Source organism: Mytilus trossulus, chromosome 11 (genome assembly GCF_036588685.1).
Source record: "Mytilus trossulus isolate FHL-02 chromosome 11, PNRI_Mtr1.1.1.hap1, whole genome shotgun sequence".
Taxonomy (NCBI): domain Eukaryota; kingdom Metazoa; phylum Mollusca; class Bivalvia; order Mytilida; family Mytilidae; genus Mytilus; species Mytilus trossulus.
The window spans coordinates 42801744-42945922 of NC_086383.1; the positions used below are offsets into that span (position 1 = coordinate 42801744).

The 144179-nt window shown below is 34.3% G+C and overlaps 5 protein-coding genes across 5 annotated transcripts; 1 reads left to right on the forward strand and 4 right to left on the reverse strand.

Moving 5' to 3' along the window:
* Positions 1 to 16791: 16791 nt before the first annotated feature.
* On the forward strand, positions 16792 to 18684 carry LOC134690069 (zinc finger protein 227-like). The gene has a single exon (XM_063550044.1). The coding sequence runs from the start codon at positions 17437 to 17439 to the stop codon at positions 18682 to 18684; it is 1248 nt and encodes a 415-aa protein (XP_063406114.1). The 5' UTR covers positions 16792 to 17436.
* A 3418-nt stretch (positions 18685 to 22102) lies between these two features.
* On the reverse strand, positions 22103 to 29280 carry LOC134691140 (uncharacterized). Its single transcript, XM_063551424.1, has 5 exons — positions 29162 to 29280; positions 27660 to 27767; positions 25030 to 25083; positions 23170 to 23248; positions 22103 to 22785 (listed from the first exon to the last, which is right to left on the reverse strand). Exons 1-5 carry the CDS (start codon positions 29172 to 29174, stop codon positions 22218 to 22220), a joined length of 822 nt encoding a protein of 273 aa, XP_063407494.1. The 5' UTR covers positions 29175 to 29280; the 3' UTR covers positions 22103 to 22217.
* A 3327-nt stretch (positions 29281 to 32607) lies between these two features.
* Positions 32608 to 57206, reverse strand: LOC134691141 (beta-1,3-glucan-binding protein-like). Its single transcript, XM_063551425.1, has 12 exons — positions 57087 to 57206; positions 46596 to 46676; positions 42576 to 42692; positions 41322 to 41440; positions 40169 to 40243; positions 39333 to 39399; positions 38194 to 38367; positions 36303 to 36380; positions 35573 to 35687; positions 34913 to 34984; positions 33693 to 33819; positions 32608 to 32845 (listed from the first exon to the last, which is right to left on the reverse strand). The coding sequence occupies exons 1-12, from the start codon at positions 57190 to 57192 to the stop codon at positions 32648 to 32650; spliced, it is 1329 nt and encodes a 442-aa protein (XP_063407495.1). The 5' UTR covers positions 57193 to 57206; the 3' UTR covers positions 32608 to 32647.
* A 10928-nt stretch (positions 57207 to 68134) lies between these two features.
* LOC134691142 (beta-1,3-glucan-binding protein-like) lies at positions 68135 to 81044 on the reverse strand. Its single transcript, XM_063551426.1, has 12 exons — positions 80910 to 81044; positions 77412 to 77492; positions 76634 to 76750; positions 75802 to 75920; positions 74520 to 74594; positions 73695 to 73761; positions 72530 to 72703; positions 71997 to 72074; positions 71270 to 71384; positions 69938 to 70009; positions 68708 to 68834; positions 68135 to 68373 (listed from the first exon to the last, which is right to left on the reverse strand). Exons 1-12 carry the CDS (start codon positions 81013 to 81015, stop codon positions 68176 to 68178), a joined length of 1329 nt encoding a protein of 442 aa, XP_063407496.1. The 5' UTR covers positions 81016 to 81044; the 3' UTR covers positions 68135 to 68175.
* Positions 81045 to 84626: 3582 nt separating this feature from the next.
* Positions 84627 to 98652, reverse strand: LOC134690379 (beta-1,3-glucan-binding protein-like). Its single transcript, XM_063550355.1, has 12 exons — positions 98512 to 98652; positions 96212 to 96292; positions 95573 to 95689; positions 94689 to 94807; positions 93511 to 93585; positions 92412 to 92478; positions 91312 to 91482; positions 90368 to 90445; positions 90044 to 90158; positions 89151 to 89222; positions 86863 to 86989; positions 84627 to 84835 (listed from the first exon to the last, which is right to left on the reverse strand). The coding sequence occupies exons 1-12, from the start codon at positions 98615 to 98617 to the stop codon at positions 84638 to 84640; spliced, it is 1326 nt and encodes a 441-aa protein (XP_063406425.1). The 5' UTR covers positions 98618 to 98652; the 3' UTR covers positions 84627 to 84637.
* Positions 98653 to 144179: the final 45527 nt, after the last annotated feature.

Consider the following 144179-nt stretch of genomic DNA (forward strand, 5'->3'; position numbering starts at 1 on the left):
ATGGATGATTATAACATATCTGCTATTGTTTTTGCTTGAACACTTCTTCTAAAAAAAAAAAAAAGTACGATTGATGTACGACATCTGACGTTTAAAGACAGTTAAAAATTAAAACACAAGATGCGCGTTTCGACAACTATTATCTCTTCGGTAATTTGCAGGACTAACATATTTGAATATTTAAAAATTTATAGAACATTTAGATTCGTTAACGAAATGACACAATTTACTATGACAACAAGATTATAATCATAAGAAGACAAATAGTCAGAGGCTACATTTGTGGTTTTAAACATGTTGAAAAAATTTAAATTCGCACATTCAGCAAACATTATGCTAATAAATATTCATTTTAAAACACATTTTCATTATATTTATGCACTACAGCACAACCAATCAATAAGCTCTAGTTTTTTATTTAATTATTCCATATTAATGTATAATCAAAAAACAGTACTATTCAAAAATCAAAGTCAAGCCCACTATTTCTTCCATTTCTTGCTCCGGATCTTTAGCTTACTTTGTTAATAGAATGAAATGAATAGAACACAATGTTCCCTTAGTAATAATTAACTGAAATTATGCAACACTTAATAAATTACCTACCTCTTATTTCAATCCAAGGAAGTAAAGCTACAAAGCTGCCAACCCAAATACTATCATTCACTTCTTTATGATTGACCATGTACTGTTTGAGAACAGTGGTGTTGCTGTCCAAAAACGAGTTATTCCCATAGCAATCTAAAACCGCTTGTTTCCATGATTGTATTGCAGCTTCTAATACGCTTACTGAAATGTGAAATGGAATGTTCCTCATTCGTAAATATAGTGTTAGACTTTGCTTTGGTCAAACTCTACATGGATATCAACAATGTGGTCATTTTTATAAATTTCCTGTTTAAAAAACTTTAATTTTTTCGAAAAACTAAGGATTTTCTTATACCAGGCATAGATTACCTTACCCGTATTTGGCTCAACTTTTGGGAATTTTGGATCCTTAGTGCTCTTCAACTTTGTACTTGTTTGGCTTTATAAATATTTTGATATGAGCGTCACTGATGAGTCTTATGTAGATGAAACGCGCGTCTGGCGTACTAAATTATAGTCCTGGTACCTTTGATAATTATCAACGTTACAGAACAAGACGCAGTTACCCGTACAACATTTTTAGATTCGAAAGGAGAAGACAACATCTCCAAAATGTGCAAGGCTTATCAGATAGAACCTACTTTTAAGCTGGAATTATGTTGTGTCAACAGGAAAATACTATTGCTATAACTAAAGATGCACCATTACTCCTAAACATTAAAATATTAGGTAAAAACTAGGTGACAGCTAAATACAGTACGTACATACAGTCACTCATATATAAAACTATTTAATATATAAAGAGTCCACGAATACTTAATTTATATAGAAATAGAATCATGATTTTTCATTATTCAGTTTTCCTGAGGAATAAGAATCTAAACATTTGATCACTACTCACCCTTTTCACATTTCCAGGAAAACACCAAAAGCATAATCCAAGCAATGGTGTCCGGTCGAATATTCATGCCTTGTCTTTTTTCTTACATGTGTTCTGTTGAATAGAATAATCAAAGAGCATGATTGCTCTGAGGGATACGATTGACATTGTTTTCATTGATACATGTATGAGTATAACTTTCAAAAACAATTCAACTGCACACAGTCATGTAAAATGTACTTTACGTCAGTTTAGTAGTTACTCAACTTTAACAATAGCTGCTAATCCTCGATACAAGTGTATGAACAATGTAAGTATTGTGTTATTGTTTAAACTATCAATTTCAAGTTTATTTTGCACAGCAGTCCCTAGAGCAAGAGAATATATTTCTATTCAAATCTCATCACCTATTTTCCTATGTGAAATATAGGAACCCCATTTTTAACTCTTTAAATATTTTATTAATTTCCATTGAGTCAGTGGGCATGACTCCTTTCCGTTAGCGTACACGTTCCTCTGTTTAAATTGCGATCGCTTTTAATATAATACGACGTCTATCGACAGAGCGAGTTAATTTTTCTCGACGTATCGTTACATTTTGTTTCAGATTAGACGAAAGTAACTTACGGAAGGGAGACAACTCGAAGCGATAATATGGAAGACTCCATTTCCGCTGAAGGGGTTTTTCTAGTTACACCTTTACGTCGTGGACTACATTTGACGTAATTTAAATGATGCATATGATTTAAAATTATGCAATAACAATAACCCTTAATAGCAGACAGACATAGAAAAGATATCATGAGTTTCAAATTAATCAATGGAGTTGGGAATCCAGAGCAACATTCAATCTGATACCCCTTCAAGTCGAGAAAACTAGACGCATGCGCATAATTGCCTAAACACACCATACACTTGTGATTTGTATCAAGGAAGTATATCAAAAGTGTATTAAACGACCTAGATGATTCTCCATTTCTTCATGGAAACATAATATCAGATATCAGTTTCATAACGGTGACATATAAGGAAAAAAACCACTTCAGTTCTTATTTGACGAAAATAGATTTATCGGAATTCAGAGAACTCTCGCATTTTATAAAAAATATGGAATTCCTTCTGACGTGTTTTGGTGACCTTCTGCTGTTGTTCCCCATTTCCATTCTCAATTTTATTCTAAATTTATTAAAAACAAACACTACATATAAAAACTGCGTAATTCTGACTTTCCGTGTTGTTAAAAACACGAATATAATAAGTCAAGGGAAAAATCGAAACATGAAGACTATGAGAAGAAAATTGATGGATTGTTGTTTAAAGTCAATTATTTTGTTTGTTTTTACCTTTTAAAGCAAGACAATCTTAAGAATCTGAGATGTTCCTTAATGCTTAGAATAAAACGGTTGACGTGAGGGTATGGACCTGAGTTAATGGTAAAAGTCTACAGATTGCTTAAGAGCAATCATATCCCAAAACCAATCTCAAACTTCCAATTTGTGAAGTGATTTTTTCTTGATATGACATCGACAGTAACAAGTGGGGTGCAAAACATTAGAAATGAAAAAAATGTTCGATGGTGAAAATATAACAATATTTCAATTTCCTTCTTTAACTTTATATAGCTAGGAAACGGACACAACAGGGTCGGTTAAGTATAGACACCTTTTGACAAAACATATACTATTAGATATCTTTCTACATCTAGATGTATCAACGTTCCAAGAAGACACTCAATTGGTGTTGTGTTCATATTTTAGGTATCATATAAAATATATATTTACCTTAGAATAAGGTGTACAATGCCATTTCAAAATATCGTTTTGTCAGCTGTTGTTTAATATCAAAGACGGATTACAATCAAGACTTTAACTCATAAAACACTAAAATAACTACATGTATTTCCTCCAATAATTAATAGTGTTAGTCATATACAGAATTCACAAATTACAAACAGTAAACGACAAGAGCGGAAACAAACTGCAACATTTATAAATACAGTAGCTTATTTAAATGTATTTTATAAACATAACAGGACATCTTTCAGGGATATTTGGTTGCACACAAAAGACTATTTAAAATGTAACACATACTGGTATCCATGATGAGTTTATTTCCGTATAATACTTTAAAGACATAATTTGATATAGTGTCACCAAAATATAGTTGAAAGGTGTTTTATGTAATTTTAGCGTCATAGACTTTAAATAAATATACATTTTATTTATTGTAACACATAAATGAAGTTATTCTAGAGAAGTGTCCGTTTATAGAGTGTAAGAGTGTATATAATGGGATGCTTGTCAAAAATGCGGTTGATGTGCAATTGCAAAGTGATAGTCATAATATGAGGCAGGCATTACCTGTTAATGGGGACGAAGTCTGTATGATTTTTTTTTTAATTCAAACATGTTCATCAAAGAAAATAATCAATGATGCTGAATAGCTCTGAGGAGAAAGACGGCCTTGTTTCTATTTCATTTTTTTTGGGGGGGAGAGGGTATCTTTTGATATTATTCATATAAAGAATGAAAAAAAAGAACAGCTAGAACATGTGGAAGGTTGACACTATTGCAATCAATTTTTGTTTAATGTAATTTCATTTCTTTAGTTTAGGATTCAATTTAGACCAATGGAAGAGATCTGCCTACATCTTCTAAATCTAAACATTCAATTAAAGTTGATAGTTGATTATCTAAATTTCAACTATTTGAATTCTGTCATTTAACAACAACTACAATTATTTTAGAAATCTTAATAGTGTACGACTGAACTGCAGGCTAGGGCCAATTTCAACTTTTTGTGACAGTACTCTTAAGATTTTTATTTTTTTTCTTAAAAAAGTGAGGACTGAAAAATCTATTCAGTTTTTTTATTTCCATTTATAAAGTTCCCAGTTACATCTCTCATCACAGGGATACAGGTACTAATAAAAATAACAATATGATTGTTGAAAACTGTGTGAAGCTTGTTTCCAAATCCTACGTTTTGAAATATTTGTAAAATTTCATGAATAAATAGGTTTAAACTACAAAATGCAACATTTGTAGTTTTTTTTGTTACTATTACAAATGATTATGTTGGTACACAAAATTTAGTTTGAATGGAAGACTACTTATCATATACTAATTGTCACATTTTAAGTGTTTATTTTAGTAGATAATTAGCTCATACATTGAGGTGCTCCTGAATTGGAGGAAGATTCTCAAAACAGAGGAAAAGATCGTTTCCCTAAGCTTTCTCAAAACTTACCGTGGCGATCTTGCAAGTATCAGCTAGGTGATTGGTAATATAGTCGTACATAATCCGATTAGCGTTGCTTCTGGTTCTGGTTCTACGTCTTGACTGACAGATCCGAAACTAGGCTCTTTCGTCTTCCGGATCTGTCTCTCCAATCAGTGGTGCACCACTACTACACTCCCCCTTTATACAAAAGGAGTAACCCCCGGGTAAAAACCAAAGATCCTATGCTGGGGAAATATCAGTATGGGATATATAATAAAAATATAGGATTAGAAATACAGTAGACCCCCCCCATACCCCTGCCCTATGGAAATTGAACTACAGTCGGTCCCCTATCCTTAACACCCCTGGGATCCCTAAGACACACACCCCAGTATTACACATATGTACATTATTCCATCTTGGCCAACGGGCCGTCAAATTCATTACTAGGAGCCAACTGGATATAACTAAGATTAATTTGGAAGCCAACGGGCTGTAAATTCATTTGCTATAAGCCAACTGGCTATAACTAAAATTAATTTGGAACATTTGTAACTGGCCAACGGGCCCTTATGTCGCTATTTACATGTGAGTTGCCCAGGTTAACTCCTTACAGACGGCTACCATTGAGGTGGGTCACCCGTAGAATTTCCCTTGGTGAGGTTGCCCTCACTGTTCCCACCTGTAAGGGGCATTACTCTCCACGAGGATCCTGTAGGGAGGCATCGACCTTAAGGCATCCTTCTGCTCGGAGTTAAAGGACCTGACACCCATCCCAAACCCGAAGTACGCATTGCAGTACGAGTCCTGCCACTCTCGTATCTGAGCAATCCCCCTGGAAGCAATGGAGATGAATCTACTGTAGGGGATTCACTGCAACGCTCTTCAGGACTCCCAAAACCTCACGATGGGCTCGGGCGAGAACCCTATCCAGTCTGTCACCCGAATGTGCAGGACTACGGGCTGGTCAAAACGACAAGACTGGAGTGCCAATCGCAAGGTAGAGATTTGACGGGCGTGCAATTTATCCTCCAAGGTGAAGTCTACTCCCACCTCTCCAAGGGCGGACACACTCGGATGGGACACCAGTTGGTGGAACCGGTGCTGAGTGGCGTCCTCAAACTGCCCAGCACTCTTGAGGTTGATCCCCACTGCCCCCGAACCACCCCGGTTCCAGCCTCAAAGGTACCCGGGCCAAGTCTTCGGGTCACAGAAAACTGCAACCCCTCCAGCCAGCTTGACTGGGTCCAAAGGGGCAGGGTCCAACCGCACCCTAAGGAAATCACCCATCTTGCTCAGCGACCTATCCAGATGCATGTGACTGTCGAATGCCTCTGGAAGGTCCCTGCACAATTGGGACTCCACTCCCCTACTTCCTGAGGGATTCCCCGGGTGCTTTGATCCCTGTGCCCCCACAGACGAGGATGAGCCTTGTGATCCCAGACCCGGAAGTGACCTGCTTGGACTGGGACACGGGAGAGACATGAGGGAGGTTACAGCCCGGGTAGCGAGGGACATGAGGGCGGGAAGGGGCCTTGGAGGGGGTCCCGTGGAACTGAACACCCCAACCTGCCCCAAGGGCCTGGGAGCCCCCTGTGTGCAAACCGGAGCCCCCAGCCTGCTGAAAACTCCTTCCTTGGCTGGTGGACTCCCGTGCTCACTAGAGGAGCTCGCCTGGGAAGGCTCACTGGAGCTGATGTTGACTTTCACCGGAAAGGCCTGACGCTGATGCCCCTGTAAGAGAGCCATCAACTCCACCTGCGCCCTCCAGTGCATGAGGACTGCATGCGAGTTGATTGGCGACAGCGTGAAGGATGGCGGAACCTCCCACTGCGCCAATTGGCACACTGCTACCATGGCTCCCCACTCAGCGCTCAAGTCATCTGGAGTCAGCCCCACAGTCTCCAGTTGGCTTATCACCTAATGGATGAGGTCCCCCACAGCAGGCCCCCCCTAGGGCCCTGAAGAGTGTGCTCAATGACGTGAGGCACACCCAGGCTAACCCTGGGTAGGAAACTCACAGGTTGGAACACCTCGGTCACGTGCTCCGCTAGGATTTGCCCTTCTAGGCCTGGTCCCCGGGCTTCACAGCCAGACACTGGACAAGACAGTCCAGTGCCAACTGATCCACCCTGCCCTCCATAGTGAGTTGTTGCCACCTCCCAGGGAGCTGGGGAACCAGACTAGTCCCGACACACCTCCTGACCCTGAGCCATCCCCTGGATTTTTTTGGGAGGGGTCCCACAAAAACTTAATGAACTCTCTCCATTGGTGCCCCGGCATGATGTTTTACCATAGGGTGACGGTTCGGATGGGTAGCCTTTTTGTTCTGGCTACACAGGGCACAACTCGCTACATACTGTTCAATGTCTTTCTTCATCCCTCTCCAATAATACATTGACTTAACCCTTAGGTAGGCTCGGTCCCCCCTTGGTGGCCCGCTGCAGGAATATCATGACACAACTTCATAAGCTTCTTGAGCCCGTACGTCCTAAACCTTTCAAATACCACCCTGAGGTTTGCCAAGTGGTCCCCAAAATCCCTTCCCAATACTAATATGTCATCCAAGAAAGCCAACACTACCCACCATGTTAACCCCCGGAGTACAAGGCTTATAATCCAGGCGTATGTGGCTGGGGCATTGCATAGCCCAAAAGTCATGCGTGCAAACTCAAACAGCCCATATTTGGTGATTAAGGCCGTTTTTGGCCGGTCCTCCTATTTTATTTTGACTTGCCAATACGCCGAATTGGCATTCAACTTGGAGTACCACACATTTCCTGCTAGGGTGTCTAGGCACTCTTCTACTAAGGGGAGTGCAAAGATTTGGTGGGAACAGGCCGCATTGACCCTCCTATAGTCCACACACCACCTAACGCTACCATCCCTCTTCCGTATGAGGACTGGGGCAGAAGCCCACTCAGATACGGATGGCTGAATTACCCCAGACTGTATTTTTTTTTTCCAAATGGGCCTCCTCTTCTTGGGCAAAACCTAAGGGTGTACGCCGCATTCGCTGTTTAATAGGGGTGATTCCCGGTGTGAATGCCATGGTCCAAGGCCGTGAAATGGCCCAGGTCCAAGTCACTGCTGGCAAAGACATCCTAAAATTCCTGTAACAGGAACACAAGGTCTCCTCCTCCCCTTTGGACAAATCCTCACAGGACCTAGTGAACATCTCTTGTAAGTGTTGGGGCAACGACTTTTCATTAACATCTCCAGCAACTCCATCTTGCACACTGTAGGGCCCGGGTTTCCCCCATGTCGACTTCCTGAGCTTGGGCTAGTAAGTCCACCTTCGAGATAACCAGGGGACTGACAGTAAGGTTTATCAGACACAACACCAGATCTTGACCCACATCATGTAAGGTTCTGGGTATGAGCAGACTGCCTTTGCCTCAATGATGTATTCTCGGCCTATGGGTTTGGCCTACACCCCCATTACTCTTTGAACTGAATTTGCTGGGACTGTGTGATTTTTTCCCGCCCGCACCTCAGTTGTTTGGGGTTAATGAACTGGCCTGACCCAATGACATTTGTATGACCTCTCCGTGAATGGACAATTGATTCCTATGTTGGTCAAGTGAGATTCCCTGCTTCCTTAAAAAGTCTATCCCCAATACTGTGGATTCATTTATTTTCGTGGATATCAATTTTCGTGGATAGAGAAAAAAAAGATGTTTCGTGGTATACGTAAATTCGTCGATCGCTGATTAAAAAAGTAAAAAAAAGCAGATACTTAATTCGTGGATTTCATTTTGATTTAGGAGTTCATATAACCTCCTTGGTTTGATCAAGAATAAAACAATCAAAAAAGAAGGAATGCATTGAAAAAGTTTTGAATTGTCAAATCCTCGCTTGGTCATTGTAGATTAAAGTGTTCATTGAAAACTGTTATTACAATAATGGACATAGACAACTAATTATTTGTTTGTTTTTAAAATTTATAAATGCTTGCCGGGATTCTATAAGGCAATCAAAACTTTATGATTGAAAGCTCATTTCCCTAATCACGATATAATAACAGTCATATAAGTAAAAGGTGTGAAAATAAATGTTCCTGTCATAAACAATATAACCTACGGACAATGCCCGTACTTAATCCTATTGATTTTTAATCACTTGTAAACCAAACTATGACACGGTAATTAACAACTTGCAGTTATTTTCCATAAACAGCTGTAATCAATTTAAAAAAAAAATTACCACTGATCTTCGATATATTAATTATTGATTTAATTAAAATACTTGTATCTTCTTTCAATAAAAGCACGTGTTATGTTACTCACAGATACTCACAGATACTCACAGATCCTCTTCTGACTGTAGGATTCCTCAGGAATCCTCTTCTGTCAGCTCCTTGTCTAAACTTTTTTTACTTAGGTCTTGTCTGGGCGTGTGTATTTTTTCACTATAATTATATTTTTGTGTTTGATTTTCCCAGTAACGGTCTAATCTGGCTTCAAAACATGGTATTGTTGGTGCTGATACTACTTTTTCTGGTAGACTGTTCCAAATTTCTACTGCTCTTTGTGTAACTGTATATTTTCTTACATCTAGTCTATATCTTGTTTTATACAATTTGAGATGGTGTCCTCGAGTGTTGGAGTCAGTACACGGTGATATAAAGTCTGATACATCATCATCATATTTTCCTGATAGTATTTTGTACATTTCTATCATGTCACCTCGAGATCTTCTGTAGGCTAATGTTGGAAGTTTTAGTTTTCTAAGTCGTTCTTCATATGTTAATGTTACAATGTTTATCGCTAGTCAACACTATACTAGAACGGCATAACAAAACCGGAAATAAACATCCGACTTCATACACATTTATCAGGATTATTCTTCGTTGAATTCTTAAATTCGTGGTTCGCTGCGACCCACGAAAACCACGAAAATTGGTATACCACGAATAAAAATGAATCCACAGTAGCATCTGATCCCCAATTGTTGCTACATATATGTCCCATATGAATTCTTGTCCCAACTTAATATAAAAAGGCCCAGCAACAAAACCATTCATTTGTCGGCCATTCCCTGCAGTGTTCATCACCACCTCTTTAAGAATAGGAGGTGGCTCCCTTAAACTTTTGTACGTTTCCTCTGATATTAGGGTAACCTGAGCTGCTGTGTCCACAACAGCATCGACCCTTTGACCCTAGACTACCACAGGCACCCGATACATAGTCCCCCCGTTAACTGACTTATGGTTATCATTTCTCTTTCCCCTTCTGTAACCAAGTCCCCCTCCCCATCACTGTTTGATCTATTCCAGAGTGTTTGTTCCCCTTCCTTCCCATACTCTTCGTCTTGTAACCCGATTCAGACATGTCCATGGCAATGAGACTGATAGGTTCCCTCTTAGGCCCTTCGATTGGTTTTTCTGTTCGAGCTAAGTCTATATCTTTTGTGGACGTTGGGTCTGGTGGGACGGGAGATAATAATTTAGTGACCCCTAGTTCTTTGGGGTGGGACTGTTCCTCTTGGCGTTCCTGCACAGCTTGGAAAATTACTTCCTCTGAAATGGCTAATTGACTCCCCGGTATCATTTCTATCTGACTGATGGTACCCTTCTTATTAAAGTAAGTGTGTTTTGGCTTATCACGAGGTCCTTTATACTCCGTGGATTAGAGGCCAGACTCAGACTTCTTCCCCTTCTCCCCAGACTCTTCGTCTTGTGACCCCGATTCAGACATGTCCATGGCAATGAGACTGATGGGTTCCCTCTTAGGCCCTTCTATTGGTTTGTCTATTCGAGACAAGTCTATATCTTTTGTCGACGTTGGGTCTAGTGGGACGGGAGGTAATGATTTAGTGACCCTAGGTCTTTGGGGTGGGACTGTTCCTCTTGGCGTTCATGCACAGCTTGGAAAATTTCTTCCTCTGAAATGGCTAATTGACCCCCCCCCCCCCCCCCCGGTATCATTTCTATCTGACTGATGGTACCCTCCCTATTCAAGTAAGAGAGTTTTTGGCTTATCACGAGGTCCTTTATACTCCGTGGATTAGGGGCCAGACTCAGACCTCTTGAGTCGACCCGTTGGAGTTTAACGGACCCTTGTTGTCCTGGAAGCTTACTGTTTTACCACCAGGTCTAGGAGAATTAGACCTTTGAAACTTTGGGCATTCCCTTTTAAAGTGACCTGCCTCCCCACAATGGAAACAACCACTATTACCAGCCCGAGGGGAGGGGCTTCTGGATGGAGGCCTAGCATTATATCGGACAACAAAAGATAGCTTTTGTATTTCAGACATGATATTGCCAAGGGTTCCGCTTACCTCCCCTTTGAGGCATGAAATTGGTCCTTTAAATCCTGGACATCTTTAGGGGGATGTTCTTTAGGGGGAATTTTGGGAGAAGCATTATGGGAGACGGGACCTGAAGTGGAACATACAGTATAGTGGTCCCCACCCCTGCCTCTGGTCTCCGGGCTTACACTTTTGACTTCCTTTCGGGCACTGCGGTCATATATGGCTTGGGGTTATGTTGATGCCAACGAATTTTATCCACCGCCTCCTTTGGAGCATTGGAGGCCAACATTCCCCCTCCTTATCTGAGGCCCCCTGACACAATCTCATGATTGCTTGTTGGTACATATGATCCTCAGGAAGATGACGGAAGGCTTTTGTGGCAAGGGATTGGACCCTGTTGGCCCAGTCCTCTAAGGTTTTGTCCCCACCCTGCCTGGCAATGTTAAATTGTACTTTGGCTGTTTCTGGCAACTCATTGAATCCAAACCGTTTGGCCAACTTACCCACCAAATACTCATAAGACAAGTCATGCCTTCTTTCCACGAGCAAGGCATAAAACTCACTGGGTTTCCCATCAAGGGACCAGCACAATTGATCTTTGCACACCCTTGAAGACCACCCACTGACCTGGCATAATCGGGAAAATTTGGCATAAAAAGCCTGCCAATTAGTTTTCCCATCATACTTGAGACTCTTTTGAAGGATTGGAGGTCTAACCCCCGTAGACCCCCTTTGTCTTTGGTTATCTGGCCCTCCCATGTTCCCCTGGTGGTCACATGCATCCCGACGAGAGCTTCTCTGGTCCACGGATCCCCGTCTAGGTTCCCCTGACCCTGTGGGGTACCCCATGCTACTGGCGTGCCTCGATGCTGGAGCCTCACTCTCCATATGGGCATCTCTAAGCCTTTGGCCCTCATTATCAGTATACCGGTTTTGAAAACTCCCTCGTTCCCTTCCTGTATCCTTGGCATTGTCAGTATACCGGTTTTGAAAACTCCCTCTTTCCCTTCCTGTATCCCCGGCATTGTTATATCGAGATCGAGGTGTTTCCCCTTCATACCTGTAATCTTTCGTTCCCCAATAAGCACTCATGGGCCTGTCCCATTAGTCCTGGTGGGTCCCCATGTTTTCCCTGAACCCCCGGTTAAGTTCCCCACCATCTTGAAAATTGAGATGCTGGGATGGAGATGTGGACAATGCCTCCCTGGCTCTGTGTGTTTCTACTGATTGACTGGGATACTCATTTGCACTTTGCCCCCTACCCCTTGCCTGTATGAGGCTATCAATCCGCTTCACCTTTTCCTGATGCCCTATCTCCTCCTTGCAAAATTTATTAGACCCCCTGTTGGGTGGCAAAGAGGTACTAAAATTCATAGATTCTAGAGCTGCCTCAGTGATTCTCATATAAGGAACCTCCCGTAGGTCCTCCAACTCTAGAATCACCTTATCCTCCCTCAATTCCCATATTTTTGCTGCAATTTTAGCCCCCACCCCTGGAATTGATAACAACTCCTCAAAAGTGGCAGAGTTTATGTGGACTCTAGCCATGGTTACACTTGGAACACAATAAATAAACAATAAACAATTTAGGTTTAAATTAGGGCTTGGGCAGGGGTATCTACTGAAAAGGGGTATTTATACAACTGTTTTGTATGGTTTTACAACAACAACAAACTTTTTAACTGGGGATCAAGCTTATAAGTTGACCCCAGAGGTAAATGTGTAAAGACAAGTGTATGTGTGTGGGTTGTTTAATTTGACACTTACAATTTCTTCTTTCTGTTTGCAACTGGAAGATTATTTCCAAATTCTGTTTGCAAATGGAAGTTGAACTGCGTAGGTCAACTGAGTGCAATACGCGGCGGAATTGGATTGGGGTTTACAAAATTCCCTACAAGGGTTTTGCAGAACAATTTTATTGACTATAAAGGGCAATAACTCCTACAGTGGTCAACTGACCATTTTGGTCATGTTGACTTATTTGTAGATATCTTACTTTGCTGAACATTATTGCTGTTTACAGTTTTTCTCTATCTATAATAATATTCAAGATAATAACCAAAAACAGCAAAATATCCTTAAAATTACTGATTCAGGGGCAGCAACCTAACAACGGAATGTCAGATTCATCTGAAAATTTCAAGGCAGATAGATCTTAACCTGATAAACAATTTTACCCCATGTCAGATTTGCTCTAAATGCTTTGGTTTTTGAGTTATAAGCCAAAAACTGCATTTTACCCCTATGTTCTATTTTTAGCCATGGCGGCCATCTTGGTTGGTTGGCAAGGTCACCGGACACAATTTTCAAACTAGATACCTCAATGATGATTGTGGCCAAGTTTGGTTAATTTTGGCCCAGTAGTTTCAGAGGAGAAGATTTTTGTAAAAGTTAACGCCGGACGCAGGACGACGACGGACGACGACAGACGACGGATGCCAAGTGATGAGAAAAGCTCACTTGGCCCTTCGGGCCAGGTGAGCTAAAAAATGACAAATGAGATCGCCGACTTAGAAGTTACACTTGAAATTACATTGGCAGTGAGAGCATCCCGTTGTTTCCTTGTTTTCTAACACACTTTTTCTGTTTTCGTGGTTAGGTTAACTGACGAGGTTGCAATTTTATTTTCTGATACAAATTAGAAAACTTTATTAGAAGTCCATTACTAAATTGACATATGCTGGCTTTGTTTACAGTAGGCGTTCCATAGTTCTTTTATATACTACAGTTATCTCCCTTTGGTCAGGTAATATTATTATGCTGTGAAATAAACATGACTTATTTTTGTGTTTGGGTCAAGAAAAGATAAACATGTAAGTAAACAATGATCATTTATGTATAAAGTATAATTGGTAAAGGTTTTTTTTTTAAACTGAATCGTTTTAACAAAATTACTTTTTATCGTTATAGCAATTTAATTTTTACCTTACGATCTTACGATGTAAAATTTAGTTTTTAGCTAACAAAGGATGTATTACGTGAATATAACATGGCTATTAAATAGTATCTGGTTTATATTATGAGTAATTTAGTTTCTTTACAAGAACTGGCCAACATATAAGTTCATTGATAGAAAATAGGTTTTTAACGTTAGAACAGTTTATGAAAGAAATTATTCTATGGAACGCCAAATTAACATATACATGTACAACATGTACAACAAATTATAGAGAATACATTGTATTTTTTTCATTATGATAAAGTGTCAATTTGACAAACTTAATATATAATTTGAAAATATAATTATCATAGCAGTATTGAACAAAAATAATAATTTACAAATAATAGCTTCTTTCAAATCTAGAGTTTCAACACATCAATTATAGTGTTAGGAGAATTAGGAAACAACGGAATATTGCATACTTTTGTAACAGATGTATAATTACTTATTAGCATTTCTAATGATTTCTATGGCAAGCAAAAGTGGACAAAAAGAGTGGTTTCATTTAAATATAAAAAAATAATGTTTGATATTAAGATTTCATGTTTTGATATTATTAGGCAATGTATAACATTGTATAACTTATATAACATGTATAAAGAAATAAATTTCTAAAATTGATAAAGTAAAACACTATTTCTTCATAGTAGAAAATGAATTTGTTATATAAAATGATCATATCTTTATATTAGAAAATCTATTTCTGATATTAACAAATCATGTAAAAATATTACAAATTCATTTTATCATGTTTATAATATAACAAATATTTTTTTCATAGAAGAAAAACATTTTTTTAATTTTCTAAATTCAAATATAATTTTCTATTGTTTGAAATTTATTTTTCATTATTACACAAGTTACATGTATTAATAAAAAAATCTTTTTTTTAGTACTAAAGTCAATTATCACAGTCATGAAAGTAATAAATAAAAAGCTCTGTCACCTAAAAAAAATGACTTATCACTTTTTTATAATCTTTTCAAAAACTTAATAAATTCCTATTAAATATTAAGAATAAGTGTTCTAATATTAAAAAGTTGTTTTCAAATGTTAAAAAACACAGTAAATTTTTAATATTTAAAAATATTGTTTTAATATTCAGGTGGTACCAAACACCTTGACTAAAATTGATTAGTATAGTTTAATTTTCACAAAATTTGGACATAAAATTTACTTTTTCTCTGACAAAAATATAAAAAAAAAATTTAAACTAACAACACACATCATCATCATCATTCATCGAAAAAAAATCATTGGATATACATTGTACAGCAGTTTGACAAACACTTAATTTGATCATTGATAGGTTTGATACTTCCTAAGCGATTAAATGATAGTAAAACTTTCAGCTGATTTTTACAAAACAATCTCCCTGTAGTGTTAGGTACCACCTTAATAAAGTATTTTTTTAATATTAGAAAGGGATTTTTTTATGAATGTATCATGTTAAAAATTAATTAATAACATTTCATATTTTAAGTAATGCATTATTGATAAAAACAAAAATTAAAAAATTAAAAAAAAGCTCTTTTTGTCGTCATACATTTCAGGTAATAATTTTAGACAAATTATTTCATATCATTTGTATAAACTTGATGAATTTAGGAGATGGGTATTCTTTTAGCGCAAATGAAATATAACCTTGTGGTCTCAAATGAAAGATTATATTTTGTAAACATTGGGACAAATGCAATGTAGCTGTTTTGCCAAAACTCAACATCTCTTGTCTGTCATGACTGAAGCTAAGACAGTCACAGGCACATATATAATGTGACTGGTTAACATGTTCGTCAAAGCTCAATTCTTCCTGATATGACTGAACGGGGACTAGTCACAGACACAAGCATGAAATATGAGTCATGAACATATATACAATATTAGAATGTAGAAAACAGGGTTGGCAAAAACCCGGGTTTTATGAGTATTGCCCAGCCCAGTGGGAAATACTGGGAAAACCCGGGTTTTACTGGGTTTTAGTGGGTAATACTGGGCAATACTGGGTAATAAAAAAACTGGTCTGAATTTAATAGAGTATTCAGTGAACAAAGACAAATGTTATACATTCAAGATATATATAACCTTTTTTGTTTGTCTGGATTGGTAAAACTGTAAATATAAAGCAATTTTTTTTTTTTTTTTTAATAAATATACACATGTAACTCCTTTTTTAGGATTAACAATTACATGTAAGAAAAATTATATTTAAATTATGTCTATGTACTGTCACTAATTAGTAAGTAATTATTCAGATTAGAATGCAGATTTGTTTATGTAACAATAATCAGCCCTTTCAATTCTATAAGTGATTAATGACATGACCCCTTAGGGTGTTTATATAGCAATATGAATGTATAACATTTGAAATTAACAATTCACTAAAATATTGCAAGGTTTTTTTTCTTTCAAAGTATGCATTAATATTGAAACAATGCTTGGAAATTAACAAGGTTTCCTTAAATGTGCAAATCTTGATGTATTCTGTCTACATATAGAAGGGAATGAAATAGAATTTTTCATTATTTTAGAAATGACTGTCAATGGCTTATATGTATAAAAAAAGGTATATATTTAGCTGTAATACTATGAAACTACACCAAGATTTTACTATTTTGTGTTAAAATAAGCTTAAAAAATCATATTGCCCAGTAATGCCCAGTATTCCCATTTCTGATAGTATTGCCCAGCCCGGGAAAACCCGGGTGGGAATTCCCGGGCGGGTAATACTTTGCCAACCCTGGTACAAAAGGAAAAACTATATCCGACCAATTAATCATCCCTTTTAAAAAAATATATATTGTTGTTGTTTTTTCTTGTGAAACTTGAATTCATATATCATGTATATCCAAATATAGAAAACTTGTTTTTATGATAGTTAACTTCTCTTATTTAGATTCCACGTCACTGAAAGAAAATGAAGTGAGACATAGTGTACAGGAACCCATGAATTATAGGTCTCACAAAATCAGAAAGATATGTAGTTATCTCCCTTGACCGAACAACAGTATAATTCGTCTCATCTCGGCCGATTCTGTAAGGAGAGTAGCGGATTCTACCGAGGATTGCCGAATGCTACAGTACCTGTAGCTATCTCCCTTGACCAAACTACAAAATATGTAGTTACCTTCTTGACTGAACTACAGTTTAGTTTATTATCTCCCTTAATCAAACTACAGTTTGGTTTATATTAGGAAAACATTAGCTTTTATGCTGGAGGAAACGGATTTGTAAAGATCAGGATAGTGATGCTGCATTACAAAAGGAACACATGAAAATATACTATGCCAAGTAAAACAAATCCTTGGTCAAAAAAATTGTTAAAACACATAAAAACACATAGCACAGAGTTTAACGAACAAATGAAAACACATACTGCAGAGTAACAGGAGCATATATTTATATGTGGTAAAGTACGTAGTCAAAGATATGAAACATACACCAGAGATTAACTTTTATGATCGTGATATATTATATATGTATGAAGGGTTTGATTATAGTTTAAACTTACAAATTCACATATAAGCACTGGTGATAAAACTTTATAAATGCGATGTATGTGGTTGAAGGATTTAGTCAGAGCCAGCTTTTGCAGAGACAACATAGAGATCACACCAACGATGAAACTTATATTGGTGATAAGATAAGTCATAGTTCAAATTCTCAAATTAAGATGAGTTCAGAAACTGGTGATAAACCCAATACATGTGATATATGTGGTAAAGGGTTTGCTCATAGAGTAGCCTTATTGAGACACAAAAGAACACACAATGGTGATAAACCTTATAGATGTGATGTATGCCGTAAAACTTTTACTGACTGTTCAAATTTAAACGACCACAAAAGAACACATACTAGTGATAAACCGTACAAATGTGATATGTGTAATAAAGGGTTTGCTCAAAGTTCAACCTTATGGACACACATGATAACACACACTGGTGATAAGCCGTATAAATGTGGTATGTGTAATAAGGAGTTTGCTCAAAATTCAACCTTATGGAAACACATGATAACCCACACTGGTGATAAACGGTTTAAATGTGATGTGTGCGGTAAAAAGTTTACTCAGAGTAGTGATGTAAAGATACATATGAGAATACACACTGGTGATAAACCGTTTAAATGTGATATATGTGGTAAAGGGTTTGCTCGAAGTTCAACATTGCAGAGACACTTGAGAATACACACTGTTGAAATTAAGATGAGGACACATACTGGTGATAAACCTAGTGCATGTGATATATTTGATAACGTTGCGGATAGTTCAACTGTAAAGAGACACACGAGAGAACACACTGATTATAAACTTTCTATTGGTGATGAGTTTAGTCACACTTCAAACTTACAAATTCAGATGAGAACACAAACTGGTGATAAACTTAATATCTGTGATATGTTTGGTAACGTTGCTGAAAGTTCAATATCACAGAGACACACTAAAACACACACTGTTGATAAACCTATAGGTGATGAGTTGAGTCAAAGTTCAAACTTACAAAACTTACAAACGAAGAAATCACATACCGGTGATAGAACTAATACATGTCACTTATGTGGCGTATGTGGTAAATTGTTTGATTATATTTCAACCTTAAGGGTCCACCTTAGAATGCACACAGGTGATAAACCGTATAAATGTGATGTATGCTGTAAAGGATTTGCTATGAGTTCAAATTTAAAGGTACACATAAGAACACACACTGGTGATAAACCGTATGAATGTGCTGTGTGTGGTAAAGGGTTTAGTGTCTCTACCAAATTGCGCATACATATGAGAACGCATACTGTTTATAAATAAACCCTATAAATGTGATAAATGTGTTAAAAGGTGTTATCAGAGTTACGCTATGCAGAGACACATGAGAACACATATGGGTGATAAACCGTATAAATGTGATATAATTTCTGTGGTAAAGGATTTGGTGAGAATTCAACATTGCAGAAACACATGAGAACGCATACTGGTTATAAACCTTAAAAATGTGATATATGTGGTAAAAGGTGTTATCAGAGTTATGCTATGCAGAAACACACGAGAACACATATGAGTGATAAACCGTATAAATGTGATAAATGTGGTAAAGGATTTGGTGAGAATTCAACATTGCAGAAACACATCAGATTCATACTGGTAATACACCTTATAAATGTGATGTGTGTAGTAGGGAGTTTGGTGATCGTTCAAGCTGGCATAAACGTGTTAGAAGACACATGTGTGATAATTAAAGATAATAAACATGATAAAAGTGCCAAGTACTGAAAACGAGTTTCTAAGCCTTGTACAAATAAAATTTATGTTTCGAGACAATGTCTGTTTATTCTATATTTATGTGGTAAAGGGATTAGTCAATGTTACAAGTTAAAACAACTACTAGAGATAAATTATTACTGTAACATGCGAAATGTATTGGGTAAATGGACAAGTCATTGTTCATGAATTACACATCAGAAAAGACACTGGCGGTAAATTATCACTGTAATGTATGTGGTAAATGAATAAGTCTATGTTACACATCAGAACACACACTGGCGGTAAATTATAACTAACGTATGTGGTAAATGGATAAGTTTAATGTTACACATTAGCACACACACTGGCGGTAAATTATCACTGTAATGTATGTGGTAAATGGATAAGTCTATGTTACACATCAGAACACACACTGGCGGTAAATTATCACTGACATGTATGTGGTAAATGGATAATTCTATGTTACACGTCAGAACACATACTGGCGGTAAATTATAACTAACGTATGTGGTAAATGGATAAGTTTAATGTTACACATCAGAACACACACTGGCGGTAAATTATAACTAACGTATGTGGTAAATGGATAAGTTTAATGTTACACATCAGAACACACACTGGCGGTAAATTATCACTGTAATGTATGTGGTAAATGGATAAGTCTATGTTGCACATCAGAACACACACTGGCGGTAAATTCAAACTAACGTGTGTGGTAAATGAATAAGTCTATGTTACACATCAGAACACACACTGGCGGTAAGTTATAACTGTAACGTATGTGGTAAATGCATAAGTCTATTTTACACATCAGAACACACACTTGAGAGCAATTATAAATGGAATGTATGCTTGTGGTTAATTGGTAAATATAAAAAAGACGATGTGGTATGATTTCCAATGAGACAACTCTCCCCAAGTGACCAAGTGAAATAGAAATTAACGAATATATGTCCCCATACAGCCTTCAACAATGACCGAAGCCCATTTAGCATAGTCCGCTATAACAGAGCCCGAAACGACTAAATAAATGTAAAAAAAAACACGAGAAAACTAACGGACTAAATTATGAACCAAAAATAAACGAAAAACAAATATGTAACGCACCAACAAACAACAATTTCTGAATTACTTGGGACAGACACATACATACAAAATGTGGCGGGGTTAAACATGTTAGCGGGATCCAAACCTTCGGCATAACCAGGGACAATGGTGTAACAATACAACGTAAGAACTAGCTTTAAAAATCAGTTGAAAAAGGCTGTGACTTAAAGTCAATGTTACACATCATAACACACACTACAAATACACTAAAACCATGACAACTATAATAAATGATGTGAGAGAATTAGTCAATGTTAGATATCATCCACACTGTAGAATGGCTAGTATATTGTGACTTACAGAGACACCAGAGAAAACACACTTTTGGTAGTATCTCGATGCGTTATGTCATGGTTATATAGAGTTTTGTTTGGGTCTGACATCAAATTTGGCAAACAATTTTGCACACTTCCCTTTTGGGCATGTTGGGATCGCCCCGATATTCCGACATTCATTGGTACGACACTCCAGAGGCGAGACCCAAAAAGTCCGACACACTGCTTAAAAGGTACTTAATAGAAAATCTACTTCATGTGGTTGTGGAAAGTGTAAAACAGAACAGATAAAAATTGACAAAATTATAAAGATAAGAGAAAGATGGCTGAGAAAAAAAAGAAGAGAGAATAGTGGGGCGCATAGATATAAAGATTATAAATATTGGGCTAAAAGTATTAAAAAAAAAATACAGAAAATGGCATAAGAATTCCGAAATGATCGACCACCTCCATCCAATCTAGACACTTTTTCGTTAAAAACACAACTAATCGATTGTCTTTTGAAAGAGTGCAAAACTTATTTACTATTTATCAAGATTTAAATAAAATTCTAGTTTTTGTTTACTTTCTGTATAAAAAACTATCATTCGAAGGTATTAATATGGTATATTTAACCCCGCCGCATTTTTCATTTGTGCGACTGTCCCAAGTCAGGATCCTCTAGTCTTTGTTTGTCTTGTACTATTTTTAATGTTAATTTCTTGTGTACAGTTTGGAGTTTAGTATGGCGTTCATTATCACTGAACTAGTACACAAATGTATATTTGTTTAGGGGCCAGCTTAAGGACGCCTCCAGGTGCGGGAATTTCTCGTTGCATTGAAGAACTATAGATGACCTTCTGGTGTTGTCTGTTCTATGGTCCGGCTTGTTGATACATTCTCCATTTCCATTCTCAATTTTATATCACAATATCAAGAAAAAGAAATATCGATGCATTCGGAAGTACTAATAGTTCTCGACTTTTCAATGTGTTTTTTTCCAACACCGAAAGCCGTGTTAACTGTTGTATTAAAAACTACAGAAAGTGTATTGCCAAATACTATACTTGTTTACTTGCTGAAATTGTCTATTATCAAACATATCAGACCATCTTTAGCAGCAATCAATTCAAAAGTGCCAGTTACGGCCTTCTTTTACATCATTTGCTGAATTGTTAACATGGCAAATACATTGCTGTACATGTCTTGCTATCATTTACCTTTCAAACAACACAGACAAAAAAATAATCAGTGTCCAGGATGAAATACAGGGTTTAAAATCAAGATGAAATACAGGGTTTAAAATCAAGATGAAATACAGGGTTTAACATCCAGAGTCGCGTGTTGTATACAGAAGACTAATCGGAGACGCTTGAATCAAAAAGGCTGAAAAGTCCAAATAAAGTACGAAATTATAGAGCACCAACTTTTTATTGATACTAAGATGAAAATGGAAGAGTTTACATACATTTTACATCTCATACTGTAATTTTATTTACTTGAACTTCATATGTTGTATGTTCTTCTCTTCACATTATGGATTAAGCGTGATGGTTTGTCTGATCATGTGTGCAATATGTAGTTCATTATACACGTTTTTTTTTCTAGGTGTAATCTTTATCGGCATTATCTTACTGTTAATAATCCGTCGTTAATGTAGGATTTTCATTTCATCTGGTTCGTCGATTGGTTCATAATTGCTTTGTTTTTCGCTTGAAATCATAGTGTTGAGATAGTAGTCATTCGAGTCTGTATTTTCCTCGTGCGCAGCTGCAATTTATCAAATGCCTTCGGGGTTTTATCTGGTGTGTCATTATCTAACGGTTCGTATACTGAATCAACTGTCTTATTATCAATTGCAAGAGTTTCGTTGGTTGGTTTATCATTGCCATGTCCTTCAGTTGAAATTTTAGTCTTGGATTTGAAGTTGGTCTTGTCAGTGTTTACAGCGTTTGTAGTATGCAACGGATCATCCGATTTCGTGCCTTTGTCTTTTTTGGCACTGTCTAAATGTTTGTTTTCTAAAGTAATTGTACATGTATTGGCATACATTTCGTTTGATGCTTCGATTGATTCATTATGATGAGAGGTGTTGGGGTGGTTTACCACACTTATAACATGCATTTGATCATAAGTTTTCGGTCTTTTTTTTGTCTCACATGTATCAACATGTGCCAACTGTTCAATGTCAAAAGTACCAGTAGGTGTTTCATTATTCATATTGATAGTGTAAATATCACCCCTACGAATTGCCCTAATTGATGTTAACCGTTCTTTTGAATACTTCCTACAAAAGAAATAAAAGACTAAAACAGGGAACCATGTTCAATATTGCAGAAATAATGAAATTACAAAAAAAGACAACAGATATGTATATTAGGTAGACATCTTATAATAATCTCGAGAAAAACTGACAACACCGTGGTAAAAGAAAAAAACAAGATGAAAAGATAAAACAAGTTCACAAAGTCCAATATAAAAATTAAAAGAATGAGCAACCGGAACTTCAACAAAACCTGGGGGAATCTTAATGTCAAAGTTTGGTGAAAGAGGACGAGCATGTTGTTAGGACAATTGAAATGTTTTCTCTGAATATTTGCCGATTTCATGCTATATATTGTGTGTTCTTAAAAAAACACCAATAGACCGTTTTATTCATTGAACAACCTACCTCCGGTACATGAATACAAGTACCACAAGTACTGGAATTATTATCACAATAACTGATACCACTATTCCAACTATCGCATCTGAAAAAAGAACCAAAAGCACTATTTTCAATAATATTTATACAATCATTGGACGAAAGTGAGTTCCCACTAAGTTGTAAAAATATTTTAAGTGTATAATGATATATGAGTCTTACGTTTAACCAATTATGAAGGATTTAATGTGTTTAAAGAATGTGTCTTACTAAAGAAATACACAAACTTTATTTTATTTGAAGTATTTTACATAGTTTGTGGTGGGTTCGTGTTGATGATTCTTTAGTTTTCTATGTTGTGTCATCAATACTATTGTTTGTCTGTTTGTCCTTTTTCATTTTTAGCCAGGGCTTTTACAAATACTTATATTTTTATTATTCAGTTTATCCATTGGACGTAGTTTTTAAACAGATCAACCTATTATCACGTTAAGTGTTTTATGCAGCTATTCATTAAAGACAAAAATGCATTCAGGCAATGTACCAGGAGTTCAAGAATAATGAATGATACATACATTTATTATTCTAAAATACTAAATTTTCTTAAGATTTGTGAAAAAGGTCGTAACCTTTTTAATGAAATTTTTGCGGTCTTATTTTCGAGAAAACGGTTTTTAAATTTGCGACTTTTTATCGTACATTCGTTATGTTCACAGTCTTAGACAAGTAACATATCACAAATCTGTAATATGCTGCATTCCTGGTACCATAACTGTTAATTAATATATTGTAATTTCGCATTAATGTCTCCCGCGCAAAATTGTGAATACAAATGATACATCACTGCAGTGATAATTTCAGTAGTAATCATATGTTCCCAAAGGTAATATAAATGGTATAAAAGTCGATGTTGGTATAAAGTAGGTACTATTTGATTACTTCGCATGACGGTGCGGACTTTTCTCGACTCAGAATAAGACATAAAATGCCGGAAAAGTAAATAGTATGTGTATTACAGTTCCGATCAACTGTCATTAATTCATGTTGGTTTACATTGCAAACTGAAATTCAATATTGAAACATCAATTATAGTACGTGTTTATTTGCTTTGTTAATCTGCAATATGCACCATTTGTCTTGCTGAACAATGTTCCTATACAATGTTTACAAAAAAATCATTATCTGAATTTTATAACTTCTTCCAAAGTAGGCACATATCCAGAGTAGTGCTTAAACTATGATAGAGCCAAGCAGTCATCAGCTTTTTTTTTAGAAAGCTCAAACTTGTACTATTATGCTTCAAAAGCTTTTTAAAACAACATGGCGGAAACCTGCTTCCGGGAAGTTCCTTAACATCATACAGAAGCACAAGATTTCCGTCAAATAGTATATCTAATAAACGACAACTACCGTGTTGTAAATAAAACTAAAAAGCACTATTCATGCTATTAACCTACGGAAGTTCATCGGGTATATGAAGCACCTGCTCGCATTTTGTAGGTACAAACGGGTTCGACGGAGTAATTTTACAGCATTATTGTTTTTTTCGATATGTTTTTTATATAATGAAAAAGTAACGTCGTGACAGTGTCATGCTACAAAATCATGTGTGTTCACATATTACACAAACTCGAATAATCTAGATAGCAAACACGAATCGCATGACCTATTTTTCTACCTTCAAGTTATTTCAGAAAACCCGAATTATTCACAGAAACATCATATCTTCTTTCAAACACAGGTTATATGTTGCCATTTTAGGAACTTAATAATGTACAGCGATATAAATCCATTTGCGATCAATTGTGTATCTATCTTCATTGGTATTTTGCAATTTGAGCTCAAATGGTTAATAACGAGTTCATTTGTATTTGCAAGTTTACTTACTAGTTTCATTGATCTGAATTGTAGAGGTTCTACTGGTTGGACCAAAAGATGAATCTGCAAAGATACATTTTCTTTTCAAGATCAAAGCTAAGATTAACTTTAAAGACGTTAAAGCAGAATCCATGATCCTGCTAGTCTAAATTGATTTATCATATCTACTAGACATTATACATTAGAAATCTTTAGAACTCTTATATATACTTATCAAAATAAGGTTAACATCAAAATTATAACATCTACTAGTGTCTAGTAATATCCAGATTATAGCTAGGATTTTCTTCTCTGCATTTAATTTCAAAAGATAGATCCAACTTATTACTAAAGATATAATCAGCCAAAAGACAAACAATAATACACAAAACACAACATAGAACGCTTATGACTGAGGAACATGATTCCCCATCAAAAACTTGGATACTTACATGTGCTGTAAAGGTAGGTGTAGAAGGCACCCGTCTTGTTGCATATGTTATTACAAACCCAATAAAAAGTCTAGCTATGTTACATTCGGAAAAAAGAACCGGGATAGAAGGTACAACAATAAGAAACCTATTCGTTATCATCTGTAAATGGGATATAAGATAACGGTCAATCCACTCGTGCATTAATGCCGTCCGTTAAACAAACGAAGCGATGATTTCAACTTTACCAGTTGCCTTGGAACTCTTGTTTTAATTGCCTCTTGTGAGCAGCAACCCTCCGTCAAGGAAATCATAATAGAAAATACAAGTTCTAGAATATCGTATCGCAAAAACAGAAAAAAGCGATAGCCCCTTATATTGTATCGGTAAGCTTGAAAAAAATAGAATGTTGCAACAATAATAAACTCCTCATTACTTCGTATAAATAACTCAAGCTATGTTTTCTCTTTTATTTGAAGTTGAAGTTGAGTAGTATGATTGTTCTCAATATTAGACTGGTATGTATCATTATTGAATTAAATTTGTTTGTCATTCATTTCCGTCAATAGGTATTATATCGTGATGTGTTTCAATTGTTTGAATCAAACAACTGTCAAAAACTAAATATTTCCTACAATTGTTCAGAAATTGTGAACGTACATTTCCTTCAAAAAATATTAAGAATAATTTCCGCACTAGCTTAAATTTCCTGTTATCAGTAACACATTAGTTTAATCCGCGCAATGTAGCTAGAGAACTCTACATATTGCAACTGTCACCTCAAAATGTCTTTTGATTATTTGTTGACTTTAGTTGCATCTTCAGTCTTGACAAGTTTACCGACATCTAGTTATTTTCACCATTACATATAGAAAACTAATCCTCCTTAAACAATAATAACCTTTATGATGCACTATTATATCGCTAAGATTTTTTGATTTAATTTGCTATTGAATTTAGCATCTTTATAAAAAATTCACAGGTTTGTGCAGATTTTGGTTTTACGTTTCTAACAAATAGTGCTGTTCAGTGTCAATATACTAGTAATTCAAAATATCTTGTAGAAAAACCGAACACATACGCGTATCAAGATTATTGCTGCTGTTATTAGTATGATGATCTGAATGCGTCGTGTTTTACATAGTTGTCATGTTTGGTAATGAACAGATATAGCCGTATCGGACGACACCTTGTCCATGAGGACGTCTGTTGCTTCATTGATAACTTACAACAGTAATGTGTGTAGCAGTGTTGATTATAAAAGGACTAGAAAATGTTTTATGATAGTTTAAAAAAAAAACTTAAGGCCAAACTTATTATTAAATTATAAGAGATGATCCAGTGATTCTGTCACATATCCATCTTTAGCGGTATTAGTTTTTCACTAGCTACGAGATATATAAAAAAATCTAAAGTTTGATTTTTTTTGTTCAATCAATAATGAAAGTGAAATAGTGAAATAACAATTCGCTTTTTTGCAGCCATAAAGGTTCATTTTTTTCAAATTACGCTAAGAAACTTGGAAAATTAGGTTTTCACTTGCAAGTGAATGAGTCGACCGTTTTAAATCCGTATTCATGTGAACTTCAATTTAACCCCTAGCTAGAGATTGACAACGCATGCATCGTACGTGTACTGGTTATTTAAAAAGAAAAAGAATGTCAACAATGCACGTGAAAATACGGTAATTCATTTGATTACTAATACGATGCACATAAAATCATTCTTATACGGTTTAAAGCAATGAGAAACATCTATTTTTTATCTATAAAAAAAATACAACAGACCTATAAAAATCCTACTGCACGTATTTGTTTAATCTATTCATGTCTTTATTTATGTTTACATTGCTTATATGGTCACCTGAGGTCAAATTGATAGTTAATTAGATGGCGTCTGGACTCAAACACTCACGAAACGAACCTATATATTATCTACACCATGCTCTGTATACTTTTTATTTTAGACTTGTGATAGTGTGGATACATGTTTTACATTGTTATAAATCAAATATGAAAATTTGAGTCAAATCGGTGACCATGGATTTGACAGCTAGTGCCCCTTTAATACTGAATTGACTAAGTCTATATGTTTTCCGTCCAGACGTTATTAGCATTTTATAAAGTTTAAATAGTTGATAATAGCGTTGTGTGTTACATGTATATATCTTGCGAATTATTTATAGTGAAATGGACGACAAACATAGTGCTTTATGTTTAAACATGGTACCTGGAATGACATATGCTGTTTTGATGGTTGATGGATATCCATTAGCATCTCGAAACTTTGCCAGACAGTGATTAAATGCACAATCCTCTTGAGTTTGGTCAAAACATCCTGACAATACGGACGATTTTAGATAGGTGAGCAAAATAATAAGCATAATAAAATGAAAAAATACAAATGTATCCCTCTCTAAACAGAGATAATATGGTGTTTTTAAACAATTTGAGCCCAACATATAGCACTGTAATTTCGCACCGGCACTGATAATACCGTTTCATAAGCTGGATTCGACATATATATAGCTATCTGCATATATAATCATTACATGTTTCCTCTGTTATGTACCCTTAACGTGTAATGTTAGGTATTACCATTACATAAAATAATAACTATTAGACTCCAAGTTTAGGTTAATCGATAATTTGCCTTAGGAAATAGATATGAAAATACCAAAGGCTCAATCATACCTTCGTATATTTGAGATGGAACATGTTTAATTGCCGAACGTTTTCGTTCGCAAGTTTCGAAAATGGCACCACAGTTAAGTATCAAAACAATATAGAGAGACGAAAGATACCAAAGGAACATTTAAACTCATTTAAATGATGAAACAGTTAAAATTTAACTTGATAACTGCAAAATCAAATTAACACTTAGTAACAAATCCTATTTTGTTTAACTGCAATCATACGCACTGGAGTGAAACTCTTCGGAATTGAATTGATGCTCTGTATGAAAATAGAGCTCTGTACTAATTTGGCAGTGTTGTAAGATGGAATCAAGTTAACGTATGTTTTTGTTTTGTAAACACAGTGATACGCTCATTACTTTACGCAGTGGCACATAGTACATTATCATACAAACGTAAAAGAAAAATACAAAGTATTTATGTTTCCAATTTTAACATGTTCAATGTCATTTCTTGTCGTAACTGTTGACTATATATAAGAAATACTACCAATTGAACAATGTGTGTACACATTTTTTACAAAGAAATTGAGTTGACCATTGTTGTAAAAAAATTAATATTCGATTGGTTTTACTGATTACATTTTTGTAATTTATATATGTTTTTTCAAAGTCCACTAAACACTTTTCAGTACAGGACCTACAAAGTTAAACAGTCAATTGAATGGGTAGGTTGGTTGATCTGTTTTCTGGTTTGACCCTTGGCTGTAAAATATGAAGTGAGGATTGAAATGATTTATGCTTAGCAATTGTTCTCTTGAAAACCCATAACAAAAACTGAAAATAACAGATACTTTTGAGAGAAAATGATATTATTTTTCTCTTGGCAGAGGAAAGATAGTACACACTTTGTTAATTATCAGGAAAATAAATAATAGGAAACATGTATTAACTGGTTAACAGTAAACAGCAATTGTGAATAAAGAAAGCGAACAGTAGTATATCGCGGTTTAATCGATATAAAACGTTTTTGCCTAAATCAAAACTGTTAATATAAACAGCATATAAACGAACAATCAATTAAAATAATGTCTTACCGCTTCTCCCCATCTAAATTCGTGTTTGTTAATTGTTTTCTACTCTAGTTACAGACCATATTTTACACGTTTGAACTTTGATTTCTAGTTTCCACCAGGAAGTTATTCAAGTCATAAAATGACATTTAGATAGTTAATAATATCGTTATTCATCATATATATGGTAAATAAATTTGTCATCAATTTAACAAACATAGGTTTTTTTGTATTTATGAATGTAAATTGTTATCAGCTCACCGCATGACTAATAATAAGATTAAAGACTACTATCTAAGAATAGAAAATGGGTATTGTATCAAAAAGACAGCAACTCGACAAAAAACAGAAAAACAGCCAAAGGGTCACTAATTGGTCGTCAACGCAGCAGAACAAAATAAAATCACCAACCGTTAATGGGCATCAGTTGATCCATAAATAATAGTTATACAAGTTCAGCTTTTATTCCCAAAAAAGCAAGCAGCAATGAGAAAGAAAAACTGTTGCAGCTTTGCTTAGTTGACATGCATTATATAGTGTGTTAATATGTCACATTATTGGGAACTAATAGTGGTTAGAACAATGATATTTCCATGGTATGCAGTTGTATTGACTTTGTCACTTTCTATGTAGCAAGTTTAGTCAGTACCCTCTGTCATTGTCTATTGACTTCAAATCTTTTTTGTTTTCGTTTACCTTGATCAGTTTGTGATTGAATAGGCCAGTTTATTTAAAAACACTATTGATAGGTCACTGCTATTAGGTGTGCAGTTGTATACAAATATACCACTTTTGAGTTCATCAGTGACCGGAAAATAACTTGTCAATTAGGCACGATTTTGTGACGTCATTTATTAGATAGAGGGGTTCGCCTGTATCCCTGCACTAAACTTCTTGGTGATCGTCATTGTGCAGGATAAACTAGAAAAAATTGTTTGTTAGTACTCCAACAATTCCCTAATGACAGCAGTGCTGATTGTCATTTGTGATAATTTAGTTTGCCGAATAAATCGTGCAATATAGTATTATAATTTTCCAACCACTCGCTCAACATTGGAATGGAAGTGACGGTGCCCCTAAACGCACGAATGATGTTAACTTAAACCAGACTTTTGACGGAAATGCATCGAACTAGAAAGTTGTCTATTGTCCCTTCATCTCATTTCCAATGTCAGTTTATGTTGAACCACTACTGGTAGGTAAAGTTGTGTTAGCATTGGTACATCACATTCCCATGAACATTGTTGGACCCTGAACTTTAAGCCATAATGGAATGACTTTGAATATTTGCATTAATAAAATGTTAGAGTATTACTATTTTATTTAATCATTTGCATGAGTTTTTATGGTTAAAATAACAAAATGTCGAGACACATCACTGTGTTAACAGTTTATATTTTACGTTCCGCTTTATCTGTGTATGTAAGCTTTTAATCAGTCTGCATAGGTAAAATGAAAAAGATTGTTAGCCCTCAAATATGTGGTGCCTGTATCAATAAAATTGAGAATTAAAATTGGAATGTATAAAAGAGACAGCAGCTCGACCAAAGAGCAGAAGGTTATAAATGAATTTCTAATGCAACAGGAAAATATCGAACCTAGAGGGGCCTCTCAATAAAAATGTGTACTAATTCAGTGAAAATTGGACGTCATGCTAAACTCTAAAACATATATTAAATGTATTGAAATTAATAAACAAACATGGGAGCATCTGACCTTTGTTATTTGTATGATTTTAAATTTTAGTTTCTTGTTTGTATTTCGGTGTTTTGTTTGACGTCCATTATTTCTTAACTAGGATACGTTTTTGTTAAGGAGCCAGCAGCTGAAACACGACTCCTGATGCGGGGGATTATTGCTGCACTGAAGACCAATTGGTAGCATTCGGCAGTTGTCTGCTCTTTAGTCGGGTTGTTTTCTCTTTGACACATTCTTCATTGAATCAGCTCAAAACCTCAATTTGATTTGATTGAACGAGTATGTCTCCATCTTATGAAAAACAAGCGCAATCTCTACCGTTTTGGGTTTCAACATCAAAACATCATCAAACAAATGAGCAGAACATAACCAATATTATGTAATGTTTTTGAATAAATGTGATTATTTCCGATGCAGCGAGCATGTTAAAGTTACAATATGCCATTCTAAGTGACCTGACATCAGAGTTGTAATTAAAACCCTTTCTGTATAACCCTGGTAAAATATATGGTTAGCTTTTGAGGTGATCGTTTACATATTTGTGCTTTGTAAAGAATATCAAAATGAGAGATGGATATGAAATACCCGAACACACTAGATGTCGGCATGTTGATTTATATTTATAAGTGATGAACGTGTACCAATGATAAAATTGAGTAAATGTTTTGACTAGTTTTTGATATCGAAAATCCTGTTATAATCATTTTTTTCGGTATTTCTATCTATAACATACACAAGAGCGAATCGAACAACATGAACAAGTTGAGATACCTAACTACCGTAAGATGCTGTCAATAAAACCCCACCATCTGAAAATGGACGATTAACAATAGGAAATGAAAAATCATCTCTTTTATCATAAATTTTGGTATAAGGCATACCGTTAAAAATATAGATATCAGGATCCAGGAAAGGACAGTGATCATTGTTAGTATTACGTTGTAACTGTATTTAAAGTCAATTCAGCAGGATGAATCTCTTAAGTGTGCATTCTGAAGTTGTTATTGAGAGCCAATTTATATATCATCCAAATCTACTAGGACCGTGTGTTTTCATCTCAGGCAGAAAACCCTAGCCGTATTGGTCACAATTTTTTAAAAATTTAAGTCCTCCGTGCTCTTCAACTTTGTACTTGTTTTGGCTTTCGACCCTTTTTCATCTGAGCGTCATTGGTTAGTCTTGTATGGACGCACTTCTGGCGAAATAAATGTTCTACCTGGTTCCTTTTGTTAGCTATTCTCTTCGTGTATTTCTCTGTCCTGTATGTTTTCCCATTTATTTGTATTGTAGTCCTGTCATGTAATTTTGTCATTTTAATATTATATTTAACATTGCCATAAAAGCGGGAGGCGGGCTTGCCACAGGTTCAACCCACCAATTTTGTCTTTCTTAAATTGTCCTGTACCAAGTCAGGAAAACGGCTATTGTTATATTATAGTTCGTTTCTGTGTGTGTTTCATTTTATTGATGTGTTTCTGTTGTGTCGTAGCTATCCTCTATCTCCCCTGTTTGATACATTTCACTCAATTTTAGTAACCGGGATATGTTTTTTTTCTCAATCGATTTATGAATTTCAAACAGCGGTATACTTCTGTTGCCTTTATTTTTTTGTTTTTCTTTGTGTTGTGTGTATGATTTAGAAATCAGGTGTTTCCGGTTTGTGTGGTTTATCATGCAATATAGTTTTGTTCGTTATCCGGTTATTCCCTTAGTATATACTATACTTTCTTGTAGCTATTATATATCACTATAAATAAAGAGTGAAATCTATATACAAAGAATGCGTACAAATTTATTATTCAAAATTTCAGATTAAGCCTGAACCATTTCGACATAATCAATTTGCATAGCAACATTATCTCCATGCCAGGTTGACAGCCATTCACCTCGTCTATCCCAGAATTCTCTCATTTGTTTATTTGAACCATCATTCCATGGGCGTGGTTGGTTGTAACTGCATCCAGATGAGAAGAAACCACCTCCAACGGCTACATTCATGATCAACTGGAACTGTAATGAGAAAACATCTATTTGATTATGGTGTACATGACAATCGGGTAGGGTAAAAGTTTATAAGCCTGGTACCATTGACGACTTTGACTTTTTCTAACTCATTTCTTTTTCTTAATCGTTTTTTATTCTATGGATGGTGAAACCAGTTAGTTTTTTTGAAGAAACAGCTGTAAGCAGTATTTTTTTTCATTTTAGAAATGAATGCCAAAAATAATATATCGTGGACACGTTGTACAAACATTAAACCTCGTCTCATGGATTTTTGTGATCCGACCATTTAACTATAATTTTTATGTTATGTCATAAAATTGAAAATGGAAATGGGGAATGTGTCAAAGAGACAACAACCCGACCACAGAAAAAACAACAGCAGAAGGTCACCAACAGGTCTTCAATGTAGCGAGAAATTCCCGCACCCGGAGGCGTCCTTCAGCTGGCTCCTAAAAAAATATATACTAGTTCAGTGATAATGAACGCCATACTAATTTCATTCCCATATGAGATCATTACTTACTGATACACGTGATATGCTAGTCGAATTATTTTATCAAAACTGAATTAATTCATACAATGCGTCATGAATACATTTCAGCTTATCCACAAGTCATGATTATGCATTAAATGGACCTATTGACCACTCAATGATTTCCTCGTCTTTCAACAAAGAACAAGGGCAATATGAAGACCGTAAGTATGTGCGGAAAAAAATCCTCTCAGCAAACATTATAAGGTCAAATTTATACAAAACTTTGATTTTTTGAAATACTAAGGCTTTTGACCAGTTATAGCATACATTATTGGCATTTTCAACGATCAACGACACCTTGACCTCACTTAAACTTACCGGCTGATCAAATGGAGCATTGTTGCCTCCACTTGCCCAAATATTGCTGCCACCGAAGCCTCCATAGTTGTAGAAGCCATTTCCAGGGGTTCCTACGTACATTATTTGTTGACCATCAACGGTTACTCTTTAAAAGCAAATACATTTTTTGTACTATTTGTTATCGATTTTTTACGAAATTACTTTGATCTTGCTGACTGATTTCCTTTCTCAGCGGAGTCGCGTGATATATATGATTTTTTTCCCCCGCTAGAATGAAATTGACACGAAATTGACGTCATTCGTAAACAGATTATCATTATTCATCTCAACTGGGGAATCACGTATGCGTACTGGCTCAAGCGAATAAATCAATCATTTGAAATGATCAACGATAATCTATAACAACATTGGTATTGGCGAAACAAAGTCGGTGGAGATAACTTTTCATTGATATGTTACGTTTTCATAAATACTTAATGTGATGTTTATACTTGACTGTACTGACTTTGTTAGTCTTGTATTATTAATTATTTTTAGTTTCTTGTGTACAATTTAGAAATTAGTATGGCGTTCATTATCACTGAACTAGTATATATTTGTTAAGGGGCCAGCTGAAGGACGCCTCCGGGTGCGGGAATTTCTCGCTACGTTGAAGACCTGTTGGTGACCTTCTGCTGTTTTTTTTTTATTTGGTCTGGTTGTTGTCTCTTTGACACATTCCCCATTTCCATTCTCAATTTCATTATTGACACAACTATCCATAATTTCTTAAATCCTTGTCATTTGATATTTTTTCTAGACAACCATTATAATGCCTGCATGTACTATGTATTTGCATGATTAGAACCGTACCGTATGATACGGTTCCAACTCATGGATATGGAATTCATCTAAGTAGTTATTTTGAAAATAAGACAATACAAATGAGAATAAGAAATGTGGTATGTTTGCCAAGGAGAAAACTACCGAACAAATTTCTAATGACCTGATTTGTGCAATTATAAGCAATCTTATGGCTTATAAACAATTCGAAAAACCCATTCCGTATTACCGGCTATCAGTCTATATAATCTATGAATGGGTCTTATAGAAAAAGGAAATTCAGGTAATGCTCGCATTCAATCCAATCAACTTATAAAATAAGCATGTCTTTTACTTCAGTTTTTCAGGAATTTATACCTCTTTCAAACGGGAATTGACCTTAAAGTTTTGACCCTTACAATGGTACATGAACATACCTGATATGATCTGCGTACCACTCTAATTTATAGATATGGAAGTCATCTGCCCAGTCGCCACCATTCTTGTCTCTGAAATAAAACTAATCTAGTAAGTAACTATATCTAAACAAAAAAGAAATAATAATGAATTATATTATGATGATGTCATATGAAACAGGTAGAGGAGTAAATAGTAAAAATGGGAAACAAGAAAAAGATGCTGCGTTACTTACAATTATTATACAGACGTCAATAAAAATAAATACAATACATGAACTTCCCTTTAATAATTATGTTTATTTACTTACAATTCACCATGAGTTTTCATGTGATTGTCCAAGTTGATAGCTCTCTGATTATCATTCATTTTCATGATTTTATGTATTCTTTACCTACTTTTTTTCATGAAGCCATTTTGACTAGGTGATGGTCCCATGATAGTTAGGATTCTTTACTTACTTTTCGCCATGTGTTTTCATGAAGTCATTTTGACTAGGTGAGGGTCCCGTGATAGTTAGGATTCTTAACTTACTTTTCGCCATGTGTTTTCATGAAGCCATTTTGACTAGGTGATGGTCTCATGATAGTTAGGATTCTTTACTTACTTTTCGCCATGTGTTTTGATGAAGCCATTTTGACTAGGTGAGGGTCCCATGATAGTTAGGATTCTCTACTTACTTTTCGCCATGTGTTTTCATGAAGCCATTTTGATTAGGTGATGGTCCCCAATGAAGTGTGGATGCAACTTCTCCTACTCCGTGATCGTTACCACCACAATTTACTTTTGCATTACCTAGAAATTAGATAAGTAAAACGTAGTTTGAGAACAAAAAAAAACGATCATCAACATAATACTGTTAACCATTCTAACACATTGTACTTTTGGGGATAACCATATAACTTCAAAGGGAGGAGAATATGTTTTTTTTTTGTCTCAGTCAGAAAAAAATTCATGCAGAGCGCGAACATTTCTATTTTTTTAAGTTTTTCGATGCTATCAATCATTTTTGTTCTTCTTCAATTTAAACAATATAAGGTAAAAGGAAAATCTGGATTTGGAATATTAATGTTGGTCATCTGCATAACAACAACAGTTCTTTTAATCAAATTGGGGATCATAATATTATTAGAGACCCTCCCCTTTTTTCCATCTTGAAGTTAAATGGTCGTTCCCTAAATCAAACTTTCTCTAAAAGTATAGTTGTTGTAAATTTTCATATGGGATTAAAGTCATAGAATTTATAATTACATGACCCTGACAAGTTCAATGATATGCATTCGAAATAAATTTTAGGAGCTCATTCGGTAGCACCTATCTCTAAATAATGTATCCGTATTTACTGAATAGTACTTCTATCGTCAAACATCGACATATTACGTGTATTCATGTATGATTTTCTATACTTACAACGTGCTTCCATCAAATCAATTTCACCAGAACGAGGCCAGCCACCATAATGCCAATCCTTTGGCAACATCCATATTGCTGTTAGTAAAGAGAACACAAACACAATTATAACCACTTTTGTGATAATAAGAAGGTCTACATGAGTTTTATATATTTTTTTTATATAAATAAGGCCGTTTGTTTTCTCGTTTGAATTGTGTTACAGTCATTTCGGGGCCTTTTGTATCTGACAATGCAGTATGGGCTTTGCTCATTGTTAAAGGCCGTATGGTGACCTATAGTTGTTAATTTCTGTGTCATGTTGGTCTCTTGTGGACAGTTGTCTCATTGGCAATCGTACCACATCTTCTTTTTTATATTTAAGAAATAGTTCATGGGGGCTTGAATATATTGTGATTTTACCACGGGTTGGCCCTTTATGACAAATATTTTACCCTGAGCGATAGCGAGGGGTAAAATATCGGCATAAAGGGACAACCCGTGGTAAAATCTAGATATATTCAACCCCCATGAATTATTTCCATTCTAATAGGACACATACGGCAATTCTTTTGGATCGAAACACTCTAGGTGGAGGCAAATATTTGCCGTTCCCATAGATAAACGCACTAGAAAACTGACGTAAAAGAACGGAGCTGACTGAATTAGTGACATGCTTTAACTATTTACGATAACATATTTAGATAGTTTTGGATGCATTTAAATGATAATTTACTTATATGTCTTACATGTTTTAAAAAAATTGGATTATACCACACTTTAGCATTGTTTGTTTAAATTTCCTTGTTGTGATGATTTTCTGTTTCAGAAGCGTGTATTTTCCCGTAAAATGCTTGTATTCTTACGTCATCTTTCTATGACGTCGGGTACCTCATTCTTAAAAAAGCTTATGACGTGAGAGTACGATCGGAACAGTCCAAACAATATATTCATATTTTACCACGGGTGTGTACTCAAAGCGTTTGAAGAACGTCATGTTAGAATTATAGATAGGGATACATAGAGATTAACGGACAAAAAGGGAAAAAATGCTAGTAATTAAAGAATAGAGAAAAATAGGCAATGATAATAACGAAAAGAAAATAATATTGTAAAATATTTAGAAGAGAACAATAATTGGTCAAAAAAATAAGGAATAGGGAAACGTGGTTATGCAAGTACAATAAATAAAGGAATCCCATTCCGACCCGCAAACGACAACTTCCATTATATGATCTTATATAGTCCGTAAGACATTTAGGTTACACACAATGATTGTTAAATACACTTCTCCGGGTCTATAGAAAGACGTATACAGAAGGCATGACCGTGTTGTGATGTGTAGGTTGGAATATGAAGTAACATTTGCATAATTTTTAGGTTGTTAAATCGGGTACCCAGTGTTGAAGATGGTTGAATTATGCGTTTTAAAAGTTTTAAACAACTCGTTTAGGAGGTAGATGGCAGTTGCTTGGTTTTCGGAGATGGAATAATATGGCCACTTTTTTGTCCCCTTGCTTTCGAAAATAACAAAAACATGATTATGAAATACATCTGTTAGATTGTTACACGATTCAGAATGTTGATGTTCACATGACATATATAAATCGGATAGCAGTTATTTTTTGTGACTTAGGTATAATATTTAATCAGATTTGGTTGCAGTATAAGTGTCAAGTATGCATCCGGGTCGTCCCATCTTTACTTTACTTATTTATCTGTAAATTGTGTACATGTAATTTGTTATTACTCTATTTTGTATGGACATTTTGAAATTGATGAGAAAGAAAAATGCACAAACATTGTAATAGCATATCATAATTATAAGAATTTATAGTGTAATTTGTAGAAAGTAAACATTACAAGAAAAAAATTAAAAGTGTAATTTAAGAGAGAGAAAGATATATTTTACCTGGCCAAATCCAGTCTCCCCTGGGAATCTTTGCTCTAACAGTGACTGTTCCGTATCGGATTGACGCATGCGTTGTGACTTTCCCAGACATGATTGGGTTTAAGACGTTGCCATTGACAGCCGTCCTGTCACAACCCGAGTTAGTGGATTGACTGCAATATCCACAAAAATCGTCTGCAAATAATAATAACATGTATAAGAATTAACTGTGTCTGAAAAAAAAATGTTAGAATAAAAACACTTGACTTTGCTTATTGTTGAAGGTTGTATGATGGTGACCATGATCAGTTACTCAGGATAGCAAGAAATGCTCCTTCATGGCACTATTATAGAGGGGCAGGACCTTTTTTAGGGACATCGGAATCGGGTGTTTTTCAGCTCGGAATTTCGAGATTGATCTTTTCGGGATTCGGGATTTCTTTTTTTCAAATTTCGGGATGCCGGTCGGGATTTTTTTTTTTATTCGGGACCTCTGGTTTTCATTATATCAATAAAATTTCAAATAACATACTATGGTTTAAATTGATTAGGCTGTTATCTTGGAAACAACAGATTCATCACAATGAGTCTATACATGAAGTTATACATGTATGTGTTAAATAAAAATCGAAAAAATACAAATGAAGAAATTTCCCAAAAACTTAGTAAGTATGTATTTGCTAAGAAATTGATTTTCTTAGAGTATTCATTGAATTTTTATGATAACATTAGTTACTTCAATAAATCCATGTGTTACATAGATATTGGAAAGATGTGATTTGAGTGCCAATTAGACAATTCTCAACACAAGACACAAGACACAATTTGTAAAAGAAAACCCATTATAGGTAAAAATGTACAAGTACGGTCTTCAACAAGGTGCCTTGGCTCACACCGAACAACAAGCTATAAAGGGCCTCAAAAATTACTATTGCAAAACCATTCAAAAGTGGAAGCCAACGGTATAATCTATATAAAAAACGAGAATCGAGAAACACTTATGAACAACATCAACAAACGACAACTACCGAACATCAGGTTTCAAAAACTGAAAAAAAAGAAATGAATGGATTTCCCCAAACAAATAGCAAGTATTATAATTCAATGTGTTACATGCACGTCCTAGTTTGAATAACAAAAACAAAAAAATGATAGCTTACCTTTCACTACCATACGTCCATGATATAGTCTGTTGGAATCGTAGTCAGGGTCGTCGATTGTCAAAGTCTGGAATGTAAAATCTGTATGTATATAGATACGTTTGGTCGTTACTCGTTTACAATAAAATTAATCACGTTCTATAATATCTTTGTTTAAAGATTTAAAGGTGTGTTTGTAAAAAACTATGTTTTAATGGGGAGAAGGGGCTTGGATGACATTTGTAAAAAAAAGGCAGGACAGGAGTTTTGATTTAAAAAAAGCAGAATGGGCAATTTGGAAAAAAAAGGCAGGTTGACAATATATGTTAATAAAAGTCAGGAAAAACTGATAAAAGAAGGCAGGACCGAATAGAGTGAAAATATAAAAAAAAAGGTAGGAACAGTAATTATTTCGAAGAAAAAAGGCAGGGCATTTTCTTTTTATCCTAGCACCCCCTCCCCTCCATTAAAAATCAAATGGTAGCTCCCGTATCAATAAAATAAAACAATATTTTTTTATATATATTTATATGTAATATAGTAAAATTATGTGGGCAGCAAATTTGTTGAACCTGCATTTGTGACTTATATTCGGATGTCTAACAATGTGATATTTTGGATTTCTTTTCTTTCATTCAGGTTTTTAAGGTCAATAACATCAAGGGAATAATTTCCGTCTATGCCTTGTTAGTTTTTACATCTACAACGATTTTTAAAGCTAAATAAACTTCCAAAGAATTGTACTCCGCAATCAGATTTACTGATGCCGTAAACTGTCACAAACATTTATAGCTGATCGGCAGCAATCTTTGTTTTTAAAACTGACATGACTTCAAATCATATAACTATTTACATACCGGTTTGATGTAGAGGTGACCTCCTCTGGAGAACAGGTTCTTCCCTTGGTTTGTGTTTACTTGAAATTCGTTATTCTGAAAAGGAGATAGACAGATAAATTAGACGACAAAGATAATAAAGTAAATGGGCTATATATTTCATACCAGTCTTTGTTATTTGTATTTGTACTATAAAATGCATGCATATTTCCTTGTATTGCCGAAATTTTTGTGCAGATTAAAAAGATACCAAACATCTCCGGCTGTTGTCTGCTCTATGGTCGGGTTATTGTCTCATTGACGCATTACCCATTTACATTCTCAATTTTATTAAAATTGTCCTGACTACACTAGAGTACAATGTGTATTTAAACAAAAACATGTATCGCGTTACATATGTTACAATGGCAGCAAACCTCGGGGGGTCCACTTCCACTATACATTTGTACGAAGTGGTAGGACGTGTCGCTGGAATGTATCCCCTTTTCAAGCTTGAAAATATGTGACTAGGTCTGGAAAACTATCAGCAATATATGATAAGGTCAATAAAGTTCCCATAACTTTTTCGTCTGGCATCTTTGTTTAAGTGTTTCTCAATCTGGCTGTGTTTTTATCAACAAATATTCTTTCAAAAAAAAAAATTATTCGCTTATTTGATGTGCTTTCTTTAGCAATTTTCTCCTCTCATGAAAGAATTCAAGCAGTAATATAGCAGAAAAAAAATAATAAAAGCATTAGTTTTCGATTTTTAGTTTAAGTCCATAGAGAAAAAGTTGTATATCTCAAATCTTACCGAAATCTTTAATATGGTCCATTTGATGTACCATTACCCTTAACTTAATTTTTGTGTTAAAAGAAATGGATAATTTCTTAAAAGTTTATCATTTAGGATCACTCTTCGAATAAAATCATGTAAAGCATTTTCAGGGGAAAAGGACGTCTCTATAAAGCAGAGGACGGTTTAGGTGGAGTGTCTTTTGGTACTGACGCCACCCTCTCCTTTTTGTAGGAAAATTTGGTTGATTATTTAGGGAATCACTTAAACACGACTAGAGTAGGAAGTCAGTGGGCCTCCACTTATGAGAATTTCTATATCCGTCACGGCAAAAGAGTACTGTTACAATAACCATAGCCACTTTAAAACTTTCCTAATGATTAGTCAAAAATAACTTACTCCGCCTCCCCATGCTGAACACTCTATACTGTAACTACCCTGGTTAAAGCTGTTGTAGTCATCTCTAAATACAACGGCTCTCTTCATACTTCTAACAGGTTTTAAAGGCTCTACTTCATCTGTAACATAGTAAAATATATCATCTAATCAATGGTGACTTTATTATTGTAATATGGAAATAATAAATTAAAATTTGGAGTTAGGCGTCAATGTGCCTCGCTACCTTCTATACTATAGACTAACACATAAAATCACTTGTTATAAATCGTGTCCAAAATGATTATAACTATATTTTCAAAACAAAGATATATCACATTCATATTAATGCAGGATCTGCTTACCCTTCCGGAGCACCTGAGATCACCCCTAGTTTTTGGTGGGGTTCGTGTTGTTTATTCTTTAGTTTTCTATGTTGTGTCATATGTACTATTTGTTGTCTGTTTGTATTTTTTATTTTTAGCCATGGCGTTGTCAGTTTGTTTTAGATTTATGAGTTTGACTGTCCCTTTGGTATCTTTCGTCCCTCTTTTAATGAATATTTGTTTAATAATTCTGCATAAATTTGACCTCCAGGTGATGAATTTTCGGGAACATTTTTGTTTCCGATCCATCACTTTTTTTTAAATAAAAAATAGGTTTATATAAGTAATACACAGATGACCAAAACATATTCGTCGCATACAATTAGAATGACCACACACGTTGACCTTTGGCCTCAAATATATGGCCTTTTTAGTAGACCTATGGATTTTACCATTGGGGTGTTATACCCCGTCCTTTCCTTTCATTCAATATATACTATATATGATTAAGATCTCCATCCCTGAACAAGGTATATTATAACTTTGAATCGAGTCTTTTTCAGTGCACGATTAGTGTTATCCTCGGGTAGTGTCTTACCCACCCACTTCATTGCAGAAATTGTTCAATATAATGAAAGTTTTCAATTTCTCATCCATAATCTATGTATATTCTTAATTTGCATGACAATACCTTCCACGTATGCAATGAGTTTATTTTTTGCATTTCTGTAAATGAGGGAGGGATAAAAGTTTCATTATATAAAAACATCTCAAACAGAACTGTTTTGCCTATAAAGCTCACACAGCATCAATTGATGAGTTGCTGGTCGCAAATTAGTTAACAATTTTAAATTGTCACGATGCCATGATATTTGGAGAAGTTAATTTATCCAATCAAAATGAACGTTACAAACGATGTTGCATAACAACTCCACTTATGTTATACACTTACGTGTCTTCCAATCAGATTCTTCGATGTTATTCTCGTAGTATGCTGTGAGTCTGTACCTCAGCTTTCCTCCAGGAACTATTTTAACTTCCGGTAAATGAAACTCCCATGCTCCATCCACTGTAGAAAAATATAAAATGATCGTGTTTGCCGTTTTACCATTTCATTGGAAAACATGAGATTTATTTGGTGTCAGTTTTTAACCTAATTTTCATAAAACAAATTACTGTCGGGTTATAACTTCTTTGTGTCTAGTACTTTTTTTTAAATATATCAAATAAAAAAATAAACTGAAAAACATAATGAAATATATATACAATAATGAAGTGAAAAACGCAATTGATAGAAATAAAAAAATAAATTAAAAACCGACTGTAGCTATGTATAATACGCACCCTATCTAACATCTACTTTTCGGGGTGAACAAATGCGTACTATGCACATCTAAGCTATTAGCTAAAATCAATTAGCTATGAATTTAAAATACAAATCTATGTAATAATTAAAAACCAATTGTTCAGAGAACCATTGATGGTATTTCCGTCAGTTAAGACTTTTTTTATATAAAAATATGAAAATTTGGTTTAAAATGTCAATTTTAGCCAAAAAATATATGGTTTCTATAAAAAAAATATATCGAAAAGGGAGATAATCTTTTACTTCCGGTTTAAAAAGTTTACTTCCGGTATTGTTTGATAGTTTACTTGACACTGATTCCAAAAATATATGGTTCTATATACTTTTACATTTATTAAGAAGAAAAAATAGCTACTTCCGGTTTAAAAAAGGTCACTTCCGGTTGTGTTTTTTAAGGTCACATTGCTTACAACTTAATGCAAAAAGTCCCATGGCTTTATCATGTGTACATATGAGGTAAAAGCAAAGGTCAAAATCTAGAACGTTTAATTAGCATATGACCTTGAGCTCAATTTCAAGGTTATAAACCAAGGACCTCAAATCAAAAGACTCTAGTCCTCTACTTTATATTGTTAATGAGTTATATTACCATACGTATGATATTAGATATAAAAAGGGGGAAAACTCGCGTCAAATGTCTACGTACCCTTTCGACTAAAATTTATGTGTTACAACATGTCGTAACCAACAATTGTGTGAAATTATTTTGTCGATATCTTGTATGATTTTTGAAAATAAGAGATAACAAGCCAAAATCAAAATTTTAATCATGACCTTGACCTTTGACCTTGACCTCATTTTGATTTTTAGGGACCAAGGACCTCAAATCAAAAGACCCTAGGCCTCTACCACTTATGGTTTTCCAGTTAAAAATGCATATCACTTATATCAAATATAATTAGTTATCAAAGGTACCAGGATTATAATTTAGTACGCCAGACGTGCGTTTCGTCTACATAAGACTCATCAGTGACGCTCATTTCAAAATATTTATTAAGCCAAACAATTACAAAGTTGAAGAGCATTGAGGATCCAAAATTCCAAAAAGTTGTGCCAAATACGGCTAAGGAAATCTATGCCTGGAATAAGAAAATCCTTAGGTTTTCGAAAAATTTAAACTTTTGTTAACAGGAAATTTATAAAAAAAAATGACCACATTATTGATATTCATGTCAACACCGAAGTGTTGACTACTTGGCTGGTGATACCCTCGGGGACGAAACGTCCACCAGCAGTGGCATCGATCCAGTGGTGTAAATAGTTATCAAAGGTACCAGGATTATAATTTAGTACGCCAGACGCGCGTTTCGTCTACATAAGACTCATCAGTGACGCTCATTTCAAAATATTTATTAAGCCAAACAATTACAAAGTTGAAGAGCATTGAGAATCCAAAATTCCAAAAAGTTGTGCCAAATACGGCTAAGGAAATCTATGCCTGGAATAAGAAAATCCTTAGGTTTTCGAAAAATTTAAACTTTTGTTAACAGGAAATTTATAAAAAAAAATGACCACATTATTGATATTCATGTCAACACCGAAGTGTTGACTACTTGGCTGGTGATACCCTCGGGGACGAAACGTCCACCAGCAGTGGCATCGATCCAGTGGTGTAAATAGTTATCAAAGGTACCAGGATTATAATTTAGTACGCCAGACGCGCGTTTCGTCTACATAAGACTCATCAGTGACGCTCATTTCAAAATATTTATTAAGCCAAACAATTACAAAGTTGAAGAGCATTGAGAATCCAAAATTCCAAAAAGTTGTGCCAAATACGGCTAAGGAAATCTATGCCTGGAATAAGAAAATCCTTAGTTTTTCGAAAAATTTGAACTTTTGTTAACAGGAAATTTATAAAAAAAAATGACCACATTATTGATATTCATGTCAACACCGAAGTGTTGACTACTGGGCTGGTGATACCCTCGGGGACGAAACGTCCACCAGCAGTGGCATCGACCCAGTGGTGTAAATAGTTATCAAAGGTACCAGGATTATAATTTAGTACGCCAGACGCGCGTTTCGTCTACATAAGACTCATCAGTGGCGCTCATTTCAAAATATTTATTAAGCAAAAAGGGGAAATAACTCTCATATGGAGTCTACGGATAGCTTCGGTCAAAATGAATCAAATCATCCTGAGGATATAACGAGCAATTTGGTAAAATAAATTTGTCGGTTTCTTATACGGTTGCGAAGATTAAGCGATAACAATAAAAACAGTGTTCGGGGAGATAACTCTTACATGGATAAGATTTTGGTTACGCGGTGTCAGTTTCAAAAGCGTATTAATTGTTCGATATCATATACCATATATCTTAGTGACATCTTGCTAAACAAAAAAATTGCGAAGGAACAAAAAGTTGGCGGAAGAAAAAACATAATAATTAAAAACCAATTGTTCAAAAAACAATTGAAGGTCTTTCAACTAATAAAGATCTATTTTGATATGAAAATATTAAAATTCAGTTGAAAATGTCAGTTCCTATGGCTTTATGATGTATAAATCTGAATTTAGAGCAACGGTCAAAATCTAGAACGTCCAATTAACCTATGACCTTGACCTCAATTTCAAGGTCATAAACCAAGGATCTCTAATCAAAAGACCCTTGGTCTGTGTTATGTATGGTTCATGAGTAATATCACTTTACGCATAATTCTAAATATAAGAGGGGCAAAAATTCCCATTTATTGTCTACGCACCCTTGCAACCAAAATTTATAAGTTACGACATGTCGCAACTAACAATTTAGTAAAAATAATTGGTCGATATATTATAAGGTTAATGAAAATAAGTGAAAATAAGCCAAAATCAAAATTTAGAATTTGACCTTGACCTTTGACCTTGACCTCATTTTCATTTTTTTGGACCAAGGATCTTTAATCAAAAGACCCTGGGTCTCTATCACTTATGGTTTACCAGTTAGAAATGCATGAAATGCATATCACCTATATCATATACAAATTTGAAAAGGGGGGATAACTCTCATATGGAGTCTCCGGTTATCTTCGGTCAAAATAAAACAGAACATCCTGAGGATATAACGAGCAATTTGGAAAAATAAATTTGTCGGTTTCTTATACGGTTGCGAAGCCTTAGAGATAACAAGAAAAACAGTGTTCGGGGAGATAACTCTTACAAAGTAAATTTTTTTGTTACACGGTGTCAGTTTTAGAAGCGTATTAACTGTTCGATATCATATACCATATATCTAAGCGACATCTTGTGAAGCAAGAAAACAGTGAAGGAAAAAAAAATTGGCAGAAGAAAAAAAAAATAATAATCAGAACAAAAGCAATAGGTCTTTCACCTGAAAGGTTGAAAGACCTAATAATAATCAGAACAAACCCTATAGGTCTTTCACCTTCAAGGTTGAAAGACCTAATAATAATAATAATAATAATAATCAGAAGAAAACCAATAGGTCTTTCCACGGAAAAGTGGAAATACCTTATAAGTGAGACATATTCTAACATGTCACACCTATTAACATTCTTTGTATGTTTTATTTCAAACATGAAATAGAAACAAAACGTGGTTGGTTCATCCAAGATGTCCAATGACAGTTATAGATATAATAAATAATACATGTTTTCACTCACATCTGTGTTCTATGAACTCTTTGTAAATCTTTTGTCCCTCTGGCTGTACTTCAAACTTAACTCCTAAAAGTGATGACTCATCTGAAATTAAAAAGATATAAAAACCAATCAGATCACATATCGAAAAGTGCGTCAAATGTACGAATAAATAAATGAAATAAAAGTGTGCAGACAAACTAGCAAATACAGCGTAATCAAACGAAAACTAAAACATGTGTGGAAAGATTAGCGAGTAAACAAGGAATGAACAACCGAAAAGGAACACTTATGTAGAGGGTTAGGCGCGCAAATATAGAGTGATCAAACGAAAACTAACACACATAATTATATACAAAGATAAGCGAGTAAACAAAGAATGAACAACAGAAAAGGAACACTTATGTAGGCGCGCAAATATAGAGTGATCAAACGAACACTAAAACATGTGTGGAAAGATAAGCGAGTAAACAAAGAATGAACAACAGAAAAGGAACACTTATGTAGGCGCGCAAATATAGAGTGATCAAACGAAAACTAACATTTAGTCCTGGTATCTATGATGAGTTTATTTACCACCACTGGGTCGATGCCACTGCTGGTGGAGATTTATTTCCTCGAGGGTATCACAAGCCCAGTAGTCAGCACTTTTTGTGCTGACATGAATTATCATTGATATGGTTATATTTATAAATAATATGTTTACAAAATTTAGAATTTTTGAAATACTAAGGCTTTTCTACAGCATGGATTATCTTAGCTGGATTTGGCAAAACTTTTAGGAATTTTGGTCCTCAATGCTCTTACTTCATACTTTATTTGACTTTTTTTAACTTTTTTGGATTCGAGCGTCACTGATGAGTCTTTTGAAGACGAAACGCGCGTCTGGCGTATATACAAAATTTAGTCCTGGTATCTATGATGAGTTTACACATATATAGAAAGATTAGCGAGTAAATAAAGAATAGACAAAATTTGAATCTCAACAATCAGCCACATACATTTTTTTTAAAAAGCACTCGGATATATATGCTGAAAAATCGCCGTATTTAAATCAAACAAACGGTATAATCAAGCACAATTTATCGATTCAAATGTTTTACATGTTCATGCTTTGTACTGGAAAATATTTTATAGAAAATCTAATACATGTATATAAGCATGCTAAAATTTATGGAAATGGTGCCTTTATTTCAAAAGAAGAAACTGTTCTAAAATGCACTTTTATTATATATTTTTACATTGTATGCTAAAACTCTAACTTCATGTATTAGTCCGGCCGATTGGTGCAGATATAGGGCAGAATTGCTCACTTGATGAGGAAAGCATGAAACTTTGCATAGTAGTTCTTGGTTATTTACCCTTTGATTTCAGCTATGGACCCCACTCCGAAAAATCCAATATGGCTGCCATTTTCAAGATGGTGGAAAAACGGTATAAATATCAAGATTGTCCTAAAATTGTTCTATATAATTTCGGAAATTAAAGTAGTGATTCCTTAAAAATGGACTTCATGTTCTTGAATTTGTTATCAATTAATTTTTAAATATAAAAAAAAAAAATTTGGATATTTCTATAACACATAGATACAATATGTAACATGTTAACATTGTAATTGTTCTTTAAACGCTTTCAGTTTTAATGGTAGGAATAAAATAGGTTGAAACGAATCGATTGAACGTTAATATATGTCGGTTAAATGTGGTGGAATAGTAAGTAACTCGTCTGAACTTTGAGGCAGTGCCGAGGGCACCTTGTCTCGTGTCTCATCATTGCAACGTCTTACGTCACTTATCGCGTTTTCATCTTCCCTTCCCACTACATCGTCAAATTATTCTATTTAATCAATAGGAGTAACTTTCTTCAGGCGGATTAAACGATTGCCATCATTTAAAATGTTTAAGGGGCAACTATATCCTTTTCCAACTACGTGCAGAACCAATTCGCAACTATTCAGCGAGCATGATCCTTAAATGCACTCCTGGTCAGCACTTTTATTAGTTTTAATGGTAACAGTCATTTTTGAGTTTGGCGGAACTGTGATGGTTCGTTCGTTTTATGCAAACTTGCTGAGTTGAAATCTCGTTTCCACTGTTAACAAATGCCGCATTTATCACTTTATTGTTGATGGTAATTGTGGGAGTACTCAGGTTTATCACTGCGCTCAATATGTCCAAAATATCTAGCCTAAATATAACATCGTCTGTTAATGGATCTTTGCACACATCCCATTGTATGTTTACTTTATTAATGTCGAGAGTCGTTCTTTATATTCTTCCCCAAAACAAGTTGTTAAACTAAACCACGTAGCGTTAGGTTCTCCAAATCTCCATTTTCTGACGGAATTAATTTACTAATAGTATATTGCAGCAGTGTCCACAATCATGCTCACATTCTGGTCATGTATATTACCTCGCACTGCTAAGCTATTTTTAAATGGTTCGTCTGATGACAATATCAGAGGAGGTCGTGGGCCTCTGTTCGATTTTGTAATGAGGTGATTTTTCATGACCAATAGACTTTGGAATCGTGCGTTTGCCTACTGGCCCGACCTTTTGATGTTTAAAGACTCCATTGTTGGGGATGCTTTTAAATTTGCTACGTATCCTGGTGAAGCTGCTCATATTTCCTTTATCGGTCGGTGATACTACGCCATCAGCAAAGTAGACTTTTCGATGGTCATAATTCGCACTTTTTTATCCATATATCGCATTCTGGTTTGCTATTTAGGTTTTCAATTATTTTAACGCCTTGTTGAATGTTTCTGGGTTCCTCTCTACTACATGCCTTAAAGAATCTTTGTCTTTACATCCTCGGAGGAATGTTTCGGTTCTAATCTGGTTTGATCGTCTTTCTGGCTGAAGCGCTGCTCCAAATGAATGCTTTTTAAGGCCTTGGAATCATCATCTGTGTTTACCTTGCGAGCATACTCCAAGGCAACATCGGCCTGGCAATCTGAGGCCTACATACATTTTATCTGGTTTCTCATTGTCATCTACCGGCAGTTCGTTCAAATTGGTAAATAAACGCCTCCAGATTCAAGGATCCTTTTCTATAAAGTTTTTGCATTTTTTGGAGCTGTGGGCTTGGACTCCGGTCCATTGCACCAAGATTTTCTTGCCATCGGGTATATTCTCTCTCCAATGAGGAGTCTGAAGAAGAGCTGTTGCCACACTCTTTTGGTTTCCTCTGAAGTTTTTTTGGATCGGCCAGTGGAGTCAGCTTGCTGTTATGGGAAGCTTATTATAGCTCCAGGAACTGACGAGGTTGTCATAATTGAAGTGATAAATGTGAGATTTGCCATTGACTCGACGGGGATGATACCGTAAGTAGGCACTGCATTATGCTTTGGAGAAACTTGGTTGAATCCACTTGCAGCCAATTGTTTCTGTAATGGTGTGCTGCTCTGAACCAAATATTATTGACTCATAGAAGATAAGGAAACATATAGGCCTTTTGCTGGTATCATTGATTAGTACTAGAGGTTTATAGTATGTTCTTAAATGGAAATTGTTGTTGAATAATTTGAACTGTCTCATGCAGGGCCAAGGGCCGTGACTTGGGACTTTTGACTTCAGTTGAAGACACCTTCAACAGAGTTGGCGCGGTTGATGGTTCATGCGAACTACAATTGGGGAAAGAACCAATGTAAGGATTCTGTTATGTACTTTAGGTAAACTTGCGTTGTACTTTTTTTGGTCAAATTTTGGCTTAGATGATGTGTCCATTGCAGGAATTTTAACTTCTTTATTTCGATTGTCCACCAATTCATTTACAACAGATGTCAGTTGTTGGAAGGTACCCTGCTGTTCAAATGCACTTTTAAATTGAACTGTGTCTCCTTCCTCAGTTGTTGTCAGCTTGTCCATCCGTCTCACCACAACATTGAACATCTTATTGGTCTGACTATCAATTTCGCAAAGCAATAACCACTAGCCTTGTGGTCTATCCTGTCTTCAGACTGCTGAATTTTCTGAGATATTGTTCCCATCTGTTTGTTATTAATATTCATTGCCTCTCTCTGTTCAGCTTGAATCGTAATGATAGCAACACATGTTTTATCTATTCTCGCTTCGCTCTGTTTTATATTACGGTAAATCTCACCTGTTCTTTGAGCATTATATTTTCTACCTGCTAAAAATTCTTGGTACAATTGTGTAATAGTCATTTCTGAGCTGTCCTCTGTTAAAGCGTCTTCAGTTGTGGATTTCTCCATATCTCAAGGTGATTCAGTTTCTGCCATTTCAATGTACTTGTCCTTCTTCTCCTCAATTCCTGCCACTTCACTGATATGTGTTTAAATGATTTGCAATCCACAGTATAATATCTCAAATTGAAAAATGTTGCGACCCAAGAAATAAGATAGGAACTGAATAATATCTTAAGGCAGATAAATCCCAAATCACAGCTTGTATGTGTGACAACAAATAGTGCAGCTTTTAATGAAAGATACTACTGCAGATTTTTATGAAAGCTACTACTTTGTGTATGGAATGACAAGCAAGGCAAAATCAAAAAGGACAGAAAGGGGACAGATACTAAATGACACTATACATAAAAAAAATGTTTATATTCAGGTCAATTCTCAATAATGAATATTTGCTTATTTTTTAAGGCGGCCATTTTGAAAATAGCCGTCATTTTGTATTTCAGAGATAGATCTAAACAAAATCAAATCAAATCAAAAACAAAAAAGTACACCCAGTCATTCAAATATGTTGACTTTTGTGCTTCCAGCATCAAATCCTGTGTGGTTTGTGTAATACCGGAAAATATTTTAGAACGTACGGCAGCCATCTTGAAATAAGCCGCCAAATTAAATTTTGAGGATCGGTCCATAGCTTATATTGCTCAGTACACAAAAATGTACCATCATGCAAAAATTGGTGCTTTCCTCATTATTTGAACATTTTTTTCACCGATCGGCCGGACTATATATAGGAAGCCTTTGTGATTGTCTAAGGAATAATTCGTTCTTACATAATGAGATAAGGCACATACATACAGACATAACGTGACGGTACCCAAATTGCACCTAGTTTGACAGTTTTTTCACCTACGTTTTTTTATGATAAAGACAATAATGTCCATTCTGTGTTTATTTTGTAGCCATATCCTTCTTTATTATATAGGTATACCAATTCGATTTTTAATCCATATGGAATCATAGAAAAATTGGTCTAAACTGACCTGCAAACCATCAATGATTCTGAAATGAGGAGTTCCCAAATTGCATCTATGCTTAAATTCGCATCGTCAAAAGTCGAATAACAGAGCTTTGTTTAATTTCTTCAAATATTTTGAACAATTGGATATAAGTCCATGCTTATTCTTAATTTTTGTTTAAATGGGTACTCGTAACATATTGTATTTGATCATTTTAAAAAGATGACGTCGCATGGCGACGTTTCAGTACATTTTGCTTTTTCGGTAAACACTTAATCTATTGATAAATACTGTGAACGTTTTGTGCATATCTAAATATTTTCACCTATGTTGAAAGATGTGCATAGTATCAAATCATAAAAATACAAATTGTGTAGTCTCTAGGAAATCTTGTAAGATGTCCGCTGCTTTTTTTGCTAAATAGGTGCAATTTGGGTACTCGGTGCAATTTGGGTACCGTTACGTTACATGTGAATTGGCGATGATAAGTTGAACTTGAATATTTTCGCTTTAAAGTGGCGAGTATTAATTTGAATATTATTTATTACATCAGTTCTTCGACCTATATATAATTATGATAATTATAATATATATATATTATATATATATTATAATTATATTGACTCTTAAAATTCAAGAGTTTATCTAAAAATGAGGGTACTTTTTCTAAAAATTAGGGTACTTTTTATATGGCCTTCCAAATACCGTTTCGATCCCTAACATCACTGAAGAGACATTTATTGTCGAAATCCGGATCTGGTGTACTAAAGAAATAATGACACCGTATGTTTGTGGCATAACATCGTGACCACAAGTTATTTTGTTTGTTTCTGTTTAGTATTAAATTTATATTAAGATCCATTTTGTTACATCTTGTGATCAATTTTATTTGGCAATCGCCAATGGCAGTCAGCAGGGTTAAAGAACATCAGTTGTTCGACCTGTTAGTCAAATGCGTTTTGTTAAAATATACTTTTTCACTTTTTTGGTCTTTTGGAAAATGTTGTTTGTGCTGTTTTTAGACCCTTCTACAACGAAATATATTATATATATACATAATTTATCAAGATGATAGATTCAAACAACAGAACACCACAAAGAACCTAAATGAAACTAGATTTTTTGAAAAACCTACGAGATATTTCAAACAACAACACATAACAGATACAATTTTAAAAGATTCTTTTTCCTTAAATAAGCGATATTTGACGAATAGAAAACAAAGAAAGCAAATTGATGTGACAAAATATTTCCATTTCCTGTTTACACAGAGGTAACCAATCAATGCACTTTATCGAATTGACAAATGAATAAAAAAGATAACTGTCACATTAACCAAGTACTGTGGATTCATTATTATTCGTTGGATACCAGTTTTCGTGGCTTTCGTGGGTACTGTTGAACCACGAAATTAAATGTTCAACGAATAACAAACTTTCTATCGGCTTGTATACAGACTTCAGCAAGTTTAAACCTCGAAATTAAATATCCACGATCTTGCAAGTTTTCCCTAATCCACGAAAATTGGTAACCACGAAAATAAATGAATCCACAGTACATGACCATTATATTTGCGATTGTTTTCTTGCATTGTAGGTATACTATTAGACACATTACTTTGTCTTACAAAAAAAATACTTGTAATTCAGACGTTGTTCTTTCAGCAAGATTGTCTGGAATATTCTCCATTACGTACACTCGGTGCAAATGATGTCATCATACAAAGGGAACGGATAGAAGTCATTCAGTACAAAAGCCCCAGTCCCACTAGACCACGATCGCACCACGCTCACTGCGATCGAAAATAAATTTAGATCGTGGTAAGGTCGCGGTATGAGCGGCATGAAAATGTAAATTTTTGTTGCTTTCACCATGCTACTACGTCCTCATTACGCTTATACAACGATCCCGCTACGATCATATCACGTTCTCACCGCGCTTATTCTGCGACCTCACTACGCTTATCAAGATCTTTGTACGGTGATCACGTTCTCAATACGACAATACCACGAGATATCCGATTATAACACGTTTTTATCACGATTATACTACGTTCATACCGGGATCTTACCACGTTCTCAGCAATAACGTCAACATCGTGTTCTATATCAATACAATTCCATTCCTTCTATTTTTTATTAATACGTAGGTTTCTCGGAAACAACACAGTCATGCCACCAAAATGTACTACAACATGTGGGTGTGGTAGTATTGGTTGATGTAGAGGCAGAGAGAGATCTGATAGTAACGAATCCTAATCAAGCAGAGATGTCGGACCAACCAATCCAATTTAAATACAACCTATTGCTTGTCCATAAAGCTCAAATGACAATATTTTAGCGAGCGATATTATAGATGACACAGATGTGTCAATAGATATATAGGAATATGTGATATGGGTGCCAATGAGACAACTCTCCATCCAAGTAACAATTTATAAAAGTAAACCATTATATGCCAAGGTACGGCCTTCAACACGGAGCCTTGGCTCACACCAAACAGCTAGCTATAAAGGGTCCCAAAAATTACTAGAGTAAATCCATTCAAAAGGGAAAAACAACGGTCTGCGTACATTGCCTATGTAAATTTTAAAATTGTTTGTATACACATTGAACGACAAATTTATGTGACGTATATAATTTTTCTGACGTCGGACACTCAAGTAGATCCATGTGTTCGTGGATAGGTTTTTGTGTCCTGTTAAATTGTTCCTTTTAAAAGTTTTGGATTCTCATAAATTCTATGTATAACTTTTGGACTAGTTTGATTTCTGTAATTTATTCTTACATACTTTTGATTTTTTAACCCTGTCTGCGCTCATTGCCTATGTAAAATTTAAAATTGTTTATAATCCAGGTACTTTTGATAACTATTGTATGCACATTGAACGACAAATTTATGTGACGTATATAATTTTTCTGACGTCAGACACTCAAATCAATCCATGTGTTCGTAATAGTAGATGTTGTTGTGTCCTGTTAAATTGTTATACGATGATGACTGATGTTCCCATATTTTGACTATTTTATTGATTGTGACTGTTTATTTAACGCATCATGTAAATGTAACGGAATTTGATGAGACTGTTATTAAAGTGAGAGGGTTAGCGCTATAGAACCAGGTTTAATCCACCATTTTCTACATTTGAAAATGCCTGTACCAAGTCAGGAATATGACAGTTCTTGTCCATTCGTTTTTGATGCGTTTTGTTTTTTGATTTTGCCATGTGATTATGGACTTTCCAAATTGATTTTCCTCTGAGTTCAGTATTTTTGTGATTTTACTTTTTTCTATAAGAAAAACCTGGAGAGATTTCAATATAGTTTATGTCAAAATGACAATGAGAATAATGGTCGTACTATGAACGTAGTCAGGTCGTAAGAAGAGCGTGGTGAGGACGGCAAGGGCGTGCTAAAATCGTACTATGGTCGTAAACAGCGTGGTATAGTCGTAGTGGAAGCGTGATGGTCGTAGTGAATTCGTAATAATGTCGCTGTAAGATCGTAGAGCAGTCTTTCCGAATAGAATCACGCTTTCACTACGCCCTTGCTACGATGGTACAGCGACCTTTGCGCTCTCACTACGCTTCTACAACGACCTGATTTCGCCACGACCGCACCAAGATTGTTTTGAACATGTTCAAAGTTTGCCACGCACATCACGATCTTGAAGACCTCACCACGACCGTGATACGACCTTACTGCGATCTACACGATCGCACTACGATCGTCAAAATTTTCACAGATCGTAGTGCGATCGTGGCCTAGTGGGACTGCGGTAATGCGGGGTTCACACATTGCCGATTATTGCTCCCGTTTGAGATCAGACAGCAATACGACACGAAAAGTGAAAAAGTCGGATTAGTATCCTCAATTATCTGGAATGTCCTATCATTGTCTGAACACAGTCGTTTTAGTTCGTAACAGATTCTTACGGGTCGGGAAGGGTCCGAATAGTTCGGCAAAGCACCCCGACAGTTAGGTGCGTCCCGTAACATTCGGGACAACTCAGCCGATTTTGTTTAGTCGGATTCAAATCGTGGCTATGTCGTGACAGATTCTGCTGTATCGGATCGAATTCCGAACAATGTCTTGTGTATTCTGGACGGTGTCTTGTGGAACGGGAATGATCTGGAGTAATTTTTCATAGTTGTTTTTCTGCCGATTGAGTCCAGATTGCATCCAGATCTTGTCGATTGTGAACCGTTTTTTGCCGAAACCATTCCGAAACAGTCCCGTTATTAATACGAAATTAATCAATGATACCCACGTCAGAGTCCCGATAATTACAGAACACAATACGACTGAGACAAGACAAAGCCGTTTGCAATGCGATAGAGCGGACCGTGATAGGATTACGTTCCGTCAGTAACTGATCATCCCGAATATGCCGACAGTTTTCTAACGGATATCTTCCGTCAGCGTCGGTTCACTGTCTGGTCACTGTCTGATTTCTGTCGGATTACGTTCGGTAGAGTCGGGACGAAGTCGTGACATACTCGGTCGAATTTTACCTGGCGAAAAATAGAAATCGGGTTAGAAGCGGCTTCAGAACGGGATTATCGGTACTAATTCGCTTAGAAACGGTTGAATATCGTCGCTTCCTGGACACTATCTGATTGTTGTCGTGATCAAATTATTTTTTTTTTTAAATTTTGATTTAAGTTTGAATTTCCATCCACGATTCACAGGATCTTGATCAGACTTTTGATCAATTTTAATCGGGAATGGTCCTGTCGAGGACGGTAGTAAAAATCGTGAATGTGTGACCCCAGCTTAAAAGCTAACGTTCCCTACAATCTTTATTTACGTTTCATAATAGTCTTAGATGCATGATTTTTTTTCAACTGTAATGGCTTTGAACTAGCCATCAGTTACTGTGAGTACTCACAGACCCGTACTTAGTGTTTATTTTGTTGCGGGGAAGTTTAAGTATACTGTCAAATCCAGTCTTTGTTTTTGTTAGATGTATTTCTGCTTTGTTTTGATTAAATGATCCAAAAACTTTTCAACTGAGTTTTATAGTTTGCCTGTTAAACCTCATACTATACGTACATGTACATAATGATATGATACTTGGATATTGATTTCTTTAGTTATAAGAACATTTATCATAGAAATCGCTTTTACATTGAGACAGACGTGGTGTTATATTTTAACCTTAGTCTAAGCAATAATCCATTTGGCTTCTATGGAAACACAACTCATTCTCTAGTGCATACGTTGTATTTTGAAGCCAACATGATGGCCTTCTGCTGTTTTCTGCTTTTTGGCAAATGTGTTGTCTCTCTGACACATTCCTCATTTCTATTATTAATTCTATAAATAATAGGCAAATGCAACAATTTACCTTTTAGTCTAAGCCTTAGTCCAAATGGCTTCTCCAGTATAACCTCTGGATCCAAGGCACATGCGAGAGCCAAGGTGAATACTAGACCTAACACCGAGTCCTTCATGATCTTGTGTAATGGACAGCCTTGATAACATTACAATTTATACTAGCGGTCTGTTGATAAGAAGCTCTGAACGAGACCGTGTTACAAAACGGGACAAAGCTGGCACTGTCTGGCCCCAAGACAAAAATACTTTTCAAGCTGATAAACCTTTGGCTTAATGATTAAAACAATAAATTTGCATAAATTCCATATTATCTGAAATGGTGCATATAGCGGGCTGATAGGAAAAATTTATCAACTTCTTCCGGCTATTATTGCATGCCTATCTGTTACGTGTTTGCATGACTTTAATTGGCAAGTTCCGGAATTATGATACAATCTTACGTTTTCATTGAAAAACATTGAAAAACAAAACGTAGGGTAAGAAAAATAGGGGTTAGCTGGCAACATTTTAAATGCACTACATGAATATAATCAGAGAACCGAATAGTTAAAAAAACAAGAGGGGCGAATTAATTAGTTTTAGTAGTTCTTCGAATCTCATCATAGATACCAGGATTAAAATTTTATATATGCGCCAGACGCGCATTTCGTCTACAAAAGACCCATCAGTGATGCTCGAATAAAAAAATGCCAAATAAAGTACGAAGAGCGTTCATGACCAAAATTTCCTAAAAGGTTTGCCAAATTCAGTTAAAGTAATATATTACTGGGTAGAAAACCCTTAGCATTTCAAAAATTAAAAGTTTTGTAAACAGTAAATTTATAATTACGACCACATCAATAATAATGATTAATCCATGGCAACACAGAAGTGCTGATTAATGGGATAGTGATAACTTCGGGAAATAAAAACTCCTTCTGGTGTGTACAGCAGTGGCATCGACCAAGGCACTGTTTTGAATATTTGAATAATGGATTATTAAACAATTAGCCCATGGCTTGTTACGAAATAAGTGTATATAAATTGGATCATTTCATAATTACCTGCCAATTACAGTTAAACGTATCTGGTCCGAGACCACAATTATTTCGTAGTGCATTTCTTTTAGAACATAAATGAAAATAAAAAAATAAAAAACTTTGCTTTCTCAAAGAAACTTTTACAGTGTGTTTAACTACTTTTGGGACAAACTATATCAAAATTATAGAAAACTTCATCGGCTCTAACTCAAAATATGGACAATTTTATGTTTAGGGCGTCTTGAAATCTTTTGACAGCTTCCGAAGTGCTAATTTTAAACCTTTTTCAGCTGAACCAAATCACTACTTTCCTTTAAAATTCTGGACCCAATTTTTTTATAATGTAATTTCATCCCCCCTACTTGCATTTGGAGGCATTAAACATGGAGAAATAAATTTGGAAGGGGTATAAAAATTAATGGCAAGTAACCCACTGTCAACACTAGGGACTATATTTGTGAACAACGAAAATCAAGGGACGACAATTGTGGTCTCGGACCTAATAGGATAGAAAAAGTTGACAAATCTTAAAAAAAACTTGGTATGACTAAAGCTTAAAGAATTATAATACTGCTTACAAAGTTTCATGACAATAGGATGTATATTAAAGACAATAAGTAAAGTTCTATACTCATCTTTGCGTGTAAAATGTTGACGTTAAAATTAAAAAATTTCAACTATCAACATTTGGGGCTTTAAAAATTAAAATATTGAAAAAAAAACACTTTTTAAATGCCTTAATATATAATTTATCATGTACTAAAAGCAATAGAGTACTCATTTAATTTATCAGACTTGGCATTATTATTCAAAAGTCAAATTTATATGAGCCTGTGCCTAAAAATTTAGGTTTTTCAATGAAGGGATATTTGCATGGTGTGCAGAATGGTAGGACAATAATATTTGCATGGTGTGCAGAGTGGTAGGACAATGATGTTTGCATGGTGTGCAGAGTGGTAGGACAATGATGTTTACATGGTGTGCAGAGTGGTAGGACAATGATGTTTGCATGGTGTGCAGAGTGGTAGGACAATAATATTTGCATGGTGTGTAGAGTGGTAGGACAATAATATTTGCATGGTGTGCAGAGTGGTAGGACAATGATGTTTGCATGGTGTGCAGAGTGGTAGGACAATGATGTTTGCATGGTGTGCAGAGTGGTAGGACAATGATGTTTGCATGGTGTGCAGAGTGGTAGGACAATGATGTTTGAATGGTGTGCAGAGTGGTAGGACAATGATGTTTGCATGGTGAGCAGAGTGGTAGGACAATAATATTTGCATGGTGTGCAGAGTGGTAGGACAATGATGTTTGCATGGTGTGCAGAGTGGTAGGACAATAATATTTGCATGGTGTGCAGAGTGGTAGGACAATGATGTTTGCATGGTGTGCAGAGTGGTAGGACAATAATATTTGCATGGTGTGCAGAGTGGTAGGACAATAATATTTGCATGGTGTGCAGAGTGGTAGGACAATGATGTTTTCATGGTGTGCAGAGTGGTAGGACAATGATATTTGCATGGTGTGCAGAGTGGTACATGTAGGACAATGATGTTTGCATGGTGTGCAGAGTGGTAGGACAATTATATTTGCATGGTGTGCAGAGTGGTAGGACAATGATGTTTGCATGGTGTGCAGAGTGGTAGGACAATGATGTTTGCATGGTGTGCAGAGTGGTACATGTAGGACAATGATGTTTGCATGGTGTGCAGAGTGATAGGACAATGATATTTGCATGGTGTGCAGAGTGGTAGGACAATGATATTTGCATGGTGTGCAGAGTGGTAGGACAATGATATTTGCATGGTGTGCAGAGTGGTAGAACAATGATGTTTGCGTGGTGTGCAGAGTGGTACATGTAGGACAATAATATTTGCATGGTGTGCAGAGTGGTTGGACAATGATGTTTGTGTGGTGTGCAGAGTGGTACATGTAGGACAATAATATTTGCATGGTGTGCAGAGTGGTTGGACAATGATGTTTGCATGATGTGCAGAGTGGTAGGACAATGATGTTTGCATGGTGTGCAGAGTGGTTGGACAATGATGTTTGCGTGGTGTGCAGAGTGGTACATGTAGGACAATAATATTTGCATGGTGTGCAGAGTGGTTTGACAATGATGTTTGCGTGGTGTGCAGAGTGGTACATGTAGGACAATAATATTTGCATGGTGTGCAGAGTGGTTGGACAATGATGTTTGCATGATGTGCAGAGTGGTAGGACAATGATGTTTGCATGGTGTGCAGAGTGGTTGGACAATGATGTTTGCATGGTGTGCAGAGTGGTAGGACACTGATGTTTGCATGGTGTGCAGAGTGGTAGGACAATGATGTTTGCATGGTGTGCAGAGTGGTAGGACAATGATGTTTGCATGGTGTGCAGAGTGGTAGGACAATGATATTTGCATGGTGTGCAGAGTGGTAGGACAATGATATTTGCATGGTGTGCAGAGTGGTAGGACAATAATATTTGCATGGTGTGCAGAGTGGTAGGACAATGATGTTTGCATGGTGTGCAGAGTGGTAGGACAATGATGTTTGCATGGTGTGCAGAGTGGTAGGACAATGATGTTTGCATGGTGTGCAGAGTGGTAGGACAATGATGTTTGCATGGTGTGCAGAGTGGTAGGACAATGATGTTTGTATGGTGTGCAGAGTGGTAGGACAATAATATTTGCATGGTGTGCAGAGTGGTAGGACAATGATATTTGCATGGTGTGCAGAGTGGTAGGACAATGATGTTTGCATGGTGTGCAGAGTGGTAGGACAATGATGTTTGCATGGTGTGCAGAGTGGTAGGACAATGATGTTTGCATGGTGTGCAGAGTGGTAGGACAATGATGTTTGCATGATGTGCAGAGTGGTAGGACAATTATGTTTGCATGGTGTGCAGAGTGGTAGGACAATGATGTTTGCATGGTGTGCAGAGTGGTAGGATAATGATATTTGCATGGTGTGCAGAGTGGTAGGACGATGATATTTGCGTGGTGTGCAGAGTGGTACATGTAGGACAATGATGTTTGCATGGTGTGCAGAGTGGTAGGACAATGATGTTTGCATGGTGTGCAGAGTGGTAGGACAATGATATTTGCATGGTGTGCAGAGTGGTACATGTAGGACAATGATGTTTGCATGGTGTGCAGAGTGGTTGGACAATGATGTTTGCATGGTGTGCAGAGTGGTAGGATAATGATATTTGCATGGTGCGCAGAGTGGTAGGACGATGATATTTGCGTGGTGTGCAGAGTGGTACATGTAGGACAATGATGTTTGCATTGTGTGCAGAGTGGTAGGACAATGATGTTTGCATGGTGTGCAGAGTGGTAGGACAATGATATTTGCATGGTGTGCAGAGTGGTACATGTAGGACAATGATGTTTGCATGGTTTGCAGAGTGGTAGGACAATGATGTTTGCATGGTGTGCAGAGTGGTAGGACAATGATGTTTGCATGGTGTGCAGAGTGGTAGGACAATGATGTTTGCATGGTGTGCAGAGTGGTAGGACAATGATGTTTGCATGGTGTGCAGAGTGGTAGGACAATGATGTTTGCATGGTGTGCAGAGTGGTAGGACAATGATGTTTGCATGGTGTGCAGAGTGGTAGGACAATGATGTTTGCATGGTGTGCAGAGTGGTAGGACAATGATGTTTGCATGGTGTGCAGAGTGGTAGGACAATGATGTTTGCATGGTGGGCAGAGTGGTAGGATAATGATATTTGCATGGTGTGCAGAGTGGTAGGACGATAATATTTGGTTGGTGTGCAGAGTGGTACATGTAGGACAATGATGTTTGCATGGTGTGCAGAGTGGTAGGACAATGATGTTTGCATGGTGTGCAGAGTGGTAGGACAATGATATTTGCATGGTGTGCAGAGTGGTAGGACAATAATATTTGCATGGTGTGCAGAGTGGTAGGACAATGATGTTTGCATGGTGTGCAGAGTGGTAGGACAATGATGTTTGCATGGTGTGCAGAGTGGTAGGACAATGATGTTTGCATGGTGTGCAGAGTGGTAGGACAATGATGTTTGCATGGTGTGCAGAGTGGTAGGACAATGATGTTTGCATGGTGTGCAGAGTGGTACATGTAGGACAATGATGTTTGCATAGTGTGCAGAGTGGTAGGACAATGATATTTGCATGGTGTGCAGAGTGGTAGGACAATGATATTTGCATGGTGTGCAGAGTGGTAGGACAATGATGTTTGCATGGTGTGCAGAGTGGTAGGACAATGATATTTGCATGATGTGCAGAGTGGTAGGACAATGATATTTGCATGATGTGCAGAGTGGTAGGACAACGATATTTGCATGGTGTGCAGAGTGGTAGGACAATGATGTTTGCATGGTGTGCAGAGTGGTAGGACAATGATGTTTGCATGGTGTGAAGAGTGGTAGGACAATGATATTTGCATGGTGTGCAGAGTGGTAGGACAATGATGTTTGCATGGTGTGCAGAGTGGTAGGACAATGATATTTGCATGATGTGCAGAGTGGTAGGACAATGATATTTGCATGATGTGCAGAGTGGTAGGACAATGATATTTGCATGGTGTGCAGAGTGGTAGGACAATGATATTTGCATGGTGTGCAGAGTGGTAGGACAATGATGTTTGCGTGGTGTGCAGAGTGGTACACGTAGGACAATAATATTTGCATGGTGTGCAGAGTGGTTGGACAATGATGTTTGTGTGGTGTGCAGAGTGGTACATGTAGGACAATAATATTTGCATGGTGTGCAGAGTGGTTGGACAATGATGTTTGCATGATGTGCAGAGTGGTAGGACAATGATGTTTGCATGGTGTGCAGAGTGGTTGGACAATGATGTTTGCGTGGTGTGCAGAGTGGTACATGTAGGACAATAATATTTGCATGGTGTGCAGAGTGGTTGGACAATGATGTTTGCATGATGTGCAGAGTGGTAGGACAATGATGTTTGCATGGTGTGCAGAGTGGTAGGACAATAATATTTGCATGGTGTGCAGAGTGGTAGGACAATGATGTTTGCATGGTGTGCAGAGTGGTAGGACAATAATATTTGCATGGTGTGCAGAGTGGTAGGACAATGATGTTTGCATGGTGTGCAGAGTGGTAGGACAATAATATTTGCATGGTGTGCAGAGTGGTAGGACAATGATGTTTGCATGGTGTGCAGAGTGGTAGGACAATAATATTTGCATGGTGTGCAGAGTGGTAGGACAATAATATTTGCATGGTGTGCAGAGTGGTAGGACAATGATGTTTGCATGATGTGCAGAGTGGTAGGACAATTATGTTTGCATGGTGTGCAGAGTGGTAGGACAATGATGTTTGCATGGTGTGCAGAGTGGTAGGATAATGATATTTGCATGGTGTGCAGAGTGGTAGGACGATGATATTTGCGTGGTGTGCAGAGTGGTACATGTAGGACAATGATGTTTGCATGGTGTGCAGAGTGGTAGGACAATGATGTTTGCATGGTGTGCAGAGTGGTAGGACAATCATATTTGCATGGTGTGCAGAGTGGTACATGTAGGACAATGATGTTTGCATGGTGTGCAGAGTGGTTGGACAATGATGTTTGCATGGTGTGCAGAGTGGTAGGATAATGATATTTGCATGGTGCGCAGAGTGGTAGGACGATGATATTTGCGTGGTGTGCAGAGTGGTACATGTAGGACAATGATGTTTGCATTGTGTGCAGAGTGGTAGGACAATGATGTTTGCATGGTGTGCAGAGTGGTAGGACAATGATATTTGCATGGTGTGCAGAGTGGTACATGTAGGACAATGATGTTTGCATGTTGTGCAGAGTGGTAGGACAATGATGTTTGCATGGTGTGCAGAGTGGTAGGACAATGATGTTTGCATGGTGTGCAGAGTGGTACATGTAGGACAATGATGTTTGCATGGTGTGCAGAGTGGTAGGACAATGATGTTTGCATGGTGTGCAGAGTGGTAGGACAATGATGTTTGCATGGTGTGCAGAGTGGTAGGACAATGATGTTTGCATGGTGTGCAGAGTGGTAGGACAATGATGTTTGCATGGTGTGCAGAGTGGTAGGACAATGATGTTTGCATGGTGTGCAGAGTGGTAGGACAATGATGTTTGCATGGTGTGCAGAGTGGTAGGACAATAATATTTGCATGGTGTGCAGAGTGGTAGGACAATGATGTTTGCATGGTGTGCAGAGTGGTAGGACAATGATGTTTGCATGGTGGGCAGAGTGGTAGGATAATGATATTTGCATGGTGTGCAGAGTGGTAGGACGATGATATTTGCGTGGTGTGCAGAGTGGTACATGTAGGACAATGATGTTTGCATGGTGTGCAGAGTGGTAGGACAATGATGTTTGCATGGTGTGCAGAGTGGTAGGACAATGATATTTGCATGGTGTGCAGAGTGGTACATGTAGGACAATGATGTTTGCATGGTGTGCAGAGTGGTAGGACAATTATATTTGCATGGTGTGCAGAGTGGTAGGACAATGATGTTTGCATGGTGTGCAGAGTGGTAGGACAATGATGTTTGCATGGTGATCAGAGTGGTACATGTAGGACAACGATGTTTGCATGGTGTGCAGAGTGGTAGGACAATGATATTTGCATGGTGTGCAGAGTGGTAGGACAATGATATTTGCATGGTGTGCAGAGTGGTAGGACAATGATGTTTGCATGGTGTGCAGAGTGGTAGGACAATGATGTTTGCGTGGTGTGCAGAGTGGTAGGACAATAATATTTGCATGATGTGCAGAGTGGTAGGACAATGATATTTGCATGATGTGCAGAGTGGTAGGACAACGATATTTGCATGGTGTGCAGAGTGGTAGGACAATGATGTTTGCATGGTGTGCAGATTGGTAGGACAATGATGTTTGCATGGTGTGAAGAGTGGTAGGACAATGATATTTGCATGGTGTGCAGAGTGGTAGGACAATGATATTTGCATGATGTGCAGAGTGGTAGGACAATGATATTTGCATGGTGTGCAGAGTGGTAGGACAATGATATTTGCATGGTGTGCAGAGTGGTAGGACAATGATATTTGCATGGTGTGCAGAGTGGTAGGACAATGATATTTGCATGGTGTGCAGAGTGGTAGGACAATGATGTTTGCGTGGTGTGCAGAGTGGTACATGTAGGACAATAATATTTGCATGGTGTGCAGAGTGGTTGGACAATGATGTTTGTGTGGTGTGCAGAGTGGTACATGTAGGACAATAATATTTGCATGGTGTGCAGAGTGGTTGGACAATGATGTTTGCATGATGTGCAGAGTGGTAGGACAATGATGTTTGCATGGTGTGCAGAGTGGTTGGACAATGATGTTTGCGTGGTGTGCAGAGTGGTACATGTAGGACAATAATATTTGCATGGTGTGCAGAGTGGTTGGACAATGATGTTTGCGTGGTGTGCAGAGTGGTACATGTAGGACAATAATATTTGCATGGTGTGCAGAGTGGTTGGACAATGATGTTTGCATGATGTGCAGAGTGGTAGGACAATGATGTTTGCATGGTGTGCAGAGTGGTTGGACAATGATGTTTGCATGGTGTGCAGAGTGGTAGGACAATGATGTTTGCATGGTGTGCAGAGTGGTAGGACAATGATATTTGCATGGTTTGCAGAGTGGTTGGACAATGATATTTGCATGATGTGCAGAGTGGTTGGACAATGATGTTTGCATGGTTTGCAGAGTGGTAGGACGATGATATTTGCATGGTATGCAGAGTGGTAGGACAATGATATTTGCGTGGTGTGGTGTGCAGAGTGGTTGGACAATAATATTTGCATGGTGTGCAGAGTGGTAGGACAATGATGTTTGCATGATGTGCAGAGTGGTAGGACAATGATGTTTGCATGGTGTGCAGTTGTGTTTACTTTGTCACTTTCCATGTACAATGTTTGACCCGTCCCCTCTGTCATTGCTTATTGACTTCAAATCTTCTTTTTTTGTTTACATTTATTAGTTTGTGATTGAATAGGTCACTTTTTTTGGAAGGTAGGTCAATACTTTTTGGTGTGCAGTTGTATAAACATTGGGACATCTAATTTCCATGGATATCATTTTGCCCCGTTTCACAGTCATGGATTATTGTCTTTAAAACTTTTGCTTAGTTTACATATATTAGTTTGTGATGAGGTCAGTTTATAGGGAACCCTTACTATAGTAGATCAATCATATTTAGTGCAGTTGTGTAAGCATTGGCACATCTTCTTTCCATGGACATTGTTTGGCCTTGAACATTCAGTCATTATTTAATGACTGAATATTTCCATAAACATTTCAACATTTGTATGAATTTTTATGATAACAATTCCAAATGTCGAGACGCATCACTGCTTTTTATGTGACTCGGAGCTTTTTAAACGGTCTGCATATGTAAAAAGAAAAAGATTGTGACTACTCAAATATATGGTGCTTGTATCGTTACGATTGAGAATGGAAATATGTAAAAGAGACAACCACCCGGCAAACATGACCAAAGAGCAGATGGAAAAAAAATGGATCTGCAACGCAGGAGAAAAATCTCGTACCCAGAGGTGGTCTCTTAATAAAAATGTGGACTAGTTCAGTAAACATTAACCTCATACTAAAGTCCAAAACATATACTAAATGAACTTAAATTAATGAATAAACATACAAGACTAAAAAAATCCCGACTCCTGACTTGGGACAGGCGCAAAAAGTTTTCGGGATTAAACATGTTTTATGAGATCACAACTCTCCCTGACTCTAGCAAATGTAGAATAAAGAATCACACAGCAATACACAGAGTAAAACACAGATTAAAAGAAGTCTGAGTCGGATGTCAGAATAGGTAACACATGAAACCAGTGAAAATGACAATTTTACTTAATTTAACAAAGGACTACTAGCAGTTACTGCTGGCACAGCTCCAGACCTCAATAGAACTGATTGAAAGATTTTGTCTCCATCATATGAAAATCAAGCAACATATCTCCCGTTTGGTGTTTAGCATCATACCATCATCAAACAACTGAGAAGAATATAACCCGTATCATGCCAACAGCTGCTTTTAGAATAAATATGTCTATTTCAAATGCAAAGACCCTATGAGTGAATCATGAATGTGACCTACCGAATTAGACTATTTATCGGATTTGTTATCACATAAGCAACACGACCGGTGCCACATGTGGAGCAGGATCTGCTTACCCTTCCGGAGCACCTGAGATCACCCCTAGTTTTTTGGTGAGGTTCCTGTTGTTTATTCTTTAGTTTTCTATGTTGTGTCATGTGTACTATTGTTTGTCTGTTTGTCTTTTTCATTTTTAGCCATGGCGTTGTCAATTTATTTTCGATTTATGAGTTTGACTGTCCCTTTGGTATCTTTCGTCCCTCTCTTAAAAGTCAAAATATGCTATCCCTAGTGACCTGACAACAGCATCGTCACTATACCCCTTCTGAATAAGTTTGTTAAAAGGTTTGGGTAGCTTTTGAGGTGAATTTTTACATATTTGCGCTTTGTAAAGAATATTAATATAAGAGATTAGATGTGAAATACCCGAACGAACTAGACGTCGGCATGTTGATTTATATTTACAAATGATGTACTTGTACCGATGATAAAATTTAGTAAATGTTTTGACTAGTTTGTGATATCGAAAACCCGGGTGTAATCATTTTTCAGTAATACAGAGATTTCTATCAATAACAATCAAATACCTTGTTACCTACAAGAGCGAACCGAACAAGATGAACAAGTTGAGATACCTACACTTACTACCATAAGAAGCTGACAAGAAAACCCCACCATCTGAAAATAGATGATCAACAATAGGAAATGAAAATTAGACGAAAAATTTTAGGATTTGTTTTTTTCTGCAGCGAACAGCGAATACTTTTGCCTTTATTTATTTGTTTTTGTTTGTTGTTGTGTGTATGTTTAAGATGTCAGGTGGTACCGGTTTGTGTGGTTTATCATGCCATACAGGTTTGTTCGTTATTCCGGTTATCCCTTTTTGTATATACTTTACTTACTTGTAGCTATTATATCACTATCATATATATACAAATAAAGAGTGGAAACTATATAAAAAGAATACGTACAAATTTAATATTCATTAATTTCAGATTAAGCCTGAACCATTTCGACATAATCAATTTGCATAGCAACATTATCTCCATGCCAGGTTGACAGCCATTCACCTCGTCTGTCCCAGAATTCTCTCATTTGTTTATTTGAACCATCATTCCATGGACGTGGTTGGTTGTAACTGCATCCAGATGAGAAGAAACCACCACCAACGGCTACATTCATGATCAACTGGAACTGTAATGATAAAAAGTCTATTTGATTAAGGTGTACAGGACTATGGGGTGGGATAACAGTTTATAAACTTGGTACCATAATGGGCTTTTTTTACTGTTTGGTTTCCTTTTTTCCTTTATTCTTGAATGGTTGAACCAATCAATTTTGAAAACAATACTAAAAGCACCTATTTTCTTTGTAGAAATGAATGTACAAATATAATATATCTATATATGTACCTTATATATGCTTTTAAAATTAATTTCCAAAACCACACCGTTGTTAATTACCAATAAAAAGCATAAATTGCTTACATTTTCAACGATCAACGACAATAGACCTCACATAAACTTACCGGCTGATCAAATGGAGCATTGTTGCCTCCACTTGCCCAAATATTGCTGCCACCAAAGCCTCCATAATTATAGAAACCATTTCCAGGTGTGGCCACATACATTATTTGTTCGCCATCAACGGTAACTCTTTAAAAAAATAAAATTTACTATAGACAAAACATAAAAAAAGTCGGTGAAAAGTAAAAACACAAAAATACTGAACTCCGAGGAAAATTCAAAAAGGAAAGTCCAAAATCAAAAGGCAAAAATCAAAATCCAAACACATCAAACGAATGGATAACAACTGTCATAATTCCTGACTTGGAACAGGTATTTCCTAATGTAGAAAATAGTGAATTGATCCTGGTTTTATAGCTAGCTAAACCTCTCACTTGTATGACAGTCGCATCAAATTCCATTACATTGTCATTACTTCTTATTGATAAGTAACGGTTTCATCAATACTTATATATAATTAATGTGTTTTATATAATAGTACTGTACATTGCACATATATCTGTAATTTCTTAATTAATGGTCATCTGATACCTGTACTTTCTTAATACATACATTTGTACGGTTCCAATTCATGCATATCGAGTTCGTCTCAGTAAATGAAAATAGTTATTTGTCTACATACTGTAACCAACTAGTTTTCGCGACTTTCGCCATATAAAAAAGCGAATATAAATCGCCGCGAATACATCAAAATTGTGGACTTTCCCTATTTAACTAAATCAAATATATTGTAAATCAGCATGGTCTGGAAGAGAAAGGGCGGAAGGCAAAATAAAGTGCATGTTACTCGAAAATAACTTGTTGTACTGTAATCTGTGAGTGGGTCTTATAAGATCCAGCCGAGTAATGTCTCTTATAAGACTTCAATCAAATTATCTCGGCAATATTCTTCATTCCTTTATCTACAGTTTTTCTTGATTTTTTGCTGCTATTCAATGGGGATCGATCGTAAAAGTTTTTACCCGTACAATACCGTATAGCGGGTTATTTTCGCGGGTGTAAAATTTCGCGATTTTCATTGAATAAGGTATACGAAAAATTTTGGCGGTTATTATTTTGGCGGATTCAACATTTTTAACATTACCTTTGCATGTACACTTTTAAATTGGCGGAATTTATTTTGGCGATTTTGTTCTATCCGCGAAAATAAGCGAAAATTTACACCCCGCGAAAATAAGCGAAAATTTACACCCCGCGAAAATAACCCGCTATACGGTAATACATGTACATACTTTATATGATCTGCATACCACTCTAACTTATATATATGGAAGCCACTTGCCCAATCGCCACCATTCTTGTCTCTGAAACGAAACTAATCTAATAAGTAACTACCTAGAAACATTCATAAATCACATTATGATCATTTCATACAAAACAGGTAGGGAAATGAATCGTCAAAATTTGAGAACGATACAAAGATAGACAATTAAAATACTGAACATTTTTCTGAAGTCGATAAAAAAAAAAGGCGACACCACGGCTCTAAGTAATAAAACATAGGGACGACGCAGGAAATAGTGACTTGTTATCGTTGCAACAACTAAATAACATTTAATGTGTGTGTGTTTATTTTACTAGTATACACTATGTATTGTTGGAATTCGTATGTCTAATGCTGAGTGAATAATGGTTCAATTTGGCTGGTTTCATAAGTCGAACATTTCTATATATCTTAATTTTCGAGGCAGTAGTTTTCCCAATTAACCAATGTTTACATATGTATACAGTGCTGGTTAAGAAGTAACTACTAATGTTTCAGAAAAGTTGTCATGAACATTGAAAACGGTAGCATGCTCTTTTTTTTTTAAATCTGATGAGAATACAGATCTTATGTAAAATAGTGTTTGCATACAAGAATCTGACAGCAATCAGTTCTACTTTCAGTTTTACAGCTAATTTCCTAATGCTTGTAGAGTAAATCTTTGGTAGGCTTGCTTGCTCTCTTTGTAAAAATGTTAATTCAAGCTTTGATAATAGGATTGACATCCTTAAACATTATATATAGGCTTATTTTAACCTGTACAAATTGTATTTAAATTTGATTGTATCCCATATCACAATTGTGCAATATACAAACAAAGCAAGCAAGCTAACCAAAGTATTTCTTTAGATGCATTAGGAAATTAGCTGTAACACTTTTCGGAGTCTTCTTGTTTAGTCGTTATACCAAACACCATCAACATTGATTGTCCCTTTGGTAATTATGCGTTTTTACTTTACAATGTGCCATGCGTTTTCATATGATTGTCTTTTTGATATCTATGTTTCTTTTCTTGCAGTTTGTTTGACTTTTCATGGTAGTAAATATGTCTTTGATAGTTAGGTTTATTTACTTACAATTCACCATGCGTCTTCATGAGTTGACTTGTTCCTTTAATAATTATGTCTCTTTACTTACAATACGTCCTGTGTTTTCACGATTGTTCCTTTGGTAATTAAATTTCTTTACTTACAATTCGTCTTGCGTTTTCATGGTGGTACCCTAGATGATTTTGTTTTTACTTGTAATAGGTCATGCGTTTTCATGATTGTACCTTTGATAGTTTGAATTCTTTACTTACTTTTCGCCATGAGTTTTCATGAAGCCATTTTGACTAGGTGATGGTCCCCAATGAAGTGTAGAAGCAACTTCTCCTACCCCGTGATCGTTACCATTACAATTTACTTTTGCATTACCTACAATACGTAAGATTTAGATTATCCGTTCCGTATTTGAGTTTACCGTTAGTCTCGCCCTAAATAAGTAAAATATACGAGAACATAAAATCGACAATCAACATAACACTGCTAACCATGCTAACAAATTGTACCTTAAGGAGCAACCATATAACTTCAAAGGGAGGCCGGGATATATTGTTTTTGTCTCAGTTAGAATAAATTCACGCAGAGCGCATATATTTTATTTTTTTCAGTTGTTCGATGCGATCAATCATTTGTTGTTCTTCTTTAAAATGTAATATCATAATTTTTTCTCATCAAATTAGGGATCATAATATCGACCCTCTTCTTGTTCCCCACTTGATATTAAATGGTCGTTCCCTAAATCAAACTTGCTTTAAAAGTATAGTTGTAAATTTCCATATGGGATTAGAGATATAGAGTTTATAAATATGAAGTACATGACCATGACAAGTTCAATTATATAAAATCTAAATAACTTTTAGGAGCTCATTTGGTAGTACCTTTCTCTAAATAATGTATCCATATTTACTGAATGGTACCTCTATCGTCAAATTATAATTATCTTCTACATATAACGTGTATTCAAGTATGATTTTCTATACTTACAACGTGCTTCCATCATATCAATTTCACCAGAACGAGGCCAGCCACCATAATGCCAATCCTTTGGCAACATCCATATTGCTATAAGTAAAAAGAACACAACCTTTATAATAACCACCTGTTTAATAAAATAGGGTCTATAAAACGAGGTTGATAAAATTGAGATTAACGGACAAAAAGGGAAATAGAAGAAAATAGAAATAATAGGCAATGATGACAAAGAAAAGAGATTAAATAGATGCGTCTTACAAAATCTTAAATAACTCTTTTGAAAAGAAGGTAGTTGAGCAGTTGCACGGTTTTTGGAGACGACATGATATGTCCTCGTTTTCGTCCCTTTGTATTTGAAAATTATAAATATAATTATATATATGTATAATAAATCTGCTAGTTATTACAGGATTTATAATTCTGATTTCATATCCTTACATATTCATCTGAGTATTGTGTAACTTGTTATGCCCAATCTATGAATCAACCTCTACTATAAAAAATATTGTAAAAATCTTATTTTAGAGAGAAAGATGTATTTTTACCTGGCCAAATCCAGTCTCCTCTAGGAATCTTAGCTCGAACAGTTACAGTTCCGTATCTAATTGAAGCATGCGTTGTAACTTTTCCAGACATGATTGGGTTTAAGACGTTGCCATTGACAGCCGTCCTGTCACAACCCCAGTTAGTAGATTGACTGCAATATCCGCAAAAGTCGTCTGCAAATAATTATAACATGTAAACGAATTAACTCCGTCTGTAAACAAATTTTTAGAATAAAAACAATTGACTTTGCTTAGTGTTGAAGGTTGCACGGTGACCGTTATCAGTTTTCCAGGATACCAACAAATTCTCCTTCATGGCACTATATACTAGTTATTATATTTCAAATAACATACTATGGTAAAAATTCGCCGTTTCAGAATCTAATGCATTCTGGGTAATATATTGTAAAGCGTACACCAAAACGTTGCGATTGGTTGAAAACGTTTTAAACAATTTCAACCAATGACGTACATGTAACGTAATTTTCATTTTTAATTAGTGATATAACAATGAGATTATCCATTGTCCCCTAGTTTCTGAAAAGGCGAATTGATTAGGCTGTTATCTAGGAATCAACAGATGCATCTCAATGAGTCTTTGCATGTAGTTATACATGTACATGTATACGTTCAATAATAATAATCGAAAAAATAAAAAAGAAGGAGATTTCCCAAAAGCTAGGTTTGTGTTTGCTAAAAAAATGATTTTCGTAATGTATAATTCATTGAGTAAGTTTATTTGTTTATATTTGTTAATTCAATAATTCCATGTGTTACATAGACATAAGAACGATGTGATTTGGGAGTCAATGAGACAATTCTCAACACAAGTCACAATTTGTTAAAGAAAAACCTTTATAGGTATAAGTACGGTCTTCAACACGGTGCCTTGGCTCACACCGAACAGCAAGCTATAAAGGGCCTCAAAAATGACTATTGTTAAACCATTTAAACGGAAAAACTAACAGTCTCATCTATATAAAAAACGAGAAACAAGAAATAGTTATGAACAACAACAACAAACGATAACTACTGAACATCAGGTTTTTTTTTAAAAAAACGAAATAAATAGGAATGAAGAGATTTAAAAAATAAGCAAGTATCACAATTCAATGTGTTACATGCACGTCCTAGTTTGAATAACAAATACAAAATGATAGCTTACCTTTCACAATCATACGACCATGATATAGTCTGTTGGAATCGTAGTGAGGGTCGTCGATTGTTAAAGTCTGGAATATAAAATCGGTATGTATATAGATACGTTTCGTCATCACTCGTGTACAATAAAATAAATCACATGTCCAAAAATATATTTGTATAAAGATGAATTGTGTTTGTAAAAAAACTATGTTTTTAGTGGGGCTAGGTTGACATTTGAAAAAAGGCAGGGCAGGAGTTTTGATTAAAAAAAGGCAGAATGGGGAATTTGGGGGGAAAAAAGGCAGGATGACAATTTATATAAATGTCAGAAAAAAAATGATTAAAAGGGGTAGGACTGAATAGAGTGAAAAATTTATAAAAAATTAAAGGAATTATGCTCCGCAAACAGACTTACTGATGTCGTTAACTGTCACACACGTGTATAGCTGCTTGGCAGCAATCTTTAGTTTAAACATATTTATTTATAGTGGATTGGGAAACATGTTTTCCAACTTATATTAATCCCTTTCAACTTTGCGGGTGTGAGTGCTGCCTTGTAGCGACATTAGCCTGCTCTTTCTCGAAAACTTTAAGGGTGTCTTTAACGTGCAAGAGATATTGTTCTCTCTTAACACGGGTCAGTCATTTATCGTCCCCTTCCGACGGACTATCGTCGTTTCCTCAAGACCATACTCGCAGATGGTGTCAACGGACAGCCGAAAATTCAGTCGCTGAAATGTTCATCCCAAACGGGAATCGAACCAGGAACCTTTGCGTTAGTAGTCCTTTGTATTGTAGATCCGTGTTTTTATAAATGATATGACTGCACATATACATATTTACATACCGGTTTGATGTAGAGATGACCTCCTCTGGAGAACAGATTCTTGTCTTTGTTGGTGTATACTTGAAATTCGTTATTCTGAAAAAGAAACAGACAGATAAATAAGACAACATAGATAACAAGTTTAAGATAATCAAGAAAATGGGCTATACAAAACTTATTTCATACCATTTTTTTGTTATTGATATTTGTACTATAAAATGCATGCATATTAGTTTCCTTGTATTGCCGAAATTTGTGTGCAGATTAGAAAGTTACCAAATATATAATGCTGTTGTCTGCTTTAAATTGGTCGAGTTGTTGGTTATTGACGCATTCCCTATTTACATTCTAAATTTTATAAAAATTGTCCGGACTACACGAGCGTATAATGTGTTATAAACAAAAACATGTATCGCGTTATATATGTTACAAAGGCATCAAACCTCGGGGGTCCACTTCCTATATACAGTTTGTACGAGGTGATAGGACGTGTCGCTGGAATGGGTCCCCTTATCGCGCTTTAAAATGTGTGAATATGTCGGGAAAACTATCAAAAACATATGATAAGGACAGTAAGGTGTCATCTTTGTTGGTGTTTACTCAATTTAGCTGTGTTGTATCAACAAATTGAAAAAAGGTTAACAAAAACTCAGCGGCACCCCCTGTCCTTTAAGTATTGAAGTAGCCCCCGAGCACCAAACATGACCTTTGAATCTTTGTACTTGAAATTGGCGATCTGATGACTTAACGACAAATCTCAGAACGTGTTTTGCTTATTTGGTTCGCTTTCTTTGAAAATGTTATCCTCTTATGAAAGAATTCAAGAAGTAATAATTTCAGACTATAAAAGAAATAAAAGCATCAGTTTTCGATTTTCAGTCCATATTGCAAAAGTGTTATCTTAAATCTTGCCGAAATCTTTGATATGGCCCATTTAATGGACATTGTACCATTATACCTTTAACTCTATGGATTTTGTGCTAAAAATGAGATTATTTCTCAAAGTTTATCATTTAGGCTCACTTTTCGAATGAAATCCTACGAGAAAAGGATAATCTAGGAAGTATGTCGCTACGTCTTTATAAAGCAGAGGCGGATTTAAAAGGAGGAGCTTTGGGTATGGCCCTTTTTAAAAAAAAATGGTTGATTATCTATGGAATCATTTAAGCAAGACTGGAGTGGGCCCTCTCTAAAGCAATAAACAGGTCCCCACTTATGAAATATTCTATATCCACCACGGTAAAGGATAACAATAATTATTATATAGCCATGATTAATGATTTTATTATTAAAAATGACTTACTCCGCCTCCCCATGCTGAACACTCTATATCGTAACTGCCATGGTTAAAGCTGTTGTAGTCATCTCTGAAAACAACGGCTCTCTTCATACTTCTAACAGGCTTTAAAGGCTCTACTTCATCTGTAACATAGTTCATCTAATCAATGGTAGCTTAGCTTGAATTGTTTTACATTGTATTATCGGGGCCTTTTATAGCTGACTATATGCGGTATGGGCTTTGTTCATTGTTGAAGGCCGTACGGTGACCTATAATTGTTAATGTTTGTGTCATTTTGTCTTTTGTGGATAGTTGTCTTATTGGCAATCATACCACATCTTCTTTTTTATATATAGTAATGTAATAAGAATAAATGGAAATTTGGGGCAATGCGTCAATAAGCATCGCTTCGCTCCTTGGAAAACATCTAAAGTCACTTTGTATAAACCATGTTCCAAATGATATAACAAATAGGTAAAGATAAGTAATGCAAAACGATTTTGTCGCATACAATCGGAACTACATCACACATTGACCTTTGATCTAAAAAAAATGGCCTTTATAGTCCACCTAAGGGTTTTAGCCCTGGGGTCATACCTAGTCCCTCCCCTTCGTTTTATCAATTATTGTTTAATATATTGAAAGTATTCAATTTTTCATCCATAATCTATGGGTTTTCTCTTGATTTGAATTACAATATCTTTCCGTATGAATTGGGTGGTTTTTTTTTGTTTTTTTTGTTGTTGTTGTTGTTGGGGGGGGGGGGGGGGGTTTGGGGGGGAGGCATTTCTGAGAATAGGATTCGGGACAAAAGTTTTATTCCACAACACCATTCCGACCTATGTTCTACACTTACGTGTCTTCCAATCACCTTCCTCGATGTTATTCTCGAAGTATGCTGTTAGTCTGAACCTTAGTTTTCCTCCAGGAGCTATTTTAACTTCCGGTAAATGAAACTCCCATGCTCCATCCACTGTAGAAAATATAACCATCGTGATTAGCGTTTTTGTCATTTCATAAGATTAAAGGAGATTTAAATAATTATATAATGTGTGCCAGTTTTGAACCTGATTTTCTTAAAATAATGTCGTAGTGTCACTTCTTTATGCCGAATGCTTTTTTTTAATTATCAAATAAAGAAATTAATTGAAAAACGTATTGAAATATACAAAAATGTAGAGAAAAACCAATATTAGAAAAACTAAATTATAACCGTCTGTAGCTGTGTATAATACGCACCCAATCTTAGACTAGCATCTACTCTTCGGGGTTAACAAATGTGGAATATAAATAAGACCGTTAGTTTTCTCGTTTGAATTGTTTTACATTGTCATTTCGATGCCTTTTATAGCTTACTATGCTTTATGGGCTTGGCTCATTGTTGAAGGCCGTACAGTGACCTATAGTTGTTAATTTCTGTGTCATTTTGATCTTTGTGGAGAGTAGTCTCATTGGCAATCATACTACATCCTCTTTTTTTTAAGTTAGACCTATTCTAACATGCTACACCTAATAACATTCTTTGTATATTTTATGCCAATCAAAAATATATACAATACGTGATTGGTAGATCCACGATGTTCAATGACAGTTGAATATATTACAATAAATCAGCACATGCACTAAACACTCACATGTGTGTTCTATGAACTCTTTGTAAATCTTTTGTCCCTCTGGCTGTACTTCAAACTTAACTCCTAAAAGTGATGACTCATCTGAAATTTAAAAAAAAAACTGCAATGAAAGTGTGCAGACAAACGAGCAAATAGAGCGCGATCAAACGGAAACTAAAAAAAGAAAAAAAAGCGATTAAACAAAGAATGGACAACAGATCTTGGCGTCCGTTGTTATTCGTACGTCGTCCATCGTCGACGTCGTTAACATTTTACTTTTTGAACTTCTTCTAGAGGACCATTGAATGGAATGAACCAAACATGGCATGAATGTTCCTTATGAGGTGATGACCAAGTGTTGTTACTTTGTTGCCGATCCAAGGGCCAAGTGAGCTTTTCTCATCACTTGGCGTCCGTCGTCCGCCGTCCGTCGTCCATCGTCGTCCGTCGTCGTCGTCGTTAACATTTTACATTTTGAACATTTTCTAGAGAACCACTGAATAGAACGATAACAAACATGGCATTTTAAATATTTCTCATGAGGTGCTGACCAAGTGTTGTTACTTTGTAGGCGATCCAACATCCAGGATGGCCGTCAGCGGGGGACTTAGTTTAACATAGGACTCTATGGAAAATGCATACAAATGACTTCATTTAGAGGACCATTGAATGGAATGAAACCAAACATGCCATGAATGTTCCTTATGAGGTGATGACCAAGTGTTGTTACTTTGTTGCCGATCCAAGGGCCAAGTGAGCTTTTCTCATCACTTTGCGTCCGTCGTCCGTCGTCCGTCGTCCGTCGTCCGTCGTCCGTCGTCGTCCGTCGTCCGTCGTCGTCCGTCGTCGTCGTCGTTAACATTTTACATTTTGAACTTCTTCTAGAGAACCACTGAATAGAATGAAACCAAAAATGGCATTAATATTTCTCATGAGGTGCTAACCAAGTGTTGTTACTTTGTAGGCGATCCATCATCCAAGATGGCCGCCAGCGGGGGACTTAGTTTAACATAGGACTCTATGGAAAATGCATACAAATGACTTCATTTAGAGGACCATTGAATGGAATGAAACCAAACATGGCATGAATGTTCCTTATGAGGTGATGACCATGTGTTGTTACTTTGTTGTCGATCCAAGGGCCAAGTGAGCTTTTCTCATCACTTAGCGTCCGTCGTCCGCCGTCCGTCGTCTGTCGTCGTCGTCGTTAACATTTTACATTTTGAACTTTTTCTAGGGAACCACTGTATAGAATGAAACCAAACATGGCATTAATATTTCTCATGAGGTGCTGACCAAGTGTTGTTACTTTGTAGGCGATCCATCATCCAAGATGGCCGCCAGCGGAGGACTTAGTTTAACATAGGACCCTATGGGAAATACATACAAATGTCTTCTTTTAGAGAACCACTGAATGGAATGAAACCAAACATAGCATGAATGTTTCTTATCTGGTGCTGACCAAGTATTGTAACTTTGTAGCCAATTTTTTTTTATATGAATTCAAAAACCCAAGTAGAGTCAGGTGGGCAATACAGGCTCTTGAGAGCCTCTAGTTTTTATAATTACACTTTAAGAATCCTGTGTTTTGATTTGTTGACAGCCAGTGTATTTTTCACCAATTTACTGTAATTAAATGAATATCGTTCATTTTCTAACGCCGTCGGGGTTTATGCAAAAAGAATATGCCTTTTTTACCCTCTCTGTCGCGGTATTTGCCAAAAAAACACTCTATCCGACTGGACGCTTGTAACGTCACGATCATCAATGATCATCAATGCGTTTTTGAACGTTAACATTCGGTGTAATTAAATTGATATAGCATGTTCTTGAGGGGTGTTTGCGAAAAATACCAGTCGGGTGAATGTTAAATTTCACGTCCCTCCTTAACATGATCGATATATCTGTTTAAAAGCATTCGGAAATATATGCTTGAAAATATCGTAGTATCTAAAACAAACACACGAAATTATCAAGCAAAACAGTTTACCTTATCGTTTCAAATGTTTTACATGCCTAGTCTTGTTAACAAATTGTAGAAAATCTAAATAAATGTTACCATGCTAAAATTTGTGCAAATGGTGCCTTTATTTCAAAAGAAAGAACTGTGTTCTAAAATGTATGTATTACTTTCTGTTGTATCTGTGTCTACTTAAACTTTAACTACATGTATGTTGGAAGTCATTGTCTAGTTGACGTATATAAGGAAGAATTAGTTCTTACATAATGAGATAAGGCACATGCGTACTGACATACATTTGAATAGTCTATGATAAGTTGAAGGATAAATTTGAATATTGTAGCTTTAAAGTAGAAAGTATTGATTTGATAATTTATTACTTCAGTTCTTCGACCTACATGTATACATGTGCATATAATATTTCAAGATGATAAGTTCAAACAACAGAACACCACAAAGGACATAAATGAAATTCAAACTAGATTGACCCAAAAATCCATGAGGTATTTCAAACAACAACACATAGCCCATACAATTTTAAAATATGTTCCCCCTTAAATTATTTAGTTAATAGAGAACAAAGAAAGAAAACTAATTTAACAAAATATTCCCCATTCCTGTATACACAGAAGTAATCAAGCAATGCACTTTATCAAATTGACAATGCAAATTTGGAAAAAAAGATAACACATTAACCAAGTACATGACCGGCATATTTGCAAGTGTTTTCTTGCATTGTGCCAATTTGTAGGTAAAAGCATATTATTTTGTCCTGCCAAAAAATTAATTGTAATTCAGATGTAATTCTTTCAGCAAGATTTTCTGGAACATTCTTCATTACAAAAACTCGGTGCATATGATTTCATCATACCGAAAGGAACGGCGAGAAGCTAATCAGTATAAAGCTTACGCTCCCTGGGTTTTGTCCTTCAATAGAACCAAATTCGATAACAGTAAACGTGGTATGTGTTTAAACGCAATGTATATTTCAAATGGCGATCTTAGAAACAACCCAAGCAGATTGAAGTACACCTGCCCTGTATTTCAATCTTATATAGAACCCAATCAGATTAAAGTGCACGTGGCCTCGGTTGCAATCATTCTTTTGCGATTCATTATAACCTGATTTGTTATCAATTGTGATTGGCTTTAAACTAGCGGTCAGTAACTGCGAGTACTATCAGATATGTACTAAATGTCTTTTTGTTGTGGGGTCTACTCTGTGATTTTGAGAGTTGCATTTCTGCCTTGTTTCGATCTGGACATGCCTTAAACTACTTACCCCAACCCCCGATCTGTATGTGACTGTCCAAAGTCAGAAATATGTAATTCCGTGGTTGTCGTGTGTTGCTGTATATAATTTCGAGGTTTTTTGAAGTTTCCTTTGTGGTATGGGTTTCGCTCATTGATGAAGACCGTACAGTGACATGTAGCTCTGTTTCATTTTGTCTCTTACCAGCTTTATATTTTCTGCTCGTTGGTCGGGTAATTGTCCCTGTGGCACATTCTCCATTTCTATTCTCTTTTTATGAATAATAGACGAATGCAAAATCATTTACCTTTCAGTCTAAGCCGTAATCCGAATGGCTTCTCCAATATAACCTCTGGTTCCAAGGCGCATGCGAGAGCCAAGGTGAATACTAGACCTAACACCGAGTCCTTCATGATCTTGTGTAATGGACAGCCTTGATAACATTTGCATTTATACTAACGGTCTGCTGATAAGAAACTGTGAACGAGACCGTGTCACAAAACAGGACAAAGCTGGTACCGCCTGGCCTTAAGACAAAAACTGTAACTTTTCACACAGATAAATTTTAAGCTTAATGATCATGAATAGCTTAAAGGTTTTTGTTTCTCCTGGTGGACCAAATTTTCAATAACAACGAAGGGAAGGTTCAAGGATGTATATAAAAGAAGAAGATGTGGTATGATTGCCAATGAGACAACTATCCACAAGAGACCAAAATGACAGAGAAATTAACAACTATAGGTCACCGTACAGCCTTCAACAATGAGCAAAGTAAATTCCGCATAGTCACCTATTAAAGGCCCCAAACTGACATTTTTAAACAATTCAAACGAGAAAGCTTACGACCTAATGTATGTGTATATTATGTAATAAGTACATAGTTATTTGGCCCTCTTAAATTTTAACAATAAATGGTTTATGTGTATGCCGAATTGTTTCTTATTCAAATGCATAACTAAAATTGAAAATGAAAATGGGGAATGTGTCAAAGAGGCAACAACTCGACCATAGAAAAACAACAGTACTATGACCGGACTATTTGGACAGTGCAATGAAATTAGTTTTTAAACAATATTTTAGTAATTCAATGTATATTTAGGTTTTGTATTTATTTAATATTCTAGACTTTGTCGTAAATTTAGGCATAAGTGTTTTACACGGATTATGTGTCATAATCTTGGACAAAGGTCTTAAATGCATTTACTCTATTTATCTCATTATTTATTCTCTGTGACAGTTTGGACTATAATTTACAAATACGTGTCGGACACTAATCACTCTTTTAATCTATTGTTATTTCTAATTTGTCATCTGTTAATCTTCTTAATCCTTTAATTGACTGTGCTTATATATATTGTTATTGTTTGTATGTTACGTTACATTTAGTTTGGAGTTTGTTGTTCGGTCTTGCCGGACTGCTAAAATAAAAGTTTAAGGAGCGAAATATTCCTTCTTGATTTACATTTAGTCGAATAGCCATTTTACCCGGCTATAGTACTGCAACTGTTCAATAAGTAGACGCAAGATTATGTTGTATATTGAAAAACAATGATGAAGTACTGTGACCTTCATCCAAATAATGTCTGTCGTTATTTTTTGGGCCGATCTCCGATTGCTACATTAAACTCAATTGTTATAGGCATCTTGATGACGCAGAATTAATGTATAAGAAGATGTCCAATGAGACAACTCTCCATCCAAGTCACAATTTATAAAAGTAAACCATTAGGAATCAACGTAAAGCCTTCAACACGGAGCTTTGGCTCACAACGAACAGCAAGCTTTAAAGGGCCCCAAAAATTACGAGACTAAGTGTAAAACCACCCAAACGGGAAAACCAACGGTCTAAAAAAAGATATACGAGAAACACTTATGAAACCACAAACACACACAACCTCTTCTGGACATCAGATTCCTAATTAGGACAGGTGCAAACAAAATGCAGCGGATTCAAACGTTTGTATAGTACAAAAACTTCACCCTTGTCTGAAAAAAATAGACTGTAATATATGTTTAATCTGCTACATGAAGAAGAAATAAAACAAGTTTTTAGTGGTCAAATTCCATAAAGAAACTACATGGATTAAACGTGAGGATTCCGAATATGGCGAAAATTCGAAACAAGAAGAGTGTCTGAAGCACGTTGTATTTCTTAATTAACTAAATTGTGTTATACTTTACAACATGTTTTTCATTTGATTATGTATATTGTTTGATCATCTGCATCTTCCTCTTAAAAATGAAAAAAAAGTATAGTAAGTTTGCAGTAAAAAATGAAAAAAAGTGCAATATAAACAAGACTGTTCTAAAAATAAAGCAATCAACAAAAAATACATAGAAAACCAAAGATGGATTCATATGAACCAAAACAACCAAAAAGGCAAAAAGGCGGCAAGTGCATATTCTCAGGAAGCATAAACAGTTCCTGCTCCAAACTTGGCAACCGTCACGTGGCGGCTTTCGGATAATAACTTTTAAAAGTATCTAAAATATGATGTCAAACAAGATACGCTTATGTGGTTTATATAAAAAGTTTTTTTTTAATTCAAATACGTCTCCCTCAAGAATCATTTGCCTTTTATTTTCACATGTTTGTCAACCAGAGGATATTTAAAAATTTCAAGTACAAAAATATAGCATGAAAATATCACCACAAATGAACGTCTGATTAAGACATCGTACTAGTAAGATTACATACAAAACTTAGGGTAAATGCTTGAGATTTTACAGTTGGTCGAGATAAACAGAATTGATGTTCCTGTTTTTGACATCCTTAATTGCGTTGTAATGACGAAGACTTTAAGTTAGAATAGTCAAATGTATAGGTTCGTGTAAAAAACAAAAGAAACCAAACGCATAAAAATAATAATGGTACCAAACTTCAAAAAATTTTAGTCACACGGTGATATCTTTTTTAACAAAAATTGAATACTTAATAGTATACATAGTTCATTTAATTATCGAATAAAAACATACTTTCGTGTGCTTTTTCTAAAGTTAATGAGGTGATACGGTGCTTTTTGTCCGCAATTTGCTTTTTGTCCGCTTTTGCTTCATGTCCGATAATTTTGCTTTTTGACTTTTCAAATTTAACTTTTTTGTTTGGAACATTAATACGAGCGATTTGTTTAAAATCGTTTCAAATATCTCGTTAATACCAGTTTGTTCAAAATTTTAGTATGAAAAACGAGAAAATGAAGATCTCATAAAATAGATATACAGAAAACCATACTTGTATTTAACCGACATAAATGTGCTGTTTGTTTGAAACGCCAGATGATCACGGGACAACACTCCGAAAGGTAGGTATTTCACTCATACCCAAACTCTGAGCCTACCAGCATAATAATAAACCGATTGTTTATACACTCTTGGCCTCGTTGTTTAAGTTTTGAGCGTTTCAAGTGAGGGTAAATCAAGAAAAACGCCTCCGACTATGTATTCAAATTAAGAACAACATTAACAAAGTGTTACATGTACATGCACATGTACTTTAACTTATTCATGAACAGTACTATCATGTCCCAGTTCTCCTGATAATGACGATTCTCCTGATAATGACGATTCTATTGTCCGTTGAAATTCATGGCAGCCTTCATGTGTCAAAGTTTCTTAAAGGCAGCCAAAACAGAGTACAAAATAATAAACCTCCTGCAATTTGAAATATTACAAAACCATGACATCAGGTCTTGTCCGCATTTATAATTCCTACACCATTAAAGGTCTTCATGATCCTCAGCATGCTGGAGAAACTAGACATAATGTTTGTTCCGTATGTACTTAATAACAATTTCCTGATGACAGCAATCCTGATTATCAATTATAAGAATCAAAATATAGCATTATATTTTTCAACCGTTCGACCAACATGGGAAATAATTGATCATGCCCCAAATCGCATAATTGATGTTCATTAAAACAAAAAAAGTATTTGGTGGAAATTTGAAAAATCAAAAACGAACTCTGCTTTTATGAATGGTAAGAAAAGTACAAAACACATTTAGATTTATTATTGCAAATACATCACACATGTAATTAAGCCTGAACCATTTCGATGTAGTCTATTTGCATTGCAGAGTTATCCCCATGCCATGTTGACAACCAGTCTCCACGATGATCCCAGAATTCTCTTTCCTTCCTTGGAGACGAATTGCTCCATGGTCTCGTGTGGTCATACTGACATCCAGACGAGAAAAATCCCCCGCCGACAGCTACATTTAATATCAAATGGAACTGAAATGGAATTATACTTTAAAATAAATGTGATGTCCTTAAGATTTAATAAAAAACTGTTTGATGATTGATAAAGAACCCGTGGAAAATCTTTATGCATATTTTCATTATGTGCTTGTTGAAGGCCGTACTTTAACCTATAATGGTTTACTTTTTAAATTGTTATTTGGATGGAGAGTTGTCTCATTGGCACTCACACCACATCTTCCTATATCTATTTAGGAGAACAAACATTTCCTGTTATTTGTGTAGGTATCTACATGTAGTTATCATAATAGAAGATAATATTAACCAAATCTTTTTTGATTTTAGGAGCAAAATTATTATATATTGTTTCAGGTGATTCAAGAAAGAATATTAAAAATATTTAAAAGTCTAAAACGAACATATTTACCTTGTCAAATAATAGTTGGCACTGGCTACGGTTACATGGAAATGTAACAATAATAAAAATATTATTGTTACATTGGAGACTAATTGCCGGAATGCAAAGTTGGGTAAGGAACCGATTAATTACGAATGTAACAATAATGATTGAGGCTACGGTTACATTGCGTTATTGTTACATGAAAAACAGCAATATACACTGGATTTATCAAATTTAAATCTTCTATAGTTTTGTTGCTTAATTCTTTCATATTTACCAAATCATACTTGTAATAATGACACATAATAAATATTATTATTCAACAAATTGTGTTTGAATAGTTTTATGTATTAATGGTTTTGATGTTCTTAAAGATACTGTCCCAAGTCAGGAGCCTCTGGCCTTTGTTAGTCTTGTATGATTTTTAATTTTAGTTTCTTGTGTATAATTTGGACTTTAGCGTAGCGTCCATTATCACTGAACTAGTATACATATTTGTTAAGGGGCTTGCTGAAGGACGCCTCCGGGTGCTGGAGTTTCTCGCTACATTGAAGACCCATTGTGGCCTTCGGTTGTTGTCTACTCTATAGTCGGGTTGTTGTCGCTTTTAAGTTGACACATTACCCATTTCCATTCTCAATTTTACTTCAGATAAGTAGTGTCAAAGGCGAAAATTATGGGTCAATCGTTTGTTGTTGGGAACCGAGTCAGGGTGAGAAAAGTGTCCTTTTCTCGGTATTTAACCTACACTCATAACTGTCATTTTACTTTGAACAAAGGATGAGGAGATTCCTATTACCAATTTAGTTTTGGGTGAAAAATTTAAAACTTTGGATTGGTTTGAAACGAATTTGATTTAATAATAGGACACAAATTTCATACACTTGATACAACTATACAAACGCAGTTCTGAAAAAATGATAAATCGAAAGCAAAGTTTGCTAACTGTGAACTTCTGTATACATGTATCCATGGAGGACGTAATTTCGTTTCAAAATCAGATGGAGCTGAAACCAAAGGTACCTTTTTTCCTTTTTTTAAATCTATACACCTATATACAAATATTGTTTGGAGAGGTTTAATAAAAAAAAAACTGTATCGGGCTTTAAAATGCTCCAAAAACCACTTACTGGATATGTAGAAACTGTCATTGTGAATAAAAATAGATCAAGAAATTGCATCATAATAATTGTATGTATTGTAAATATAAAATAAATGTTTTCAACTTTTATTATATAGTACATATTAATAGTCCCATCGTACATTGCCGTTTTTTCATGTAATAATAACGCAATATAACCGTAGCCTCAATACTTATTGTTACATTCGTAATTAATCAGTTCCTTACCCAACTTTGCATTCCAGCAAATAGTCTCCAATGTAACAATAACATTTTTATTATTGTTACATTTCCATGTAACCGTAGCCAGTGCCATAATAGTTTCATATTATCGAAGATCTAAGAATGATGACGTACATGTATTTATTTAATCTATAATAATACAAATTCAACCTATAGTATTATATCGCAGTCACCGACAAAAAATAAGGTATTTACGATAAAAAGTAAACGTTAAAATCATGTAGATAATTACCACTTTGAAACGCATCATACAGCATATTAGTATATTTGTAGAATTACAAGCGTATATAAACTTACCGGTTGATCAAAAGGTGCATTCCTGCCTCCGCTTGCCCAGATGTTATGACCACTAAATCCTCCCCAGTTCCAGAATCCACCAGATGGCGTATTTACTTTCAATACTTCGTGGCCATCAACAGTTGTTCTGATAAATAAAAAAACACCACATTTAGTCTTTGTGAAAGAGAGGATAACACCCATTAGTTAGTTACATGCAATTGATCTATAATCATTCAGTATTATTTATGCAAGTTATGTACATGTATATACTAAGCGATTCTAATTTTTCATTTATCAACTAAATTAAACTTCAAAAACAGTGTTTTAGAATACATATCATTATCTGAAAGTCTCTTACAAAACATACGAATTCAGTTTTCAGGTATTCCCTATGTTTGACAAAAGGACAATTTGCGATATTTAAACGATAAACCGCGACACACGAATCTTTGTCCCGGTTGGACGTCCTTGGTTTTATAAATAATTCAACGCCTAAAAAAAAAAAAAAAATAGTAGGCCCAAACATAATAGATATAGGAAGATGTGGTGTGAGTGCCAATGAGACAACTCTCCATCCAAATAAAAATTTAAAAGTAAACTATTATAGGTTAAAGTACGGTCTTCAACACGGTGCCTTGGCTCACACCGAACAACAAGCTATAAAGGGCCCCAAAATTACTAGTGTAAAACCATTCAAACGTGAATGTTTATTTTAATTGATTAATTTATAGGCTAAAATAGTCCAAACAATCTAGGGTAGAAATGTAACTTTTGATGTCACTGTGGTGTTACAAATGTATAAACTGTTATACATGTATGTGAACTTGACATCATTGATCCATTGTGCATTTTACACATTTTTTTACAAATTATATACTAAAGTACATGAATAGGCAGAGATCCACCCGAAGAACAGTTCAATATAAATATATCTTTGAATAAGACACTTTCTAGGGTTTTGTCAATCATGCTGTCTATGTCTTAGCTGGTATATTAATCAGGAGATTTCAAGCTGATCCAGTTTTGGATTCTGTTCTGGATCAAGACGATCATTTCGAGTCCTTTTCAAAAGGTTTTGAAATTTTCAGTAATCTAGATGGTTTGATGATTGACGTCAAGATTTCTTATTTAAAGTTAATATATTTCTTCTGTTTATGACCTTGCTCGTCCTGAACATTCATGAAATGTTTGCTCCTGAACGTTAATTAAGAAAACAACAATTGATCATGCAGTTATGGCAATGACTCATATCGAATTTGTTCAAAACATATAAATCCGTTATAATTGATCAAATATACAAAACTGATATGTTTATGACTGCTTATTACAATGTAAGATCACAATAATAGTTTGCACTAAATTGTTTAGATTATAGTGGACTAATCATTTTGACAAACGTTTTCTTATCTCGTATGATCTGAAATCTAGGTCATCAATCAAGTACTGGTTTGACGACCTAACACTTCCATCCATAACATATAGTCAACCTTTTAAAATATTAGGCAATCTAGAAATCAGAAGATATTGACCTATATATAAAAGGAATGATAATACCTAATGAATGGAAGAATAAGGTCATTGAGACAAATATAATATCCACAAGGAACAAAATAAAACATAAATTAATGGCGATAGGTCACCCACAGCATGGCCTTCACAAAAGCGTACAATCTATACAACATACATGTATGCAGCTATAAATGGTCCCAAAATATGACAAATGTAAAACAATTCAAACGAGCAAAGTAACGTTTAGTTTTGTGACAACAGATACTAAATTCAACATTTGATGCTAATATACATGTAATAACATTGACTCTTCTGTACAAAGGTTTGAGTTCAAAATAACTGTATTCAATAAGTCGGACGATGAAATACATAACATGTAACATTTTACGTGACAGAACCATTCAAATTGAATAAAACTGGCGTATTTAAATCCGATAATTTTAAACGGTTCGGGTGGAAATTTTCACTGAATTGTTGGAAGGCGGCAGTTAGAGAGGCACCCAATATCAAAATGAGAAATCTAGAGATCGCTATTAAAACTTAGATTAGTGGAAATTTTGGTCTTTATTTCTCTGTCTTTTTTTTCTCGTCAAGGTGTTGCCAGCTTGTTTTCGACTTATGAGTTTGAATATAACATTGTCGCATTAAATTAATAGCCCTCTAAATTTGATAAAGATTTCAGATCTCATTTTTACTGTCATCAAATTTTCAAAATTTGTTAAATACTTACAATGTACCATCAAACTAAGAAAGACTAGCAAGTCAACAATACATGTATAATAGGTACTTTAAGTTACCTTATATGGTTTGCATCCCATTCCAACTTATATGTATGCCAGCCATGCCAATCTCCGCCATCATGCTTGTCCCTGGTCAAACAAATACAATTGAGAATTAAAATGGAGAATATGCCAAAGAGACAGCAACCTCAACAAAGGGCAGAAAACAGCCCAATGCCACTTATTGGTCCTCAACAAAGGTTGGGCTCTTATTTAAAATGTGGTGCATACTGAATAACCCTCACAGCGGGTTATTTTAAAGTGTGCACCACATTGTTTATGTTATTTCGAATAGAACGAAAAAATATTACAGTCATTGCTTATAATTTAATTCTCAATTCCATTTAAATTATTGCAAAAGGTTGATGACTTCATGGTCACATGACAAAATTATATATATGAGCTGATAGACAAAATAAGATTAAAATAGAATCATATTCAAAACAGTGTGGTCCTGGCCATTGATTGACGACCTAAATTATCCCATTGACAGGGACAGATTAGGTGAACGTTTGTCTGTAACGACACTGCTCACTACTTACTTATTATAGAATTTAAACTGTAGGGTCACCAAAGGTTCTTAAACGCCTTTAATAATGAAATAATCCGAAAAAAAATAATCAGGAATAACCTTTATGTTTTGATTTATATTATTGATATAAATCATAACATCGTGTTATTCGTGATAAATTTTTCGAAATACTTTATTTAGGTATTGAGAACCTTTGGTAACCCCACAGTTTAAGTGTCTTTAACAAGTACAAAATGGTCGTTACAGACAAACGTTCACATAATCTATCTCAGTCAATGGGATAATTTAGGACGTCAATCAATGGACACAGCCACACTGTTTTGCATATGATTCTATATGAGCTGATAGACAAAAATAAGATTAAAATAATGTTACCAACCGTTCTCCATGCGTTTTCCCGTAAGCATTGTGGTTTGATGAAGGACCCCAGTGAAGTGTGGATGATACCTCTCCAACACCGTGATCGTTACCGCCGCACACAGCCTTCTGGTTTCCTGCAGTTATATTATTTAGATTAATCAGTTTAATAATTTTCAAATAAAAGTAGTGACAAATTAAGTAATCTTTTTAAAGATAGAATATATAAATCTATGCGTCTTCAAAAATTACGTTGTCTCGTTAATACTTGCACCCTACGTCATATTTAATTCACACAGACTATATATAGAATATTCCATAACTCTTTACATAAAAATAACCTTACCACGCGATTCCATGATATCAATTTCCCCAGAACGAGGCCATCCACCATAATGCCAGTCACGTGGCAACATCCATATTGCTTTGAAAGAAACAAGATCGTCTCATGACACACAATTTCTTTAAATAAGATTTTGTATTGGTTTGCAAATTATTCAATATTTCAATATGCAGAAACAAAATGGAATGCATTAGGGTAAATAACTTTTATTCGTATATATTTGATTTAAGCATCAGTCTACCAAACTGCAGTGCATGTACAAAAACCATGTAACATGCTAAATTTGAATCATGTGTTATGATTATGAATGCTTTATTTGTACAATTACGTAACTTAGAATAGAAAGAAATTTGTGAACATTTATTTATTCACTTTGAATCATAAATAATTCTAAATATGTTATTTCACTTGTTAAAATGGACAGCCTGAACAGACTTACAAGGCATGAGTTTTTAATATAGTGGTTGTTGTACGTTAATGCATATCATACTTGTTTTTCATTTATTGTTTGTTCATACATCACACCGATATTTTTCTCGTTTGAATTTGATGTAAATTTGTTCATTTTTTAGCCTCTTTACATTTCCTACTGTTGAAGTCTGTAATGTGACCAATATGCTATAACTTCTATATCATGTTGTCACTGGGCTTGTTTCATTGGCAATCATACCATATTTTCTTCTTTTTTTCAATCATTAGATCAATTATTATAGAATAAGTTGTACACAAACCATCATGGTTTAGATTGTTAAAAACTACAACTTTCTTCAGTTCGTTCATCAACCCGAAGTTGTTACATGAACATGGTGGCCTTCTACTTTTTTCTGTTTCTTTGACACATTACCCATTTCCATTCTCAATTATGCATATAAAATAAATGGTTTGCCTGTCACCAAAATCCAACAAAAACATTCCAATCAAATAAAAAAAAATATATATTCAAATACCTGGCCACAACCAGTCTCCTTTCGGAATGATAGCTCTAACCGTTACAGTTCCGTATGTTATAACTGCGTTTGTTGTAACTTTTCCTGACATGATTGGATTGAGTACATTGCCATTCACTGCTGATTTGTCACATCCCCAGTTATCACCCATCGTACAATAACCGTACATTTCTGTTAACGATAAAATGGAAAACATTGAATTATAACAGTTACATGTACTTAAACAGTGAATGAGAATAATTTTAAATTTGGATGTAATACGACCTGTTATCAGCCGAACGTTTTTTTCTTAAAATGAACTTCCCTCATATTCACACTAAGAAATGCTTACTATTTTACATGTAGACTTTTTCTTTCTATCAGCCCCTACATAGACATAATTGTGTCATATATCAGAATGAAACATGTGAGGAGAAACATAAACAAAAGAGACTTGATACAATAATGTATTAGTCTAAATTATTTGGAAAATAGAAAGCAAAATATAAATATCAGGGGAAGGGTGGGCTTTCCCCGAGGTTACATAGTGTCATTGGTCTGCGTCGAATTAAACTGTTTAAAGACATCCATGATATTGTGGTTATATTTATGTACTAAAAATGAACTTCTCTCATATTCATACTAAGAAGTGTTGACTATTTTACATGTAGACTTGCAAACTTTGAACCAGGAATGAGATCGACCCTGCTTCCCTACGCTGGTGTTATATGTACATGTATGTGCCGGTCTCAAGTCAGGAGCCTGTAATTCAGTGGTTGTTGTTTGTTTATGTGTTACATATTTGTTTTTCGTTCACTTTTTATACATACTAGATAAGGCCGTTAGTTTTCTCGTTTGAATTGTTTTACATTGTCATTTCGGGGCCGTTTAAAGCTGACTATGCGGTTTGGCCTTTGTTCATTGTTGTTGAAGCCCGTACGGTGTCCAATTATTTCTGTCTCATTTGGTCTCTTGTGGAGAGTTGTCTCATTGGCATTCATAGATATAGGGAGATGTGGTGTGAGTGTCAATGAGACAACTCTCCATCCAAATAAGCACATTTTTTTTCATATATATATTCATAGATTTCAAACGTCGTTTGATACGTAAATTCCCCTTACCTTTAAGGTTCATTCGTCCATGGAATAATCTGTTAGTGTCAAAATCTTTGTGGTCAACTGTAAGTGTCTGAAATAAATATCAATGAAATCATTATCTCTGTTAAGGGGGCTCGCGGGTCTAAATCATTTTTTTTTTATTTAATATAGGATTTCCCTATATTTTTCTATAAACGAACTTTATCTTATTCTTAATAGAAAAATGAAATAAAAAAATGGGGTCACCGTTCATTTACGCTCACTATCTGCCTTCGAAAGAAGCATACATTTTTGTTAATGTCCTTTTTTTCTGTTGAACTAATAGGAGAAATATCGGTAATATCGAAATAAAAAAAGAACTTAATTACAGAAATCGCTTAAATTTTACAATTATTTAGTTTATGTACAGCTTATTTGAAAACAACAATAAAAAATATAGGTCACCGATGAGTTAAAAAAGATATTTCAATTTTAATGCCAAAAATGGCATATTTTAACCAAAGGGAGATAATTTGGAGCTTTTTCAGTGATATCAACATTTTAAAGTCACCTGGGGCCAACACGAATTGATTTTTTGGAATGATTTTTGAATCATATGATAAAGTAACAACTACTTAAGGTAGTAAATAAAATTTGTAATGAAAAATTAAAGTTTATTTTTTTTCGGAAAATCTTATACCCGCGAGCCTCCTCAAAGTAAACAGTGGTATAAGACTTTATTTCCAAATAATTAAACAGTTTATACACGGATGAAGTTATTAAAAATAGTTATAGATAAATTTTACATTGGCTAGAGACTCAGGGGGTTGGGTTGAGATATCATAATTTTTTTTTAGTCCTGTACTAATTCAGTAGCCTCTAATCTTTTTTTAGGCCTGTATTTTTTTTCAAATTTAGTTTATTTATATGTTTCGGAGTTAAGTGTGCAATATAAAAATCTACATTGGAAAATAATCACCAAAAATGAATATTCATGCAATAAAAAAAGTATTAAACTCTGTTCGAAGTTTGTATACAATCCTAATTAGTATTGAACAATTTTCAGATGAGTTTTAATAAAAAATTCCCATATGTTCAATGTTAAAAGAAGATCAATGTTAATTGAATACCAAAACTAACTTACTGGCTTCAAGAAAAAATTCCCGTCTCTGGTAAACAAATTGGCATCTTCGGGTACGTAAACCTGGAATTCTCCGTTCTGCAACAAAAGAAGTGCATTGGTGTTGTGAAAACGAAAACTAAATGTTTTAGCTGTGAACCTTGGGTTTTGTGTTATTACAGAAATCTACTTACTGAACTTTCTAACATAATCTAAGACCGTTGCTGTGTTTCAAAATCTGATATCAATATAAAAAATAAGATGTGGTATGATTGTCAATGAGACAACTATCCACAAAAGACCAAAATGACATAAACATTAACAATTATAGGTCAACGTACAGCCTTCAACAATGAGCAAATCCCATACCGCAAATAGTCAGCCATAAAAGGCCCCGATAAGACAATGTAAAACAATTCAAGCGATAAAACTAACGGCCTTATTTATGTAAAAAAATGAACGAAAAACAAATATGTAACACATAAACAAACGACAACCACTGAATTACTGGCTCCTGAATTGAATCAAGCCTTTTGATGTAAATATTGCAAACACGACGTACAGTACTTGCAAAAATAGTAACTGTTATCAGCATGCGTTTAAAACAATATTGCTAACATGGGTCAAGAACAGGATTGAGAAAACAGGCATCTAGACTCTTTTTTTATTTTGGTAAAACTGGTGCTGAGTGAGTTTCATTTTATTCATATTTGCTTTGCTATAAATAGCCATATTTATCGCACTTAAATAGGGTATGTTGAGATGAATATAACAGCAATAAAGGAAGACAAATATTTTTGTCCTCCTGTTTTCAACTTTTTGACAATAAAGTCGGACGAGGAACAGTCACCAGTCACTGTATAATTCTTAGTTTACAATTTATTCTCAATGTATGAAAAACATATCAATTTTGATTCGCTTGAATCTTTCAGCGTTAAGTGTGGTGACCATTTCACTGAATACTAGTATTATCATTTAAGGGTAAGCAGAAGCCCACCTCCATGTGCGAGGTTTTGTTGCTGCATTTGAGACCCATTAGTAGTTTCAGACTGTTTATGTCTTTGCTCTTTGGTCGTATTGGTAACTCATTGACACAATCCTTGTTTCCGTTCTCTATGGTAACCTTCCATTCCCTATACGACCCGCATGCGTTATATTCTGTTTTACTTTGAAACTCCGATGAATGTGTAGTGAATACTTACTCCGCCGCCCCATGCGGTACAATCTATTTTATAATCATTTTTGTTAAATGAGTTAAAATCGTCTCTAAACACAACAGCTCTCGTCATGCTTCTTACAGGCCGTAATGATTCCAAACTGTCTGAAACATTCAATGGTGTAATCTTAATTTATTCAACATTTGTCATACCACAAACCAAATTGGTGGTTTGCATTAAAGGAACAGTGACACAAAACAACACATTTAGGGAAACACACAAGGTCTTTATTAACCATCTTCATTAGCCAAGGGTTACGCTCCACTCCCCTTCTCGCCACCTGCCCAGCAAAGATATCATTATTAGGTTACGATCCACTCCCCTCCTCGCCACTTGCCCAGCAAAGATGTCATTATTAAGTAATAATGGTATCTTTGCTGGGCAAGTGGCGAGGAGGGAGTGGATCGTAACACTTGGCTAGTGATCATGGTTTTAAAAGGAAACGATGTAGTCATAAATCAGGTTAAGTAAGATGTTCTGTCTCGCACGTGTTTTCATACGGAACAGGGTAAAAAAAATGCCCCTTAACACCATTCTTTCTTTCGTATGACTTGTTAAGCTTTTATAAGAATAACGTCTAAGTTAGATTTCCCCCGCCATTTTTTGTTATATCGAATATCTCGTACAGGAATTCTATAACCTATCAATATTTTTAGCTTAATATATTCTCGATCAAATGATCATATTTTAATATCAATTTTGAATTCCAGTGTGTTTTTCTTTCTTATATACTATACTCTCAATTGTCCCTTGCCTAGATTCAGTTCTGAAATTCCAGATATTTTTATGGAAGATGCAGATGGGGGTTAATACAATCTTTATGATTGTTTGTTGTTTATACTCTCGACTTTCATTTTGCATGAACTTACGAGTCTTCCATTCTGTGACTTGTGTATCGTCTTTATAATAAGCCGTTATTCTGTATCGCAAATCTTCGCCAGAGTTAACATTCAGTTCTGTGAATGATAGTTCCCATACTCCGTCATCTGAAAATTTTACATATGGACAAACTGTGAATGCTATATTTTATACAGGAAAATGCATGACATGTTATTTATACAGTACCAAGTCATACTCAGTACTTGCTTTGTCAGACTTAACACGTCAAGATGAATAAATTGGGAAGATAGCGAACAATATTTCAAGTACTACACTTTCCACACTTTATCTAAAAACAAAAGGCGATAATGTGTTATCGGTCCACAAGTACCTACATGTATGAGCCATCAGCATATCAAATATCCTTATCACATCTCATTCTTGAAAACTGACATATAAACACCCTATATCTTTTCGCGATTTTAAACAAACAATAACGCATGCGTGTAATCCCAGCCTTACATACATTAAACACACATTAACAGACGACAATCACTGAACATTAGATTGCAAATCCGTAAGTTCATCGTTCCTATTTGGGTACCTCAAGCATACACAATGTATGTCATCTTACGCTATTTTACTATCCTTGGCACATGTCGTGTCGTTATATTTACATTGTAACTTACCTATGCGCTGTGCATATTTTTCGTAAAATTGTTGCCCTTCTGTTTGGACTTCAATCTTTAAATTGGACAACAAAGGCTCATCTACAAAAATATATCAATTTAATTGAATTAAATTAGTTTATATGAGATTGTATTGATAGTCAACATGAATTCATCAACCTGTACATGTCCCCAACTATTATATATCTTTCTTTAAGTCTCAGACAATGTTGACCTTAACTACATGTAGGAAGAACTTCAAAGATAAGGCTTACTATACGGTATGGATTTGGCTACTGAATTTTGAATGTCGTATAGTGACCTGAACTTGTTAAAATTTGTATTTACAGATTGCTGTCTCATTGGCCATCACACCACCATTCGTATGGAAGTGAAAATGTAAAATGAAAAACAGTTTTCAATTGATTGATATTGACACGACTGATGCCGATAGATACCACACACACTGACGCACATAACTATACAAGTGAACTGTAAATAAACACGAACCCCTTTAAAAAATTGAAAGGGGGGAATAGTGCCCGGGAAGGTAGCATAACATTTCTAAAACACAGCAGTTTTCGAAATGTAACTTAGGCCGTGTTCACATTGACCTAAATTCGGTGTTGTGTTAGTGTAACTCACACGTAAACTAAACACAGTTGCGTTCCCATTGATAAAACTCAATGTTTACATGTAGTTTAAATCATGTTTTATCTACACACAGTCGATAGTCAATGTAGGCCTTGTGTAGGTTAAGTGTACACAAAACTAGGCATTTAGGACATTCGTTTTACCGTGTATATTTTTAAGGAGGAAACTTTTTTTGAGTAAAGTTGATATTTTTGATAATTATTAGTATAGTTCTTTACAGAAATTGTTGTTTAAATTTTGTTAAAAAAAAATAACGTGATTTATTAACCCCTGATCAAGACTCAAAGCAGCATCATTGCTGAACCCATAAGGCAGCAATCAATTGATTTTCGGTGGAGCCTATTATAGTTGAGTATAAAACATAAAGGCACGAGGGGTGGGGCTATGGATTTTGTTTTGGAAAAAAAAATGTTTCCAGTTTTTGGCCCTGAAAAAAAATTGTATGTTTCACCCTCAGCTGCCACTATATATATAATGCTAAAATTGATTTCGACTTGTCACCAAAATTTGTCCTGAAAAAATCTATAGCCCACGCACCCCCTCCCCCCCCCCCCCCCCCCCCCAAAATGAAATAAATAGTTGCTGCCGAATTCATTTGAAAAGGTCTTCCCGAATCGACTTGACGTTCGCAGAAATATTTGCCACTGGTCTTTACTCAAACAACGATTCATGCATAAATGCATGACTAAAAAAGTGTGAGGTAAATGGTATGTTTGTCTAGTATCTCAGATCCGTTAAATAGCACTCAAAATAAAAAAAAAACCTTACCAATTTCCTTTACCAAATACTCCTTGAAGAAGAAATACCATTTGAAACAAACAGAAAAGATAAAAATGTAATGATCCCTAATATCTCAATCTTTTTTTCGGCTGTAAGCACGTTACTAGTATATTAAAACTACTGCAAATTATAAAAATGGCTTTCATAAAGTAACAACCACTTAACTCAAAAAAAGGGGGAGGTGTTTTTTTTTTTTTTTTTATCAGAGAAAGATTTTTTTTCGCGCGTAATATTTATTCCGGTTTTTTTTCGATGCTGGTGATCAAATACTTTTATTCAATATTTAACACTATAATGTATGGGGAAACTCTTGATTCAGATTCTTTTTTTATCATCTGTATGACCAGATTCTTTTTTATCAAATTGGGGATCGGAATATTTCCATCCCCCCTCATTTTGAAGTCAAATGGCCGTTCCCTTACTGCTAGAAAAATTGTCCGAATAATTTGCATTCGGTTCTACGTAATGAACATTTAAATGACACATAGTTTACAAGTGTGAACAAATCTTATGTACAGGTAGCTAAACAAGGTGTATAGATGTGAACAAATGTAATGTGAAACCAGTGTGCATTACGGTAAACTAAATGTAAACATGTTTACTGTACATGGCTTTTGGTGTGAACACGGCCTTAGATGTATAAACACGGGGTTAATTTAATGAAAGCGATTTGTTTAACATTTTCGATGTATCAAATTATCCTAAACTTTTGGGTTATGCATTTTCGATCTAATTTTAATTGGGTCAAAGCCTAAAGTGATTTAGAGATTTAAAGAATACATGCAATTTCATTAAATATAAAAATAAGAAGATGTGGTATGGTTGTCAATGAGACAACTATCCAATTTGGTTTTAACAATAACATGTACGAATAAAGATGGACTTGCCTTTTAGAATAAAGCTGACGCCATCTGACGTAAAAAATCGTATCTCTGGTTTGAAAGCATACGCTAGATTAACAGCTAGAAGCACATTCAGCGCTAATAACCTCATGGCTATCCAATTAATCCGTCGTACAGCGACTACTGTTTATATCTACGGAATCGTTTGATAAGAGAATGTGAAATATAACATTCAGACTGATAGATCACTTAGACATCATTTCAGACCACAACATATCTCCGGTTGAACTTAATATTAAGTAACTGCATCATAAATCCTTGGAACCACGAGGGTGATAATTTGATCCCGGTCAGTTCAGAACAAAAATAAAAAAGGTATTTTTTTGTTACTAACATATTCCAAACATATATGTGCAATGCTGTTTGAAGGGAGACAAGTCTTCGTGTTGAAGACCGTACTTTGACCTATAATGGATTTTCTTTTACAATTTGTGACTTGGATGGAAGAGTTATCTCATTGGCACTCACACCACATCTTCTTATATTCAATTAATAGTTTTATGTTTTAATATAAGGCGTGTCAATTCGTTGTCAGAAAAAATAGGTTTTTCCCAAACGAATAAAGCGTTCAGTTGGATTTCACAATTTAAAAGAATTTTGATTTATTATATAAAAACAAAAAAACAAAAAACAACAAGTGTACATCTGTATGTATATGTGTACGCACACGTAAATAGATGGCATTAATTTGAAAATATGTCAGTGCTACTTTTGTACGTTTACGGACATCCGGGTCACGCTATTCATATTCTATATTTTAAAAGTTGTCACTATGAGATAGGACACAGGTTATACTAGGTTAAAAACCGACACATGCTTCTCCGTATCAAGATATTTCTATGTACATATTGTTCGGTTTTGAACACAGGTGCTTGAGGACAGGATCCTGTATGAGCTCCATATAGTCCCTCCCCCCCCCCTTTTTTTTTTAATCATTTATCTCAGATTTTTCGATATATATCACTTATTTGTACCATATATATACTAATATACCATATTTATACTCTAAATATGGTATATTGGTATATTAGTATATATATGGTACAAATAAGTGATATATATCGAAAAATCTGAGATTAATGATTAAAAAAAAAAAAAGGGGGGGGAGGGACTTTATGGGGCTCATACAGGATCATGTCCTCAAGCACCTGTGGATTTGAACTCCTATAATTTAGAGTTAATATATACCAAGGATTTAATTGATTGCTATTTTACGAAATTTACCTTTGATTTTACTGACTGATAATTTCTTTTATCGCTATTTTGTGAGTTTTTCCTTTGATCTTTTTTTGTGATCATTTTCATACCATGCTTCTCGCTTGAGATGGAAAATTTATCGCTAGAAACTAAGGAGGCCACGGGGCGTTGCTTACGAAATTGACATTGAAATTGACAACCTTGTCATCGGAAGAATAGCGATAAAATGGTTATCATTGGTCATCTCAACTCGATTGCATTTCTCACTTTCGCTGTACCAGCTCAAGCGAGAAAATCAATCTCGTTGAGATAATCAACGATAATCTATAATTCTCGGCACAGAAAATGATATGAAAAATTATCGTCAGAAACTAAGGGCGCATGTGCCCGTTGTCAATGAAATTTACAACATTTTCATAAGTAAAATAGCTGTATACAGATTATCATTGTTCATCTCATCTCTATCAATCTCGTTGTGATGACAAACGATTCATAATTTTTCATTATATAAATATAAAGAGTTATGGTATTGCAAACGATAATTTCAACTATTTAAATTGAGTTATCGTTCTTCTGTCGTTTTCTGTCGATACAAAGTTTCAATGTTAACAGCTACACTAACAATTATTTGACCTACAGCTTCAAAGTATTAAATGGAAAGCTATTGTTATTTGTTCGGATGGCCCGAGGAATAGTACCAGGACTATTTGTCCAGCCAATACAATGCGCATGTCACCTTCATATTTGTGTGCGCGTGATATATTATCTTCAGCAGCACTAGGAGGTAGCACGTTTGTATAATCTTTAGTGTTAGGGTCTAATCTTGTTACTGGTAATTGTAATTGTTGTTTTCTTCAAACTTGTATATAATCCAATTATGGATAACGAATAATTAGAAAATATCATATATATCCGATTTTTTTTTATATAAGAAGAGAGAAGACATAAAAAGTACGTGTACACCAAACTTGGATAGTGTTTGACTCGTGCATTTTAAGTTAACGTTAGGGATTTTGTCTAACTGAAAAAGGTACATAATTACTATGTCTGTAGCTGTCAAAAAGAATTATATACCCCCTGAAATGAAGTTAACCATATTATGTGTGAGAGATGAGAGATTTTTCTATAATGCCCCCCCCCCCCCAAAAAAAAGGAAAAATACTGTTTTTTTTTATTCTATTTACGTGAGGGGTCGGGTGACACGGTGTGCTCCTTTTCCCAAATTCCTCTTTTCTTTTTTTCTCCTGATCCCATCTTTGTTGTTCCGTTTATTCATAAACCCACTTTTTTACCTCACTTTTTATAATCCTATTTTCTATTATAATGCCCCCCCCCCCCACCCCCCTCAAAAAAAGGAAAAACACTGTTTTTATTTTATTTACGTGAGGGGGTCCGGGAGACACGGTGTGCTCCTTTTCCCAAATTTCTCTTTTCTCTTTTTCCCCTGATCCCATCTTTGTTGTCCCGTTTATTCACAAACCCACTGTTTTTACCTCTCTAGATTCGGATAATGCGAGCTATCCGCCCAGCAGTCACTTAGAGGATAATCAATTCGGAAAGTCCATAATCACATGGCAAAATCAAATAACAAAACGCATCAAGAAAAAATGGACAAGAACCAAATGTAGAAAATGGTGGATTAAACCTGGTTCTATAGCGCGAACCCTCTCACTTTAATGACAGTCTCATCAAATTCCGTTATATTTACCATGATAGCAAGGGTCAGTAGTGCTGAATCTTTGCAACATTTTGCCTTATAATATAAGTACGTGATATATATCAGAATTTATAGTCTTTGCAAAGACATTGATTTAGAATGGGTGTAAATAAACTCATCATAAAAAATTATATACCAGGATTGCAATTTTGTATTTGCATCGGACAAAAGACTCATCAGTGACGCTCAAATCCAAAAAAAAAAGTTAAAAAGGGCAAATAAAGTATAAGGTTGAAGAGCACTGAAAAAAATACTCTAAAAATATACTTAGTACTAGTATATTATTTCATTATTCGGATTTTCTCAAGGAAGTCAGTCATTGGACTAAAACACGTGAATCAATACAGTCAAGATCATTTAGGAATCTTGGCTACGATGTAGTACACTTTATTTATAAAATTTGATGACATATTATTTTTGTTGAACAAATTGTTAACTAGTAATTATTCTACAAAAGGTGGATGTCAACAGTATCTTATTTCCAATTAAAATCAATTAGATGGCAAACAACTATTTATGGAACCCTTAATGCACTTGTTTAGGTTTTTACAGCTTTTCTAAGAACTCGTCTACTGGATTGATTATTTCGTAAAAAGCAATATCTGTTGGTCTACAGGAAGCTAAATATATACTAAATTAATAGATATTTCAGTCGCTAACTAAAGTAATATGTTGTTCTTTTATAGAATGGCAGACTAAGCATCGTTAAAGTTTGATGACACGCAACGACTAAGGACGCTAAGTCCTGAGGTTGAATGTTCTTTTTTTTACTTCAGTAGGTGTTTTGTTTTTTGGACATTAATTGGTCAGAAGAAGTATATTCATCATAGATTACATATTGAGTATGTAGTTTTGTTTGTTCAGAAGAACACTCATAATTCCATCTGCTAACACTTAGTTTTGAATATTTGGAAAAGTGCTAATTAAAATTATAACTAAATTGCATATTAAGCGCGTAATTTGATTCGTCATTTTTTTTACGATTTTTGTATGTGGTGAAACTGGTTGGATCGTATTGTCCCTTTTATCAAACGTGTCGCCTTTTTTCTTGGAAACTACTGGAATGCATTTTTTAAAAATGAACAAAGCACGCTATAAATATAATGCAGCTTGGTTAGTTTTTGTCCCTAGGCCTGTACAAATAATGCCAATGATAATAGTTTGCCTTCAACTTTTTTCACGGACTACGTGCAATGTATCGAATAGAACAAAACACTTATCAATTTATTAATAAAAATATTTACTTGTTTATCTCTTGTGAACCACTGTTATAAAGTCATGGCTAATGCTGTTTGTGATTTATTGAAACCATAGTAATCAAATTATTATAGGACAAAACTCACAATCAAATGTAGGAGTATAGAAAACAATATTATGACGAGAATCTAATAATTAAGTCGTACCAAAATGATATATAATAAATAATAAAAGAAACGGAATAATAAAATTGACTTGGATATAATAACCTCGTTTACTAAGATAACAATCAAAGTATTAAGTTACGAACCGGTGTGTTACGATCGCCAGCTGGGATTACCCCGAGCGAAAAATATTTTATTTACAAATCTAACCTTGATGGGGTAAATTTAAGACGAAGTGTATTAGAAACGAACAGATAAAGTTCATTTGCAGTATCAAATACATATGTATGTGTCATCAGCGAAAGTAGTGATTATATATAAGTCCTTGCATGATGTCCGCAAATCCTGAAGTGTGTCGACGGTTGTCTTGACCACTGAAAATTCAAAAAAAAGTGATCATATATATCCTCTTTTCTTATCTTGATCTTTCTGGTAACATTTTAACGTTATTTTTGCCGTGTATAATATATTTTGCAGTGTAGCGTTTTCGATAGGCCAGTAATAGAAATATTTTTGATCTTTGTAATTTATGTTATGGACTCTAATCTTTACCAGATATTAAAATAGTGGCGAAAGATCATACCAGAGGTTTATTCACACGCATAAGTCGAAAGTGAACTGACAACGCCGTGGCTAAAAAGTGGGGGCGATCGCAGGGTTAGTCGTAACTTTCACCGTTTACTATACATTGTTAGTTTATAGAAAAGAAGATGTGGTATGCTTGCCAATGAGACAACTATCCACATAGTTTGTTATCATTTTTTTTTTAAAGTTCATTTAATCTCGATTGTTGACTCTTAACATCTGCATGGTATGAAGATACGGTACAAGTACTAAAATTGAGAATGGAAATAGAGAATGTGTCAACGAGACAACAACTCGACCATAGAGTAGACAACAGTCAAAGGCCACCTATGAGTCCTCACTGCAGCAAGAAACTCCCGCACTTCTATTCATTTATACCTAAGGCCCTATTAACGTTTTAACTTATAACCCTGATCTGACATCGGTAATCAAGCATCTCTTTATTATCTACGATCGGGATCTTTATCAATAATCCATCTTGAAGGTGCATTGTTAATTCAGAAAAGCACTTTAGATGCATATATAATTTGTAAAGTTTAAATTTATTTTTTTATCTAAATATTTACGCTACATTTATGTGTTCGTGTATAAAGAAGAAGATATGATATCTGATGATTATGACAGTCGTAATTTGGTCCTTGTTACGCCCAGTATTGTTTAAAAACATGGGTGTTGTTTTGTGTTTAAATTTTAAATTAATTGCAATTTGTTAAAAATCTCCTTACTTAAGGTATAGCAGTTAATAATAACGGTTAATAAATAGACCGAATGATTTAAATTAGTTTAATCTCGTTGACCTTGGTTCTACGATAGTTTGATGTTTTGTTAACGTTATGATTTAAACGATTGATCTGTGGATTGATCATTGGCCTATAATACTATTTGTACGGTAGTTCTGGTTATCCAGCGTGGTTCACGACACATATAGATTGCATATTATGTTTTTTTTCCCCCTCAAAGTTATATCTAGCATTTGAAAGTAATTTAGTCTTTTCTTTTTGAAATGTGTAAACTAATTATATATAAACTTGTATTTTTGTCTATCTGATGAGTTAAGCCTTTTTCAACTGATTTTTATAGTTCGTTCTTATGTTGTACTGTTATATCCCAGGTTTTGGGTAAGGTTTGGGATCCCGCTAACATGTTTAACCCCGCCACATTATTTATGTGTGTGCCTAACCCAAGTCAGGAGCCTGTAATTCAGTGGTTGCCGTTTGTTTATGTGTTTATGTTTATATATGTTTTTCGTTCACTTTTCACATAAATAAGGCCGTTAGTTTTCTCGTTTTACATTGTCTTGTCGGGGCCTATTATAGATGACTATACGGTATGGGCTTTGCTCAGTGTTGAAGGCCGAACGGCTACCTATAGTTGTCAATGTTTGTGTCATGTTGGTCTTGTGTGGATAGTTGTCTCTTTGGCAATAATACCACATCTTCTTTTTTATAAACTTTATTGCAGGAAAAGTGTGTTAAAATTCAATTCTCCAACGCATAAAAGCACAATAGTTACAATTTGATATTGTGTTTTTACATATCGATTCGAAAATAGTGTTACCTTCAAGATTAAGATTATATAAAATCTTCAAAATTTTGATAAGATCGACATCCTGCATATCGTTTTCAAGTAATGGATTATATATATGGTACCTTCGAAATTTTCCTTTCGCAAGTAAAGTTTAGCATACTTATTAACATCAAATGAAAAGTATTGTTAAGTCAGCGCTCAGACAAACATACAGTTAACTAGCAAACAATCTCCTTTTTATTTCGTCCTACGGAAACTTGATCTGAATAAATGGCACACCATCATTTCCGGTATTGAAAATGAGTCTTGTATATCGGACAATGTGATATGGTCCTAGATACAAGAGTTATTTTAAATGTCGGAGATAATGGTGTGCAATTATCTTCAGATTGAGTTAATTTAATATAAAAGCTCTAAAGAAACTTGAAAAGAGCATAGAATCGTTTTGTAAAACAATTAAAAATGTGAAGGTCAACTTGGCTTTGGCAGCAACCAAATAGCAACCATAAATTAAACTATACAGTTGCATTCGTTCATGAACTTAAAATTACAAAACCAATGTATCATTTGACGTTAAATCCTTGGTTGATGGTGAATATTCCAACCTAATTCTAAAATAGCGTATGGTACATTTGTATGTCTTATGTAGGAGATGTTCTATATGGTCTGTATTTGATGAGCTAAGCTATAAATCCTTCTTTTGTATATGCATTTTAACTTGAAATGAGCATGAGCACATGCGAAACTCAGTCTTTCGGCGAAAGTATTGCTCTGGCTTCAAGCTTCCCTATACATTTTCATAAGATTAGGAATGGCAATGTGGAATATGTCAAAATGAAAACACCCTGACCACAGAGCGGATAACAATTTCAATATCATCTGTGTGAGAATGTTTTGCATGGCCATTTTTAGCTAAAATTACTCGCGAGACAATCGCCCTGGAACTGTTTAGGTTTACATAATATTACGGAACATGTTTGACGCTTCCAACATCTGCTAGTAATTAACAAAAAAAAAACAGAAATGTGAGAAATCTGTTGCAGCTGCTGGTAAATAACATTTTAATTGAAACTTAAGTGAACACAATGTCATTGATACCATTCTAAGAAATAACATCTTCCCAAATAAACAAAACCATAAAGATGATGTACTGTTTACTAATGGACGATCATATACGAAACCGATTTTCAATCTCAGCTGACAACCATCGATGTAAATGTTGTTGTAGAAATTATCTGTATAATAATGATTACAATTTAGTGTTGTTTTTTTACAATTAGTCTGAACAAAACAGGGGTACTCATCGGATGGACTATGACTATACTGTTATGAACTGTGTGCGAGGTTTGTTTGGGGTTGTTTTATTTTGTCGAAAAAACTAAATTTTGAAAACTATCACTAACCTTTAATCATTTTGTTATTGTACATAGTTTTTTTTATTAGTTCGCATGTTGTTACACGGTTCCGGAATACTCACATTTATTATTTTCAGGAGTCAAATTTAGTTTCCCAAAGTACATGGTTTCCTAGATACTTACCGCGTCTCATGCTTTGTCATTTATTTTTCAGTGTTTTAAGTGAATCTTAATCGTCATTTATAACTATGTTTTCCCTTTCTTAGCAATCTATCTTCTTTAAACTAACTAATTTGCTCAAGCGATCCATATTTGAAACTGTCCCGAATAAGAAAATAGCGCTTTACAAATGGTACCCGTCTATGTTCAGTTGTAAATTGTCCATATGATGAGTTAAGCCTTTTTCAACTGATTTTCATAGTGCGTTATTATGTAGTAATGTTATACCACTGTCCCAGTTTAGGGAAGGGTTGGGATCCCGCAAAAAACATTTAACCCCGCCACTTTCTGTATGAATGTGCCTGTCCCAAATCATGAGCCTTTTATTAAGTGGTTATCGTTTGTGTTACATATCTGTTTTTCGTTCAACTTTTGTACATAAATTAGGCCGTTAGTTTTCTCGTTTGAATCGTTTTACCAGAGACATATTATATGTCTCTGGTTTTACATTGTCATTCTGGGGCCTTTTATAGCTTACGATGTAGTATGGGCTCTGCTCACTGTTGAAGCCGTACGGTGACATATAGTTTTTTTTTGTGTCATTCAGTTTCTTGTGGAAAGTTGACTAATTGGCAATCATACCACATCTTCTTTTTTACATTTTTATTACGATCAATAGACTTGTCCTATGTATGCATTGCAATGACCGCAGGTGTCGTCACACTTATATGAGTTTAATAAAAAAAACTTTTTAAGCTATGTGTCTTCATTGCTTTACGTCTTCGTAAAGGATTTTTAGGTGTTGTGATTAGAACGTCACTTATGAGTCTTTCAAAGTCAAAAGTAAAATCACAAACATACTGAACTTCGAAGAAAATTCAAAACGTAAAGTCCCTCATCAAATGGCAAAATCAAAAGCTCAAACACATCAGAAGAATGGATAACAACTGTTATATTCCTGACTTGGTTCAAGCATTTTCATATGTAGAAAATGGTAGATTGAACCTGGTTTTATAGCTAGCTAAACCTCTCACTTGTATGAGCGCGGTAAGCTAACAAATGTTTATCCTTGTACTTGAAATAAGTTCATTCATCACTAAGTTATTGTTTGATCTTTTTGGATAAGGAAAGTAAATGTGTGGCGGACGGATAAAATTTATATGTGCTATATTTCGTATAAAGGTATAATTTAACATTTCTTTAACTCTTAGATGTCGAAACAAAGAAGATATAATATACGATGAGGACAACCAGTACAGTTGTAATTTAAATATCGTTTGCTGTTTTTCTATTAAAGATTTTAGATAATTGAATTTTGCCGTACATCTTTCTAGGTATTATAGTTAAGAACAACGGTTAACAATTAGACCGAAAGATTTAAATTGATTTAAACTATTTAACCTTGCGTTTGAGATAGCATGATGCTTTGTTAATTTTAAACATCAAACGACTTATATATAGACCTTGATATATGATCAATAACACTATTTATAAAAAGCTGTTTTGTTAATACGGTGCGGCTACAGACAAATAGTGAAAACGATTTTCTTTCTGTTTTTTGTTCCCAAATTATTATCTTTACTTTGTCGGAACTCTGCAATTCTTTAACCATCTATTGTTTTCCTTTTGAATAAATTTGTAAATTTGAAATTGTTAGTAAGATATGTATATAAAAAAGAAGATGTGGTATGATTGCCAATGAGACAACTATCCACAAAAGACCAAAATGACACAAACATTAACAATTATAGGTCACTGTACGGCCTTCAACAATGAGCAAAGCCCATACCGCATATAGTCAGCTATAAAAGGCCCCAATAAGACAATGTAAAACAATTCAAGCGAGAAAACTAACGGCCTTATTTATGTAAAAAAAATGAACGAAAAACAAATGTGTAACACATAAACAAACGACAACCACTGAATTACAGGCTCCTGTTCTTCTTCGTGTCTTTTCTGTGTCGAAAATTACAATAGTTATATCCTAAATGTATGTTTATATATTTTTGAAAACAAATATGCCTTTAGAATTTTCAGCATATCTTATATTTAAGGCTGTTGCTTCTGCATGGGAGACTTTCGTTTTTATCAAACAAATAAACAAAAAGAGGGACGAAAGATACAATAGGGAAAATCAAAAGTAAACTGACAACGCCATGGCTAAAAATTAAAATAGACAATGAATAGTACAGAAGACGCAACATAGAAAAATTAAGACTATAAGAATATAGAAATATGATATTTAATTTTAATTAGTTTCTTGTGTATAATTCAGAGTTTAGTGTGACGTCCATCATCACTGTATTAGAATACATATTTTTTTAGGGGCAAGCTGAAAGACACCTACGAATGCGGGAATTCTCGCTACATCGAAGACCCAATTGGTGTCCTTCAGCTGTTGTCTGCTCTATGGTCGGGTTGTTGTCGCTTAGACACATTCCCCATTTCTATTTTCAATTTTATTTATATGTTTATATCCCAGTACATCCTTTCCTTTCAACCTATGCAAGAACAGCATAATTCCCCATTTCCATTCTCAATTTTATTTATATGTTTATATCCCAGTTCATCCTTTCTATTCAACCTATGCAAGAACAGCATAAATACAAGACTCGTTGTCAATGCATACGTCGAAGATGATCGCGTGAATATTGAAAGCTTTAGAGGCGATGTGTTGTTCTAATTTACACAGATTTTTCGATGTCTGTAAAAACTGGGTTTTACGTCATTCAAACAGAAGATACATGTACCAATATTTGTGAAAATTTTCATGCACTCCAAAGATCGAAGAAATTTTTAAGAGAATATATCTTAAAAAACTTCAATACAATAGCTCAAACCCTTTAAGTTAAATTGTCGCTGGGACCAAACTAAGTACTACATAATTCATGAACTGGAAATTACAAAAAATGCTTAGTATGACATTTTCCCCTCACTAAGACATTTGCCTTTAACTTAAATTAAACACCCACAACGCTGTTAACTTGTTTTGATTATTAAAAAAAAACAAGAAGAAAACTGACATGTCCATTGAAATACATAGCTGTTGATTTGTTAGTAAACAACATCTTAATGGATTCTGTATTGCATAAACTGCTATTGATACCATTTCAAGAACAGTTTGATTCTTAAAACAAAAACATGAAGATTGTATTACTGTTCATTAATTTAAGAGAACCTGAATTTAAGTAATAGATTCTAGTTTTTACCCAGAAGTCTTTGATGAAGGAGAGATTTTAGTAGGAGTATAGTTATAATTCTAGACAAAATAAGTTATGATAATGCTTAAATGTTTGTTCGTGTGTTTTTAAAAAAAAAATGCAATTGGATTCGTGTATTTTTAAAATAGTCAACTCAGTATGCATAGTTTTAAATTATATTTTAAAATGTTTCTGTTAATAAAAAAACCCACAAAATCTGAACATATGAAACAGATTTTTAGATCATTCTATTGTAACATAAAGATGTTAGCCTTAACAATAATATGATTTTGTGAGGTAGTTTTAGATATTTTTGACATTTTTACCTATTATGTATGTTTGTTTTGTGCACACATCATTGTCAATATAATGGAATTTAATTCGAGTGTCATACAAGTGAGAGATTTATCTAGCAATTTAACTTGGTTTAATCCATCATTTTCTACATGCCTGTACCAAGTCAAGAATATGACGGTTGCTTTCAATTTGTTTTATTTGTTCGAGCTTTTGATTTTGCCCTTTGATTAGGGACTTTATGTTTTGAAATTTCCTTGGAATTTTTTTGTTCTTTTACTTTTTGCTTCAAAAAATATTTTGTAAAGACGTAAATGATGGCAAAACATCGTTATGATGAAGGTATTGAATGACATCCTATTGTCCAAAATCAATGTATTAAATGTCAAATTTATCATAATGATATTAATGACATCCGTGCTGCCATTTGTTTCTTAGTGTTTAAAGATAGTACAAGTATATCGTCCTATTTATTTAACAACTGAAATAACATGATTTAGAAATGATAATATAACCGGCATCTCTTGAAAAAGACAATAGCTCACTGAATACCGCCTTCTGTAATGTTAAGATATAGCATGCTATGGAACAACATACATTCGTTAGATATCATCACCAAATGATGGCACGCAGGTGTCCTGCGGACATCATGCATACAGGAATTGTAGGCCATTGTTACAAACATTGTGGTAAACAAAAATTGAATAGCCTCAAAAAGAAAGACAAATACAGTTGATGGACAATAATTGTATTGTGCGTGTGTGTGTGTGTGTATTTATTGGATTAATTTGCTATAGATTAACTAAATGAACAACAAAAAAATGTTAAGAAAAGTTTTTTTAACCTTTCACCATTTTCTTGCTGTACTTTTTCATTTTGAAATGTTGTTACAATTTATATGAATTTCAATTTACATAAGGGATTAAACATAACTGTTCTTTTTATGTTTTTATTTTAATACTATCATTGGTAACTATTGGCGCCTATGGCTGAAAAATCTATAGGTTCCCAATAATTCATCCTATGTATGATTGTTTAACATACACATACCAGGTTTTCGTAGTTCTTCATTGTGGTGTCCACGTTTCTCCAGTATTTGCCTTTTTCCCAGTGTTTACGATTATTCTGTTTTCTAATCTCTATTTGTAAATAGTTTGTTTTTATTGTTAAGCTATTTATAGTAAACAATTGCGTGTTCAAGAGCAATTTTCGTAATCGTTATTTGTAAATGGCTCTCCGCTTTTATGTTATTAATCTTATGCGTGTTTACTGGTCATTTGTTTTTCTACTATCACGAGTAGGAACATAGTGCTTTACATTTCGTCTTGATTTTGCGTACATTATAAAGTTCAGTTAAAAAGAAATGACGTACGCATGACATAAAATGGTACAATATTTAGCATTGAACATCAAAGTCGAATATATCTAACCCTATAAGAGGATCTTCAGGGCAGTAGGGGTAAATGTACGAGGTGATGGATTTCTGTTTTTGTTTGTGTTATTTTCATATTTCTTGATCGACGTGACAAGAAAATGTCTTCTCACTAGTGCACAATCAGTTTTTGACAAACGATTCGTCGAAACTTAATAAGGACGTCAGATTTTCTTGTTTTTTTTCTGAAATATCTTTAATTGACGTTTCATAGAGAACACAACTTTCTGGAAACATTTAAAAAAGAAGAATAAAGCTAATCAGAGAAATATAGATTCCATAACTGCAACAAGTGTGTTACGATATTTCTCCACTCGAGACGGTTAAATTTTAATATTTAAAGAGCGAGGCTTTGACGAGCTTTTAAATAGTTAAAATTTAACTGTCGAGAGTGGAGAAATAACATAATACACGAGTTTTAGTGGTGGGATCTGTTTCTCTCATGATTTTTATCCTTCTTTTTCAAAGATTTGAAGAAAGATGTGTACTTTTTATGTGACGTCATCGGGTATGGTCGCCTTTTTTCATGACGTCACAATAGGAAAATTCAGAAGAAACAAAGAAAATTTAACGTCACAATAAAATTTCGACCAATCATTTGCTGAGTTCAAATTTTTCACTAGAGATTAGAAATATTTTTCTCACACCAGTCAAGAAATGTGGAAATAGCATGAAAATTAGAGAGACAAATTTCAACATCGTTACTCGTCTTTTATGATATTTCTCCACTCTCAACAGTTAATTTTTAATCATTTTAAAAGCTCAGCAAGCCTCGTGTTTTTATTATTAGAACTGTTTCGAGTGTTGAATCAGTAACATACTTGATTCATTGGTGGAATATTAAATCTCTTTCGCCCATTATTCTCTATTTTACATTTACTTAAGAATCCCATTTTTCTCTCTTTTTATGTTTTTGAAATTTATGTTCGTAGTTCTATATTCTTCAAATCCAATCCAAACCCTCATATAATATCTATTTACTTGTATTATCTTTGTGAGAAAGTACTTCGGATGATATCGATTGATGAAGTGCTTTTTCGTGTTTTATCTTTAATGCCAGGCTACATATTTTTTTTCTTATCTTCGTTGATGCTGTAGGTAAATCCTAAAGGTGATTTGGAAGCATACAAAATATTCAGTCTCTTTTATTTTTTTTATCTTATTTTCGTGCTTTATTTGTGCAACTCGTGTGATATTGTCTTAGTTATGCATTATAACCATAATAACATGTTTTTCTATTCAAGATTATTTCTAATTGCAATTTACCCTTCCGGAGCACCTGAAATCACCCCTAGTTTTTGGTGGGGTTCGTGTTGTTTATTCTTTAGTTTTCTATGTTGTGTCATGTGTACTATTGTTTTTCTGTTTGTTTTTTTCATTTTTAGCCATGGCGTTGTCAGTTTGTTTTAGATTTACGAGTTTGACTGTCCCTTTGGTATCTTTCGTCCCTCTTTTGTCGACAATCCGTTAAGGTACTATAGTTAACAATAACGTGTAACGCTTGAATGCATTACATTGTTTAAATCTATTTAACCTTCATTTGCGCTAGTGGGATGTTTTGTTAATATCAAGAATTAAAAGACTAATTTAAAGACCTTGATCTTTGATCAATAACATGATTTACACGACAGTACTGGTTATCCAGTGCGGTTCTAGTTAAACAACAAAACTCGTTTGCGTTGCAGTGTTGCCTTTAACAAAAGGTATATTGGAGTAACAAATGTTGACTTTTGCAGCATTACATGATCTTGCCATATCAGCATCTTTAAATCATTAAATATATTTATATTTGCAATTTTGTAATCAAGAAAGTTTTTGTTATGCTTGTTAAGTCTTATTCATTTCTTCGACGTGTAAAAATAAAAATAATTGCATATGGATATTTTTATAAATATAAATTTGAAAACTATATTGCCTGAAGGACTTTGATAATATATAGATTTTAAGGTTTTGTGTCTGTATGTTAAACTTCCATCTTTATCAATAATAAATGGAATATATTGCAGAAGTCACTGCATAGACATTAACTAATTCTTAATTATCATTTTCTCAAAGCATCCTATCTTTTCGCTTTACGAAAGACGATGATCTTGTCCTAGCTGCAAGACTCGTTGTCAATGTCAAATATTGTGTTGTGGATATTTATAAGTTAACAAAAGTATGAAACCAATATTCGTACCGACGTATTTGTTTCCATAAATGTCTTCATGTCTTATACCAAAATGATCGAATGGAAGCTTAAACGAATGAATCTAAAAGGGCATAACATACCTAACTCATAACGTGATGGTCAACTTGATATAATGACATCCGTGCTGACATTGGTGTCTAAGTGTTTAAAGATCACACCATCCTGTACATCTATCATCAGATCTTTCACGTTTTTGAAAGGATTGAAGAATATTACTGTATTTGGAATCTCTCGGGAAAGATTACAGCCTTCAACATAACGCCTTCTTTTAAGTTGAGGGATAGTATCGATGATGTTTCTTAGAAACGATATAGAGTGCTTAGTTTTGATCGTAAAATGTATAAAATGCACTCAGATGCCACATAGAAATCATGTTCAATAGACTTCTAGCCTAGGGCATATTTACACAAACCTTGGAATAAGAAATACATTCCGCGTAAACTCTATATGACATTGGTTTTCCATTGGTTTGATGTCCTTGGGATTTTTCTCTAGCCATTTGATAAGAGAGTGGCCGTTTTAAATTTTCTCTAGATTTCAGTATTTCTGTTATTTGAATCGTTTTTTCAAACGTCCGATACAAAAAAGGAAGATGTAGAATGATTGCAAATGAGTCAACTCTCAACAAGAGACCAATTGACGTAGAAAGTTGTTAGTTTGTTCTATTTTGAATTCGTTTAAATTTGTTTCTGATCTATTATAGGATATTGTGAGATAAGGGGTTTATCTATTGTTGAAGGCTATACGACGTCTTATAGTTGTTTATCCTCTTCCTTATTTTGTTTTTGACTGATAGTTGACCTATGATTATACGTTGTCTAAATTTTGAAATACATATTAACATTCTGCCATTCTGTTGCGTACGTTATACGTTTAAATTGGCAAAACATGGTGAACGCATGGCATCCAATGATCAACGTTTCAACATAGATCACCCAGGTCGGTACTTTCGAATCATATAAGAATTTTTGGATGGTGTCCTTCATTTTCTATATTCCTTAATTTTCCAGGAAAGCTTTCTGTCTTTTTTAGTCCGTTTTCCCATTATTTCGATCATTTTCTAATCTTTATATCTCTGCACTTCTACATTTTCCAATCTTTCAATTATTTAGTGTTCGCCATTCATTCAAACAAGCAGTTTTCCATTCGTTTGACGTGTTAGATTTTTTAAATCAATGTGACGAGGGATCGTCCATTTTAAATTTTCCTTACATTTCAACTTTTTTTCTAACGCCGACCAGGGACTAATTATTGTAGATGCTTGTTATGAAATGAGCCCACCGCTGTTTTTTCTATTGTTTGATAATCTCGTGGAAGTATAAAATTAATAAAATATGCAGCATGCTTTATCCTTATTTTGATGCTGCATGTGTTGTAACTTGTAGATGTGGCTGAGAAAAAGATATGATATATTATAAAGACAGTCGTAACTTTGCTATTTATAAATTTATCTCCATTTATATCTTTTCAAAGCATGTTTTGTTGTGTTTTGACTTAAGATTTCACCTCATCGCAATTAGTCGATAATTGTTTAATGTTATATATTTAGTAATGACGTTAAACACTTATTTCTAATCTAGTTAACCTTGCTTTTCAGATAGTGCGGTTTTGGATTAATAGAAATGATTTAAGACAAAATCTAAAGATATATTAACCTAGATATCAGACGCATTTTCATCTTTCATCAACAAAACTATTTACAGCTATGGTTATCCAGTGCAGTTCCACCCAAATAACAAAATTGCTTACGTTGCAATTTTCCTCAAAATTATTTTGGATTGTAAAATATTTTTTGAATTGCATAATCAAGACATTAAGCAATCCTTTACTTATTTTTTGGCCTTTCTTTTTGAAAACAAACATTTATGGCAAAACACGCATGTAATTTATTTTTATTCATTTCTTTATGTCAAAAATTAAAGTAACAAAAGGATATTGTGTTTTTAATTTAATGATTTCGAAAACAATGATAATATATAGCTATCCGGATTTTGCCTTTGTATGTGAAACTTTTATATTCATCAATATTAAAAGGAATCTTTTAACTAAGTTCTCAATATAAACATAAAACAAAATTCGTAATTATCAATTTCTTAGAAAATCCTATGCTTTATTTAGCTTTACGAAAGACAATGACATTGTTCTAGATTCAAGGCTCAGTATTTTGATATAGTGTATTCAGTTTTCGAGATATTCATCTATGAATCTTTCCTATTTATCAATATCAAATGAAATTACATTGATAAAGTCACAGAATAGACAGTAAACACATTTTTATTTATTCATTTCTCAGCGCATTTTTTCTTTTTATCCCCCGGAAGACAAGCACACTGACCTAGATATAAGACAAATTGTCAATTCCGAAATGTTGGTGTGGCGAAGTTTTGTTCTAGTCGATATTTCAGTTTTTTTTTTAATTTAGATACCAATAAAACTTTTTTTATCATAATAATTATGATACAAATATATGCCTCTGGAGACTGTTAAAAAATATTTCTTCATGTTCTAAAGATTAACTGGTAGCTTTAGTTTATATAAAACAGCTAAAAATATGTATGTCTTATTAGTCTATGGCGGTATTTAAATTAAATTACATACATTTTTGAACTGACTGGTTAGTTATTCTATAGCTTGGACCACTTGGCCACAGAGTTCCCTTAATAGGATAGAAAATACAATCAAAATTGAAATAGTAACATATAAGGGTGTGTGGGATGGCGGTAGTGAGAGTTACACAAACAGTAAAAGGTGTCTGCAAAATGAAATGCAAATGGATTCGAATATGAAAAAGTTCAATTTCTGCAAATGCAGTTTATTAGATCTTTGTGTTTATAGCAAACCGTGAAAATTGAAAAAAAAATTAAGGCCTTATCCTTTACGCGTTGTTTGCTACCGATATTTTATTCTGAACATTGGAAAACATCGTAAAGGTTATGATTAATGCATCATATCAAATATAATTATCAATGTTTTCCAATGTAGCTAATATAGCATGTTTATGACATAATGACATCTGTCTTGACATTTGTATCTAAGATTTTAAAGACCACATCGTCCTATTTATTTATCATCTTAAATGACATGATTTTTAAAGGATCGAAGATTATAACCCTTTTGGAATATCTTGGTAAATACAATGGCTGTTAACATATCGCCTTATCTAATGTCAGTGATATCAGGTTAGTTTCTGACAAACAACAGAAATTGCTTGGTTATAATTGCTTAATGTTTAAAAGGCACACACGTGCCACGTAGAAAACATGTATAAGAGACATGTCAAATGCTGTATAAAAATATGGTTATTGCTTCCACTTTACGTGTTAAGGTCGATGGCCATTTCGAAATCGACGTTAACATATATAGGAGAGCCTTTCCCCCTAAACAAGGAAGATTTCGATTACCGTGAATAAAATACGCGATTCCGGAATAAGATTCGGAACAAAAATTTGGAAAGTAATTTAACTGAAAGGTGTAAGATACTACGGAAACATAATAGCTAAAAACTAGTTTTTTTTAATACCAACACATAAACAAAGATTTGGTATGCATGCCAATGTGAACTCTCCATCAAGTCACAATTTGAAATAGAAAACAATTACATGTCAAGTACGGTCTTTAACACTGATACATTGACTCACACCGATCAACAAGACATAAAGGGCCCCAAACATTACTAGACTAAGTGTAAAACCACTCAAACAGGGAAACCAACGATATCATTTATATAAAAAAAAAAACGAGAAACAAGAAATTGTTATGAACCCCATCAACAAACTACTAAACATCGGATATCTGACTTAGGACAAGTACAATTAAATGCAGCGGGGTTAAACGTTTTAATAGGTACAAACCTTCACTTTCCTTAAACAAGAGTGTTACATTATAACATAGAAAGACACACTTAAAGATATCAATTGAAATATTTTATGAAAATGTATTCATTCAACCCCAGATAATTGCAAATGAATCCAAAAGCTCGACATTTGTGATTATAGCAAACCGTAAAAACAGAAAAGAAATTGCTACATTTTCAGTTCCGATTTGCGTAACCCTTGTATGTTAGGTAAGGCCTTATCCTTAACGCATTGTTTGCTACACATATTTTAATCTGATAAATTAATGATTGTAAAACATCGTAAAGGTTATGATTAAGGCATTATACCAAATATAATTATCAATGTTTTCCTATGCAGCTAATATAGCATGTTTATGACATCTGTCTTGACATTTGTATCCAAGATTTTAAAGATCACATCGTCCTATTTATTTATCATTTCAAATGACATGATTTTGAAAGGTTTGATGATTATTACTATTTTGGAATATCTTGGAAACGACAATAGCTCTTAACATATCGCCTTATCTAATGTCAGTGATATCATCTTAGTTTCTCACAAACAACAGAAATTGCTTGGTTATAATTGCTTAATGTTTAAAAGGCACGCACGTGCCATATAGAAAACATGTATAAGAGACATGTCATATACTGGTTAGAAATATGGTTATTGCTTCCACTTTACGTGTTAAGGTCGATGTCCATTTCGAAATCGATGTTAACATACATAGGAGGTATAGAGCCTTTCCCCCCTTGAACAAGGAAGATTTCGATTACCATGAATAAAATCCGCGATTCCGGAATAAGATTCGAAACAAAAATTTTGAAAGTCATTTAACTGAAAGATGTATGATACTACGGAAACATAATAGCTAAAAACTGGCTTTTCCGTTCCGGGTTACATTTTTCTTTTTATACCAACACATATTAGAAGATTTGGTATGCGTGCCAATGCGAACTCTCCATCAAGTCACAATTTAAAATAGTGAACAATTACATGTCAAGTACGGTCTTTAACACTGCTACCTTGCCTCACACCGAACAACAAGATATAAAGGGCCCCAACCATCACTAGACTAAGTGTAAAAACCACTCAAACGGGGAAACCAACGATATCATGTATATAAAATAAACGAGAAACAAGAAACTCTTATACATTGGTACCTGACTTAGGACAAGTACAAACAAATGCAGCGAGTTTAAACGTTTTAATAGGTACCAACCATCACTTTCCTTAAACAAGAGTGTAATATTATAACATAGACAGACACACTTTTAGATATCAATTGAAATATTTTATGAATATGTATTGATTCAACCCCAGATAACTGCAAATGAATCCAAAAGCTCGACATTGTTTTATATATTTCTCTTATGCTTTCCCTAACCTTTTCTCAAAACCTTTCGCCTGGTATCTAAAAATGTAATTGACGTTTTTTAAATTAACAACTAGTTTAATTATAATCAAGACTCCTGTTATCCACATATGACGAATGATATGATCCAATTTCGTAGCAACAATGAAATATGCTATTTCTATAATGTCACATCACATGTACTTGCGCAAGCAAAACCACGGGTATCAAATGTTGAGTAGATCTGCTTAGATGTAGCACCTTACCAAGTTTTTGAATTGGTGCATGTTCCTATGTGTGTAACTTTATATTTATGCTTTAATTTGTAGATTGTCGTTTGGTATTTTACTTTGTCTGACATGTCTTTTTTAAATTATTTTATTTCCTTTATGATGCTAAAACATGCATTTGCAAAAATCCATATTAACATTGGGCTTTGAAATTGCCTGTGCAAGGAGTTCATTCTCGCCCCGACGGTCGCACGAATAGATACCTGTTTCTCGAAGTTATATAACTTGTTTTTCCTATCAAGATTATCGTCCTGGTACTGTTTGATTTGTCAAGCAGAACATTCATATTTATAGGATTATATATAATTTCTGTCGTATTTTCTAGAAAACAACATCTTAATGTTTAGTTTATTGGCCAAACTGCCATTGATACGATTCTAAGAATTGTATGTTTCTCAAAACAAAAACATAAAGATGTAATTACTGTTTTACTGTCCACTAATGTTCGCTAAATTAAGTAATCGATTTTTTAAATCGAAGCTGCCTGCCATCAATGTATATAAAATTTCAATCAAGAATTAATCACTGAACACAATAAAAAAATATATAAAGTCTACAACATTAAAACGAAACCTGAAAGATTTTAACAAAGGTCAAGGTAACCATGATGGTACTGTTAATTGTTGAAACTTTGAAAATTTTAAATTGATGCATACTTGTTAATGTTAGATATATCAATAAAAGCTGGAGAAGAGAAGTTCCAATTCAAGTTAATTGGTAATGTTATCGGTCTGGTAGTTTATCAATGTTTTCTTTGAGTGATGATGAAATTTTAACCTTTGAGCACTATGTGTTAATGCGTAGAAGATACATTTACTAGAATGTATTTCAGTTCAATAGTTATCAAAATTACCAGGATTATAATTTTATACGCCAGACGCGCGTTTCGTCTACATAAGACTCATCAGTGACGCTCAGATCAAAATAGTTAAAAAGCCAAATAAATACAAAGTAGAAGAGCATTGAGGATCCAAAATTCCAAAAAGTTGTGCCAAATACGGCTAAGGTAATCTACTCCTGGGGTAAGAAAATCTTTAGTTTTCGAAACATTCAAAGTTTAGTAAACAGAAAATTTACAAAAAATGACCATATAATCAAAAACGATGTAGAAGTAAGATATCGTTTTATATTATGATAAATTCTTTCCTAAAATATTGAACACACATTAGGAATCGAATGACATCCGGCAGTATGACAATGTACTGAATACACTGCTCTAATTTTTATTCAAGTAATGCATCTTAACGATCAGTTATGCCATAAGCATTAAACGTTCACATAAATCAGTATAGTGCCAATAAATATGATATTCGTTCTTAAGAATACATAAATTCTAATGACACAAGTTTATTAAACGCTATGGTTTTTTTTGTTGTTTTTTTTAATTATAAATCGTGTGGGATGCATTACTGTTCCAATATCCTCTACACATGTAATGGAAACGGAGGTGATAATGGAGAATCAGAAATCTGCTATGTTTTTGTCTCACCTATCCTATTGTTGACCGTACAATTAGTTGATGGTTATGGATAAAGTGGGCGGGAAAAGAAAATACTTGATAGTATTATAGTTGAGTTTACACAAACAAAAACTAATTAATCACTGCAAAAAACACATTACTGCATTAGTTGAATTTTCATGGTATACACCAGTGGCGGATCCCGAAATGTTCATAAGTAGGGGCCCACAGACTGACCTAAATGGGCGCCTGCTCCAGTCACGCTTCAATGATTCCCAATATAAGCAACCCAATATTTTTCTAAAAATAAATTCCTAAAAAGGGGGAGGGGGCAGGCCCCCTGCCCCCTAAATCCGCCTCTGAACACAGATGGATTATTTTGTCAAAATATCACAAGAACGGTGACATAGGTAAAAAAATACTGTATATACCGTATTGCGGTTAAATTTCGCAGATGTAAAATTTCGCGATTTTAATTAATATGGTATACGAAATATTTTGGCAGTATTATTTTTGCGATTTAAAATCTTTGTATGTGTTCTTTTTAACTTGCGGAAGTTACTTCGGTGGCGATTTCGTTTTATCTGCGAAAATAAGCGTAAATTTACACTCCGCGAAAACAACCCACAAAGGGTATTGTATAATACGACCACCTCTCGCAGTCGTCCCTTCCAGTCGACGAAAGAGGAATCTTTTTTGCGATTTGAAATCTTAGCTGATAACTACATGTGAGGTCAAAGTTTCATACTCATCATTTATTTTTTAATATACAAATGTTGCGTAAATAAATCGCTAAAGATTGGAATGGCCTTACAAAATCAGGTTCACAAAAGTATTACGTGATGCTTTTTTGGTTCCTTTTTCAATCGATTGGCAAATATAGTTGTCTAACCATTTTCAACACTAGTGTCTAATTTGCAGCTGGTAGCTTTTATTGTTTCAAGTAGTTGGGGTTCCTAGAGAGAACCATTAATTGTTAGGTCAAGATTTGAGCCTAAAATATCTGCCAAGTGCTGGATTCAAACCAAAATCCTCAGTTTAGTTTAGTTTCAAAATATTTATTTATATTAGATTTGGAAAGAAGTTTTGCAACTTATATTAATCCCTTTCCACTTTCACAACCTCAATATCGACCTACAAGTGAAAATGTAGTAAAACTACATAAACTACTCGGCCACAGAGACACTTGTCTCTTACAATGATAATAAAAAGCTGCACTATTTTACATTGAGTATAAACAGGTACAAAATTGCACTACAGATAAACACCAAAGTGTTATAATTGGGAGTGTAAATTTCCCATCCTTAGTTTTGTAGAATAATGATGCTTTGATTTCTCAAATAGTTTACTTGTCCTCTGAAGTGTTCGAAGCGTAGGATTGTTGTTTTCTTACTTAAACCTGAAGGACGCCTCCTGGTGTGGGAGATTTAACCTACATTGAATACCCATTCGTGGTTTTCGGCTGCTGTCTGTTCTATGGTCAGGTTGTTGTCACTTTGACACATTTCCTATTTCCATTCTCAATGTTATTGAACTTTATTTAGGATATTCAGAAACAAAAACAAAATGTTGGAACATCAGTCAAAATTGTATATGTAAAATGTCACTCTAGTCAGTGACAACTTTTGCGTTTTTATTTAAAAAAGTTTAATCACAAAAATACCAAACTTCAAGTAAAAACTTAAAACTATACGATATTGTTTTGTCCGCTGCAGGTTGACTTTTGGCTTTATGTTTGTATTATTACTACCTTTGTATTCAATCAATTTGTTCAAAAAATAATCACTTGCCGTTACGCAAGCAGAAACATTAATCAATAATCATGGCAATACAGCATTCACGGTCCCATTTCGGTAGTGCTTATAGTTAACATTATAATGCTTATAATAAATATGATTCATCATTGACGGCACTCACGTACTACGATTGTACGAATTAATCGCCGATTATATTGTTGATAAAAATTATCAATTCTAGACAAAAAATAGGAGAATTCAGCTGAGAAACATGTTTGAACGATTATTAGATCTGTTACTAACCTCATACTCTTGAATAAAATAAACAACACTGTCTGTACATGTATTTGTTTTGTTATTATTGTTTTTGACTACCTTTTAGTATGCGAGTACTCTAGATCGGTACTGTGTCTTTTGTCAGAATTTTAGGACCCAGTGGCGTGTTTAAGGCCTCATGCTGATATAAACTCACTTTCACGAAACTTATCAGTAAAACAGTACATACACATTTATAATAGTATTTATAAATCACAATAACAATACAATAAAATATATATATTATAAACTGATAAACATAAAGGGTATTAAACAGTCGATAAATTAATGTATTTCAATACGTACTGGATTGTCATTTAAACTATCCTGAAGTGGGAGAAGTACGGAATAATCAAACTAATCAACATCCTTTCTGCTGCCTTTAAAAATAATTATGGTGTCATTATCTTTGCATATGATATCAGCCAAAAGATGAACGTTAAGCAAATATTAATCAATCAATCAATCAATCATTGTGTTTGCTGTTTTTACAATTTGTGTTTGATGTACTCTGTTTCAATATTATCTATATTGATATTGCATCGTGAACATTTGACACAAGACAATGTTCACACCAAATGTTCACCAGTATAATTGTGTATTGATATAAAAGGAAATAAAATTGAAATATGGCACGCTTATTTAATACTTTTTCAAGAAAACCCATGGTTCATTGTCAGATTTAGCCGTGGAACTCTACTATCAATCGTTCGGCTTTCGTATCCCATTGTACCAAATTTAGGGCATTGACAGTTTAAACAATGGGAAGTAGCACCAATAAATAGTTATGATAAAAAAATCTTATCCAACATATTGAGCATGAAAAATTGAATGGCATCCGTAAAATTGACAGAGTTGAGTATCTCCTTCCACCATAATTTATAAACATTTATTCCCGGGTATATATCTCCCAATTGATACGATATTCCCGTGCTTGCATTTCCTATCATGGTTTTCTTGATAGAGGATTGCTGCTCATAAGGACGCTATTAAACACAGAGTTCCAAATGGTGAAGTTGAAATCATCCCTTCGTAAAGTGTACGGACGCAATCACGAGTTGATTGACCGTTATGGAATAACCGTTTCACAAATGATATCGGATATGTTCCTTACATCGTAACTACAATTCCCTTCCCTTTCATGAATGTGACCTACCGAATTAGAGACTATTTACCGGATCTGTAATCACATAAGCAACACGACAGGTATTGTTAATTCTTAAGTTTTCTATGATGTGTTATGTGTACTATTGTTTGTCTGTTTGACTTTATCATTTTTAGCCATGGCGTTGTCAGTTTATTTTCGATTTATGAGTTTGACTTTCACTTTGGTATCTTTCGTCCCTCTTTTTTTCAAGTTCTACTTCTGATTATTCCATTGAACCTTTTCAATGACCGATAAATGATTCTGCTGAGTTGTAACATTTATAACGACTTTTTTTATAATATTGCATCTGTTTTTTGGAAATATGAAACCAGGAAAGTGGAACGATATGTTTTCAAATATCAGTTGTTTTGCTTATCTGCCTATGAAGCAGCCAGTTACAAGACTGAAACCTTATTATAATGAAAACAACATGAATATTAAAACAATAAAACCGTTGATTGTTTGCATTACTCTCACAGTAACATTTACGTATATAATGAATATATAAAGACGTGATTATAAAATTTTAGATCTCTGATATGTTATGGTCTGGCCTATCCTTTCTTTGTTAAAAATGTTGACTCTTTAGATACATTGTATATGATGAGTAAAGATTAAGTGGGCGGGAAAAGAAAAACATGGTATACAAACAAATATTAATTAATCATAAAAAAAGTACTGCATTGATTAAAATGTCCTCCTAAGCAATGGGTAATCATAACATGTATACATTATTATATCGCTAGAAAAAACGTTAAATTACTTTTTGCATTGTATTATTTGTCCTGTCTATTCAATTAAACGATGATTATTATCACCAGTTTACATATTCGTTATTAACTGTGGTTTAAATCAGGACAAAATTGTATATTGCGATAATTTATATGAGCTATAACGAAGTTATATTTCAATGTCTGTTGTACGAAAGTATTTAGTCAAACGCTTTCTTTCGTTTACTATCAATAGGCAGATATTGGGGTTTAGCGTTACTTTCAAAACGTGTGCCGTGTTAGTCAGTTAAATTGTTTAAAATAGTGGCAAGATATACCGAATAGACATTCAAACTTATAGACCGAAAACAAACCGACAACGCCATGGTAAAAAAAGAAACACAAGAGACACTAGACACAACATAGAAAACTAAAGAGTATGCAACAAGAACCTTACCAAATCTGGTGATAATCTCAAGTTCTGTGGAAGGGAAATAAGATTATGATCCACATGTGACACCCGTCGTGTTGCAAATGTTATGCCGGGTGCAGGTTTTTAAGAATGCCACAGTGCTCAGGATGAATCACTGATTCTCGGTCAAAAAGCTGACGACCCTCGTCAAAATATAATTCTAACTTGTTTGCCACCTGCTGGATTCAAATCCATAACCTTAAACTTTGAAAAACAAATATGCTTAAATATTAGCGGTACAGACATAACTGCTATGAAGTAGATAACAATAGCAAGTAAACCTGCTTCATGTATGAGGAAACTTTAGTCATCGACATTTTGACTTTTCAAATTACTCTCATCTTATCCCAGTACACTAACACCTATGCATTGTTAAATCCACAATATGTTACTTTGCACGAACATGGAATTTTCAGGTTCTTTACAGTAAAATATTATTTTTAATCCGATTTGAACAGAACAGAACAGTCTTTAATAATGTATTAACCTACTTATTGTATTGTATGAATTGTTGACATGATAATCGCTGGATGTTAAGAAATCAGGGAAAAAAATATATATATTTTTTTTTGTCAGATTGTTCTTTTTTTATTCTCTTTTGTTTAATGGGAGGGGTATGGGTTCCAGTGCATTTTATGTGATTCAATGTTATCTTGTTTTAATCTTCAATCTTTTAAAACAAGTCATACAAGTCGTAATCATACGTTAGTTAATTTTACGTTCAACGGTGCTCAAAGTTAACATTATATTGCTTATAATTAATATGAATGACGGCATAACGTGATACGGTCACATGAACGATGTCTGTTTAATTTAGGACTAATTATCTTCCAGACAGAAATTAACAAAAGCCAGCTGCGTCACATGTTTACAATACAATTGTAACTGTTTTTAACCTCATAATCTACAATAAAATTAATAATACAGTTTGTAAATGTATTTGTTTTGTACTTATCTACTTTTAACTAGCTTTCAGTATGCGAGTACTCTCGATCGTTACTTTTTGTCTTTAGTCCGGAATCTAAGAGCCCGGGGAACATAACCTAGTACTCCTGTTGTTTGGCGGAAAATAAATAGAAATAAGATATGAAAAGGTAAGATATTAGACTAGATTTCAGACTATTGTTTTTGACTATAAAAGCGCTGTTCCTTTGCTTTTTCTGTTTTTTTTTTGGCAAATTGAGTTCCATCGAATTACAACCCATATCTTGTCTTCAAATATAAGGATGAATTCCTGTAACTTTTTATTCATTTGAAATTAAAATTCCCATGACCGGGACATTGTTTATAGTACTGTGTATATATGATATGACAAATGGAAAAGGGAAATAAAATTAGATCACCCTATTTTAAAAAAAAATCATGTTAAAACATCGCCCAAATAATTATTTCATGTTCAGGACTTTAGGGAATTATAAAAAAATGTACAGTGGCAAATATTTCATGTATTTTAGGTCGACAGAAAGTAATAAGCAATAAAACAATTTTATTAAAGAAATATATCACGTAATACGATATTATAATACTCTGTTTTTAGAAAATCGTACTCACTCGTGCTACATAAATCTGAAGAGATAATTATTATTCCAAATAATATGTTTCCATTCCAGAATAAACAATAGCAGCTCAAGGTTCCTGTTTTATACTATTTTATAGATTTAATATTGAGAACAAACATAACATACCCAGATGAAGGTCTTGTAGCATATTAATCTATTGCAATAAAAATTCATAATTTCAAATAGAATTTGTAGATTTAGCTAACTAAGTCCTTAAATTTGTATAAAATAACATTCGTTTATAGTGGAAAATTGTTTTAACAATGAATTAGCTGCAATCAAAATTTGCTTGCTAGTCCCTCTCTGTCATCACAAATAGATAACTCTGGCTCATTTCCCAATCAATCTAACATGAAGGGAAGTAAGTTCATGCAATTTTTTTTCATAGTCTATTTCAAAAATGATAAAAAGTTTTTTATATTGGTATGTAAAAATTTTTAACGTTTCAAATTTATGAAATTATATTCGTACATCAATTGTTTTGATACATCAATAACAAAAACTGAAATATATTGCATTGATTCATATTGTAATTATTCAAAATCATATCAGAAACCTAAACATAATTATAAAAAAAAATGAACCTGTTAAGGGGAGACAATTCTTGTATAACTTTTTCGAATTTGCACATAATACCACGGAATGTCACTCATCATACAAATGGCACATCCATATAATTAATTAACTGCGCAATCGCGCTCCACCTTCAATGATGATTCTGAATTATAAATATAACCAAAAGTTGTTAATCTATAGATAGTGAAGACTTATGAAAGCTAACCCACTGTAAAAATATTTTTTTGCACTTTTTTAAAACTTCCTCAGGAAACATTCTCTAGCCACTTGACTTTCATAGCTCAAAATTAACGTTTTTACAGAATATTTGAATAAAGTAGTTACAGATTATTCGCTTCTCAATGTTTAAGACCGCAATAAAAATCGTATGCTTGCACAATCTTACCGAAATACGGTTTTAATTAAGTCCTAAACATTTTGACATTTCTTCGTTTATTTTTTATCGAAAACCGGTTTAAACAAATCACACGTACGTGTTAAGATCCGACTAAATACCTATTTCCCGATATGGTCAGGTAAAATTGCTAGACGGTCTTGTGATACAATGGAGGCTTATTTATGGTAGAGCAATCACGTGATGACTGCATGATATCAAAGATTGAATCATAATGTAGGTACCTTACTTGTAAATGTAATCAAAAGAATATCGAAGATGGAAAATAAAAACCAAAGTACATAAAAGGTGTAATACCACCAAATCATAGTACGGCACATCCGGTTACATACGAAAAAGGGTCGAAAATTTTAATTTGACAGTTGCAGGAAATAAATCCTACATTTGTATTGCAGTAAAACAATATAAGGTCATTAACACATATCCTTGGGTGTTCCTACGCACCATAATTTTTTTTATTAAAAGTGTCTGTAGAATATTTTGAAAACTTGTTTACAAAACTTGTATATATAGATAGAAAAAAAAAGGAAATAATTTGTATCGTTGGAGTGTTGTTTTCTTTATTAAAGGTGTACTGTATTTGGGAGACTCAGAAACAAAAATATAGTGCAAACATTAGCGATGTAGAAATATCTGGCATTAAATAGATATATCCATTTATTCAAACATGTACCTTGTGTACATGAATAAAGGTCACTCTTGTCAGCAACAGCTTAAATTGTCAAAGTTACTTTCCACGTGTTCCGGTCAGTTAAAACTTTGCACTTTGGAACTTAAATGCATTCTTTTTAGTTCATGTTTTGTCGTCTGAATATTGACCTTGATATAGAGGTTAGCTTTATTAAATAAATTGTCTAAATATAAGTTTGCACAAAAGCATTTACATACACTTAAAATTAATAAAACTGCAATATTAATCAGAATCGCACAGAACATTTTTTTTATACTTATAAACTTAGCTATTATATTAAACGAATTATTTAAATAATAATCACTTTACGTTATATAAGCAGAAACATATCAATCAATATACATAAGACACAATATTAACGGTTTCGTTTCTTTTCTACTTTTTTTGGGTCCTGTTTTGTTATTCTTGGGAGGAAGGGTGTGATCTTATTGCATTCAATATGATTCAGGAATATATTGTGAAACCATATCAAACAGTTTATTACATGTTTTATAGAAAAGCAAGTTAATTATAATATCTTTAAAATTATAATCATAAGTAAGTTAGTTTTCAACGGTGCAGTGTACATGTTGTACGTAGTGCTCAAAGTTGACAATGTATTGCATATGACAAATTTGACTTATGACAACCAATAGCTACGATCATGCGAAGGTTTTATGTTGAATAAATCACTGATTATATTCTTAATACAGATTAACAATTTCTGACAAAAATAAGAAGAAGCTTAAGACAGTTGTTTAAAATGTTGTTTGCAAGACAGTTCTAACCGTTTATAAACTCATATTCTTCAATAAAGTGAACAGTACAGTCTGTACATTAATTTGTTTTGTTCTTCTGGGCATTTAAATAATTTTTTTATATGCCAGTACATTTGATCGGTAATTTGTGGTCTCTGTAGCAAGGGGCAAATGCACCTCTCCTTGTTCGGTAATATAAAAAAAAAAAAGTAAAAACTAATATAAATATGAAAGGCCCTCAATTACCGTTTTTTTTTTTATGCTTTCAAGATCACATTGATTCATCTTTGTTAATGTTACATATATCAATAAAAGCTAGAGATACGAGGTTCCAATTCACGTTAATTGGAAATGTTATCGGTCTGATAGTTTAACGATGTTTTCGTTGCGTGATTGGGTAACTTTAAACCTTAAAAACATTATGTTTTTGATGAGTAGAAGATGTTTGTATATATTTTAGTTGCATAACGATGCAACAGTATGGTATCTTTTTCATTATTATAAAATCTAACCAAAAAGATTGAACAAACATTCGGAATAGAATGGCAACCGTCATTATGACGTGGTACTGCCGTCACTTTTTTTCAAGTTTTACATCTAAGTGTGGTCAGTTATGCGATAAACGGTCAATTGAATCAGTATAAAGCCGATAAATATGTTATTCATCCTCAAGAAGACATCATTTCTAAGAAACAAATATATTAAAAGCTACGTTCTTTTACAGCTTTTTCCACCTTTGTGTTTTTGCATTACTGTGACAATAGCCTCTACAAATATACTGAATAAAGGTGTACATGTGATGATGTTTTCTTAGAACTCTGATATGATTTGGTTTAACCTATCTTACAAAAATGTTAAGATACATGATGAGTGTGGATTAAGAGGGCGGGAGAAAGAAACACGGTTTTACAAACAATAATTGAGTGAACGCAAAGAAACAAATATTAGTGCATCATTGAAAAACAATTAAATTGGTTGAATTTTTTATAGTAAACATAATATGATCTCTTTAGTAAAAACAAGCAAGCAAAGTTGAACTTGTTATAAAACAATAAATCTTAGAATGGCTTTTATATAAAGTTTAAAGGAAATTCGCAGTTCAACCTGTATACAATGTATTTCAATTTAATAAGACGTCATCCCACATGAAATTGTAAAATATACAAACAAAGCAAGCGAGATACGTAACCAAAGAATAATCTACATGCATTAGGAAATTAGCTTGAACAGCGCAGTAGTGCTTAAAGTTAACATTATATTGCTTATGATAAAGATGAATGACGGTACCGCATGCTTGTATCATACGAACAAAACATGTTTAATATAAGAATGATTATCTTCTTGTAAAAGATTTACAATTCTATACATGAATTAATAGAAGATAGCTACGTACCATGTTGGTTCCAAGGCTAACTGTCTATAACCTCATATTCTTCAATAAAACGAACAATACAGTCGGTAGGATTGACATCAGAAAAAAAAATGAATAATATAGTTAAACCTGTATAAAATATATTTCACAAACAATTGTAAAATATACAAAGAAAGCTAGCAAGCCACGTAAACAAAGTCTACTCTATATGCATTAGTTCATTAGCTCTAACAGCGCAGTAGTGCTTAAAGTTAACATTATATTGCTTGTGGTAAAGGTGAATGACGGCACCAAGTGTTTCGATCATACGACCGACGTATGTTTAGTAATATGACTGGTTATCTTCTTGATGCAAATTACCAATTGTAGACACAAATTAGCAGAAGACAGCTGCGTACCATGTTTACAAGGCAATTCTAGCAGTTGTTGACCTCATTTTCTATAATAAAATGAACAATACAGTCTGTACATGTATTTATTTTGTTCATATCGGCATATGAATTAGCTTTTAGTATGTGAGTACTCTATATCGGTAGTGTTTTGTATTTTATCAGGAGAATTTGAGCCGAGGGAAAATGTCCTCCTTTTGTGTGACGAAATGAAATAATAGTAATAAAATATGAAAAGGGAAGATGTCAGACTAACTTTTAGACTACTGTTCTTGACTATAAAAGAGACTGTGTGGTATGGATGTATACCCATACCCTGTCTACAAATATCAGGACGAATTCTGGTGCCCTGGAAGGGTATCAATATTCCAACTCATCTAGAGGCAACTTGTGCTCTTTTTACGGTTTGAATGGACTTTGCTATTACCTTGATGTTGTTTGTAGTAATGTGTATACGATATACAAAATGAAAAAAAGGAGACAAAGTTAGATATCAGATTTCAAAGAACAATTGCCAAAACATAGTTCAAATAATTCTTGCATTTTCAGGATGATAGAAAATAATAAACAACGTACAATAATATTTTTTGAATGTGCAATACGATAAAAAAAACAAAAAAAAAACGTCCAGTGCCTAATATGTTCTGCATGTTCAGGACATTAGAAAATAATAAATATTTTTATCACAGAAATCAATCGATTAACACGATATATTAATACTCCTCTGTTTAAAGAATGGAGATGAATGGTAGATAACTTTGAAGAGATGTTTTCATTTCAGATAAAATGTCTCCTTTCTAGAATTAACAATTGATGCTCATGGTTCCTGTTTTTGTAATGTTATTTGGATTAAAAAGTATGAACAAACAGTAAATTACCCAAGAGAAGGTCTGGTGAATAAGTAAAGGCTTATTTATGGAGAACAATTGCGTGATGACAGCATAATATTGAAAATTTAATCTTAATATAGCTACATTAGTTGTAAATGCAATCAAAAGAATATCAAAGGTAGAAAATTCGAACCAAAGTACGTGAAAAGAAATGAATATCTGAAAATAATGACACAGTCTAATCAATTGCAATATGAAACAAACTATGATATTGCCACTCTGTGTGCACCTTGTTTTTTCAGATGTATTTCAATTTGATGAGTTATGCCTTTTTGCAACTGATTTTATAGTTCGTTCTTATATTGTATTGTAACACCACTGTCCCGGGATGTAGAGGGTTCGGATCCCGCTTACATGAATTAGGCTGTTAGATTTCATTTCTCGTGTGAATTAATTTACATCTGTTATTTCTGGATCTTTTATAGCTCAGTATGCGGTATGGACTTTGCTCTTTGTTGAAGGTCGTACGTTCACTTATAGTTATTAATTTATGTGTCTTGTGGAGAAATGTCTCATTGGCAGTTATACTACATTTTCTTTTTCAAATGAGTCGAAGTAGAAATCGAAAAACGAAATCTGATTGAGATGCATAACAGATATTCTATAATAAAATTGCAAAATCAAAACCATAAAACGTGTGTATAATAATTAACTCATTATATATAAAAGGACTACAAGTTTGTGTTGCGCCAGACGCGCATTGTTTTCTAAAAACGACTTATCAGTTACTCTCGAATAAAAAAAGTTTAAAAGGCCAAATAACGTACGAAGCTGAAAAATACCGAAAACTCCCAACGGATTTGCTAAATACAGCTAACTAAATGTAACATATGCATGAGGTAGAAAATATTTTTGAAAAATCAAAGTTTAGTGAACAGTTAATTTATAATTACAATGTATGACAATATCAATGATAACTCATGTCAACACAGAAGTGGTGATTACTGGACTGGTGATACCCTTGGGGGATAAAAACTCCACCAGCAGTTGCATTGACCCCATGGATGTGAAAAACTCATCATAGAATCTAGGACTGAAATATTTTATTTGCACCAGACGCATATTTCGTCTTCAAAAGACTCATTGGTGTACTCGAATAAAAAAAAAGTGAAAAAGTTCATATAAAGTACGAAGCTGAAGAGTATCAATAACTAAAACTTTCCCCATAAATTGCCAAATATAGTTAAGGTAATCTATTTCGGAGGTTGAAAAGCCTTATTACCTGTATTTAAAAACAATTGAAGTTTTGTAAACAGTAAATATATGATTATGACCATATCAATGATAATTCATGTCTACACAGATGTGCTATCTACGGTCAAATACTTGAATTGGAACCGGCATGTTTTTATGACGAAAATGGTGGATTTAATCTTGTTTAAAAACCACAAGCTTCATCTTTCACTTGAATGACAGTCGCAAAAAATCCAATTATATTGATAACGATGTTTCAAAAAAACAGACAGACACATAATAGGTAAATAGAGGTACAACAGTTATCTGATTCTTTCAATATTTTGATGAAAAATATTTTGCATTCTTTTATAATGCTTCTTACGTTAAGTCTGTGCATGATGCTATAAACATTTTCAAGAACGCATATGATCAATGAGCTTGAACGTTGCTTTCGAGGTGGAACGAGTAGATCAAATTTCAATAACTTACAATTTCCCTCTAGAAGAGCATCCTGGGACTGTTAAAGTTTTCAAGCAGAACAATATTGTTTATATGGTAATATATAATATGTGTCATAGCTTCTATAAAACAACATCCGAATGTTTATTTTAATGGCCAAACTGCCATTAGTACAATTTTAAGAATTGTATGTTTCTCAAAACAAAAACATAAAGATGTGATTACTGTTTTACTGTCCATTAATATTCGATAAATTAAGTAATCCATTTTCAATCTCAACTGACTGTCATCCATGTAGCTTGTTATAAAAGGATGCCATTCGTTTGTAGAAGAACGATTAAAAACTTTTGTAACAATAATCTCAAAAAACAAGCAAATGCATCTTATAGTATACAATTTTCTCTGTGAGTGTAATTGTTTTATGATGAATGGAATACACCAAACTATATGCAAATCGTTGATAGACTTTCCATCATTTGATTGCTTAACTGAGACTAATACTGTTTACTGACTGCATGTTTTTCTTTTTTCACATGTGTGTATGTTATTCCAGATTTTGTCATTTATTTATCATTCATTTGTCTTATTTTCTGTTTCATTATTGTTAATATTCAATTGGTCTATAAATTAACAATACAATAAAGTATGTTTATAATGAAATATTTTATTTAAAGAATTTGATTGTTTACAAAATCTAAAGAGTTGTAAGAATTTCAAGATTTCCTAAAATATATACGTCATTCAAGTACGTTTATTTGTATTGAGTCGATCCATTCATGTGACGCGCAGTGTGTGCTGTTAATAATTCAGGGGAGATGTCCGTTGTTAATCTGAGGTTTACATGTCGTACCGAACCATTATATTATTTTTACGTATTTCTATCGGCTACTTCTATAAGAAATTGAATTCATTATTCATTTTCACATTTAGTTTTAAGGGTATTGGCGATGGTAAAAATGAAAATTTGCATCCAGCAGAATTAATCATTCAACATATTAAAATGTCTTCAACATTAAAACTAAACCCGGCATATTTTACGAAAGGCCAAGGTAGCTATAGCCGTTACTGTTAACTGTTGATGTCTGCAATACTATATGGATGCATGATTGTTAATATTAGATATATCAAAAACTTGGAAGATATTTTCCAATTCAAGTTAATTGGTAATGTTATCGGTCTGGTAGTTTATCAATATTTTCTTTGCATGATTGTGTGATTGTTGACCTTAAAGCAATATGTTAAAGTAATACGTAGAAGATTTTAGAACGTAAGTATTTCAGTTGCATAACGATGTAGAAGTTAGATATCATTTTACATTATAATTAATTCTTACCAACAATATTGGAATAAAATTCGGAATCGATTGGCAAACGTCAGAATGACAGGTTAGGGAATCAAGTGAGGAGAAAAAACAATAGTGCATTTATTGAAATATCATGACAAACATTGGATGCTCATTACATGTATTACAAATTTGTTTTCCCTTTATTTCTTCCTTTTTGTTTTTTGCTTTGTTTCTCCCTATTTGTTTTTCTTTCCTTATCTTTATTGTAATCAGAACTTAGTTATTATTCAGTAGTGCTTAAAGTTAACATTATAATTGTTTAATAAATGTAAATGACGGCACCACGTGAACGATACATGTTTAACGTAGGACTAATATCGTCTTGATAAAGATTAACAATTCTAGACAAGAATTAGTAGAACATAGCTGAGCAACATATTATTTACAAGTCAATTCCAACTGTTTACGACCTCATATTCTATAATAAAATGAACAATACAGTCTGTACATGTATTTGTATTTGTCTTATCAGCTATTAGTAAGCGAGTACTTTATATAGATATATTTTGTTTTTTGTCTAGAAGCCTTGAGCCAGGGGTACATACCTTGCTTCCGTTATTTGGTGAAAAAAATTATATTTAGTCCTGCTCATCTAGAGGCAGCTGGTGCCCTTTTTCCCATTTAAATCATCTTTCCCAATATCACGACATTAATTGCTTGTAGTACTGCGTATATGCTATGGCAAATGGAAAAATGAAACAAAGTTAAATTATCAGATTTCAAAGAAAAATGCAAATACACAGTTCAAATAATTCTTGTTTGTTCAGGACGATAGGAAATAATAAAAACATTCAGTGGCAAATATTTCATGCATGATCAAGTGAAGTTAAAATCCTTTTGTAAATTTTACAGACTTCATCACGAGTTGGTTGAACGTTATTGAATAACCATTTCACAAATGATATCGGATATGTTCCTCACGTCGTTACTGCAATATGCTTCCCTTTCATGAATGTGACGTACCGACTTAGACAATTTACCGGATTTGTTATACCATAAGCAACACGACGGGTGCCACATGTGACATAGGATCTACTTACCCTTTCGGAGCTGTGCGATTATCCCTAGTTTTCGGTGAGATCGTGTTGCTAATTATTTAGTTTTCTATGTTGTGTCATGTGTTCGTTCCATTTATGATTTTCTGTTTGTTTTCTGTCATTTTTAACCAGGCGTAGTCAGTTTCTTTTCGATTTATGAGTTTGACTGTCTCTCTGGTATCTTTCATCCCTCTTTTTCAATACCATAGAAAATATAAAACAACATTAAATGTCAATTTGTCATGCATGTTATGACGATAGAAAGTAATTAACAAACACAAAGTTTTGATGAAAGGTATCAGCATGCAGTCGTGAGTGTGAAAGAAGAATCAACTGAAATACATTTTGTTTCTGCTGTCAAAAATAACATGATATTGTTAGTCAATAAGACCTCATTTGGACTCTTTTTTTTTAAATATAAATGGATGTGCAGGGGTAAAAGTTACTCTCGACTGCCTATATATAAACACTCGAAAAGCTTCTAATATAAATTAAAAGTGAATGATATAATACCTGTTCCTCATCTAAAAGTCGGATTTTTTGGATTTTTACTATAAAAGCGAAATATATAATGAATACTTAAATAAAAATGTAGTTTCGTAAACGGTCATATTTAAAGCCCGGAGTTATTCTTCTGGAAAATCAGTAAACATAACAAATAAGTGCGGTTAAATTTCCTATGAGACAATGGTATTTTTGCTATTGTTTCGGTAATGTATAGCAAATAATAGTACATAATTTGTTTTGATTAAGAGCGTTTTGATGCATCAATTGGAGAGTGTACATGTTTTATTAAAATATTCCCTTCAACGCAAATGTTTGAGATTAAAATGTTATGAAGGTGGACAACACTATTATGAGTTCCCAAAAAAGAAGAGTAGATCAAATAATAAGAAAATTAGGAAAAATTAGGGTCTGAAGAAGTATACAGCCAGTAGAAAGTAAGGTACGCAAGGATTTGTTAGCAAAGTTTCAAACCTATTATGTACACAAATTATAAATCGAGCTGTCTTTATCACTTGCTTCATTTACGTGAAATAAGAATTTTAACATTATGACTAGTTATCAAAATTACCAGGATAATAATTTAATACTCCAGACACGCGTTTCGTCTACATGATACTCATCAGTTACGCTCAGATCAAAATAGTTATAAATTCAAATAAGTACAAAGTTGTAGAGCAATGAGGATCCAAAATTCCAAAAAGATGTGCTAAATACGGCTCAGGTAATCTATTCCTGCGATAAGAAAATTCTTAGTTTTTCCAAAAATTCTAAGTTTTGTAACAGGAAATTTATAAAAATGACAATACAATTGATATTCGTGTTAACACCGAAGTGATTACTACTGAGCTGGGGATACCGCCAGGGACGAAACGTCCACCAGCTGTGGCATCGACCCAGTGGTGTAAGTAGTTAACAAAGATCCTGTTTATTTCAAATTTTCTAATTATTTAATAAGGCGACCGTATTAGAACTAAGTGACGATGCATAAAGGTGCTGTGAGCACTGATATCTAATGTTTCACGATAATAATTTGAGTCTATTTTGGATTTATGGAAAAGAAAAGAAAAATTTGAAATAGAGGGAAAAAAACATGAACAAACAAACAATGAAGAGAAAATAAGATAGTTGGGTACTGAAAAATAAGAAAAAAGTAAGGTATACTGGAAAAACGATATAAATGGGAAAACATGCGTAAACAATTAACGAATACAAAAATTAGTACACCTTTTATCCAGTCCCTGCTTTATTTTTCAATTTCTCAAAATAATAACATGAGTAAGTTCGATAAGGTACGATTGCAATATGACCATATCTTTAGGAATATATTAGGCCACAATGTATCGTTGTTTAACAAGGATATGAAAACAGCTTTTTTAAAGGTGGTAGAGCAGTCTCAGAGTTTATCTGCAGTGTAACACTGGTGTTCTTAGTTCGAACCCTGTTCGTTGCAAGGTGCGTTCAAATCCGATCTCAATTCAATTTGATTGTTGGTGTTAATACCAATATTCGTTGGTGCTCTCTACAGAACTACAACTTCCTCATCCAATAAAAAAACAAGCCGCAATCAACTAGCCAACATGGTCGAAGGTAGCGTTAACATCAATCAATTTAACGATACTCTGTTATGCCCACCTAGCATAAATTTTTTTAATATGTGTGTCTCTTTGTTCGTCCGTTTTTTCGTATATTTCGCTTCACTGAGCGTCACTGATGAGTTATATGTAGACGAAACGCGCGTCTGGCGTACTAAATTATAATTCTGGTACCTTTGATAACTATCAGTAACAGATTTTGGTCAAGGTAGTTTTTGGTGAGGCTATAGTTCATTCAAAGAAACCTAGTACATGTGTTCCCTTTGATATGATCTATCATGTTTTAATGTCAAATTAAAGTTTTTTTCACCAATTTCAAGGTCCACTGACATAGAAAATGTTAGTGAGAGTGGGCCATCCTCGCTTTATGGAACCTTCTTGATTGTTCTTAATTTACTACTTATCAATATTCAATACCATTTTATGACCAGTTTTAAATGTATAACGCTTAAGTCGAACACAAGACTTTCTTACTGTATGTATGTTTCAACGAATGAACTACCTGTCTTGAATATAAACCCCTCATAGATACCAGGATTAAAGTTGTGTACGCCGGACTCGCGTATCGTATACAATAGACTTATCAGCGGAGATCAAACCCAAAAATTCAATAATGCTTAATATAAAAAGAAACTGATGATCAACAATGCTTTACAATTCCATATTATTTTGTACAGGAAAGCTTAGGTAATATTTTCTTCGAAGATAAAATCCTAAGTAATAAAAAAAAATCAAAGTTGTGTAAACTTTATATTATTTATCATGAATTAGTTTGAGGAATTCTGCTCTCTCTGTTTTCATTGGACTCAGGGTAGTTAACATCAAGATGCCTACGGTAATGTTTAAATGTTTGCAAGTCTCTATATGTATATAGATATAAGGAGATGTGGTATGAGTTCCAATGAGACAACATACATAATATCAGTTGAAGTGGCTAAACTCAATCAAAGTACAAATGAACACAAACAATTGAACATACGCTTAGCAAATAATTTTTTATCTATGACCATATAAATATTTTTCCTATTAGTGTTTGAATGTCTTGTTTATAAGTATTTTATTGAAAATGCTTGTGAAATAGTTTCACTTGCTTGTTTTGTATCACTGGCATCATTGTGCCGCGTATGTCATATACATTTCATGAATCAACCAATATATACTTAAACAATGTTTGTGTGTTTTCTTTACTTTCTTGGAATTTGCCGATTATTGTAATTGGAAGGAAGTTTCACTTGCTTGTTTTGTATTACTGGCATCATTGTGCCGCGTATGTCATATACATTTCATGAATCAACCAACATATACTAAAACAATGTTTGTGTGTTTGCCGATTATTGTAATTGGAAGGATGACAACCTCGTACTCGAACTGACATTAACGAATGCTTCACTGACGTGGTTAACGCTTTATCTCGTGGAATAGTATCTGAACTATCACCATTACGAAATCCTATGAGACAAAATTTATAATCTTGTTTTGATTATATCTTGTTTGTATTCATGTTTGACGATGTTCCAATGGTTTTGTAAGAATAATATTTATTTATTTATAACAACGTTATACAAGAGAGAGAAAAAATATATACCAAAGGGACAATCGAACTCTGCAGTCTAAAAAAAACAATGACAATGCCATAGTAAATATTCAAAAAAAAACGACAAAAATAGTAACAACCGTATGCAAAATAAATAATATAAGCAAAATATGAAAGAACAAACACACATAATACATAAATCAGTATTGAATAGGAAAACAATAACATAAAAACATCTAAATATGTATATTACGATAGACAACAAACTATAAAGTATATAGGAATAAGGAAAGCATTGGACTCAAAAATAAAAGAGAGTCCGACGGTACCAAAAGGATATTTAAACTCATAAATTCAAGCAAAATCCAAACAATATGGGAGAAAAACTATAAATGGCAGTAACGAAAATACGGAAAAATAGTAAACAAAAAATAATATTGATAAAAGCATCAGCAAAATTACCTCCATTAAAAAAAAACTAGGGTGATCTCACGTGCTTTGGAAATACAAAGTACAAGTAAGCTACATCGCTTGTCAAACTCTCTTCGATTATGCAATCTTGATTTAGAATTTGAATACAATGTATTCGACAACCAAAAGGATGTGGACCTGTGCCGGGCTATACTAGTTAACCACAATGTGGAGATGTGATATGGTCAGAAAAAAATGGTTCCCCATACAAATAGGTCTTTAGGAAAAAGTGAAAATCAATCATGCACATGCATGTCCTCGTCTGGTTTATAGAAATAAGCGATAAACTAAAAAGGATTCAACCAACAATCAGAGTTACAAGTCTACAGTAATATTTTTTACTATGTTAATATGCTGTTTGGTACACATATGTATATATAAGGAAATATCAATCCAAGCAGTTGAATTTTAGACGCTAACACAACAAACAAACATACTATAAAAACGAATACAAACAAATCAGGCATCGGAGTACAAACACAAAGGTTCCTGGTGCAATCCCTGTTCCGGAGAGAAATCTTAGGAACCGAATTGTCGTTTCTCCTTTGACACCATATATGTGTCTGGTCTTGAATAACAGTGAAAGTCTGTCGGAAGGAGATGTTACATTATGACTGACCCGTATTAAAAGAGAGTAATATCTCTTGAACGTAAAAGACACCTATGTATATTTCGAAAAAGTACAGGCTTATACAGCTACAAAGCAGCATTAGCACTAGCAAAGTCGGAAGGATTAATTTAAGTTGAAATAACTTGTTTCATAATCCACTATAAATACATATATGTAAACTAACACAAACAAATAAAAAACCAAATGGCAATTTTGCCGGTATACAGAAGGGTATAAATAAGCAAAACGAATGTTTTTATTTAAAATTATTCTAGTCTTACTTGTAAAAAACCTTTCATAAATAAGAAAAGAAAATGCTGTTGTTTTTCGTCAAAAGTGTTATTAGATATTGAAGACTGTTCATTAATGCTCATGTTATATTAGGATAATAGCGTATTATAGATCTTGAACGACAAAACAAATACCTTAGAAGTTTATCGGTCAATCTGTTTATCTATAAATAGAACTATTTCTTAAAGATAAGGTTATATTTGTGTCCTGTTTGGTTAGTAATTCTTCCTAGTTAAGTATTTAGTATTGATCTTTTGTTACTTTAACGAGCAGATACATCCGTATTTAGAAAAGTAATTCAATCTCGAGGTAAGGTTCGCTGACCAATTTACCTTTAGGTTAAATATTAATATAAGTTCTTACATACAAGTTTTATCATTTATCATTTAAGAGTTCAGATTTTTTGCAATAAAACTACAGAAAAACACAGAGAGATGGTATGAATTTGATGAAAGAAAAATATAAGCAATTAATATTGCTTTATAAATCAATGATTACAAAACATCTTCTGAAAGTGTTGAAAATTGATAATGCCATTGTTCCTGTTGTATCAAAAGGATACATGTAAATCAGATGCAATCGTTTACAATGCTGATCAAGATAAGAAAACTAAAAAAAGAATGTGCAGGTGTATATGCAACTTTAATGTCAAATCAAAGCTAAGAAAAATAAACTAAATGAACAGGTCAACTGCTCGATTGACAAAACCGTATCTAGTTGAATGTGTCTAAAGTTGCATGTTTGTTACTTGAACGAGCAAATACATCCGTATTTAGAAAAATAATTCAACCCTAATCTGGTTCGCTGACCAATTTACCTTCAGGTTATATATCGATATAAGTACTTACAATGCACATTAAGATACTAGTAAGAAAACAATAAAAAAAAACATAAGCTTATAGGTGAATGTAGAATAAAATGTTCATCAAGATAAGAAAACTAATAAAATTTCAGGATATTGCAAACTCTAAACCAAAGAACAAAGAGTGAAATGAAAAGCCACTATGTGTAATTGTGTTATCCGTTTCATTAAATACTTATCCGGTTGAATATGTCTTTGGTTGAATGCCTCCAGTGTAAGTTCGAAAACAATGTAACTATTATAAAGATATATAATCTTTGTAGTCATTTTGTTACAACTTAAGATCTTGACAATGTCAGCGACCACTAGTTAATAGTTAATAAAAAAAATCAGAAATATCGTCCACCTTGTAAATCATATTCTAAAGACATCTGCAACCACTTTTCTTCTTGTTGCAAAACTTTGTGCAGCAAAGCGATGTCCGGTAAAAAAATGCAGGATTATGAGTTATGACATCGCATTTTATCCAATGTATCAAGTAAGAGTTGATTTCACAGTGAAGGACATAGCCTAAGCATTTCATAATATTTATTAAGTAATGTTTGCTATAATAAAACATTTACTGACTGGATACGCCTGTAGACAATAGTTGCACCTCGGAGACAATAAACTACTATTCCACTCATACCCAGTCAATAATTATACAATACTATCCATATATGTCCATATCATGTATATATGTGATAAATATTCCCTTCTCTTGTAGTGCATAATTCTCAGTTGATGTTGATACAGGTAATAAGATAAGAAGTTAGCAATATCATTTAACTCTACTTTCCGCTATAAAGATGATGTTCTTTCACCAAATAATTCAAAATTTGGTGACTACGTGGATCGCATCTATCCCATTACGCTAGAGATAAAGGATACTACAGATACAGTTAAGTCGGCTTCATATCTTGACTTACATCTAGAAATTGTTAATGGGGGTCGGTTGAAAACAAAACATTAAAACAAAAGAGATGATTTCAGCTTTCCAATTGTGAACTTTCCATTTCTAAGTAGCAACATTCCAGCATCACCTGCATACGGGGTATATATCTCCCAATTGAAACGATATTCCCGAGCTTGCATTTCCTATCATGATTTTCTTGATAGAGGGTTGCTGTTCACATGGAAGCTACTTAACCAAGAGTTTCAAATGGTGACGTAAATTTTACGGACGCCATCACGAGTTGGTTGACCGTTATGGAATTACCGTTTCACAAATGATATCGGATATGTTCCTTACGTCGTAACTACAATCCCCTTCTCTGTCATGAATGTGACCTACCGAATTAGACTAATTACCGGATTTGATATTACCTGAGCAACACGAAGGGTGCCACATGTGGAGCAGGATCTGCTTACCATTTGGGAGCACCTGAGTTCACCCCTAGTTTTTGGTGGGGTTCGTGTTGTTTATTCTTTGGTTTTCTATGTTGTGTCATGTTTACTATTGTCTGTTTGTCTTTTTCATTTTTAGCCATGGCGTTGTCAGTTTGTTTTAGATTTATGAGTTAGACTGTCCCTTTGGTATCTTTAGTCCCTCTCTTTAATAAACTGTAATATCTATAATATATAATATCTTGGTACAACAACAAAAAAAGCTAAGAATTGTCTTATTGCACCCTCTTTCTCGAAATTTATTTTGAAACAACGAGCCAACTTATTTATCGCCAGACAAAACTACGGAGTCCTGTTGGTCTTACTCAGACTAAATGTTGTGGTTTTTAAATTCTTGCAATGAAAATGTAAATTTTAACACTGTAGCTATAAAGTCAATCGCTCGAGGATGCAACATTCACAGTAGCGCATCTAGTGCCCAGGTACCTTCACTCTCTTTTTTGTTGACTATGAATGCATTTGAATTGAGACATATAGGGACCATCTTTTTTAATGGTGGAATCCGCCCCTGCGCATGCTTAAGTGTTAAAGATGTAAAGTCTTCAGCTGGAGATGTAAATAACAGATAAAACATTATATTGGATTAGCCACAAACTCATTTATCAATGAAAAGTCAACTTTGTTTTTAATTTGAATTGGAACATTGTCCTCTAACCTAGACCTAGACGTTTAAAAAGGTTTATATTCGTATATCATATTTTTTTCTGCATATTATTGTTAATTATGAGACACTGTGACGGCGCAAGATTTGTCGAATCGGTTGGTGATTTAAATTATATGTGTTAGTGTTTTAAGTATAATTAAAAAATTAAACAATACATGGCTGTAGTTCTGAAATCTTCAAAAATTACAATTTTAATATCCTTGATATCAAGAGTCTAGATAGAACATATAAAATGTCATTTTGCAAAACAATGTGTATTATATATATTACTTTGGTCTACGAGCCCTACAGTCAGTGTGAAAAGTTAACATTAAGTAGGCAATAAATATAACACATCAATGACGAATTTAAACAAAAACGTATATAGTCAATGCTAAAATAGAACTTGTATACCCATTAGTGTTCAGATATATCTAGAAATGTATTTTATAATTTGACTTTTGACGTCAGTGAGCTATCTTCAATGGAAATATGAAGACTGTAATATCGATATTTTAAGAACTAATTTGAAATATTTATGTAAATTTTTCTCCTCAGAGATATTTCAAATCATGATTTAAAACATCGAGTTGATATTTGCAGATTTTTCTTTTAAAAATAGTCATTGTTCGTGATTGTTATAAGCCTAAGCGTCTAATCAGTGTATATATATATCTAAGGATAATGAGTTGGTTCATCTGTAAAATGTCAATAAGACAATTAGCTAACGACAAATTATAATTTACGTAAGAAATCAAAAGACATTTAAGGATCAACATAGGGAAAGGGGGTTCG

Excerpts from the sequence above, each read along its gene's own strand:
- LOC134691142 (XM_063551426.1), bottom strand. The coding sequence starts at position 81,015 with ATGAAGGACTCGGTGTTAGGTCTAGTATTCACCTTGGCTCTCGCATGC. Across the intron at positions 76,751-77,411 it reads AGAGTTCATAGAACACACAT|TGGATGGAGCATGGGAGTTT; the intron begins GTGAGTGTTTAG and ends TATTTTCTACAG. Across the intron at positions 72,704-73,694 it reads TGGTCGTATGATTGTGAAAG|ACGACTTTTGCGGATATTGC; the intron begins GTAAGCTATCAT and ends AATTATTTGCAG.
- LOC134690069 (XM_063550044.1), top strand. The coding sequence starts at position 17,437 with ATGTATGTGGTTGAAGGATTTAGTCAGAGCCAGCTTTTGCAGAGACAA.
- LOC134691141 (XM_063551425.1), bottom strand. The coding sequence starts at position 57,192 with ATGAAGGACTCGGTGTTAGGTCTAGTATTCACCTTGGCTCTCGCATGT. Across the intron at positions 39,400-40,168 it reads GTCACCTCTACATCAAACCG|ACTTTGACAATCGACGACCC; the intron begins GTATGTAAATAG and ends TTTACATTCCAG. Across the intron at positions 33,820-34,912 it reads TGGTACGCAGATCATATCAG|AGTAACCGTTGATGGTCAAC; the intron begins GTATGTTCATGT and ends TTGCTTTTAAAG.
- LOC134691140 (XM_063551424.1), bottom strand. Across the intron at positions 25,084-27,659 it reads AACAGCATATGTCATTCCAG|ATTCATCTTTTGGTCCAACC; the intron begins GTACCATGTTTA and ends GTATCTTTGCAG. Across the intron at positions 23,249-25,029 it reads AATTCAGATCAATGAAACTA|ATGCGATAGTTGGAATAGTG; the intron begins GTAAGTAAACTT and ends TTCTTTTTTCAG.
- LOC134690379 (XM_063550355.1), bottom strand. The coding sequence starts at position 98,617 with ATGAGGTTATTAGCGCTGAATGTGCTTCTAGCTGTTAATCTAGCGTAT. Across the intron at positions 95,690-96,211 it reads AAAATATGCACAGCGCATAG|ATGACGGAGTATGGGAACTA; the intron begins GTAAGTTACAAT and ends TAAAATTTTCAG. Across the intron at positions 84,836-86,862 it reads ATGCACCTTTTGATCAACCG|TTCCATTTGATATTAAATGT; the intron begins GTAAGTTTATAT and ends ATTCCATTTCAG.